At 39.1% G+C, this 144,179-nt stretch overlaps 4 protein-coding genes across 5 annotated transcripts; 3 read left to right on the plus strand and 1 right to left on the minus strand.

Annotated features, from left to right (window-relative positions):
• Window positions 1-1,190: 1,190 nt before the first annotated feature.
• Window positions 1,191-10,675, plus strand: spdl1 (spindle apparatus coiled-coil protein 1). The gene is made up of 14 exons (XM_041797733.1): window positions 1,191-1,264; window positions 3,380-3,541; window positions 3,667-3,843; window positions 4,173-4,367; window positions 4,519-4,668; window positions 5,136-5,234; window positions 5,423-5,533; window positions 5,717-5,857; window positions 6,082-6,188; window positions 6,625-6,745; window positions 7,166-7,232; window positions 7,355-7,558; window positions 7,675-7,750; window positions 10,317-10,675. Exons 2-14 carry the CDS (start codon window positions 3,380-3,382, stop codon window positions 10,459-10,461), a joined length of 1,755 nt encoding a protein of 584 aa, XP_041653667.1. The 5' UTR covers window positions 1,191-1,264; the 3' UTR covers window positions 10,462-10,675.
• Window positions 10,676-10,930: 255 nt separating this feature from the next.
• On the plus strand, window positions 10,931-19,525 carry sil1 (SIL1 nucleotide exchange factor). Of its 2 annotated transcripts, none has more exons than XM_041797683.1 (12): window positions 10,931-11,050; window positions 11,253-11,353; window positions 14,230-14,371; window positions 14,480-14,585; window positions 15,312-15,414; window positions 16,405-16,491; window positions 16,727-16,822; window positions 16,938-17,059; window positions 17,162-17,258; window positions 17,354-17,518; window positions 18,019-18,183; window positions 18,277-19,525. In XM_041797683.1, exons 2-12 carry the CDS (start codon window positions 11,258-11,260, stop codon window positions 18,472-18,474), a joined length of 1,377 nt encoding a protein of 458 aa, XP_041653617.1. In that variant the 5' UTR covers window positions 10,931-11,050; window positions 11,253-11,257; the 3' UTR covers window positions 18,475-19,525. The 2 variants fall into 2 exon arrangements, with proteins under 2 accessions (XP_041653617.1, XP_041653618.1); XM_041797684.1 differs by having other exon boundaries at window positions 14,233-14,371; window positions 18,277-19,523.
• Window positions 19,526-20,437: 912 nt separating this feature from the next.
• Window positions 20,438-65,481, plus strand: uvssa (UV-stimulated scaffold protein A). Its single transcript, XM_041797682.1, has 15 exons — window positions 20,438-20,639; window positions 20,962-21,073; window positions 21,554-21,707; window positions 21,865-22,041; window positions 23,004-23,124; window positions 23,210-23,677; window positions 25,255-25,364; window positions 26,872-27,000; window positions 49,197-49,314; window positions 55,825-56,032; window positions 56,477-56,605; window positions 57,087-57,270; window positions 57,347-57,458; window positions 64,357-64,531; window positions 64,948-65,481. Exons 2-15 carry the CDS (start codon window positions 20,964-20,966, stop codon window positions 65,039-65,041), a joined length of 2,289 nt encoding a protein of 762 aa, XP_041653616.1. The 5' UTR covers window positions 20,438-20,639; window positions 20,962-20,963; the 3' UTR covers window positions 65,042-65,481.
• A 2,779-nt stretch (window positions 65,482-68,260) lies between these two features.
• On the minus strand, window positions 68,261-77,274 carry nkx1.2lb (NK1 transcription factor related 2-like,b). Its single transcript, XM_041798203.1, has 3 exons — window positions 77,023-77,274; window positions 74,020-74,221; window positions 68,261-69,000 (listed from the first exon to the last, which is right to left on the minus strand). Exons 1-3 carry the CDS (start codon window positions 77,272-77,274, stop codon window positions 68,261-68,263), a joined length of 1,194 nt encoding a protein of 397 aa, XP_041654137.1.
• Window positions 77,275-144,179: the final 66,905 nt, after the last annotated feature.

Here is a 144,179-nt window from a genome sequence, read left to right on the forward strand (position 1 = left end):
TTTTAATCATGGTGAAACCAGTATAGGTATCTTGAGATAGATAATTCAAGAACTTGAGACAACATCCAGAAATAACTCATTATGGGAAAGTGAAAAATAAAATGTGTGAATCTGTCTTCTAAGGGGCCTCTGTAGTGTAGAGTATTTTTAGGGCTTTAAATATGTTTGAAACAAGTTTTGTAATTAAGAACTGTTAATGTTTCTCACAACCCAAGTAGAAATTTAAAGTAAATACTTTAACAATAAACATAATTGAGTAAAAGAACATGAATGAGAAATGTAGAACTTTGCACTTTTTTTACATAATGGGCGGTCTTGACATTTGAAAAAAATAAAAAATAAAAACGGAGAGAGGGAAGTCTGGGCTTCCCTGCTTAGGCTGCTGCCCCCACGACCCGATCTCGGATAAGCGGAAGAAGAATGGATGGATGGATGGAAAAAACAAAAAAACTTAAATTCCATAAGAAGCATTTGTGAACCAAAAACAGTTTTGAAATTTACACATATTGTAATTTACCCTTTTTTTGGGGGGGGGGGACAACAGAGATATTAAATGTTGAGTGATATACAATAAGTATGCGAAAATATCCATTCAAGTATATGGAAATAAAAGAATCAGTTATGTGTTTTGAGGAATTACTGAGCTCTGCATTTCTTATGGATACACATTAAAATTGCAAAGGCTTTGTGATAGCGAGACATTTCTGGTCATTTGAATGGAAAAGCAGTCTTTAGGACTAAATATGAATTACATTGATGTTGTTCTCACTATGTGTCTAATGGGAATAAAAAGAGTTTTAGTAAACACCCAAAAGAAATGCGCGAGTATTGTGGGGCACGCAAGACGGTGGAACATGTCATGACATTCAACATGACATTCATTGTCAAAAATATCAATAACAAAGACTGGTTTTGAACGGTTTTGAATAATAAATTAGGTTAAGATCACATCAGGCTGGAGCTGAAAAGGTGCTACAGTTAAATACAGGGAACATAGAATACAGAGCTTTATTTCAATTTCAAAGGGAAAAACACCTCAAACCAAGAATAAAGTATCACTCCAGGACCAATCCGATCCACAATCCAGTTCAGAAGGTGGCGGTACAGCACCTGGAAGTTGTTTATCAACCGCCATTAAACACCAAAACAAGAAGAAGAGCCGACCAATCAGAGTCAACTCTCGTTTGTCTCTGAGGTCTCGCGGTAGTTCTTGAGACCTGAATTCAAACAGTGGCGGTTTGACAAACTACTGATCAGTGCGAAGGTAATTTAAAGTGTTTATGTGATATATATTCATTGTCAAAAGTGTTAATTTTAGGCCTGTTTGATACGAACTGAGAAATAATACTCATTATAACCAATTTCAACTATTTTATCGACGTTTCTTCTGATTAGAGAGCAGTTAGAAAGGTAACTGTTGATATCGCCAGCGAAGCGCCATCACTGGGGACACAAGGGTTAGATGGGAGAAAACAGAAGTCAAAGTAGGCTGAAGTAGCGTGTATTTAATGTATCTAAAAACTAAACATACGCCTTAGCAAGTAATAAATTATCTGTTTATTCTGCTGTTGTGATTGTATGCTCGTTTGTGGTTAATCAGCTGATTGAATGTGCGTGCTTTTCTAATATCAGAGTCTGGCAAAGTTAGAAACATATTTACAGAGTCTGCCTTAAGCAGTCTTTTCTGAGCCAATAACTCATCAGCAGAGCATTACATTGACAAATTCCAGACATCTTGTCAATATCCGTACGGTAGGCTGTGAGCTACAACCCGATTTTCCTCAAAACGAACCGTATTCTTGGCTTGACAGCTTACTTTGTCAGTTGGGTAAAGTTGGAACGATTTTCAAAGATTCGGGCTACTAGAATTGAGTTTGGGAGATTGGTTAGGAGCATTAGACGTAACGGTTACACTGACACGCATTTGTTTTCAGTGTGTTTAGGTAAACAAGAACTAGCTTAGTACTATCAGTCAGGTTTAAAAACAATGTCTTATTCAAACGATAATACCGCTGTAGAATAAGCAAGACATTTTATAGTCTGATAATGTACATCTAAGTTGTTCAGGAATATCAAAGATGGTTCAATGAGAGGAAGAGTTAATAATATTAAATAGGGCTGAACGATTTGCTGAAATAATATAATTGCGATTTTTCCCCAATATTGCAAGTGCGATTTAATATGCGATTATTTTTAGGTTCCTCATCTTATGTATTTTTCAACAAATTCAAGCAACAAATCATTCCATATTATAGATTATATTCAGCTAGGACACTCATCATACATTTAACCGTTTTATTGCAAAATGGATTTACTAGAGTTTTACTTGGCAGAGAAGAGCTCTGCTCAAAAGATGCTCCCTTGGTTAGTCAAGCGGCTTGTTTGACTTTGCAGGGAACATGGCTAGATATCCCCATATAGACTAGATACACACATTTATGACAATGTGTATTAAAAATTATGAAATTATTCGGAACCAAGTCATCCATAGTAGCATGAATCTGAATATGAGGGAGCAACAAGCTTTATGCTATAAAGGAGGTGGCTGGGGTGGAGGAGGTGAAACTTGCTGTCAGCTGATCGCAACTTGGGAGGTGACCTTTGTGAACTAACACTAAGCTTCATCAATTTTAGATATAATGAACTAATTATTTTTGCTCATTTGCAAATTTGTTGTAATTTGCTTTATTTGAAGGGCATTATCATTTTTTGTCCCTCATTCTGATTAAGGAAAACAAACATTAAACATGAAAAGGAAGATTTTTGTACATTATTATACAAAATTTGACACTTGAGTGTTTGCATTGTCTGCATAAAATCTCTGCCGCTGCAAAAAATAGTCTATTTAACTGGTATTTTGACACATTTCAAGTTAAAGAAATATTGCAAGTTATGCAATTTGTAAATTGCAGTAGGCCATATTGTGATTTAATCTAATTTGCGATTAAATGCCCAGCCCCAGTATTAAATACAGAGAGAATCACACATTACAGAAAAAAACAGTCCGGTGTTCATTAGTGTAACACAAAAAAAGGTTGTCAAGTTTTCTTGACCAGGGTACTTTTTGACCCCATATGTTTGAGAATAACAATCTCTTTTTTTAAATGATTGATTGTATCAGAGAGTATCAATGCTTTCAGGAAAGACGTGTTTCATTGGATGGGTGTATGGCAGAGAATCATATACATTTAAAATGACAAGCAAATAGTGCCACCATCTGTTGTACCTCAGATGGTATCAATGTGGTTTGATTTTTACTAAATTAATATCAAGGTTTAAAAGTCTGGTACTGGGACAATCCTTGGCTGGAGTGATTGGAAGGGACTGGACATGTAAAGCAGGTTTTGGCATCCTCTCTTTTTTCCCCTCCTCTTTCTAGATGGGAGCAGAAGAGGAGATTGAGCGGCTAAGGAGCCAGCTGAGGGAGAAAGAGGAGCAGGTGCATCAGGCTGCCCAGGCTGGCCTGAATCTCCTCAATCAGCAGATGGAGCTTCAGAACAGACTGGATGAACAGAGAGTTGAGATGACCAATGCACTTGAGGTATAACACTGCGTTTGAAAGAGTCAGCTAGCCAAAAACACAAAGAACACACCATAACCAAAGATGTTATTGGAGTTATTTCTTTAGACATCTTCACCTGTCTTTTTGTGATTTGTGTGTCAAAGGCTCTCGAGCAAGACAAATACTCCTTGCAGAAGGACGTGGAGCTAAAGAGTCGGATGCTGGAGTCCCTGCAGTCAGACTATGACTGTATGAAGAACCAGCAGAGACAGCAGCTTCAGGAGCAACAAGAACATTTGGAGAGGAGCCACAACACAGCTCTCAATGAGCTCAACAACAAGGTTGAAAAAAATCCATGCCCTACTTTTTTCTTGTCAGCGTGACATTTCTTTTTAATGCAGATGTTTTCACTATTAATCAAAGGCATATAAGACTCAGACAAGTTTCAGACAACATAAACTTTGACTCCAGTCTGCTTTAAAGTAAAGCATATTTGCAGTGAAACAGGATCGTCATTATAGCTTTTGTCACTCCTTTAATTCTGTTATTTCATAGCACTGGTTAGATGGTTCAGTGTGAAAACTGCATATTTTTCCCCCAAGAATCCAGTGAAATGAACATCTTAGAGTCATACTGAGGTAGCTGATGTGTGATCCTGTTTGTCTCTTAGATGCTGAGACTGCAGTCGGCTCTGGAGGAATCTCAGCTGAGTGAGAAGCAGCTAAAGCACAAACTGGAGGTGCAGACTGAGACTCTGAATAATAAGATGGAGGAGCTACGAGCTCTGAACGAGCACACACAGAGCTCCATGACGTCTGAGATGATGGAAGTGCAGATGAAGATCATGGAGCTGGAGAATATTAAAGTGAGGCGGAACACCAGAAACTTGAACAAAAACATGTTGCTTCTTTCCTTGTCCAAGCTTATTCCACACAACATCTGCTTTCTTCATCAGATGGAGTTGTTTTGGTTAGTTAAATGTTTTTTTGTTTTGTTTTGTTTTGTTTTGTTTTCAGGTGGAGTTGGAGCAGATTCTGCAGGAGTCTCAATACAGAGAGCAGCAGCTGGAGCTCAGTAACAGCAGCCTGCAGAGACAGCTGGAGCGAATCACAGAGGAGAAAGAAGAGAGGGAGAAAGAGTCTGTTTCTTTGTTCAATGCTTTAGAGGTAAACATAGCAACACTTCATTTACAATTGAAAATTGAATAGCTGAAATAAGTTCTAAAAATGCTGGTGCATAAGACCCACTTTAATACCTGTAATTTTATCTTAAAAGTTAACTGTGCCCTATATAAGATCTCCTTCTCACCTTTGTATATTACAAAAAAACTCAGTGAAGTGAAATGAAATGATTTCTGCTGTGCTGCTTGAAATTTCTTTTGTTCAGTGTTTTTTTCAGTATATGTTAACCATACAGTCAAGCCATTTATGTTCTTTGGGAGAAATCTACTGGTTTCTTCAAACCTGCAAAACTGGCTGTGAAATGGTTGGCTTTGGTCACAGACAGTTGCATTATTGGCTAAAATGATAAAGCTGATAGTAATTAACTTCAAGTGGAATAAAACCCACTGTCATTGAGAATCTATGCATCTCTGTGTCCACATGCTCATGTTGTTCATTTTTGTATCCATTAGAAATCTCGTGAGATTAACAGGGACCTCCAGATCCAGCTGGACCAGGTTCTGCAGCAGGCCCAGGATCCCAACAGCAAAGGGAACTCCTTGTTTGCTGAGGTAGAAACCAAACTGAGTGACAAAATGTACAGAAAACAAACACCAAAAAGTAACCTTGATTAAAATCATGTTAAATCGTTCCTAATTGCAATGTAATTTTGCATTTAAACAAGTATACAAGTATTGAGTAAACTTTTTAAAACTGAATGCATAAGTCATTTAGCTAATGTTTCCTGTTTGTTTTTCAGCTGGAGGATAAACGAGCCGACATGGAGAGACAGCTGATCAGTATGAAGGTTCAGTATCAGTCTCTGCAGAAACAGTACACCTTCAGCAAGCAGCAGCTGCAGCGTATGAAGGTAAAGACTTCTGTAAAGGCTGAGTCATGGATTCTAAATAAATTTCCTGCTACCAGCAATGACAAAACTTAGGTATGGTTTAGTCTGGACATTACACCATAACTTAAGCTACAACTCATATATAGCTGGTGCAACAGGCTGCTGGTGTTTTATGTGTTGAATGACATCAAGCTTGTCTTTCAGGTCCAGATTGCCACTCTGATGCAGCTGCAAGGCTCCAGGGCTGACCCAGCACAGTTGGAGAGACTCCAGTCGATGCTGTCAGAGAAAAACGGAGAGATCCAAAATCTGATGACTAAACTGCAGAGACTGGAGAAGGTGGAGGTGAGCCATAGACACATATAAGTCTTATATAAGCCCATCTCTTCTATCTGTGCCAGGGCTAAAGAAGTGTACTATCACCCTTAATAGCTCTGTCACTTTTGTTTATGTTCTTGATTTTGATGTTCTAAAAGGATCATCTCGGGATGGACATTGCAAATTAGGTTGACTTTAAACCTGTCCCCATACAAATTAACATTAAACTGTATGTATTTGTGTGTTCATAGATGATGTTAAAGTCTCAACCAGCTAATCCAGCTCAAGCAGAGAGCAGTGAAGGCCAAGATGAAACATACTACACTGACCTGCTCAAAATGAAGCTCAGCAACACAGTGTGAGTTTAATCTTTCTGAGTCCTTGTCTTCTTTGATTAACATACAGTGGCTCAAGAAAGCAGAAAAAGCTACAATCAGGTGATATGATACGGCCTCAGTGACCATGTTTGAGTAACACTTGATTAAACTCGAGTCCAAGAGACATGTTTTCCCTTACTGCATGTTCCTCAGAAGACACATGAAAACCAAAAAACAGTCAGAAGGCTCAGTATCCTCATATAAGCTGATGCTTCATTGACTAGTTTTTGTTATAGCCTTTCCAACAGTGTTGATAAAGTTATGGGTAAGAAAAATTTCATATTTACCCCAGAAATCCTGCAGTGTTATTTACCAGAGAACCAAATTATTCAGTAGTATGATTTCCCTTAATCTTTAATCCATATTTAAATATTTATGGATGCCTTTGACTGAATTTCTGTCTGTGCATGTGTTCAGTAAGGATGCAGAGCGTCTTGGAGATGAACTCTCCCTGCAGAGGATGAAATCTTTGTCAGAGAGCCAGAGAGCTTTGGAGCTGGAGAGGAAACTTTTCTCATCTGAGCGGCTGCTCAAACAGGTAACTGGAACACCTGACTGAAGGTGTTTTCCTCTATAAACACAAAATAGGTTACTTACTGAGGTTACTTTTCTTTTCCAATATGATGGAAACATTTAACATGTTGTGAGGTAACTATGCTCACCTACCCTTCCTGTCAAGAAAACCTAGATTCTTTAGTTTGCTGTTGTACATGTAATTTCAAAGACACAAGGTTCCTAGTATTATGTTTGCTCCAGTAAATGATGTAGTTACTGACTTTACTAACATCCTAGCTTCTCTGAATGTATCAATTACAATATCTATTAAGCATGAGTCCATGATGCTGCCATTTACCATCATTAAAAGGTAACTAAGATTATATTGTTCAAGACATGAGGTATCACAAAGCATTTGTATATCAAAAATTCCAACATTGTTTGTATATATTTTTTCCTTCAGGCTCAGAGCGACAAGATCAAACTGCAGCTGCGAGTAGAGGAGCTGCAACACAAATATGAACCCAAAGGTAACAGCAGTGATACAAAACTCATATTTACACATTTTTCATTTTTCGCTGTTGATGCAGGTGGAAACCTGAAGACTGACTATTTTTTTATGATGGTATGGGGCTGTAACATGTTTCCTCAGACTCAAAGAAGAATGTGATTCAGAAGAGAAAGAAAGAGAAGCTACCTGTTGATGTAACTCCCTCTTCCGAAGAAACCACAGTTGATAAGGCAGAGCAGGTTGTTTCTGTGGAGATAGACCTCACAAACACAAAGACTGCGGACTCTAAAGTGGACACTTCTACAGCAGAGGCTCTGAACTCCAAGCGAGATGTGAACGCTGAAGGTCAGAAACTTTTGAAGTTGATGCAGAGTCTAAACTTATGTTATTTATTTACTCTGTATTTAGTGCTTGTTTTGCAATCCAGATGAACTTTAAATCATCAATACTTTGTGTTGCAGTCTCAGACATTGAGCCGCGGCCTGCAAAGTGTGTGAAAATCAGCGGAGAAGAGCCTATTGTGATTCCCAACCCCAGGTCAGTCTGTGTGTGCGTGTAAGAACTCAGAGACTACAAAGCAAGTTTAGAAAACTCAGAGCCTCTTCTGGTTAACTAACTTCCCTAACCATGAAAAATGCAATCAAGCTAAGCAGTCAAACAAGCTGGTTATCAGCTTATAAGTAAATGCAGTGTGTCGTTATGCATGGTCAAATATGGAGGTGATTTTAGCTGCACATGACCAAATACTGAAATCATGAAAAGTTTTCCAGCAGAGGATTGTCAGATTGTTACCTTGCAAGCCAATGGATTAGACTCCATGTCTGTCATCAGGCAAATTTATGGATAAGAGCTGCCCATATGGGTACTTTGCTCAAACAATGCCAGCCCCTCCCCTTTCTGGGGAAAAACAATCCATGAAAATGAACAGCAGTCGGTGGGAAAGACTGGGTCATAAGGGATTTTAAAGCTTAGAATATGAAACCTCTACAGTTAAATGGTTATTGAGAGCCAAAATCCAATGAGCAGTGAGATAAACATATAATGTAGGCCATATATGAAAAATACTTGCATCGTAAAAATATGAAGTAATCAAAATATAGATGTACAAGAGTGTGTGTTCAGACTCCCTCCGTCTACTGGACAACCAGTCCCATCTTGTGATTGGAGATGTCATAAACTGACATCACATACCTTATGTGTGTTGGATCTTGGAGCTTGTTTTCCCCCAGATAGGGGTCACATCAGAAAGTGGGAAGTGATGTTGTGTTGCTCTTATCCATCTTGCGTAGCTCCAACCTTAAATGTTTGTGCCCGGTCTGAGAACAGACCTGACCAATCAGCGTTGGAGAGCTAGGCAGTAGCTACAGGCAGGGGGTCTGTTCGAAAAGTCCAAAAAATGACCTTCTAAGCCCTTTCCTATTCACTTTTCCTTAACCCCGACAAAAAAACATCACAGGGTTAAGGAAAGGTGGGAGTAAGAGAATAGGAAAGAAGAACTGTGGTGATTAAGGAATCCGACTGCACTTTCCTTAGGCGGGTGTTACGGACGTGACGTGCATTATTTGTGTAAAAACTTCGATTTAATGATAATGGACTACAAAATTCGCATCTACCACTTGGTGCGTTCTCTGTGTTGTTATGTGCTGTGGATGAAACACTAAAACATCAGAGATATAAGCTCATTAAGATTTATATGCCAAAGTCTCTTCAGGAAGAGGTACTATGACTATAAACATCCAGAACAGCAGAAACTTTTCTCTTAATCTGAATTTTCTGCTAAGTCAATACAACAAGATGAATAATGTTCAAGTCCTTTTATTTCACAATGGATTGTTTTGCTTTATTCCTTACCTATCCATTTTTTCTTTAATTTTCTCATCTCTGTTAATTTTATTAGTCTACTCTGGTTCTGTCTTTCTTTCAGCTCGTCATGTGAAAAGCTCTATAAACCGCGACTTTCCTGTGTAGCCTAATTATGATGATAGATATAGCCCAATATTCACAATATAGCAACATGCCGACTGTATCGCTTTAATTGGTGGTGATTTACAAACGTTTATCACATTTACTTTAATATTTCAAAATAGCAAAACAAATACAGTTTAAAATACTGACTGATCAGTTTACTGTTTGGATAAAATGAAAATGAGAAGAAATGAAATCGTTATGAGTTGAATGATAAAGTTGTCATGTCTGTAATATTCCTCTGTTCATCCCTACTGCCTTCCGTTTATCACATGGATTATAAGTTTGACAATAAATTTTACGGTTTAAATTGGGGTTAGTAAAGTTACAGTCAAGTTATTCACTTGTTCTGATGAGCGGTCAACAGGTGCGTCACTTTAAATGAAGTTTATGCAAAGCATTGTGGGCCGTCTTTTCATCTCTCCTTTGGTGTAAAGGATGGTCCAGTGTTTCCAAGGCTAAAGGAGATAATAAAGGAAGTTATAAAGCTCCTTTCCTTTATAGTTGGAGAATTCAAACAGCCTTTATCATGGCCGACACTAAAATGCTTACGGGTCGTTTCACTCAGTTAGGAACCAACAATTCGAACGAACCCAGGGTTTAGTTGTACTGGCAGCAATGGCCGCTGCTGGTGTAGCGATTAACTCTGATGTAGCTATAGTATAGTGCCAGTTTTGTCAGAACTGGACAATATATATGAAGTAAAGAGCAAAGAACAGCCCTGAAAGCTTCTCATGATGGAAAAGATGCTTTTACTCTTTTCCTGACCTGTAACTGTCTGACCAATGAGTTTTTGGTCAAATGAGAGCTTAACTAAGTAATCCAACAACCAACCAGTGGGTGTCAGCCCCAGATCCCAATAAGCACAAATCAGAAGAGTTTGACCATTAGCATACTAATGATCCACCAAGGCACATATTTTAAGCACCCTTCAGTTTAGATCCAAAGAACCCTTTCAGAGGAAAATAAAATATCTTCCAAAACGTTCACCCAGCTCAATTGCTTTTTGGTTCAAACTTTAATTTTTTGCTGACTTGGATCAGTGACAACCTTACAGATATCTTATGAAATGTTGCCAATAATCTAGTTAAAATTAGTTTTAAGTGATTAAAGTGTGTGTTTTTGATTCTGCCCTCAGCTCTCCTGTGACTGTGGGTAAAGAGAGAGAAATGGAGGAGAACCAGCAGCAGAACAAGAGAGAGGAGAGAAGGAAGAAAAAAACGGTGGAGATGATCCATGTTAACTCTAACAGTAGCATGGAGAACCAGTGTGCTCAGCAGTAGGACTCATCTGAAAATGGCCTGGTTCGAATTCTACATGGATGCACAATGTACATAAATATATATGTTTGTGAGTGATTGTATGTTGCTATAAACTCTGATATTCTTATAAATAGCCTGTTTCTCTTTGATGAGAAAATGTCTTTGTACCAGCTACTTTACTTTTTCCCTACTACTGTTTTACTCCCACGATTAAATGTCATCATATTAAAAAAGTTTAAACTTGCATAATATCTGTTGTTTAACATCATTTAAACACAAACATTTAAGGGAATAATGATTTCAAACAGTTGGAATTCCCTTTTTCATTTTTTCAAATCTCTTTGGGCGACTGTTATGCGTTGTATGCTTTCTGTGGTTCCGATTTCACACCAGCAGGTGGCAGTAAGGCGCAATATGACTGTTGGCCAGTAAACGTGTATGAAGTAGAAGAAGGTGTTTGACGTGGACCAATCAGGGCTGAGAGAGAAGTGACAGCAGTTTTCAGTTGAAAACCATCCGTGTGACTGTGTGCTTTCGAGGACTGAGGAGACAAGTGATAAACTCTACTTTTTTAAGCATCCTTTTATTTATTTATTTTTACCGTAAAAAGGTGAGTCAGTGACAGTCTTACCTAAAACTTATATTTGCCAACATTTGCAGGTCAGCCGTTGATATTCCGGCTAGCCTTAGCGTCACGTTGATAACTGTTGGTGTCGTTACTCTGCTAAACACCACAACACAGCTGTGAGGCTTTTGTTTGTTTGGACAGTGTTGTTGTTTTGTTGTATATCACTTTGTTTCCCTTGTTTCAGTCACCATGAAGCTGATCTCCTGCAGTAACTCAAGACTTTCATTCACCGTCGTCCTTCTGCTGCTGCATTTATCCTCCATATTTGGAACAAATGCCCTAAAGGTTTGTTCAGTTTGATTTTTTTTTCCACATTGACTTTTTAATGCCGGCAAAGCTTTTCATAAAGACAGATACTAGCAGTGAGGAGTATTGGGTCTTACTGTAGCCACATGTTTGATGTATGTAATGTTGCGTCATTTTGTTATTGAGGAAAGAGGCGCAGCTTTACCTGCCAAATCGTGTTATATATGTAGCCCCATAACATTTTAGTTGAATTATTAAATGGTTAATCACAGAAGATCACCTGATAACTGAAGTAAAATTCACGCAGAAGAAGACGACCCCTTCCGCTTTGACTGCCCACCAGTTATGGAAAAGACCTAAACAGAGCTTAGTAAAGTACCTATAAAAGCATTCACCTCCTTGGATGTTTTACCCTTTCATGGACAAAATAAGTGATCGCATAAGCATTCAACCCCTTTAAAGTGACTGACCTAATTCAACATAGCTCCAGCCAATTGGTGCTAGTAGTCTCACAGTTAGTAAAACAGGGATCACCTGAGTGCAATGACTGTCTCAAGTGATTGTAGTAAAAGGACACCTTTGTCTGGAAGGTGCAAACACTGGTTAATCAGTATTCCTGGCTACCATTATACCATGAAGGCAAGAGAACACCCCAATCAACTCAGAGAAAAGGTTATTATAAGGTTTAAGTCAGGGGATGATACAATACATTTCCAAAGCACTGAACATCCCCCAGAGTTCAGTTAAAGCCATCATCAAGAAATGGATGGAATATGGCACATGCTTATATCTTGCATGGTTGGGCCATCCTTGCAAACTGACTGACTGTGCAGGAAGAAGACTAGTAAGAGAGGCCACCAAGATGTCTGTGACTACTCTGAGGGAGTTACAAGCTTCAGCAGTTGAGATGGAAGAGACTCTGCATACAACAACTGTTGCCTGGGAGCTTCACCAGTCAAACCTTTATTGGGAGAGTGGCATGTAAAAGAAAACTTGTATTAAATCTTAATTAATATTCTCTAGAAGGCACGTGGGAGACTTCATGGTCAAGTGGGAGAAAGTTTTTTGGTCTGATGAGACTAAAGTGATGCTTTTTGGCCATCAGATAAGACGTAATGTTTGTTGAACACCAAACACTGCACATCACTACAAACACAGCAACATCATGCTGTAGAGATGCTTCTTGGCAGCTGGCCCTGAAAGATTCATTGGTAGAGGGTAAAACAAATCTGGCAAAATATTGGAAAATTTTGGAGGACAGTCTTATTTAGTCTACAAGATAACTATGTTATGGGAGAAAATGTATTTCCCAGCAAGACAGTCACCTGAAGCATAAGGCGAAAGCTACACAGAAACGGTTTAAAGACATCAAGGTGAATTTTCTGAAGAGGCAGAGTCAACGCCCAGACCTCAATCCAATAGAAGATTTGTTGCGGCTGGACTTGAAAAGGACTGTTCACAACTGATCCCTGTGTAGCCTGACAGATCTTGAGCAGTTTTGCAATGAAGAGTATGGTAAAATTGCAGCGCCCAGATGTACAAGCCTGATTGACTCACGCAGACTCAGTGCTGTGATTGCAGCCAAAAGTGCATCAACTAATAGATACTGACTTAAATTGAATATTTCTGCAGTCACTTATTTTACATTGTATATTTTTATTTAATTGACAATACTTTGTTAGGATCTATTTTCAAATTTACATGAAATACTTTTGTTTGCAGTTTTTTATTTTGTCAAAAGAGCCAAATTATATTGACCATGACTAATGAATAAAAATCAATATAAGGGTAATTCATCCAGGGGGGTGGATACTTTTTATAGGCACTGTAGGCAGAGATTTTAGAGCAATCACCAGTAATTTTTTGAGTCTAGGACTCTGGGTCTGCAAAAGAGAACTATACTAAACCCCAGTTCAGAAGATGCATCCTTCAAATCGCTGTCCTCCTCTCTGAAACGTAGCGGCTGTTTTACCGTTCTTGATGGTCTCCCCGACATTATAAATGTGTGTAATAAAACACAGACATGCACAAATGCCACTATCTAACACTGTTTTTAGAAATCAAAACACCACTCTCGCTCGCTCGCTCTCTTTTTACTCTCTTTCTTCACTCTCCTTTCTCACTGGTCTTCTGCAAAGCTGACCTTTTCGCGGTGCTGTTTGACATTACTGGAATATATATACCACACATCATATATTGCCGGAAAGCACGGATTCTCAGCTCTCTGTCAGCGTTGGAATTTTTTAAATTGAGCAAACTTGCAAGGAGTTATGGTGCTGAGAATCTGTGTAGTTGTCTCTCCAAACTTCTGGTGTATTGTTATTAATGCCCATGTTAAATGGTTGCGAGTACCGTAATGAACCATATATGTGCACATGCACACAATTCTCAGCTTTCCAACACCATTGGAATTTTTCAAATCGGACAAACTTTGACAGTTATGGTAATAAAACTCTAGACATATCGAACAGATCACCGGTGCTCCCTCAGTAGGTAAAGGGTTAAAGACAGATAGAGCAAGTTAAAAGATAAGATACATACATTAACATGAATAAATAAGATTTAGGGAGGGGGCTTTTGTCCATTATTGGAACACCTGGGTTTCTTATTAGTGTGTTCTAAAAGGCAATATCAAATCTATAGTGCTTCTTTGTTGTACTTAGAAACATTAAAATACACAGATGTTAATGTGATAATTAAAGATGTCCTTATGTTTAGTTTTTTAAACAGACGTGCAAAATGCAAGTAAGCTTAAGACAGAAATGGATCCTGAATTGCCTCATTTTTTGAACATTATATTTTATATCAGAAAGATAGATTGAGATAAGACAGTGTGCAGTCCACAGTCAGGGAGAGCATTACTGTGAAAGAACTGAATTACAAAGTTACAATTGTATTTATTTTCTGTGTCCAAGCAGTCTGATTCAGCCTTAACTGTAGTGGAGAGTACAGACAATAATGAAGAGGAGGAGGTGACCATGGATGATGAAGAAGAAGAGGAAGAAGGAGATTTAGAGGTGATTCAGCCTACTGAAGAGTGGCAAACACTCAAACCAGGTGAAGTAGTGCAGTCTAGTGGTTCTTCCTTACTGTGAAAACACATCTAATTTTGATTTAGACTTACAGTGTCTGTGTGCTGTGGTATGCTGACATGTGCATGAGCAGGTGTAGCAGTACCAGCTGGTTCCCATGTGAGGCTGAATCTGCAGACAGGTCAGAGGGAGGTCAAACTGGGAGAAGAGCAGCTCAAATACTGGACACAGGAACACAGGTAAATGCCCAAAACTCACCTTACCTTTCAAACTAAACTTTATTTGGATTCACAAAGGAACACAGAAGATGTTACTGTCATCATTAGTAAGACATTTTTGTTAATCCCCCAGACTTCTCAACTTGGTTTCTGAATAAGCATTTAGTTTTGATATTCATAGGTAAGTGCAAGATTATTGATTATTATTTTAGACTTGGCCACATTTAAAGTAACATTTATCCCGAATGATTTTTTTTTGGATTTGTGGGGAGTCAAAGGATTTCTCGGAGATGCCTACCTCAATGCAAATAACTGCATTAACCAAAAATGAGCACCAAGATCTGCAGATTCCAGGAACACATTCCAGAAAATACATTTTAGCAATATCATTATATCCACCTTTTGTTGGACTTAGTCACACTTTTACCCTATTAAAGTCTCACTTGCTCTTATGATGTGGTCATGTCAGACATGTCACTCCTGCAAATGGCCAAATTATCCCTGCTCCTCTATTCCAGCAACTGTATTGAAATTTCAACAAGTCACATACACCTATTTCCTCAAATGAACTCACAAGCCTTCATATGGTACTAGTAACTAGTACCCATGTATGTTTTATGTAGAGGGAATCACCTAACTCCTAACATACACTGACAACTTAATACTTTTCCCAGCCATCAAAACATACAAGTCAGTAGAAGCAAAAAACCTCATATAATCAATAAAAGTGTGCTTTTTTGTTTTTAGGGATCAGGAGGAGAATCCCTCCTTCAGTCCAGAGGAGCTCAAACAGGCTATGAAGAAGTTAAAAGAGGACCTGAAGGCTGGGAGCAAAGACTCAGAGCAACAGGTAACAGTACATAATCCAAGTATAGGCTAAACTATAGATTAAAATACAGTACTTTAATATACACAGACTTCCTTTTAGTCCCATAACATCAAAGTATCAATGTTAAACGTATTATCACAAAGGATTACCTGAATTAACAAGTCTTAATTTCCAAAAAATCAACTCAGTACCAAAACCAACAATTAAGAGACTTTTGGGAGCCTTTTGAATTTTTGCCAAGGGCAGAAATTCACAGGGGGTCTCTGAGTTGGGAAGTGCAAACTTCTTTTTTTTGGTAACTTTAATTTTTATTGATTATTTCAACATTTCACTCACATACAGCCCACGAACATGTTGGCTTTATGTTAAAAAATAGTTAACACAGAATCAACTTAAACAACATTGAAGACATTGTTGGGAGTTCACCCTCCAGTAGTAGTATATCTGTTTCATCAGAATCAACATCTAAATTATTTGTCTTTTTATTTTCCTGTTGTAATGTCGCTGTATTTCGTCCTGAATAATGTCCACTTGTCCCACTGGTCATCCATCTGTGCTTCCTGTAATCTGGGAAGTATAAACATTTTTTTTAATTTCAAAAGTGTATTACTTTCAAAATAGAAAGAACAAGATTCTTCATTTCCTCTAATTGACTTTGATTGACCTACTCAGGTTTTTGCACAATTAAAGAGAAGAAACGAGACATGAGAAAGAAAAAACTTTAAAGCCTTGATCATGATGGGCTTTTCATTTGAAAAGCCAGCACATTTGGACATAGTTTTTGTTGGAATAAGGCATAACAACTCTTAGAAGTGCAAACAGAGTGAATGCTTTACAACCATCATTGCAAACTTGACACACGGAACCATTTCTCTGGTTTAGAGCATATCAACATTCAGGCCCAAAGCAGATGCCCACCTTATCTGTTCATAATCAGAACCACTGCACAGATTCATGAGTCAAGCAGCATATCGCTACACTGTGTGCCCTCTTTCTGATATCTGTCTCTAGGAATCTGTTGCATCGAAGTTTCGTCCCCTTGAGGAGTTAAAGGAAGACATGGCTAAGCTGGAGCTGCTGGTGGAGACAGATGTTCAGGTACATCTGCATTTTTTATTTAAGAGAATTTAAAGGATTGTTCTGATTAGCAAATAACTTCTTGGTCACCTTTCAGCTCTTATTAGACAGATGCATGTTCAGGATAGAGGTACCATGTGCTTTTTCCACAGCTTCTTTACAATATAAAAGGCCTTAAACCCCCAGGGATGTTAAAGTTATCAGTTGTAGAAAATCTTATTTGAGTGTTGTAATGAATGTTTTGTGTTGTGTATAGATAATGAAGCGTCTGCTGGAACAGTTTAATAGTAGCAACTCAACCACGGAGCAGCGGCTTAGCATCCTGCATGAGCTGGAGTATCTGGTGCATCAGGTAGCACAACAAACAGCAGTTAAAGCACATAACTAAAGCACTAAACATCTACACTGAAGATCATAGGCTACCCATGTCACATGTTTTTGATTCTGTCTGAATGTTTGTGTGTTAGGTGGATAACGCCCAGACTCTGTGCTCCATGGGGGGTCTCCAGTTAGTGCTGCACGGTCTGAACAGCTCTGACTTCAGGCTTCAGGAGAGCTCTGCCTTTGTCCTTGGATCTGCTCTGTCCAGGTACAAACAGAAATGTGTGTGATTTATATACAACACAAGACATTAACTCTTAAAATTAAACCAGTTAACCAGTTTTCTAACAGCTGTGCTCTTTTCCTGCAGTAACCCAGCAGTTCAAGTAAAGGCAGTGGAGAGCGGTGCCCTGCAGACGCTGTTAACTACACTGGTCACAGCTGAACCACTACATGTCAAGAAAAAGGTTCTTTCATATCCTCTTATTAAAGTACTCATTATAGAAGAGGTTATAGCAAACAAATCAGTGCAGCTATAATGAGTATTTTGTTTTTATTTCAGGTTTTGTTTGCAGTTGCCTCCCTCTTACGTCACTTCCCCTATGCACAGCGTCACTTCCTGTCACATGGAGGTCTGCAGGTCCTATCAGAACTTTTCAGGGCAGACAGAGGTGGAGTTCTGCGCACACGTATTGTCACCATGTTGTACGACATGATCAGTGAGAAGGTACAACAAACAATTAGTTCAAAATTTATTTTGAGTTATTAGGGAGGTTTAATTAAAACACAGTTCAGAAAATGGACTTTATGGGGATCTGTATGATGCAAAATTGTAATGCATGCATTATAAACTATGTATGCACTGCTCTGTTAAATAAAGGATGTTAAAGCATGTTATTTACACAGCAAGGGTAACAGGAGGCCCCTGTATGCTGCTAGGCTAGCTAGCTTGGTGAGCAGACCAAGTGCTAAACCAGCTGCTATAAAAATTTGTGATAAGTATATTATCAGTATCCACATCAGAAGCACCTTAATCAGAGCATCCCTACTTCCCTGTTGTGAATGAACCAAAGTGTAGCATCAAAGCAGTTGCCTCCATTGACTGTGTACAGTCTGTGTCCTACAGTAAGTAATATTAACCAGTGTTCAGATTCGGATCTACCCCATGTTTGGATTGCAGGTTATCACCACTGGCATGAAGCTGATTCTGCTTTGTTGTTTGTGCAGGAACTGATCTCTCAGGCAGGTCTGGACTCGGTGCTGGACGCCTCTCATGAGGAGCGGGTGCGTCAGTACTCTCAGGTCTCCCTGCAGGGGGAGCTGTTGGAGAAAGGCTGGTGTGGTCTGGTCCCACAGCTGCTTGAGTCTACTGAGCACGACTACAGAGAGAAGGTGGACTGACTTTCACGAGTAGTAGATTCAAAACACAGTGACTACCTGTGAAGATAGTGTAGTAGATTACCTATTTTCTTATGTTTCTTGCAGGCTCTGCGGGCTTTGCTGGCGATGTCTCCGGTGTGTTTGGATCAATACCGCTTAGACAGCTTTCTGCTGGGCTCACTGCTGTCCCTCAGAGACCAGTACCAGGAAATGATCAAGTCTGAGATGATTCTGGGAGAAGAGAACGGCTACTTTGTTGAGATTGTTGAACTTATAGATGCTCTTCAAGTCAAAATTAAATGATAAGAGGAGTTCCCAAAAGGGATATTTCAAGTGAACATTAATTTCACAGTGGAGTACATAGGACTCCTATTGTCCATCTGTTTTACACCCTTTGGTCTCCTCCATCCACCTGAGCCAAAAATTTATCCCAGTGATATCTTATAAGATGTTAAGTTCTAAAGGGGATCTAGAAGACAAACAAGGCTTGAAGTTGGAGATGTGAGTGTGGATAAACAGCTGCTTTCAGAAGTCTTTTTAACACCTGTGACATGTTAAAAGAGGCTTGAGTGGACCTAAAGGTCCAAAGATTTAAACAGCAGGAGGAAAATGCACAAAAACACTTTTTTAAATGTTACTATTCTCCAAATGCACACACCAGATTTGGCAAGAGGAGATCTCACATAATCTTGTGTAATCAGTGTGACTTCAGAGGACAAACAAATATGGTGGACAGTCAACATTGTCAGCTGGCTGTTGTAACATGTCTTGCATGGTACATTGTAACTATTGGCACTTGTGTTGTTGCCACAATTTGTCGAGCTGATCTTTTTATCACTCCCCTTGGCTTGGGGTGCAGTTGTGTTAAGGTTCACTGCCATGAGCTAGAAAAGTGCAAAACATCCAAATGGTGACACTTCATGGTCTGCTCACTTTAATGTACTACCGTGGATAGTCTGTCAGAGTCAGGGGAGAAAGCAGTGTAAATAATACAGGTGTGACAATCCCCAATTTGGAACATGCCCCCCTCCCCTGACCATTGGGGGTGAGGAAGGGATGAGAAAGGATTGCACCTAGAAATGTCTAGTGTGTGGCCAGCGTTACAGACAAAGAGGTAAAGCTGAGATGGATTTTTCATTATCTTGGCAAATAACAAAAACACAGCCACCTGTGAGTCAATTTAACTGCTCCTCTAAAATGAACAGGATGCTAATGCTGGACAGGACACATCTCTGGGGACAACATTGTTTGGCAGACCCTGAGAGTGATTTGTCGGGCTTTTAAAGTACGAACCTTAAAACAGATTTCACTATTGTCTTAGTTTTTTTCTGAGGGGTTGGAAATTTATTTTTGCTTTATGCTGATAATTTAAGAATAAATAAATTATTTAGAAATAATGGTGTTGTATCTCTTTATGCAGTTTAGTTTTGGTGCCCCCTGTTGCTGTAACCTAATACACCTGCTTACCCATTCATGACATATGCTTTATTGAGTATACAAAGGGAAAGTCCAACAGATTTTTTTTGTTGTTGATAGAGAGATATAAATTTGCTGTGAAGATGTGACAGCACATAGATCGAAGAACATAACTCAAATATCTTATTCAATGATACTTTAATAGAGAGAAAAACATGATTTTTTTTAACGAATTATCAATTTTTTTGTAATGATTTCTGTGCTAATTGGACTTTTTGCATTAAGTTATAGCACATATGAAAACTTAAACTGATGTGATACCAGGCATTTGAAATATTCAGTACAGTTTTCGAGGTAAAAAATTTTCTGTAACTATTTCAAATTGAAAGACACAAGGCCACGCGTTTATTTATTTATTTATTTATTTTTCAAAATAAAGTGCGTGAATAGCTTAACCTTCACTTGCTCAAATCTTCTGAAATTAAAGGGCAGATTAACTCAAGTATGAATTAGTTTGTTAAAATTATTCTACAACCAGTTGTAATGAAGAAATTATTAGAAATATTGCTCAGAAATTTCTGCTTAATCAGAGTGTTGAATCCAGACATCATTCTCTTTCTGATGTACAGCATATTGTACAAGGTTGTTGTGTTAGGAGAATTATAAAGATCTATTCCAAACGTAAAGATTTGTGCTTTTTGATTAAAAAGCATGACATAATAGCTATTTCAGAAAAAATGGCGCTGGATGCATATTGTAACCAATGAAAATTGGGACGTGAAACACCTGGAATTCCACTCCGGACATATCGGTGCTTTTATTCTGAAATTTCAGACCGGTAGTAAAGACTGTGAACGGAAATAGGTTTGAAACCAGGAAGCTAAGGAGCAGCACACCAACAGAGGGGTGTTAAAATGTAAACTGGAATAAACAGTGGCTGTACATTTCTAAGTTTTTGACATGAATGAGCTTTAAGATAGTTTTGTCATTTGGAGCTGACGGCTGGAGGATTTATTTGCATTCAATTATTTTATAAAGCCAACTGACAGCTGGTAAGAGGCTAGCTCAAACACTGTTTACATTTATTAGCATTTGATGGCTAGAACAATGCTAAGTCAGCCTTCAACGTTATCTAACCTCAGGTGTCTTGTTTTTCTTGTTAATATTTGTCTGGTATAAGAAAAAGAAAAAACACTTTCCAAAATAATCGCGTCATATGTTTCGACCTTGTTTTGGGGCTAAGCTGATTGCACTTTTCATCTTTGTATATGTTAAGATATTTTGTCCCATGTCGTTTAATGTGTTGAAATGAACTCAGGGTAAACACCTTTCACTCAGCAGTATTTCTCTGTTCACGGCTGTGTTTTTGAACAGTGATGGAGCTTTCTCAGAGAGACAGGCTGTCAGCGCTGGTGGAGGACCTGACCACATCTGGAGAGCCTCAGCTCAACCAGGAAAAAATGAAGGAAATCAAGAAGATCTGCAAGTATGCCATCTACCTCATTAAGACAGGGTTGTTATAGCTTCTAAAATGTTTTTAAGAGTTAAAATGGGTAACGTGAGGCCATCAGAACTACCGAAAATACAGATGTATTAAGTTAGCATATAGGACTTGAACTACTTGCCTATGGCCATTATTTCAACCCTTATAACTGTTTGAAAGCTTTAATTTCTATGTATTGATTCACAATGGACCATACTGTAGTTAATGGTATGATAAACCCCATACTATCACCTTATTTATACTGAAGTCACTGCATGGTATCATTACTTGACTAATTCATCATACACACGTTAATATGATTGAACTGCTAATGAAATATTGCAAAAAACGTTTCTGATATTTATTTTATTATCTGTACGATTCATAGGATAGTATGAACATTAATAATAATAAGTACAAATGGGTAGGTAGGAATGAATAACCCATCTATAAGTCTTTTTCTGTATCTGTGACTTCTTTCAGGGTGTCTAATGACTGCATCGACCACGTGTATCACTCTTTGATGTCTCAGCTTAATCAGGAGCATGCTGAAATCAGACTATCCGCTTTCCAGATCGCCAGTGAGCTTTTCTCCAGATCACACCACTTCAGAACGCTGCTGGTCGACAAATTCCAGGTACTCCCTTCATGCACATTTTCCTGAAACATGCAAAATCTGAATATAATGTTGTTTTGTTAGAAATAAGAAACTATATTATATTGCAGTTGTATCAATTTTATCCTTTTTCGTATAGTTTCCTCCATGTATCTCTTCTCTAATGCTCCTCTTGCAGGAGTTCTTGGAGTTGACCATAGAGACGGACTCTGAGCAGCCCCTCCCCCCTCCTAAAGAGGTAGCCAAGAAGCTGAGGGCACTTGCCATCCAGACTGTTCAATCCTGGCAGGCATCATACGGGACTGCATACAAAAAGTTAGCTCTGGGATACCACTTCCTCAAACAGGTCAAAAAGGTGAGATAGGTTAAAAAACTAATTATAAAAGCAACATCGCAAACTTGTCAATAACTTAATGTTTATTTCCGATAGATACCCCAACTCTTTAATCTGTACTTCCATTCCTGTTGTTATAATACTTAAAAAGACCATAATGCAAAAAGCTGCTTGCTGTGAAGCAGCTTCAACAAAGTGTGACATGTATTTTTCCTGATGTATATGGGAAAGTGAGCAGTTGAATCAGCTGTAAAGAGTGGGGGAGTTTGATTGCATCCATGTATACAAACTATGTAGACTCTCAAAAATACAGGTAGCACAACAGCAAGTAAAACCAAACAACTTAAAATTTACATCAGTTGACTAAGACACTCATACAATTTAACAGTACAAAACTGTGACACCCCGTGTAGGCACATTTTGGTTAATGCACTTTAAACTACAGTGCAGTGCACTTTAACTACAATGGTCACTTGATTCCTGGCCAGTCTTCAGCAAAGTCATACAGCCACCTTTTGTATTGTTATATTTGGGTCTTAACATTATATTGCACTGTTGATTTTGTTTGGTCTCTTGGTGTTGTCTGATTTTATGTAGATTTTTACTTTCATTATGTACATGTTTAATGTACACTTTTATATGTATACCTTCAACCTGCTGGGGACTAGCAGGTTTATTTGAATAAACAAATAAGAAATAAATGAGGTGGGCAGTAAATTGCTAAAGTGCTAAAGTACTGGTGCATACCATAATACAGTGCTGGTGAAAATTGTACATTTGCCCCACCTGCCTATCAATGAAAGTGCTGGTGTGATTGCATGTAGCCCTGCTTTAAAAATGTGCAGTTTATACATAGACTGCACCATGGTGACAGCACGACTTTATGTAAACATGCTTTAGTGTTATGCATCTGTTTTCTGTGATAAGTATTTTCCCATATTGTGACCGAGATGCATTTAGTCTGACGTTTTTTATGTTGTCAGGTGGACTTTCAGGACGCTGAGGCTCGAACTGTTGCAGAGAGGAGGAGGGAGGAAGAGAGGCAGAGAAAAATGGCAAGGATCTACAAGGAGAAGGTGGAGGCAGCATCCAAAGACATGGAGGGTAAATAAACATCCTTAAACAACATTACTGTGATGATAAAGTTACGTGTTCATTAGTGTTTATTACTGTTTTATTTGTTCTTTAGAGTCACAGCAGGAAATTGAGGCAACTTTGACAGAGATGGAGTCATGCATGAGGTTGCTTTTCCCTGAGTTTGAACTCACAGACATTCAGATGGCCAACAGCAGCCCTTCAAACTCCCAACCAGCCAATGAGTGTCCATCAGGAGATGAACAGCCATGCTGCAGCAAAGACGTGAAAGATGACAGGAAAGAAAGAGTGATGAAGAAGACAGAGGAAGAGGAAATCGGCCAGGAGAAAAATAGAGAAGTAGGAGAGATAAGCAGGAAGAAAGGAAAGAAGGATGAGGAGCGGGAGGATGAAAAGAGGAAGGACAGGAAAGAGCAGGAGGAGAAGAAGGAAGAGGAAGAGGAGAGTAGTGAAGGAGAAGAAGAAGAGGAGGAGGATGAGGAGACTCCTGATGATGACAGTTTTATTCGTAACTCAGGGCTCATTTCACATTCCTACAGTCTGGACCTGAACCTCAGCCCTGGTGGGTAAAGATACACATGCTTTAATAGAGTTTATAATAATAATATTCATAGCTGTTTTTTAATATCATCTTTACCAAATAATCTGTTAAACAAATCAAATGCAGAAACTCGGGAAGTAATAAGATAAACATTAACATCATGCAAAACAGCCTAGATGTCTAGAGAACTCAAACAAACTGCAGAATCAAAGTTTAAAAGGTCTACAACATGAATAAATGTAATTAAAAGGAATTATAGTGATAAAACCAACGGCTCTCAAAGAGTCGTTAAAGCAATAAACCAATACTAATAGTTAAATAGAGTATTTGAAGCATTAAAAACAGTTCAAAGATAACGAGTAGAAAACGTCAGATTGGGAAAAAAGTAAACAAATTTTAAACAATAAACAAAAGCATAAAGGAACATAAGAGCATAACATCTTCATGCAGTAAGGCAAGTCATGTTTATTTATAGAGCAAGGGTCATACATACGTGCAGCAATTCATAGTTATTTTTACGGAAGACCTTGCATCACACTGATTTTTTAAAAATTTGATACTTCAGTACCTTTTCAGTACAACATGCTTTAAATGATATATCTGTTATTTTTGCATCCAATTGTACTAAAAATACCAGATTTATGAAACAAATAAAAGATAACTCTAAATATCCACCCATAACTGCTGAGCTAAAAAAGAGCTGCTAGAGACAAACAAACCAGTTAAAAAGAGAATGAAAACATTGTTTTCTAATTGTTTCACAGTGCATATGCTTATAAAGAACTTTTAACAACTCCACAAAAATGTTCATGGAGGTGCAGAATTATGTTTCATTGATGCTTAAGTCACACTCTGCCCTGCCTGCTTTGTGTCTCTCTGTGCTCTTCATCACAGCCATTACCCCTGTAACTGATTTGTTCACCAGTTGGAAAATAAAGTGCCTTTATCATCTCATTACAGTGTACATGTTGAACTTAGTGTTCGTTGTAGACAGAGAGTAGAGGACAGAGACACTGAGCTAAAACACATAGAAAATGATATTAAGCAAAATAAGAACTTAAAAATGTATTTATAATCCCAGTAATCAACAAAATATACAAAAATCTTAAAATGTAGTATCTGCTCTGTGCACCATACAGTGCTGTAGTGCTCTGAAGTCCCTGGCCATTGAATCTTACCTCACCTCATGGATACCCCCCATGCATGTCTTGCCGAATTCTGTCATCAGATCCACTCCTATATGTCTTCCTGAGGATTTAGGTTCACAGTTTGCTCTGTCATTGTTGGGCATAGCTCTATGCTGCCCTGGAGACCCCCCCAGGAGTGCTGTGAGGTGAAATCCACCCACAGTCTTTACACCTCAACACTTCATCACTCAACACTTCAATGAACCTGAAATTTGTTTAAACAGTTCATTACAATTAGTTTTTAATTAATTCTGATCTTGAAGCAGGAGACTGTATGAAAGTTTAGCTAATGAAGATGCTCCAGGTGAAATGTATTCTAAATATTTCCTTTGAATTAAAAACGTAGTCGCTACTGAAGCCTGTTGTCCTATTTATTTATTTTTCTTCTGGTTTTTCTTCTTTATCTTTCAGGGCTTCATATAAAGGAGACAGAGGATAATGAGGCAGTGGTTTCCACAGTTATAGACCTCCATAAACTGATTAAAACCAAATACCTACCAGCTGTGCAGGGCTGGGTCCAGGTTGGTAAAAAAAAAACCAAACAGCTGTCAAAAACCACATACTACAACTAGTGCAAACACAAAGGTACAGAGAATAGTTTGGGAATTTTAGCGACATTGAACAGTCAGAATATAGATTAACTTGCAAATGAAATCCTGGCATTTGTACCCATGTAAAAGTCTAACAGCACCACCCACAGGCAATACAAAACCCAACAATAAATTAGTAATAAAAGAAAGCAGTATTTTGGCTCTTTACACTTCATTACCGTAAGCTGATGGTTAGTAAGCTAATATACCATGCATAAAAGCTTGTTATCTCCGCTTTACTAGATTTTACCATTTACATTTTTGTGGTTAGCACTTTGTTTGCCAAAATAGCAGCAAGCTAGCGTTTACATCAGCAGCAATGCTTATTATGAATACAGCTGTTTAGTAATTTAACATTTATAATGCGTTGTGGTGGGGATGATTTAGTACAACAGTGTGCTCCCGTTCTATGCATCTTATGCCATGGGAGGACTCTGTGGAGGAAGCATATGAAAGGAAAAAGCTTAGGTATGCAGATTAGAGCAGAAGCTGAACAGTGAGGATGGAAAAGTTAGGACTTGTCCAGTAGAAGTGGGATGTAGAGGGTTTGTAGCAAGGTCAGCTGTTTCATTACTCGGAAAATGTGAGGTGACCTACCACATATGTTCACATGGGCATGAAAATAATTATTAAAAATTGTCAATAGGTTATTTGTGTAGTTCTACTTCTTACTGTATCAACATCAAAGCATTGAAATCAATATCGAATCGATATCGAATTGAATCGCAACCTCAAGGATTGAAATCGAATTAAATCGTGAGGTTCTTAGCAATACCCAGCACTAATAATGAGGGAGTAGGGGGACGTAGAGCTTCAAGCCACACCAGGCAAGGGTGTATGTTAGCTCATGTCAGGGCACCTCACCCTGAGCTCTGCCTCCAACACTCTATTGTGAAGCTCTCTCTTCCTCTCTCCCAATCTTTCTCCTCTTTTTCTCCTGTGCACTTTTGACAGGTTCATGTGTTATTTGTTGTTGTAGTTGCAATTATGACTGATAGGGAAGGTAGTATCAGCACTGTCAGTACCTGGTGCCTGCATGTACAGAACCTGGGTCTGTTGAAGGTGGCATTGCTGTCTATGCTGCGTGGGCCATGTGCTAAGGTGTGTTGTCATGGTGGGTGGTGAGAGCTGACATGGAGACGGGAGGCTCGGGGGTGCTGGAGATCACTGTTCAGCCCTCTGGAGATGTTGTGGGACTAACTGAACAAAACACTGGCCACAAGAAATCTTGTATTTAATCAGAAACGAAAATATAAGATGTCATGATGTTACATAATGGCATGAGATGCTTACCAGAGCTGCTCCCAATCTGTTATAATCAGCACAGAAACATCTTGAATGTTCAAGTTATTTGAGTTTGTCTGTTTTGGTTGTATAAGAAATGAATTCACTCTCTTTTACCTGTCTGTCTGGTGTGTTTGTGTTTTTATGTGTATAGGTGTTTACCAAAGCAGGGGCTGAGCAGCAGCTGTTAAGGCGAGCTCTGGATCTGAAGAATTCGTTAGAAGTTGTGCTGCAGAAACACAACGAGCTTCAAATTGACTATAAGACCAGAAACCGCAAAGTGGTGAGTAACAAACTTCACTTCATCAGGGCCTGTGTCCACAGATGGCTCTTTTAGCACTGGCAGTGCTCACAACCTCAGTTTCAGAGTTCTTCTCATCAGTGCTAGTTGTCCCCAGGTTGTATCGATTATCTTTGTTTTGAAAAACTCCTTATTTTAAACTTGTTCATCTATACAAGGAAACATCATTGAGAAAACTGGTCAAGTCCTGATCCACCACTGCTTTAGACACAACTGATGTTCCAACCCCTCTTGATTTTGATTGGTCAGTGAGGGAGAGGTGACAATGAGTGCAGTGCTGTTCCAAAAGTTCAGATGAGAGCACTGTGAGCACAGCAACAACAAACAGTTGACACTGAGGGTTTTGCGCAGGACACTTAGAGTTGTCACCACTGAACTACAGGACATAGGTTTTGCATTGAAAGTGAGTGCTGAAAGCTCAAGAGCTCCATCTGTGGACAGAGGCCCTTGTAACTCCAGCTGATTGAGGGTACCCTCAGAAAATTGTGCTTTCCTTACTCACACATGGAAGTGTCAAGAATATGGTTCCAAAACATACAGAAGAGAGAAAATGTCCTATTGTTGGAACACAAAAAGGTAAACTTGATTTAGATTGACACCAGTTAATAAGGCTAAAAACATTTTGAAAACTTCTGTTCACATTCTGACACAGTACATCTTGTATTTTGTGCGTGCTCCTGGATTTTCTAGAGGGAATTCACTCATGATTGATAAATCTACAGACATTTGATTCAAAATTCCATTTACAAGACAAGAGTGCAGGCTGAGGATTCTGCCATTGGTACGGCGAATGGCCAGAAGATGGCAGCATCCCCCTTTGAGTCACATGTAGCGCAGCACAAAACTATGCTGAAGGCACAGATCTTACATTTAAGAAAGACGGATCTGATATAAAGAGAACAGCCATAGAAGAGTGATGTTTTTGTAACAGTCACATCAGCTGAGTAGTCTTTTTCATCTTATACCACAAATTGACTCTTACATGTTAGTATTGCTGTACATTGTATTTAAAGAGATATTTTTTTTCAATGAAGTCCTGCAAAAGCATTCTTTTTTCCAGCAATAATGTAATGTCAGTTCTTCAAGGATGTTTTTCTTCACTCAATCTTAAATATTTTTGGACCCCGCATTCAAAAAGTTGGGACTTAGCTACATTGTAAATAAAAACAGATTTTGATGATATTCAGTACCATGAAACCCAGTATTTGTCTGGATGTAGCATGAAGAAAAGCTATCAAATGCTGAAACTGAGACTATTTTATAATTTGTTTCAAATAGTTTAAAATATTCTCCTTAGCAAACACCATATACAACCATATAAAAAATAACTGAAATGATTTTCTCTCTTTCAAAGCCCCCAGCCCACGCCCTGTAATCTTATGACCCCACTTGACAAATTCAGGCTGAGTGGAGACCAGACACGCTGCTCAGCTCTGCCCAGTTTCATGGCTTACTTCTTGTTTTGAATTCACACTATTCAATAAAACCACACTTGGTAAACCTCTTTTTGTTTTGTGGATGAATATCACATAATCAGGGAAAAGCTGTTAAAAGTGGCCTTTCTGGTTATTTCTCTGAGCAACAGTACTCTTACAAATAGAATTGAATTTTAATACACTTTGATGCAAATAAATATGTAACGACAGAGTTGATGAAAATGAGGAATGCTACAAAAATGCACCAGTGAGAGCAGAAAATGGAAATATAAAAACACCATGAACAAACACATTTTCAATCAAATAAGGTACAATACCCGAATGTGTCCAAAGTAATGCCTTTTGCAGAAAGTGTCTTGATCCACTTTCAGATATATACAGACTGAAGGAAACTTCTGTGCCTGACACTTATCTGGAAAAATCACCAATCATAGAAAATTTCCAATGACTCTAGAATTGAAAACCTTATGCTGCCCATAACATAATAAAAAAATTCCTGAACAACATACCCATATAAGTCTGCAATGTCAAGCACAGTGTATGCAATTAAAAGTTCTGAAAGCATTTTTAAACAAAATTTAGATGGTTGGTCCCCAACCCAACCCGGGACCCAGCTTCACTTTAAGTGTAGGGTTATACAAATCTCTGGGTAAAACTGTGGAAAATACCTGTTCTCATAAAACATCAGGCTGCTTGCACTGCCGTTAATTAAAATTATGTCAATTTTGACAGCAATCTATTGATTTATTTTACGACAGTCCTGGTAGTGATGCTTTTTAGATACAATTAGGTTCCTCCAAGTAAAAAGCTGTGATCGACTGAGCTAAATATGACAAAATCTAAAACACTGCTGTTCACCAAATCCTCCTTTACAAAGTCTTTGACTGAGGATTCTGCAGTATACACATGGGACCCTTGTTTTCACTGCCATCTAGAGGCCATTTAAAGAACTGCAGCATCTAATTTCAATCACTTCTTGTGTGTGCAGCTGTGAGATAAAAACTATTTTCCAGACTAATAACAGTTGCTTAATCCTGAAATGTACTGTAATGTGCTTAGGCTCATATTTATTTTAGACTCCCTTCTTTATGTTAAGTATACACATGGCAGAATGTTGATTTTGGTTGATGGCATATTTAGTTTATGAGGTGAAATAGCCCCCTGACTTATCAAAAACTCTGATGTGTTTCTTCTATAATGATTAAAGTGATTCAAAGGGTTTTTTTTCTTTTTCCCCTTAAGTGTCTCTATTTAGTCCTTCTCACTGTGTTTCTTCTGAGGGGAAAATCATAGCAGAGTGCAAGAGAGGATGGAAATATTGATAGTAAAGACATTTGTGAGAGGTGAGATAACAAAGCAAAGCCATAATGCATAATGCATCAGAGACAGAGAGGAGAAATTGTAGAGCGGGGGGGGGGGCAGATGTACCCATTTATTCCCTTCACTAGCACTAATGTGCCCCATGGCTTTGACAGCTGATATGTCTATCTACCTGCCTCCAAATCTAGCTGAGGATCATAAATCGGCTGTTGTCTTGCTGATTTAGAAAGAGGGAAAAACTAGCATTTTCAGTGGTGCGATGAAGGTTTTTGTTGAGAACTAATTGCTTATTTGAGAGGGTTTAATTGGTGCTGAAATGTTTTGTAGATGAGCTGTTTACTTCATGCTGAGAAATCCAAAAGAAAAAAAAAGACAGTCCCTGTTTCAGTTTAAAAAGAACCAATGAATTCAAAGTGCTCTATGAAAAAAGGCATAAAAGTTGTAGCGTGTGAATCCATCTTTAGACGAACAGAGCGTCAGAGTGACAGTGACAGAGCGCTGGGCGTCTCGCTCTGCCTGGTTATCACTGTCAGGGACCAGTCTGCTGCACCAGCAGGCCCAGCGCGGTGATAACCACACAACTTACAGCCCCTTTATCATAATTAGCTTTTCCTTTTTAGCCTTAAAAGGCCTTCCATTACTGGGTCCTTCTCTATCGGGCCGCTGACACACCACACGATTGGTTTCTCTCTCAGCCGGCCGCTCAGTATCGCCTCACATAACGGGGAGCTGCAGAGAGGGGGAGTGTTATAAAGGCAGATAGAGAGGAGTGTTTACTGAATGAGGGAATCAGAAGGGGGAGGGGGATAAAGAGGTATCTACATAAAGTTCAAAGACTTGAAAATAGAAATGCAGAAGACTGTTTTATTTGTTGTTTTTCACTGTTGTTTTCACACATGCTCTGCTTAAAATTTCTTAGAAAATGTTGGGACAGCCAGAGTACAAAATACTGAAATTATTATTTTCTGTAAGACTAAAGCACAGGTTGACCTGCAAGGCATTCTTGCTTGCCATACTTCTTCCAGTGCCTTTAAACCAGTTGCAGGGTCATCAGCTGGGAGCCACCCTTTACAGATTTTTGGCCCCTTTAGTCCCAGAACATCTCAAGGCAGTGGTAGAGATGTCTCCCTATCAATCACTATGGCTGACCCTCAGGTCCTTTCATGTCCCATCCCATGCTGCATCCTTCCTCTTAAGCCAAAGCCAGAAACTTCCATGCCCTACTCCCGTGGAAACTTCCTTTAATGCCATCTTCTGTTTGAATTCAGTGATCCAAACAATGCTGTGTGGACTCTGCAGCCAACTTCCACAGGCTTGGAAGATGTCTTCCTCCCTGATTCTGTGTAAGCCTCAGCCAGTTTGGTGTAGGTTTCCTTCTACCTTCCTAAAGGAGGAAGTTAAGATCCAGACCTTCATTTACTTTTCACTTGCATGCTGATGTCAGGATTGACCACAGTTTTTGGCCAATGTACCATGTCTTGTCCCCTAGCTATGAGACTGTATCTACAGTTGGCGAACTGGTCTTGTTCACCTCTGTTCTGTGTGGCTCTAAATCCTCTGCTAGTATGCAGAGGACCTGGTCTTGGCACCATCTGTACTGGCCCAGCCTGTTGAGATGTGCTGCAGGCTTGGGTTCTGGCTGTGAAAGGTGTAGCATCTCACTTCAGAGGTTTTAGTTGCTGGGACCTTGGAGGATCTCGCATGTTGACCTTAAAATGAAGCTCAACCTTGCCTGTGGGATTCTGCATGTTTACCCACATCATAAAAATGAAGCCCAAAAAACGTGTAGCTCCACCAAATGTCCCCATAGATGAGTTTTGGGGAGAGGTTTTAACCATTATGATCCATTTGTTTCTGAGATGATGTTGTTTTGAATGGTTGTATTTTGCATACTGTACTTAATCTAGTTTTCAAGGAAATCTTTGCTGTTAGAACCCTCTCCAGCAGCTGTTATTGAATGGTATTCATCCCTTTCTTGAATTTTAATGAAATGAACATGTATGAAGAGAGTTTTCAAAGAGACAGTGACAATCCCACATGCATTTGTTGAGTGCAGCTAACTAAAAACACGCTCTTGTGTTTAGGAAAGGCTACGACATGCAGACTTATTTCAACATATCTGTTTTTAAGAGTGTATTCAGTCACTCCGGGCTCCATTCATACAGACCCAGGCCTTGTTTACTGCTGATAACCCATCTTATCACAGCACAATGGATGTGGCCGCCTGTTTGCCTCTGCAGATAAACAAAGAAAGACTATCCCTCTACTTCTCTCCTCCTGCACTCCCTTCTTTTCATTCGTACATTCATTCTCTGAATGTGTCTCCAGCTCTCAGTTGGACTGCAGAAATATGTTTTTCCCCTGCTCTGTCCACCTCTGTGTCTTTGTTTCCCTCTCTATATGCTTTATAAAGAGTGATTGGTATTTATTGCACTGCAGGGAATTAGTTGATCAGTTATTCTTTCATTAATTCAGAAGAGGGGAAGTTAGCAGGATGATAAGGCAATTAGATTTTAAAAGAGGGATATTTTCTGGTCTTGCCTTTTAGTGCTTGTTTCTCCTCACAGTGAAACATCCTGATGACTGCGGATCTTTGCAATGATTTTGAATGTGTCTGGCACCTAGTTTTTGTCAATTACAATGAACTTGATCCATTTTTCAGACTTGAAGAATAGTGTTAAGGTCAGATATGCTGACATGTGTGACACTTTGCAGTTTCTCTGCAGATAGACAATGCCAAATTTGTATGACTTGCATTGTTAGCATCATTAGCCTTCAGCCATCATTGCACATTAACATCCTCATGCCTGTGCTTTAAATAGTTACATTGTGCTCCAGTACCAGTTTATGTGTGCTGTAAGATAATCTGCACATATACAACTAATCTAAACCCTAGTAGAAAAAAAAATGAGGTAACAGAACTTGAGATCTTGTTAACGTTATTTCAAACCACATTATAGATAATGAGAGAAATTCAACATATAATGTCCTGTACATTACTTTAGTTAAACCTGAAGTGATTTGTCTCAGTTGAATCTTTAAATGAGTAAAACTAGACTCATGTATTTGACCATTGTGTATGAACTTTCTATTTAGTCCACTGATAACCATCCCTGTACATAATAGTAGCGATTATTATATTCACACTGGGCCCACTGGCATGCATACAGTACATTGAGCTGTGAGCTGGACTGTTGTGGATCTGGAAAGGAATCTGATTGTCTCTGGGAGATTAGGAAGTCCTCCACTCCTCTGTCTCTGCTGGGATGTTCTGGGTTTTACCTTTATGCACACAGATGAAGAAATGTCCCTGTCTCCCATATTTTTTCTGGACTATCTGTAAGGAGAGGGCTGTGTTGGAGCCCCTTAAGGCCCTGAAGTATGTAGGAGTGGACACTTATGTACAAAACACACAGAAATTAGGGATGAAAAGTAACTAATTACATTTACTCAAGTTATTGTAATTGAGTAGCCTTTTTGTGTACTTGTACTTTTTTGAGTACTTTTCAAAACCAGTACTTTTACTTTTACTTAAGTATATTTTTAGGGAAATATTGTACTTCACTACATTTTAAAAAGCATAAAGTACTGAGTAAAAAACTACTAAAAGCCAAATTGAGAAGATTCTAGCCTTCTGCCAACAAAAAAATGGCCAGAAGTTTGACAGCACATGACGGTCAGCAGAGAGAATGATTCCACATTTCATCCTAAAACAGCTGTTGCATTTGACTTTAGGTTAAGTGTCACCTTATAAAGACCAACCTGGTTATAGATTCATATTCTCTTGTAGTTGTTTCATATTAAGAAAAGATCATATTTTACTGTATAACCACCTTAAGTTTAAAAAATAGCTGCTCATTACTTTAAGTAAACTTTAAATGACTTTTTACTTTTACTTGAGTAGATTTACAGATTAACAGATTACTACTTTAACTTACACTTAGGAAAATTTTATCCAAAGTAAGTTTACTTTTACTTCAGTACAACAATAGAGTACTCCACCTCTGTCAGAAATGAACCTGCTGATGTCCTACACTCTCCTTTTAAAACACATCCTCCTCTTTCTGAAACATCATATTTTAGAAGGATTTAGAGCCATAAAAGACAATACAGAAGCATAGTAGTTCATTTATTTTACATGCTTTTAACCTCAACCATAAACCCTATTACAGTAACAGTCAGCTAGTTTTAATATAATAAACATTTTACAGCTCTTTTAATGATCAATATTAACATGAAATCCCCTCCTATTGTCAGATATTACACATAGACTGCTGACTTGATGCAAGCTTCGTTTTCTTCATTAAACACAAATATAATAGGCTACAGAGCTATAAAGTCACATCATTACTCTATAATTATGTTAATGATTATCTGGATAAATTCATTTAACCATGTCTTACCTGTGATTGTTCTTATCTATCCCTGTGGTCTGCAGATGCTGTCTGTGTGCATGGGAGCATGACGACGAGCCTGCAAACTTTAATCCTTTTGATGTCCCTTCTCTCCATCCGTACAAAAACAATTAGCCGTGTACAGCTCAGCATCCCGCTAAGAAGAGGCAAAACTGTGTGTAGAAATTTGGTAACAGAAACTTAAGAAAACCACGAGTTTAACGGGACTCAAGTGTTTAGCATGCCTGTAATGCTTCGGTGCAGAGACACTGTTTGACTGTTGTGTGGTGGGTTCAAGAACATTACGTGACATTCATACCCACAGACTTGAGAAACAGCCTAAAACAGTGTTAGACAAATCCCCCGATGTAAAACATCAACTTAAACTGTTGAATCTGAGGTGAGGCACTGTTTTTTCTTGACTTTTACTCCTGGCACCTTGTTCCCCTTCACAGCTTGGCTAATCTCACTACAGTTTGTTTCTGAACTGCTTGTGAATATTCACTTCCTCGCTCTTTGGGGCCCCCTGGTTGCGACAGGGCCCTAAGCAGCCGCTTATGTCGCTTATGCCTCGTGCCGGCTCTAAGTGTTGATCATAGTTTAGAGCTGGATATTTGTATCTGGAATACTTCATATCTTAAATGGGAACAGCAGCTCATTTTTAAGGTTGGACTTAGCTGGCCTTGGGCAAGTTGATTTGAAGTATCATCACCAGGTTAACATGAGCGAATGAATCAAAATTCAGTGGGTTTCTGCTGTTGGAGTAATATTCAGTTGGTCACTGCGGCTCCATCTGCTTTCATCATGCTCAGTGATAATGTGAAAGGAGATGGTTCCTAAATTGGAGCTGATGGATCCTCTGGGACTGACAGGGTATGGGTGGGGGCTGATGTGTTAGTTATGCCGGAGATCTCTGAACCAGCTTCATTTCACTCAGTAAAGCCAGCCACAAACCCCCAACCTTGGTGTTTGAAGGGCCCCGGCTCCTCTTCAGGACATTCCAGGTGTCCTCTCACAGCGCTCCCTGGTAGAATGAAGAATAGCAGTGTGTAATTCGAGTGTGGCAGGAGGCGAGGCTGCATCATAATGACTGTTTTGATCACAGATTGAGACAGGCCAGGAGGGGGAACTGAAGTCGACAGCTGAGAATAAGCTGCTTGACAAGGGAAGGTTTGGGAAACTCTGGGCTGGCTAATAGACCTGCCAGCCAAGGTTAGTGAAATAAAGATGTCACCCTACACATCATATAAGCTGACTGCTCCCCGGAGACAAAGGGTGCGTCTGTGCGTGCGTGTTTGGGGGTGGAGGAGGATAATGGGGTAAAGCTGGCGAGAAGAAGCCGCAGAGAGAGAGGGCAAGAGCGGAGTGGAAAGCTTTTTTCTCATTAATGTGGGATCCCATGGGATCCTCTCTAGGTAGTAATGAATAGGAGAGCAAGGTGGTAATCGAGATGTGGGATGTTGTGGCAAATCAGGCCCTGAACAGGTCAGACTCCACTGGAAGCTTTAGGCCTAATTAGTCTGTAAATATGTTCAAATCAATCAGTGACAGAGGGTTCCTGTCCTTTTAGCAGAATAGAAAGAGTTAAAAAGATGAAGGTAAAGGATAGTTCTGACATTTTAAAATCTGGACCCTACCACCTTTATTTATTATGAGCTTGTAAAGACAAATGGCTAAAGTGAAAAATGCTCCAACAGATTTACTCACTCATAAAACATGCTTTGATTACTGCAGTGTTATGCTATGATACAAGCACTTTTGGTGAAAAGTTCCGGGAAATCTCGAAAAATAAGAATATCATGAAAAAGTAAATGTTTTTCGTCACTCATTTCAGAAAGTGAAACCCATATATTATTTAGACTCCTTACACATAGAGTGAAATATTTCAAGCCTTTATTTCTTGAAATGTTGATGATTATTGCTTACAGATAATGAAAACCCAAAATTCAGTGGCTCAGAAAATTTGAATATTACATATACATATACTTCATGATATTCTAATTTTCTAAGATGTACCTGTATGTCCTCTAAGAGGGTTACTGTTTGTTTCTATAGCTCATTTTTTAATTGTTACACACTACTGCTGGGTTATAAGGACCAAAAATCATCTCTCTGAATTGTTTTGTCGGACATTGATAGATAAACTTGGTAGTTTTACTCATCACATGTATGACAAGCAACATTTACTTGAAATGTCCAAATAAACATCTTATTTTAAGATAGCACAAAAAAACGAACAAGCCCAAAATCTGCCAGTAGAGGTGAATGAAAGGTAAATGTGGCATGTAGGTGAGATTTTTTGACTGGAAATTAGACAAATACAATAACTTGGAAATTAGATTTGCAGTGTAATGCCCTTCCAAGGAATTGAACGCCATGACTTTAGTACTGTCTGATGGGGGGTTGCACCAAAATTAAAAGTTTTAGACTTGACTGTGAATCAAGTAGAAGTCTCAAAAAAAAGAGTTGTAAGCACCTAATATTTTTGTTTTCAGTACTTCTAATTGCACAGTACCTCTGTGACTGTTGAGTGGTCATCAGTGTAACTCTGTGACTGTTGAGTGGTCATCAGAGTAACTCTGTGAATGTTGAGTGGTCGTCAGAGTAACCCTATGACAGTTACATCGTCATCAGTGTAATTCTGAGACTGTCACATCATCAACAGAGTAACTTTTGCCCAGGTGGTAGCTAAGCAATAGTTGTTTTGTGAGTGGTTGGTCAGCAGACCATTGTGAGAGCCGACTAAAGACCATTTAGGAGCTGTATAATTTAGAAGAATTATTTGTATTTTTTAAACTTATTTTTGCTCAGAAACAGTGCTACTGAAACATTTTAGCCTGTTCTGATTAATCTACACCCAACATGACCTTTAATATTTATATAGAAAGAAGAATAAGATGTCAGTTTTTGTCAGAGCTCAGAGATTATCACAGTAACTGTGCAGTGTAAGTAATTTTCAGTTAACTTTTCATTTCTCTATGAGTGTGTGTGTTTATGTACGTGAAATGTATGTGTAATATTGCCAAGAAGATGACTGTGTGTTTATAAATGCATTTGTGTGTAATGTGTTCATTAAGCTAACTGTTTGCTCTCTCTTAAGGGAAATGTCTGTGATAATGGCGACATTAGAGACAATCACTTTACCCACAAGACATTTCCCATTTCAGCCTTAAATGTTTAACAAAATAATCTACCCAGTGTGTGTGAGTGTGTGTGTGTGTGTAGCCAGGTGGAGAGCTATATTAACTTGTCAGAGGAGACAATAGAGACATCTCTTAAAGCTTTTTCACCTCCTTGTGTTCTCCTCTTCTGCTCCTTCCTCGCTCTGTTCTCTCCTCCTCCTGTGTGTCTGTGTGTGTGTGGGATGCTGAACCCGCCTCCTCCCCTCTGCCATACCTCTGACTTATGGCGGTGCAGTAATAATTTGCCAGACCTTGGCAGGCTGAGTGTACATTAGCATATAAATAGCAGATGCACTGAGTGCCCATCACAGTCGACTACATTTAATTTTTGGTTTATAAGATTGAATGGGTTTTTAAACGCAGCGCCATCAAACTTGCCAAGAGACAAATGAAGTCAGGGGAGCAGTTGTCCGAGGCGGCGCCCTCACATCATTTTTATAAAGGATAAGAGTCTTATTTAAGGGGGAGGAGGGGGAGGAGAGAGGGGGAGGTGGGAGGCTAAATAAGCAAGACACCTGTGGAAAAAAGTTTGTAATTTTTACTCCATTTTAATCTCACTTCTTTCTTTTTGACCAAAGGCTTGTGAACACCTGAAAAGTAAACTTACTGTAAATCAGAACTACAGGTCATACCAGTCTGTTTTTGGGGTCTCCCAGAGGTTAAAACTGTCTTCCTGTACAACAATTTCCATTGCGTTCAGCGTGCAGTTGCTGTGCAGCTTTGTAGATCTTTTAGTACCATCTGTTTTCATCATAAGGAGTTTGTAATCCTGCTAGCTAACTGTACAGTTGATGAGCTCTCATCCTATGGTTATTGTTCTGAAGTACAGACTAACTGCTTACAAGTTGTACTTCCCACCTTGTCTGGTCATTATTTGGCTTTAACTGAGGAGTCTTTCCAATCAAACCAGCACTCAGCACGAATTATTTACATAATGGTATACTGCCATTTTCTTTAAATGAACAATAATGACCTTCTGGTGGAGCAAAATACATTAAAACAACAATATTTAATGTACTTTGGTGTCCGCTGAAGCATCTAAGTGCAACTGTGCTATGGTAAGCACACATGGTGCTATTACATCTGACTCATAGACAACATGCAACAGAGGGTGGTGAATCTGGCAAAGACATGAGAAGCCAAAGAACTACAATGACTGTTAGCACATTTATTTCCCATCCATCCAAGAGCAAGATAGCCAACTGGGTGTTAGGATTTCAGCCTTCCGTTTCTCAGAGCTCTCACCAATTTGTAAAAACCTGTTCAATATTTACACTAGTTCAGTTTTTTTTAGCCTTTCGTTTTCTCTTGACTTCATTTGCTACTGTCTGCTTCTGTCACTAAGCCATTGTCTTGAACTGTACTGATACAAGCTAACATGCTTCTTTTTAACTGAAGGATGGTGTGTGAACTAGGGCCATAAAGCTGAATGCATGAGAACTGCAGCCTGTTGCCAAAGCTACACAGTGCTGCAAGCAAACGACCAGAGCACTCTGTGGAAATGGGATAGACCCTGCTCTCCATTCCCCCTTCAAAGTGATTGTGCTGTTTATACTGCTTACTATTTTATGGTGGAAATGTTACATGTTGTTGCCATAAGAAGTGACATGAACCCTGCCAGCCCACTCTGTGTCCCTGTATATCCCAGCACATTGCGAACAGTATAGCAGCTGCTGTCAATGAGTGAGGGTGACAGCTACACATGCAGTCATGTCAGCGTGTGTCTTAACATTTTATTCTGGTGTATTGGACACAGCACCATATAAATTCTTTGCAGATGATGTCATGCAGCAGCAGAGAACAGCACAAGAAGGGATTTCTACATGTATTTCTGTGTAATTCCACTCAAAGTTTTGAAATATTCAGGCAAAAATAAAATTTAAAGGCTTCAAAAAAACTAAGGGAGAAATGGCAACACAGGGATTAAAATAAAATAAACCTCTGGCTAAAGCCTGGGGGGGCGGTGTCACTAGGGCTGAACGATTTGCAAAAATAATGTAATTGCGATTTTTTTCCCCAAATATTGCAATTACAATTTAATGTGCGATTACTCCTGGGTTAATCTTATGTATTTTTTTGACAAATTTAAGCATATAATTCAATAAATAGGACCATCTGCATTGAAAACAACAGAATTATTTCCGAAGCAATTAATCCATAGTAGCATGAATCTGATTATGGGGTTTCAACAAGCTTTTAGCTATAAAGGAGGTGGCTGGGGTGGAGGAGGTGAGGCTGGCTACCAGCTGATCGCAGCTGTGATATGACTTTCGTGGAGTAATGCTAGGTTTCAACAGTTTTAGACAGAATGAGCTAATTTTTTTGCTCGATTGCAATTGTGATGTCATTTGCTTTGTTTAAGGGCATTATCATTTTTATGCCCCTCATTTTGATTAAGAAAAACATACTTAAAACACAAAAAGTAGGATTTTTGTAAACCATTTTTGAAAAATGGACACTTGAATGTTTGCATAATGTGCATAAAATCTCTGCTGGATTTATTAAACTGGTATTTTGACACATTTCAAGTTAAAGAAATATTGCTACTTCTGCTATTTGAAAATTGCAGCAGGCCATATTGCGATTTAATCTAATTTGCGATTAATTGCCCAGCCCTAGGTGTCACACAATACTCATGTGTAGTGTGTTTCCACAAAGTGTTCCATTTTAGCTCAGGACAGTTTGTCATAGTTTAGCACATTAAACTCTGATCTTAGCCATGTTTCCTCAGCTGATGTACAGCCTCCAGCCTTGATCATTGTGATGGAAATCTGTCTCTTTAAATATCCAGATCGGCTCAGCTCAGTAGAGCTGGTTGTTTGACTCCCAAACAGCTTTTCATTTGGTCAAAGTTTAGCTTTTTAAATGTAGATTAAACAACGACAAAGGATGGAGGAAAGGAAACTGGCACTCAAAAAGGAGCTAGCTGCTGCAGTCAACATAAAAGAGACGTTCTGTAAAACAGACTTGTTCTTAAACAGCTCATCATCACTTGGTTGCCCACCCTACAGTGTTTAGTTGGTTAATAGTATATCATTGTTTAAATTAAAAGCATGTTTGTGACTAATAAAATGATTTTTTATATGTTAAAGGTGCTGAGCTAGCCTCTTAGCTCAAGACTCTTCAAGACTCTTGTCTGCCTTCATCTGGCTAGATGATGCTAGGAGGTCTGTAGGACTGAGTAATTTTTAATATTGAACGCCTCCATGCCAGGTAAATCGGTTAGACCTGTGACAAAAACAGTTTTTTTTGTTTGTTTGTTTGTTTGTTTTTTTGAAGTGTAGGGATTGTTTTCAATGTATACAGAAATTTTCTGATGATGATTGCAGCATTAAGGTCCATTTAGAGCTGTGAATTACTAATGGTCTGTCCAAATAGTCTTTTTTGCTTAGGAAGGTTCCTAACTCAGTGAAATGACCTAGAAGTATTTTATTGTCAGCTGTGATAAAGGCCGTTTGAATTCTCCAACTGAAAAGGAAAGGAGCTTCATTATTTCCTTTAGCCTAGGAAACACTGGACCATCCTTTACCAAAGGAGAGATGAAAAGACCACAATTCTTTGCGTAAACTTCATTTAAAGTGACGCACCTGTTGACCGCTCATCAAAACAAATGATCAACTTGACTGTAAGTTTACTCGCCCCGATTTAAACAGTAGAATTCAGTCAAACTTATAATGCATGTGATAAATGGATGGAAACAGGGATGAACAGAGGAATATTACAGACATGAAAACTGTAACATTCCACTTATGATAATGATTTTATTTCTTCTCATTTCCATTTTTATCCAAACAGTTAACCGTTCAGTCAGTATTTCAAACTGCATTTGTTTCACTATTATGAAATATTAAAATAATTGAGATAAAAGTTTGTAAATCAAAACCAATTCAAGCGATAAAGTGGGCATGTTGTTATATTGTGATGATTATATATATCATCATAATTACACAAGTAAAACACAGATTACAGAGCTTTTCACATAACGAGCTGAAAGGAAGACAGAACCAGAGTAGACTAATAAAATTAACAGAGACGAGAGAATTAAAGAAAAAATGGATAGGTAGGGAATAAAACAAAACAATTAAATATCGTTGTGAAATAAACGGTCTTGAATATTATTCATAGATGAATAATATGACTATATATAGTCATACTGAATTTGCAGACAGTTCAGAGAAAAGTTTCTGATGTTCTAGATGTTCACAGTCACAGTTCCTCGTCCTGAAGAGACTTTAGTATATAAAAATATTAATGAGCTCATATTTATCACCTTGATTTTTTCACGTTTCATTCGCTGCTCATAACAACACGGAGAACGCACCGAGTGGCAGGTGCAACTTTTGTTGTAATTGTAGTTTTTACACAAATAGCACACGTCATGTTTGTAACATCCACCTAGGGAAAGTGCGGTCAGATTCCCTAATCACTGCTGTTCTGCTTTCCTATCCTCTTACTCCCACCTTTCCTTGACCCTGTGACTTTTTTCCACCAGGGTTAAGGAAAAGTGGATAAGAAAGGACTTGGGAGGTAATTTTTTAGACTTTTTGAACTGACCCTAACTTTCCTCTGTTCCCATTCACCCCTAATGGCTTTCCTCCGGTTCTTGACTCACAACGGGCATTTGGGATCACGTGATTGCAAACAACCTATAGGACTGAGGCGACATTTTAGATGACTAATTAGAAATTAAAGTCCATCTTATTCACCGGATTTTATGATATATGTTCACATGAACATGCTGCTTTAAAAGTTCCTTATAATGCTGTTTTGTCTATTTCCAGTCTTTTTATTTCAATCTTTCCACTGATGTTCAATTTCAAAATCCAGCAGCTATCTCTGGTAAAAATATGGCTTTAGGAGAAACAGACAACTTTTGTTGTGTGTGGGCCAGTGTGTGTCGATTTATTTATGCTGTCTGAGTTCACTAAACATATCCAATTTAAAAAAAAACAAAACAAAACTAATACTAAAGTATACTACTGATGTTTACATCATGCATCCTATGTTTTTTGAGTGACAACATATTCTGTAAGTATATGTATAGTATGTATACTCTTAGTTCATTTCAGTCACTTTAAAAGATGTCAAAATTCACAATTTCAAGCTTTGCCATGCAAAGAGTAACATGCAATGCAGCCTGAAAAGCTGATAAAAGTACTAGTCACTCCTCAGACAATGCACATAACTGATCCTTGATTTAGAGCTTTGAGATGGCCAATCTCCCGGTTGTGATAAATAGTGCAAGACTTTCTGTGAAGCCTTTGTTTTGTGAGTGATGCTCATTTGTGGTCATGTGACGTCACACACTCACAGAACCTCCCACCTTGCTGGCAAGAAAGGCTTCTTTCTGATGCACGCAACAGGGAAGTAACTGCTGTAAGGGAATTTCAGATGTATCTAAATGCCTGCTGCTGATACGAATACCAATCATCTGTGTTTGAGATTTTTTCTTGTTCTGATTCTGATGTTTTGAAATGGTAGCGTTAGGTTTGTTTAGTTATTGCTGTATTAGATAAGTCATTAAACACAAAACTCTTACCTAACAACTTATCTACAGTAATTGAAAAGTATCAATAGCTGTATCAATTAGGACAAGCGCCATGAAGGTGTATCAATAAAGGTATCGGTATCAATACAAATTGACGACCTCCATCCCTAATCTCACAGTCAGAAATTCTGATTGATTTAACTTTAATTTTTTTGCTCTGCAGACACAAAGAACTGCAAAATGTGACTTCCTATTTTTGTGTGTGTTTCTGATTAACCACCAAGCTCACTGCAAAACTTATACTTTACATTCAATCAGGCTGAAATTTAGAATTTTACAACAGACAGCCTTCACCTCATAAGTGATTTAAAATCCACATAAATACCTGGATAAAAACTTCCCCTGAGACTTTTTCTAAGTCTCTTAATCGGGAAAATAATCAACATTTAAAAACTGAAATACTTGTGATTCTTAGCAGTTTTATCTCTGTTGTTTTCTTGACTCACAACTTGAATCTTTAGTGTGTTTGTGATTGTATGGCTCTTGCTTTCCCACAGATCTCTTTATTCAGTCGTTAAAGAACTTCTTATTTCTCCCTTTAGGTGCTGGCTTTATTTTATCTTTGAGTAAACATCACCATTACAGTAACACATAGCCCTGCTTTTATTTTTTTCTTATTAATTCTGCCTGCTTTAGGAACTATTTTTACTCCTATCCTCTCTATCTATCTGTTTTTAAAGTTAAAGTTCCCAATATTTGTTTTGCCTTTTTCCTATTACAGTGACACATGGCCCTGCTTTCCTTTAAGCATCACTTCTAATTTGTCTGCTAAATCTCCAGTTAGAAGCAGTTTTTATCTCTGAGGCTGTGTGATTTTCTCCTGGTGTGTGTCCCGCAGAATAAACCAAAGCTCTGTTAAAATGCAAAGCAGCCCCCCGTGCAGCCATGTGGGGGAATAGAGGCCATATTTTAGCCGTGCTCGCCGTCAGCAAAATGTTTCTGGAGGAAAGCTAATTCTGCTGCGAGACTTACAGCTCTGCCAGGCCGGCCGACAGCGCTCGATGCTATCAGGATTAAATTAAGGTGAATTAGAGACAAAGAGGCAGAAAGAGGGGGAAAAGGGATGATGTTAGGGCAGGATTTTCCTCCGGCTGGGTGATCACTTCTTAGTCCAAGGCCATTGATCAGCACAGAATAAACCAGCCGGGATTAAAGTAGACAAGCAGAAAACCTATAGAGACTATATCTAAGCGTGTGTGTGTGAATCCATTGTACTGTGAGGATGAATAAGAGTAGCAGCACAGCGGAGTAATGGAGAAAGTTTGCTTTGGTGTTTAAAATGTTTCCGCTTCTGTTTCAAGTAGAGTTCCCTCAGTTTTTCCTGAAAAAATAATTAACATCAAGATTTTGCTTTGTGCAGCATCTGCTCTTTGCTTAAAACATTATTAGTAGTAAAAACAGCTCTGTTTTTATCAGACTTCGGTCGTTTTTACACATGAACTCCTGAAAACTGCTTGAAAATATCAGGAAAGGTTGCCCTTAAAATTTTTCTGACTTGCCTGTTCCCACTTAAATCTCAGGGAGACTTTTTTCGTCAGACAGAGGAAGTGGGGTGCAAGAAGGCAAGATATAACATGATATGGGCAGTTTCAGTCTTTAAATCAGTGCTGTGCTGTACATAATGTATTCCCATTAACAACTAATGAGTGGAAAATACATTCTTGCAAGCAGAACTGTGCTGTGCAAGCTTTCTTGTCTGCTTGCTCACAATGAACTGTCCTGAATATTTCCTGCTTCTTTCTCACATGGCTCACATGACTCCACGCAAGCCATTTTTACATATGCTGTTCTTAAAATGTACGTAAAATTTCAGAGGGAGTGCCCCTTAAGTCCTCCTGATCCGGTTGTTCACATATGCACATCACTCCAGGAGACTACCGCTGTTGGACAAGAGGGGCGGTGGTCTCCTGGTGCAAGACAAGACATAAAAATTTTGGCCCAGAAGTGGCAGACAAAGCAACAGAATCCCCTGAGAATAACTGCCTTTGTATTATTGCCATGTCTAGCTTAAAATAATGACAAAATCAACAGAAGTGCATAGAAGTACTGGTGGGGCACTGGTAGCCTGGTGGTGTCTGCAAACCCCATATATAGAGGCTGTTGTCCTCAATGAGAGCGGGGTTCATGTCCAGCCAATGGCTTCTTTTTGACTCTATCCACAAGCTTATCTACAAGAAAGGCATTAAAAAAAACCCCATCTAGGACGTAAAACAAAATTACACACTGGCGAACAGTACTCTTTACCCTGATTGTAGTGCATAAACATCCCCACATTTTCTCCTTCATATGTTGTGAATTCTCCTGACTCAGACATGAAAATTCTACAAGAGTCTGAGTAAAAAAAAAAAGTTGTCTTTGCATTTACACATGAAGCTCTTCCAAAATAATGCAGGAGATTTTCAGGAGGTTTAGGGATGTGTGAAAATAGCTATAGAAACAGGACATGGCAGAAATGTTCTGGGTGCAAAAATAGCCTTTTTTTTTTTGCATTCACACATGCAGGAATTTACATCAGTGCCCTCATTTTCAGCAGTTTGAAAAATCACACAGAGTAACGTGCCTTTATTTCATAAGATGAAAAGCTAAACTTAATGGATATTCACTATAAAACGGGACTGATCCAGATTTGGATATAATACTTCATAACCTGCTGGACCACAGATACCAGGTCTTTTGTATCATCAAGATAACATGCTTGGTCAACTTTATCCCATAAGGATATACAAAAAACGTATGGCCAAAATAAAACAGTATGTTTTTTTTGTTTAATGTAAGACAGCAGACTTTTAGAATATTTTTTCTGAAAAACTTTTATTAATTTCACCAAACCAACCAGGTGTGCAGTCTTAAGAGTGTTCTCCTTTTACTTTTTTTTATACAGTTGTATATATTCAGGCCTTGATAATGTGTCTGTTAACTTCCCTTTAAAGGGGACATATTATGCAAAAATCACTTTTTCAGGTTTTTCTAATAGAAATATGTGCCCCTGGCCTGTCCATAATCCTCTCAAATACCAGAAAAATCCATTCCCTCCCCCCTCTCTTTCTCCACCTTTCAGAAAATGTGTGCTGAAACAAGATGTTCTCAGATTTTCCCCTCATGATGTCATGTGGAGAGTTAGCACCGCCCCCAGGTTTGGTTGGCCCTCCCCGCTTGAAAGAAAGTTCCGCCCTCCTCTCCTGATACTCCTCTCAACTGCCAGCTGAGATGCTGGATAGCTCAGTGGGTTACTTTGCTGACTTTGGTCTGGGAGATTGATGGTTTGAATCCCAGTCAGGTCCTTAACTTTGGATAAAAGTGTCTGTAACATTGTAACATCAAGAGTGCCACATCCATTGCCTGAAAGGGGTGTGGTCAGGGGCTGTGTCAGACAGCTCATTATCATTTAAAGCCACAGACACAGAAACAGCTCATTCTGAGCAGGGCTGAAACAGAGGGCTGTTTAGACATGCAAAAATCCTATACTGGAATGTTTTTTTTCAGCAACAAACTTCACAGACATGTTTTGGGGACCTCTGTGATAAACTTGTGTTAAAAGGGTAAAATATGTCCCATTTAAAGTTGCAGGGAAATTTAGTTGCTTTTCACACAAATGAAGGAGGTCTGCAAAGTACAAAACTTGTTTAAAGACTCTTGGGGTACTCTCACACAGGGGCTCAATACTGTGCTAAAGCACAGTTGCCCCCATCCTCATTCTTCATGAAAGCGCTGACAAACTTCAAGGAAACCCTCAAATGATCAAACTAAATGGGCTTTAACAATAACTAAAGCTACACGTCTTGATTTTTTAAAATCAAAATTTCCTTTTGTTTACTCTTTCTGTAATTATGGGCTGTATGCCAATTCATAATTGTAATGTCAAACTTTGTTCATAAGTAGAGGTTTCAGAAACAAAAGCACAAAGAGTCTTGGCCTTCAAATGTGCACTTCTGGCTCTAAAAATGAGGCTTCACTCATGTTATTCTTTTAGTCCTAAACAGTGCTGTGACAAAACTCAGCTGTCATTATACCTTTGTTCTTACACATTAAATCTACAACAGCATAAAATTGTTGTCTCATTGAGTAGTTTGACATTGTTTTAATGTGCCGCAGAAGCACAATAGGTGTGACCTGAAACAGTGATGGCTCCAACACACTTACATATATGCACACACACAATGCTGTTCCACCCTGCTAGCCTTGATGCTTTACAGCCACCATGCCGTCCTTTAATGCCTCTGTTACTGCCTCTGATGGAGGATCGGCTGTGGGTCGACTAGGTCCCACCATCGCACCTCTATGCCATTTATATTAAAGGCAAAATGTTGCAGGGGTGTAAATCTCCCGCCTTAAACTGGCTATATAAAAGGAGCTAAAGACAGTTGCATCCTTCTGCAATTTTAGCAATGGTAATTTTGATTAAGAAACTCCAATTAATGCATAAAAAGACCTAGATCAACCTGTGTCCAGCTTTATTTAGTTACATTTTATTTTATTTATTTATCTATTTATTTATCAGTAAGTACGCAGCAATGATTGGCATAAAATACATCCGTTATCACCAAACAGGGTTCGCTTGGCTCAGCCTTTCTTTGAGCAAAAGACACATGATGTTTAAAAATGTCGGCATATCGGATTACGGCAAAAATCCAATATCCTGCATCCCTTGCTGATTTCTGTCCGTTGTCCTTGGTACAGGTTGCTTCAAAACTATTTAAAATGTGCAAGCAATCAAATTACATATTTCACAATTATAATTGTGCAATAGCAGAAATACTTATTGTAACTTTTTATCTACTTGTACCAGTTCATACATTCCCAATATTTCTAATTACTTTTTAGAAAATTGCACAATTACTGTCCAAAAATTTTAACTGAAATTTCAACAAAAGGTAAAACTATGGAATTACTCCCCAGATATTAACTGGAACAGACAGAAAATTAAAAAAAATCCCTAAAAAAAACAAAATTAAAATGGCTTTTTTTTGAGGATCTAAAAGTGAAGTACTTTATAGATAAAAACTCATAGTCTTTTTGCTTTGAGACAAGACAAATTTAGATAAAATAATTCAAATCAGAGTAACATTTTTTTCTGTTATCTAAAAGAATAACATCTTTTAAATAGACCCCAGTTTCTCCATTATTGCATGTTTTGTTATCAAATCTTGTTTGATATTTCATGAACAGGCTGACATTTTCTCCCTCTCAGACCACCCACTGTGTCTACATCTCACCCGCCGTGTTAATGAGAACTAATTAGGCTTTAATTGTTTAGTTGCTGGTTAATGGGATAGCGAGTATTGTAATATGAAGTGTTTTAATTGGTGTCTATGTGCTAGCTCGAGAGGTGCATTCATGGTCAACTGACTCCGTCTGACATCTCAGTTCTCTGTGTGTGGGTGTGTTTTAGTGATCGTAGAGGGGCTCGTCATTTGTAAACTAATTCTGATGATATAATGGGCTTTATCAGCAGCAACACAGCAGCCTCTCTGTCGCATACAAGCATACGCATAGGTATCACACACTAATGAAAAAGAGGCCTTTGGGAATGAGAGGTTAGCTTAACGCCAGGTTTTACTGCTCCTCATAACGCTAATCACAGTGATTATTATGCTGCTAGACTGGAAGGGGTCTGCGTGTGTCCTCAGCTGTTAAGGCAGCAGCCCCACACGCAGACGCACATTTGGGTTATGGAAATGACCCCAGTGCGTATATGAGTGTTGTGTTCTGCATTGTAGCTCAGCGAATGGCTAACAACCCCACCAGGAAATTAAAAACCATAAATTCTGCTTAGCGGCTGATAGAAGCTCATCACACACACATACAGTTGTCACCATCCCCCCCCTAAGAGATCACACAACCCTGAGGAAGAGAGTGAAGGAATGAAGGAGAAACAGCACCTTTACAGCATCACTGACAACTAATTTGTTGGATTTAACACATCCAAGATTTTTGTTTGTTTGTTTTTTACATGTGGGACTTGTTTAAGAAATATGTGTGTGCTGATTTTATATAATCAGGTTAATATTAAAAGAAAAAAAGGCAAGTTAATCTTCAGTCAGGACCCACATACTCTCTTTTTTATTAGAACTTAATGTAGAAGTCTGTTTTTGCAGCTGGAGTTAGGTTTGTCACCTGAAGATCTTTAAAGTTGGTTAAAACCTTCAGCAAAAGCTTATGTTAGTCTTAAAAAGACAAAACAGAGTTGGACAACTGATCATCTTTACAAAAATTACAATTTTTGATAATTAATTTTGTGTTTCTGACAGATTTCAAATTTCCAAATGGCCAGCAGTTAATGTTTTGCTCTCTTCCTCAGATGAGGGCTTCTGCAGACGGAGAGGAGGAGGATGATGATGATGATGATGATTTTGATGAGGTTCCAGAGAAAGAGGGATATGAGCCGCACATTCCTGAGCATCTACGAGCTGAATACGGTGAGTCCAGGTCCACACAGACTCACACGAACACTCGCAGCACCTTAAACCTCCTAACACGTGCATAAATAATGAGGTTAAGCTACAAAAGAAGACGTGCTGCTGCCCTAATCTTTTAAGATTCACACACACGCTCCACAAACAAACACACTCACTTCAAAGAAACAGCTGCCAAAGAGCAGGAAACAGGGCTTTTTCTGGGTCACTAAAAATGTGATTTTAAGAAGTCCAGGTAAAATTTATGGCAGTAATGTTGTAAAAATTTGTATTTCTCTGATTTTTTTTATATCATGTTTTAATATGTTATGATTTCTATTGTTTCAATAGTCACAGCAATGAAAAGGCAATGAAACTTTAAAAAATGACATCTTTTGACATACTTTTAAGAAAACCTGCTGACAGCAAGAGAGAACTATCTTCATTTAACAGTTGCTAGCAACATGTCAGTACCATAACATTGCTGTCGTATTCCTGCAAGTGTTTGTCCGCAACTAGGCAATCAAAACCAAGGAATGTATTGAAATGAGGCTCAGGACTTCTCTTTGTTACTATACTAATATGGTTTTACTAATATCATACATGTCACTTTAAAATTCTGGTATCAGAGCTCTATAGGGCAGCGGCTCCTCCTTTGATCTAAATGAAGTTTCTGCTTTAAAATGAACTATCTGATTTAGACCTTATGTCCCAAATTATGATGCATATACTATTTTGTTCATTTTTTCCTAAATTGTCTATACAATTGGCAGTCAATAGGATTTTTCATTCCTCAACAATTATGTAGTAATCTGGATTTTATTTATAGCGTTGAGGTCAGGGGATGATGGTGGCCACGCCATGATTTTTTTCTCCTTTTATAGCCATAGAAGCCAAGGGCTCAGTGGTATTTTTTTGCAGCGTGGAATGGTACGTTGTCTTGCATGAAAATGCTTTTACTCCAGAAGGCACAGTTCTTCTTTATGTACCATGACAGGAAATGGGCAGTTAGGAACTCCACTTATTTTTCGGAGGTCATTTTGACATCTTCAGAGACCTTAAAGGGGCCTGCCAACTCACTTCCTATGATTCCAGCCTAAAACATCACTCCAGCACCTCCTTGCTGATGTTGCAGCCTTGTTGGGACATGGTGGACGTCCACCAACCATCCAGAACTCCATCCATCTGGACCATCCAGTGTAGCACGGCATTCATCAGTGAATAAAACTGTTTGAAATTTAGTCTTCATGTATTTCTGAGCCCACTGCAATTGTTTTTCTTTGTAGCCTCTGGAGGATCCTGCATCCAGAGGTTCTTGGAACTCCAGAGACACCAGCAGCTTCAAATACCTGTTTGCTTCTCATCAATGGATTTTTCCCAGCTGCTCTCTTAATACGATAAATTTGCTTTACGGAAACTTAATACGTCTTTATCTGAACAAACGTGTCTGCGCTCTGAATCACTGCAATTTTTGGTAATTAAAACATTGAATGCATTGGACTTCTATCTTTGTTATAGCGGAAAGCTATCAACACTGTTTGAATTTAACTAGAATCATATTTAGGTATACAGTATTGGCATTGTGAAGTTTGTATAAGGTAAAAACAGCTTTTGGTCAACCTTAGCAAACTGTGGGTTTATAATTAACATACATTTTTAGGACATGATTATCCCTTAATAGTAGCCATGTTTCTATTTGGATAATTGTTTGTTTATAGCCACCTGAAAAGTAATTTTGGTGCATTCCAAGGAATAACACTGCCATAAATGCCTTATTGAACCCTATCAGCTCACACTCACTGAGTTAGTGGCCCATCACGTCCTCACACACCTTCTTCTGACTGTTAAATGTGTGTTTTTGTCTGATTTTGAATGCAGCACAGCCTTGTAATGGAGACAGATAGTTTCTTTTTCCACAAGCATTTCCCCCCGTGTATCTTTGATGGATATTGACCTGTCATCACATCCATTTACCTTCACACACACAGTCATCATAGCTCCATATAGACGGCTGTTTCCTCCTGCTCTGAGGTCGTATGGATCATGTCTCGCCTGCAGGCAGCACACAAGGTTAGAGATCAAATGTTCAGGTCATTAGCCGACAGCCTGTTCACCTTATTGCTAAGTCAGCTACACTACAGCATGTTTTTTAAAATAAATATTAGATTTGAAATAATGTGAAAATGATCAGCAGATATGTTTAAGCTCAAGGCAGCAGTAAAGCTCTCACAGTGCTGCTCTGTCAGCCAGCTTCTCACCATCACTCATACTTGAACATGCGCTGCATGGTGCTGTTATTGCACCATCAGCCATGTTTTTCTGTGTCTGTTGGGTGACGTTTAACCCCTCGTGAGTCCTTCCCACCAACGTCCTAAGTCAATACACCCATACTGAGCCGTTTCCTCACCTGCGAGCCCGACGTCCCTCCACACTTCCACCTCCCTCCATTACTAATCAATTAGACACTAAAGTAATTAGATTGTATCTGATGTTCCCAAAACAGCTGTGAGGGTGTGTGTGTGTCTGGGTGATTAGTGGGCTAGGTAATGATCTACAGGGGCCATACCAAATTAACAATGCAACCTCTTTAATGAGCCCCTATTAGCCCTGCACCCAGATTTTACCACACTCACACTTACACAGACGCACACACACCTTACTTTACAGGGTAGGATAAAATATCTTAAATCAGGGGTTTATTTTTACATGATTTGGCACCTAAATAACTCATACAAAGTTGTTGTTTAGAGCTCCTGTAGATATCCTCTGTCTCCAACAGTGAAACAGGCTGTGGTGATTGCTACGTTGTCCAAAAGGGATTGCCCCGATCTGAATATGTCTGCTAAAAGTCACCAACAGGCTCACGTTTTTATCCTGCAAACTTCACAGCATTACAGACAAGATTCTTACTCAGATAGACCGTTATGTAAAAGAAGACGATGACTTTTGTATCCTCAAAAAGGTGATGTCACTCTTTAAAAACCACCTGACTTCATGGACAAAACAGGAATTTTACCCCTCGCCACTGGATTGGTAAGTTAGCCTTGTGATATTATGGTATTCAGTTGTTTTAAGAAGTCACCTCATAGCCCACTGGAAGAGGGGCATTGTTGTTCTAATCTAGAAGGGAAAGGGTGATGTGCAAGAGTGGAACAACTATAGGGGTATCACACTTCTCTCAGTGCCAGGCAAGGTCCTTGCACTGATACTGCAGAACAGTATCCGTGATCCACTGCTCCAACACCAGTGTCCTGAACATTTGAGCTTTATACCTAGGAAGTCTATGGTGGACCACATCATGGCACTTCGGGTCCTCACTGAGCGCCTCCAGCAATTCAATAGAAGGTTGTTTGCAGCCTTGTTGACTTCTAGAAGGCGCTTGACTTGGTGCGTAGAGATGGAGGATTCGCTTGTCCAGCTGACGTTTGCCCTATATTCTGGTACTGAGAGTACTGTGAAGTGTGGTGGTTCCACATCTCACTTCTTTCAGGTTGATTCTGGGGTGAGTAAGGGGTACGTCTTAGCCCCTATGCTCATCAGTGCCTGTATGGACTGGATAGTGGGCGGGTAACACGGACAGTGAACTGTGGAGTGTCATTTGGCGATGTCCAGATCACTGATCTGGACTTTGCTGATGATGTGGTGTCTACGTGCTTTGTGGAGGGAACAGCTGGGAGGATACCTGAAGAGCTGGGGCATGGGCCTGGCACAAGCCTGGAGAATGGCCATCAGGAGACCAGAGAAGTACGCAGTGGAGTGCCAAAACAGAATGCGCTCCCTAACCCTAACCCTGAATATAGAATTGGCGTGAAATTGTTGAAAATGTTAGAATTGAAAAAAAAAAACACATCTAAATGTTGAGTGCTGTCATCACAGGTCTGTTTAATTTCAAGGTTTGAACATGTAGTTTTTGAGGTCTGATATTGTTTTGACCCTCATCTGCTCCATTTGTTCTTTTTCTGATAACAAACCTTTATTTCTCTTCCTCCACCAAATTCATCAGAGCTACAGTCGCAATTTCCCTAAATTTCCTTCGTTGTTCATTCATTTAGATAAATCCTGGCCTTGCCTCCTATTCCCCCTTTTTCTTTCTCTCTCTTTTTGTATCTCTTCTCTCTTTCTTTCTTTTTGCCCTCCGTCCTGTTCTGTCATTCTGATTATCAGTCCACTTATCCCGCTCTCTGCTGTCAGGACACTATCTCTCTCTTTCTCAAATTAACATTTTAATTACAGGCCCTGCTTAACCCCACAAAATCAATACCTCTTTCTGCCTTTTCCTCTCTCGCTGTCTCTCTCCCTCTCTTCCTCTGAAACCCCCTTAACACACGATTTTTCCTCTTTCTCTCCTTCTAACCCCTCCCAACACACACACACACACACACACAACTATACACATTTCCCCCCATTGATCTGAGCGACTTAACATCCACAACATCCAGACAAACCTCTGTTATTTGGTGCTTTAAAATAGACGATTGAGTCTGTATTGTACCATGGTGTGTGAGAGAGAGTGAAAGAGAGAAAGAGAGTGTTTTTAGGGGGTTGGGGTCATGAGGGTGAGGCTGGATGTGATAAGAGAAAATCACTTTAATGTTGACAGACTGGATTATAATAGATATTTAGATAGTAAAATGTATGTAAATGGTTATGGCTGCGTCATGTTTTATATAACATACAGTACATGATTTCTTCACCCTGCGCCACAGAGAATATTTAAGGTAGCTAAGCTGAGGATTAAAGTGATATTTAAGTTTATGCTGTGCATTCAGAAAGTATTTAGACCCCTTTTTTCAATGTAAGGTTGCAGCCTTGTGTCACAGTCGAAAAAAAAAAAATCCTCGTTGTTTCACAATCAGTACCCCATCATGATGAGGGGAAAACAGACTTTAACACTTGGAATTTAGCTCAGGATCCTCTCATATTTCTGGGTCATTGCTACACCTTAATTGAAGTCTACCTGGGGTAAATTAAATTGATTGGACATGGTTTGGAAAGGCACACACCTCTCTATCGAAGCCCTCAGAGCTGACAATGCATATCAGAGCAAAAACCAAGCCATGAGGTCAAAGGAACTGCCTGCAGAGCTCAGAGACAGGATTGTTGCAAGGCACAGATCTGGGGAAGGTTACAGAAAACCCCTGCTGCACTCCAGTTCTCAAATGGAAAAATTTTGGACCAACCAGGACTCTTCCAACAGCTAGTCGCCTGGCCAAACTGTGCAATCAGGAGTGAAAGGCCTCAGTAAGAGAGGTGACCAAACGCCCAGAAGGACAACCATCACTGCAGCCCTCCACTGATCTGGGCTCACTTCAGTGTAAACTACATGAATTGGAATTTGCAAAAGACAAGCCAAGTATAAAAATGTTTTTCCAACTGTAGTATCAAGCTGCAACATAGAACTTCTTTTTTTTTTTTTTTTCTCTCAAGTGAAAGGGGTCTGAACAGTTTCTGAATGCATTGTATCACTTATCCACAGGACTAGAACACCTTTATAAAAACACTAAGGCCATGCCTTCATCTGATAACAATTTACTATTGGTAAATAGTCAATACCCTTTAAGTCCAAAAAACATCAGAAATATGATTAAACTATGTTTGGAAAATCTAACTGACTGAGAGAAAGAGCAAGTTTCCCCTATTTGTTTCATTTCTAATCAACCTTTTTATTTCATGATGACAAGTGGTTCCGGGAATCAAAAGTTCCCTCTCTTTTGAGAGGAAACTCCTCTAAAGATTCCTTTCTTTCTGCCTTTTATTGTGTTTCTCTGCTGTCCTGTGGGTGGCGTTTGGAAAATTACAGGCTGCTTTGAATCATCAGTTTTTCGAAGTTTCAAAGTTTTGTAATGAAAGGTATGCAGATAGTCCCTGACTTCAAACAGAGCAGCTGAGTTCAGCTGAGAAGAGAATCAGAGACAATCATTTGTGCGATGCAGCGTGGACGTGGGAGTCTGCAGCCTTCAGGTCAGCTCTAATAACGTGAGGGATCAGCATGTCGGCTTACTGCTCCCCTCTGATCTCACCTGCAGTGTGTGTGTGTAAGCAACAGCGTGTGTTAAGTCCCACTCAGTCTCCGGAGACCATGGTTAGCCCTGTTTGACCACAAACAGAACGCTCACATACATGGTTCTTAAGAGTGGGTGTCTGCAGATTTTTCTTCTGTTTTGTTGGTGTTTTAACCGTATCCCCTTTTTTGCTTGTTTAACATTACACTTTTCTATCCTGAGCTGACAGATGGAATATTTTTTCCTAAATCATTGTAGAAAATGTGTTGTATAAATGTAAGGATTTGATCGATGAAAAGTTAGAGCCTGCTCTCGTACCACATGACACAACAAAATTTTGATCATTAAAGTGTTTTTAAACTGTGTAGGTCTCTACAAGGTGAATAATTTTTCATCTTTGGTTTAGATATGCAGTTATTTTGGTAGCTGCACATGACTAGTGCTGCAGTGGAGCTTCAGACTTTAAAAAATGGAAGTCACATTAGTTCAACAAGCAATAATGGTGATCTTATCCTCTCGTGTCTGTTTGCAGGTTTGGATCCTTCTCCTTCCACATCCACAGCACCCATCTCTAAAAAACCTCCACCTAAAAGACCCGCAGCTCCTCCTCCTCCACCCTTCTCCACTTCCTCCTCCAGGCGGCTGAAGCGTCTAATAGAGGAGGAGCAGGATCCAACGTGTGCAGCAGCCACACTGCGCCTACTCAGACAGAACCTCCCTCCTCCAACTGCAGAACCCAGGTACTCACCTCGTACTTCCACCAGTATTAACCTCCTCTCACCTTAAGTCACATGCTTTCTTTAGGGCCTGTGTCCATTAGCAGGTGTTTTTGCAGTGGCAGTTTCCATAGCCTCAGTTTCAGCCTCAGCTTCTCAGAGACACTCCCTGCTGCCCGGTTACAGGTGTACAAAAGTCAGCTTACAGCTGTTCTTCATTTCTCTGTTATGGCCATTAAGTCTGACTTGAATTTAAAAACCAAAGTCAGATGAACATTTCAGACATTTTCCTTAAAGACATTTTTTAGACTTAAATCGCAGTTAAATTTCGGGATCATACATAGAAGCTTTATTTGCATTTTCTTTTAGGCTTTGATAAAAAGAGTGTCTTTTATCTTTGATACTTGACTACAGAATATTGTTTTTAATATAAAACTTGCTGAACTCTTCCTCCACATGTTCCTCCAGCGGCTCTTCGGTTCCCAGTTCCTCCAAGTCAGGCTCAAACCAGAAGGCTGTCGATGCTCCTGTGGTTCCCTTTGGTTTGGATCTGTATTACTGGGGCGAAGAGCAGCCAAACGCCGGCAAGATTATCAAGTAAACTCAACACACTGAAAAACGCAACATTTCTCACTGTTAGACCCTGAGCCAGCTGTACATACGGCGACACAGGCCATTAAATTGTGCTTTTAGTCTGAAGAAAACTGAGTGCTAAAACAAATAAAACAGAAAAATTACAATCTAATGTCTGAGTGAATGTCACTGCGTATGTTTCAGTATTTCATCTGTGTGACAGAAATTTAATATCTACACTAAAAGCTCTCATAGAATATAACAATAAACTCAGCATCTGGAAATCACATTTCATGCTCTCCTTCTTATGCACGGTCAGAAGTTTTAAACATTTGCTTTCCAGTGGCTGTTCAGTAAGATAAATCCTGTTTTTACTACAGTTTGTTTTATTTCATGTATGACTTTCTACATTTATTTTCAGATAAGATAAATAAACACTGCTACAGTCTCAGATGTGGGTTTCTGCTTGCTGTGTTTAACTCTCTGCAGTGTTTCCTTTATGCAGGTCGGCCTCTCAGCATCAGTTCTGGGTTCATGCAGAGGTGAACGAGGAGACACAGAACGAGGAGCTGCTGGCAGAGAGCAAGAGCAGGTACATCTCCTTTCCCGGGAGGTTTACTCCCGTCAGCCATTACTGCAGAGCTCCGTTGGGCGACGGAAAGCTATGTCAGCGGCAGGACAGACACAAGGTAACTCACAAAAAACTCATTTTTACCTTGCATACTGTCAGTGTTTGAGTTTGAGCTGTGAACCTGGGTCCTTTAGTGTCCCTTCCACGGCCCCATCATCCCTCGAGACCAGGAGGGGAGACCCTGCAGGGAGGAGGACCGGTTGAGGGAGGAGCAGGAGCAGAGGAAGAAGAGGGAAGAGCAGCAAGGTGAGGAGCTATACACACCTACACTAACTCAAACACATGCAGAGTGTTCCATAAACAATTCATGATAAGGCAAAATCAGTCTTTAAAAACACAGGATTCTGCATTTCTATGGTTCTGTCTTCTGTAAAAATACAAAAGCAAACATACATACATATTCTGTTTTTAAGCTTTCTCCACTGGTCAGATTTCAGACATTTAGAGACACAGGTTACAGCATTTGTCTAGATTAAAAGTAGCAGCTCTGACTGCAGAGTTGGTCACAGAGCTGTGTGCTAAAGGATCACTATCAACTGGAAATACTGAAAAAGTGAGTAGACTGGCAAGTTTACACACGGGATGTGCTCATTTAGTTTACTAAACTATCAGATATCATCAGTCAGCACTTTGCTAGTTGCTGGTCAGGACCATTAGTGGATTAAACTAATTATTGATATATTTTTATTAATGAAGGCCAACAGTGCCAATCAAATGAACCCATGCTGTAGTGTAACCATCCATCACTTTTCAGGTCTGTAACTCCTGTTAGTTTACCTGCTCTCCCTGCTCTACTACCCCGATGTAAACCAGCACAGTGAAGACATAGCATCTCATAGAGAAATGCAGTCTTGCATATTGACAGCAGTAATGAGTTACCACATTCCATACGTGTGGATGTTATCCTGCAAGGAGGACTGAGGGCTCGTGAAGTCAGCACTGCTGATTTTTGTCACAACTGGCAAACCAAATTGTCCCCTAGTGGAAATTTGCATGTGGTGGTGGTCAAGTATCAAATGTGCAACTGCTTTTCAAAATGGCTTTACAGTGGTCCCAAATCTCAGTGAAGGGTCTGGGTAAGAGCTACATGCATGAAAATGGGTACACATACTTTATGTTACTTGACTAGACCAAAAAACCCTTCCTAGATCCATCCTCTAAAATGTACAGGAAGTGTACTACAAACAACTGTTGGTCAAATTTTCACATTTTTGCAGATTTTAAAGGTTTCATGTGTTAATAAACTTGTCCAATGGGTTTTATCTGATTGACTCCACAATTTTTGTGCTCATTATAGACAAGATGGAGATCTAAAGTTGAGCAAAACACAGAGTTTTCCCCACAGGGTGGGGCTGTACTCTCGGCCAAAATTTTGTCTACCTTCTTGTACTTTTTGCAGTGTACCAGCACCAATAATTCAACATCATTCTTCAGTGTTCATGTCAATCTTCACAGACTTTACAGGGATGATCACAAACTGAGCCTGAATACATTTATGCATCAACATCATCACTTAGACAACATTCCCCTTTTTTTCCCTTCAGATGTACTTTAAACATTCTGCCCCTGCAGACCATTCAACCATAGGCTTATGATCTTTGCTCTGCATATTTAGGTAGTCTTCCAAATTAATTTGACTTTCAAAATAATGCCTCTTTTTGTTGATACATTTGTTTAACCTCTTTTAATTGTGTTTTTCAGGGGTGTGAGGGCCTTTATTGATTTTTATGGCTTTAATTGTAATGTATGCCCCAGTTTAGAGCAATTAGATTATAACAAAGAGTTTGTTTTATTGTATGGTTGTGTTTTGATTGAAAAAAATCTCTTGTCCAAATATGGACACCTCCAGTTCACAAAACATGGCGAAAACCAAAATGCTAAAGGCCTGATAATAAAGTCCACATGAAAATGAGACAGAGATTTAGGAATTTTCACCTCCTATCAGCAGTCTGTGCTTCAGATCTTGTGTTGATCTTTCTTTTTTTGTGTGAAAATTTTACTTCATAACTCCTGGCCGTTGTTTCAGAGTAAGAGAGTTTTTGGTCCACTGGTTCCGTTGCATTTTGCAGGAGGGAAAAATACCTTCAAACGGTCCAAAAGTATCTGATGGACAGATCTGTTGTCATGATATATTTTCCTTTTAGTGAACAGGTCATAATAAAGTCCATGACAGCTCAGTGTTCAGAGAGCAGTTAGTTAAAAAAAAACACAGCCTGAGCTTCACATTATCCTCGTCTGATAGTCTCTGTGTGAGAGTCTGCAGGATGTCCAGCAGCTGCCTGCAGAGACTTGTTAACCTCCAGGTCTGTGTGTGAGTGCGTTTATGTGTGTGTGTGGCCATGGCATGCAGTCCAGTGAGTTGTGAAATAGCATCTTTTGTTACCAACTACACTATCGATCCACGAGTCAATCTCACACCTTTACACACACACACACACACACACAAACACTCACACACATCAATCTCACAGTCGGTGGGGGGGGCAGTGGACTGAATGAGCTGATGGACCGTTGACCTCAGCTCAGTCAGAGACACACAAACACACACACACGTGTTGAGGTTAAACAGGCAGTGAGTAAAGAGCCTGCAAAGCTGAGATTTTTTTCAGCATCGTGAAGTAAACATGAATTTAACCTGAAGTTTTGGGGAGCAAATAGTCACTGGTGTCTCCTGCTGGAATCACTCAGTATGTTTACATCCAGTTAGAAAAAGTTGATTGTGTTAGTTTGACTAAAACCTGGACTTATTACATACATGTGCACTTAAATTACACATGTTTAAGTGAGATTAATTCACCATGATAATGATTAGTGGTCAATTTACTCTAGCATGTATGTGCCTCAATCAGAGCCAAACTGGCGTAAGTGTACCGGCCATGCTCCACAGTTCCCACTCTGGGCTTCAACCCTGTGTGGAAAGGTCTCAGTCAGGCTTGCACATCCAGACACTGCAATTTTCTCAATTCATCGTTGCAACAGCCCTTTTCAAGTCCAGACACAAATACTCTTTAGATTGAAGTCTGGGCTTTGACTCGGCCACTCGAGAACATTCACTTTGTTGTCTTTAAACAATTTCTGTGTAGCTTTTGTTGAATGCTTTGGGTCATTGTCTTGCTGGAAAAGTAAATGTTCTCCTAAGCTGTAGTTTTCTTGCAGACTAAATAATATTGTCCCCAAGGATTTTCCTATACTTTGCCAAATTCATTTTATCTTCCACCTTTACAAGCCTTACAGGGCTGGCTACCGAGAATCGTCCCCGTAGCATGGTGCTGCCACCACTGTGATTCACAGTGGGGATTGTGTGTTTGTGATTTGCAGTGCTTGGTGTCTGCCAAAGTGTCTTGTCTGATGGCCAAAAACCCCCATTTTGGTCACAGACCAAAGACCTCCAGTCTTCCACATGCATTTTGGTGAACTCTAGTTGGAATTTAGTGTGAGTTTTCGTCAACAGAAGCTTTCTCTTTGCCACTCTCCCATAAAGCTTTGACTGGTGAAGAATCCAGGCAACAGTTGTTGTATGCAGAGTCTCCCATCTCAGCTGCTGAAGCTTGTATCTCTTCCAGAGTAGTCACAGGAGTAGTCACTAGTCTCCTTGCACGCTTACTCAGTTTTAAAGGATGGCCTGATCTAGGCAGATTTACACATGTGACGTATTCCTTCAAATTCTCGATGATGAATTTGAATTATAACTACCAGGCCATAGTTCTAGTTTCTGTGAAGTTTAGACTTGTCTGTGATATTTATGATTTCAATGTTTGATGATCTTTTGTGCATCAGTATACTTAAAGGATCATATGTGGCCGAAATATTGTTGCTAGATGTCTTAGCTCGTTATTAAACCCTTAACCATATAATCTATATGTTTCTCTTTAGTTATATTTGAATGGTGTTCTGTTTTTTTTATCACCCTCTGTCAATATTCAATTCTCCCTCAGTGCATTTATTCTGGGAGATGGACAGTAGTCCAATTGCTGGCCTAACTATGCTCTAACTTAACTTTGAATGTAAACACTGGTGTAGCAAGACAGCATGAAGCTCTTGATGAATCTGCCTGTTGACAGATGAAGAAAAACAGGTGGAGACATCTTTTAGATGAGACTCATGGATGTCTGCAGCCTCATATTGACACCAGTGAGCACTGACTGCAGCAGAGACTTAAAAGCAGAGAAAAGTGACCGTTATACAGTTAAAAAAAAAACAAAAAAAAAACACTGGCACGCTAGGAGGTGGGGCCAGCCAAACGGCAGTGTTTTTGTGAAATAGCGGGTGAATTTTATTTACCTACCAGCTACAGTGGCAGGTAAATAAATGTAATGCAACAGAGTGACAGGTGACAGAAAACAAGATAACTTGGATCAGTCTTGTACATTTTTTGTCTTGATTTTTAGAGCATAGCCACAATTCCCATCATATAAGCTCGTGAACTTCCAAAATAAATTAATCATCTTATGTTGTGGTTGAGGGTTAGTTATAGTTAAATAAACCTTTGAGGAAATAGCTGCAATGGAGACTCTAAAGAACTTCAAAGCAATAAACTAAAACAAGAAAAATCATGTTTTTTCTTTTTATTAGCGAGTCCAAGCATTACTGTCTTTTTAGTTTCAACATTTATAAGATGGTCTTTTGTTTTTATACTGTAAGCCTTGATTATAATGTCATATATCACTTTATTATACCTCTGGTTTAAAAAAACAGGCTGGTAAAACGTAATTATCTTATAGATTTTTTTAATCCACCAGCCACAGTGGCAGGTAGGTGAGAAGATTAATTTCTGACGCCGATGCACCCCTTTTTATTGTAAAAAACACCAAGCATCTCTGAGAGAAGAGTGGGGATGAAGACAGTCTGGTAGTTGTTTGGAGCTTCATTCAAAATGTTCAGGGCTCACGTTGGGCCCCCTTGATTGTGTGGCACCCCAGACAACCAGCTACATCTGATGGTAAAGTTGAACATCTTGCCAATATGCATAATGTAAGATTTTACACTGCTGTACAGCCAATATATCGGCTGAAAATATCAGTAGAAATGTTCATATCTGTCGATTCTGATGTCATGCCAATAGAATTGTGCAGACCTAATTTTTAAAATAGTAAATTATGTATGAGTGCTTGGTTTCATATGCAGCAGGTATATGAGATCTAAACACAAGTAGTCACTGGAGAGTGGAGACACATTGTTCATGCAAAGTGAGAATGCTTTTACTGATGGGTATGATCAAAAGGGTTGAACAATATTAAAAGTGAACTACTGGTATAAGCGGATTTGAAGATTTCTGCTGATATTTACAGCTAATATGTTGGCTGTAAATATCAGTCTATAATTGGCTGTAATTATCAGCAGTACATACAAATAAGATTGTGGAGTTTTAGGCAGAACCAACTGACCTATGGTATCTGAAGTCTTTTTTGTTGTTAAGCCTGTAGTCTTAAGACTGAAGTTTAAAGTCTGAACCAGATGCAACTATCATTTTCAGACAAATGTCATCCTGGATTAAAGAAGATTTAAAATTAGGGATTGAAACCATAAACTAATGGGTAAAATATTTACTGAGATAATAAATCAGCTGAGAAGTAAGCTCATTTTCTGCAGACTTCTATACAATCAAACATCTTCTGGCAACCAGTGGAGTTGCTCCCTACTGGCCATAAGAGCGCTTGCTTAATGCTGTCTTTACTTCCAATATACAGTTGATCTTTTGATACTAAAACTGGCAAAGAGGATCTTTGGGAAAGGAAATACTCAACACATCATAATCAAAAGATATTCCCTTTGACTTTTCTTTTTTGTTTTCATTGTCCTAAATTTTCACTTCTGTCTAATCCTTAGCAGCTTTTAAAGTCTCCAGAGCTCTGAGTGACTGAAAATCAAATGTTGATAGATAAAACATCAAACATGAGAGAGTCAGCAGCTGAGTGACACACACTGAGTCCCTGTGCTTAGCGGAGCGAGTCTGACAGACGTCTGAACAAACCAAAGACCCATGATACTTCAGTGGATGTGTGTGGCATGGCTCCTGCCCTCACACACACACACAGACCCCAGCTGGACCGGCTAAGAGGTGCTGACAGAGAAAAGAGCCCTGCTGCAACACTGATTAAATTCACTTTCTCCCCCTTTTCTTCTCTTCTTTCTTTCCTTTCCTCATCGTTTATACTTTTATTTTCTTTTCTTTCATCTTCTATTTTTCTTATTCTTAACTTTTCATTTGCTCAGACTCCACTAAAACCACAACAACAAAGCAATGGAGGTCAGAACAAACACAACGTAAATGCAGCTGCTCCTCTTTTAGCAGTAATGATTCTCCTAAACACCCCAGCTGCTTTTCAATTACTGGTTCTCTGCCATGTGTGTCTGTGTGTGTGTTTGTGTGTAATGAGGGATAGTTGAAGGTCCAGTCAGACCCGGGGTCAGACCGGCTGATTAATAACCCTCACACACCCACAGAGACGGAGCTGGGGTCAGTGTTTTGACAGAGTGGAGCACCCGGCTTCAGTCCCATCACCTCACAGTGTAATTACTTTGCATTACTGCAGGTTTATCTCTAATTCCTCGGCGGTACATCATTAACTAGAAGTGTCTCTTCGTTTAGACCGTCATTACTCTGCATTACAGCCGCCTTTTACTTTATCGCCCAGAATTATGACATTACACTTTTCATTAACACCAGAATTGGATCCAAATGAGGCCGTACCACTCTGTGTTTACTGCCAGTGTGAAACTGTGAGCTCCCTTATGTTATCAGCTCTAATTGCTTCATTACACTTTGCATTAGACTTAGTTTTAAGTAAAGTTTTAGTTTGTGACTGTGGCAGCTAGGCTTTTATAAGATATGGACTAAATTTACCATAAAAAGAAGGAAAGAAGGTTTTAACTTTCTGAGAAGTTAGCACAGTACAGGATAATGTTTGATTAACTTTTACAGGAGACACATTGATGGCTGCAGCCTCCACTGGACAAAAACTCTGACAGCAACAAAGACTATAGAGCCATAGAAAGTGACCATTATACTGAAAGGACACTGACAATTTGGGGACCATACATCAATTTATTAGTTAAAATATCTGCCCAGACCGTCACTGTTGGGCATTGATACAGGAACATATGATATTTCCCAACTACATGAATATTTCCCTCTGTGTTACAGACTGGCGTGATCCAGAGCTGATGAGAGATATCGAGGCAGCGACGGGAGAAGACCTGGGCTCTAACAGAGTTGGTAAAAAAAGAAAAGGGAAGAAGAAGAAATACCCGAACCTCAGTGATCTGAAGCAGAACGCAAACACAGCTCGCTCAAGGCTGGAGAGGAAAGTCTTCAACAAGTAAGTCTCTTCCTGTTCTTAAACTAAGTTAAACAAGCTGGAGCATATGCTGACTTTTAGATTGTAGTGTGAGAACACTGGATACTACATTTCCCATAATGCAACTGTGTGGCTTCTTGTTTGTAAGATGAAAAGAAAGATGCTCAATGCTTGATGACATGAAATTTTACAGCCCTATTGGCAGTTTTACAAGTATTGCAAGTGATATTTTTATGTTTTATCTTGAGGTAAGAGTTTGTTCTGGACTTGTCAGATGATTAAAGCATAAAGTGCAGTGATTTTTTAAATTACTTAAATACACTTGCAATTCCTTTACATTAAATTCAAGTAAAAAAATATGTTTAAAAATATGCCTTTCTTCATACTTGTCGTTATTAAACTCCCTCCTCTCTTCTTATTCTGTTGTTTTTTTGCAGGAGCACCATGCGCCGTGTGGCTCAGGTAATGAGTAAAGCTGACTCAAGAAAACATGACAAGTTCTCCAACCAGTTTAACTATGCATTAAACTGACTCCAACCAGCTAAATAAGCCTTCAAATGAACTGAAACTACTTCATTTACACCGTCTTGCACTGAAAAAATGAACGATTTTAATTTATTGATGAGCAAATGTAAGAATCTGATGAAGAGATGAACACTAGCAAAAGTTTTAAAACAATGTTTGAATATTATGATGCAGCCTTTTAAGAGGAAGTATTTTGAGGATGTAAGTCAGTATACAAGTATGATCTGTTGACCAAATGTGCCCTGTTTTGGTCACATACATTGGCCAAAACATTCAGCTTAATATCGTCTATGTATCAGCCAAACTCAATATAACTGGATTTTTACTCCTTTTTCATTTTTTTCTATATTAAAAATAGAATTCTTTTTTAATGTTTGTATTTTTTTTGTTTTTGAGACATAATATCCATGTGCTGTGAATGATCATTGTGTTCTTTAAAATAATTAAACAGGATTAAACTTTGAGAGTCTCCTCGGCCTGCTTTGTGTCTTTGTCCTCTTTTAGGAGTTAAATTCAGGGTGAGTTCAGCACTCTGACAGGCAGCATTAGAGTGGCAGAAAGTTTGGACAAAATTATTCTTTTTATAAACCACGGATCTAAATCAAAATCACCTACTTTGAAGAAGCTTACTATACCGTAAGGAGCACCAACTACTACTGCTGAGTAGAAAACTAAAAGTCAAAAGAAGGAGGCCCAAGCTTTTCGTCAGTGAAGTGAAATCTGTGGGTAGTTTGGCTTTGATTACACATGACAGTCAGCAGCACACCAACCAAAATAAATGTATTTTTGCTTGCGTACAACAGTCCTATACTCTTTCTACCTCTGACAAAGATGATCGTACCACGATTAGGTAATAAAAGGAGTACTCTGAGTGTTTTCCACTTTGTGAATGACTATGTGATCAATTACTCCAGGATTTTATGGACAAAGTTCCTCAATGTGCAGTTACAAGGAATTTAGAGAGTTCACCATCTACAGTCCATATCATCATAAGAATTGAATCTGTAGAAATGTGTGCATGTTAGTTTTTTTACTCAGCAGTAGTAGTTGGTGCTCCTTACAATAAAGTCACTTCTACCAAAATATACTTAAGTGAAGTTTAAAAATACTGATTTTAAAAATTATTCATAAAAGTACATGTACAAAAAAGCTACTAAATTACAGTAATATGAGTAGATGTTCTAAGTTACTTCCCCCTTGCCTGTTACCCAATAACCCACTTACCTGTGGAATGTTCCTGGGGATTTTGATCATTCCACAACATTCAGTCTTGTGTTGCCCCTGTCCCAACTCTTTTGGAACATGTTTCTAGCATTGAATTCAGAATATTCTATATTTACATTAAAAAACAACATCATGTGGATCTGTTTGAGCTTTAAAAAATTTATTTTCTCATCTAATATTTTGTTCACACACTATGCGACAATATTTCCACAGAAAACTCAGTTAAGTCTGCCTTTTCTCAAATGATTCTTCTTTGTTGTGTTTTGCTACTCTGGGTTGAACTGTTGGCTACATTGCTCAACACTGCCCCCATGGTTGGCAATGGTATTGCTACATTTGGTCCATAGCCATAATCTTTGAGAGAATAGACAAAAAATGGGTCAAATGAGAAATGAAAGTACAGAAATGTATGTCTGTACCCATATGTATTTCAAACATAGAGCATAAAGAAGCATTTTGGTGCACTGTAGTTAAGCTATCATAGAAGGGCAGCAGCTGCATACTACTCTCCTAAGTGTCTTTCTGCCCCCACAGATGTGAAAAGCAAGGAAGCCACTGTTCTGTTTAATGTCATATATCACTTAAGAAACAAAAAAACATTGCAGACTTCGTGGACAAGACCATAAATAATCTGCACCACTGAAATCAACATTACACATTTCACTTTTTACAATTCTCATTAGCTATTTTCACTTTCTATCAGTCGCAAGTTCTTTTTTTCCTTTGTTAATGTATGTCTGGATCTATCAGAAGTTTGTACTGAAAGGTGTAACATACCCTAATCTTAAGGCAGTACAAATTACAGTTTGTTGAGATTTTCTGTCTTCTTAATTGTTAACCTTATCTGGGTTATGTAGGCCTAGAAAGCACACAAACAATGCTGTCACATTACCCAGGGATCATTAGATGTCAGTGAGTCATTTTGTACTTGCACTCCTGCATATTTCTTCATGCATTACAGTGCTAAACTATGTATTTGACAGAATAAGCATTTTAAAGCTGTCTCCTACCTCTAAGTCATAGTTTCAGACCACAATGAGTAGCAGTGAACACTTGTTTAAATGCTTAAACTGCACACCATAAAACCATGACAGCCCTAAGTTTTACCAACTCAGAGCTGGATGCATTTATGTATGTGCATCAATAAGTATGATAAGCATATAAATTGGCCATGTTATGTGTGTATTTTAGCCTTTTTAGTTGTATACATTTTAGTTCAAAGTTACAGTGGTGTCTGGTAGAAGCTTTGACAGCAGTAATTAATCAGAGATCACAAACAGACATCTGTATGAATTATAGACAGATTGAGCTGTAGGTAACTGTACTTTTACTTGAGTACAACAGTTGAGTACTTTTTCCACCCAGAAATAGTTGTGTTCATGTTACAATTGGATGGAAAGACTCCATGTTTTTTAATGCTAAATTTTAACGTGGTGTCCGGTTAGTTGGTGTTTTCTGTGTTGTTTGGCTGTTCTCTGGTAGTGGCAAATGTGCTAACATAAAGTAAAACAGACATGACTGCTTCCTTTCCAAACCCTGTCCTCTGGACCTATTGAAGAAGTAAACAGGGTTCATTTTCAGTGTTTATCATTGTTTTAATATCAAAGGACGATTTCATGTTGAGCCGCTTCAGTACATCCAAGGATTTTATGGAAATAAATTCAATAAATAACAGAAAAAAACAATCACAGCTGGAGTTACACGGTACTGACGATAGATAAAGCCATTCCTTAAGTCATAAATAAACATCCAGTATTCATACAGTCTTTTTAAAGCAAAGAAAATCAACTATTTGTCTATAACGTTGTTTAAAACAGCATTCAGAGCTAGAATGTAGATTTATGTACAGTTTTATGGTAAATATTCACATTCTATCAAAATAATGCGTTCAAATTAAAGCCTTCAAATGTTTGTAGTAAAAAGAGACGAGTGCTGACAGTCTGTCTGCTGAGATGCAGTCCGTTCAAACACTGAAACATGTCAGTCTTTGTGTGAATGTGTCTACAGGTGTGTGCTGTAGAAGGTGGGGGCGGCGTAGCTCTGTGTCCCCAGCATGAAAGGCGACAGGACATGGCTGGCGGTGAGGAATGGCAGCTGGACCAGGCTGCCAGTGGGGGGGTGATGATGCCCAGCATAGCCTGCATGCATCGCCAGGTGCCCACTGATAGGAGGGGAGGGACTGAGGGGACTGAGACCCCCCAGGCCCCCCCCTCCTCCTGTCCCTCCCGCTCCTCCTGCTCCTCCGGTGCCAGTGGGGGCAGAAGTGTCAGCTCCAGGGTTTTGTTTCTTCCACTTGGTGCGGCGGTTCTGGAACCAGATCTTCACCTGTGTCTCTGTGAGGGAGAGTGACAACGCCAGGTTGAGGCGCTCGCACACCGACAGATACCGCGTTGACTTGAACTTGTTCTCCAGCGCCACCAGCTGCTCGTAGGTGAAGGCAGTCCGGGCTCTGCGGGGTTTCCCCGACTTGGAGTCTGAGCCAGAGCGCTTCCTCTTGGGCTTGCCCTGCGGGTTCTGGCTCCCGTTGGTTTGACCGTTGGTGATCTGGCCGGTGGGTCCTCCTCCAGGACTTGCTGTGTCTCTGCTGGGGTCCTGGTGCTGGTTCAGATCTCTGTCTCCGTTTGAGGGCAGAGCTGAGCTGCTCTCCTCGCTGCTGTATGGCCCATCTGGAGCCTCTGAGTCCGGAGTCCCAGATCTGTGGTAGTCATCATCGTCTGGACTTCTGTACACAAAACTTTCCTCTGGAAACACACAAAACAGAGATCATGTCAGTACATAACAAACTCAGATATAAATGGCAGTGATGTTTAATGTAAAGACTCTGTCGTGATAAGGTCTGTGTTTACTTGCAACATTTCAAAAGCCATGTGAAAAACTGCATGCAAAATAAATCATGTTAAAGCTAGATCAATAGCTGTTGTTAAAGAGTGGTATTGATTTTAAAAGAAAATTCTCTCAAAATACAACTGAGACTTTAAATTTTGGAGGTGGAATGATAGTGGGTCTTCAAACACATGAATTAAACTAAAAAAAAATCCTGAAAATATTCTGAGTGAGCTGCATGTGTGAACGCAAACAGCCAAACAGGCTCAGCCTTTGTGCAACTAATAAATGCTCAAGACTCCTCTCTGTTTACCAGTATGTTTTTTTCTACACTTTTTTATGAAAACATTCTTTTAGTAAAGATTAGATAAAGCCTCTCTAAGAGAAGATGTGACAAATTTCTTTACAATAAAAGGATTTAAAAAAGCAAAAACAGAAATGACAAACAATAGAAGACAATTAAAGAGGATCCAGAACAGAACCTGGAGGAACACCATAAAACAGGGTTTCTACTAGGGCTGTAAAGAATAATCACATTAATCATGATTAATTCATCTAATATAGCATCTCCCTGCAGCTACAGTGGTGTTACCAAAGCTATTTGAAAGGGTCAATCAATGTGATTAATCACGACTAAAAAAATAATAGTGCGGTAGTTGTTGACCTTAATTAACTGTGATTAATATGAATAATATTGCCAGCCCTATTCTGAAAAAATTTAGCCTGAAAGTTAAACTTATTTGATGTGTTTGCCTTACGTTGTAATTCCGCTGTGCAGCCTCATATTGAAGCTTCACTGTTATGTTCACATTACTGTATCACTGATGCTGCTTAATTGCTATCATTTCCATCCACATGTACCCTGATGAAATTGCCTCTATCCCTAAAAGTATTAAAGTAAAACATAAACTGAGTCAAAGCTTACATTCACAATGATCCACAAATAAGACCCCTGCCCTGTGCTCCTCACTGTCCACATCATATTTTTGGCTCGCCAATGTGAAGCTAAAACAGTTACATCAAAAAGTGCTTTTTAGATGGCCGTCTTCTAAAATTATTAGCATGCTTTTGCAAATATTTAAGTGTTTATTTAACTATTGGCAGCATTGATGACAAGGACAGTGTTGCTTGCAGACAATCCTATATGGTCTGAGTTTAATCTAAGGCTTAAAAAAAGTTTAAAAATGAAAAAACACATTTAGTTGATACAAGATGAGATATTGAGATTTAAGGATTTCGGTGTTCTGTGCTGGATTGTACTTGTTTTGTCTTGATGGTAAATGTACAGTGGCACAACGTTCCTTTATTCAATCAGCGCATTCTCTGCCCCTCCCAAAAACTCAGCTCTCTCTTTAATTTAAGTGAGGAGCAGAGGGAGCCACAGCACACACTTAGTCCTATGGTACTGCTCTGGTTTTTAAAAGTCAGACCTGGAATAATCCACAATAATGTACAGTTTCTGTTTTTTTACACAGTTGTGACTGCTCCTCAAGGCACCAGGACATTTTTTTAATCATTTGAAATGTACTGTACGGTACTTATACCACCTTGACAGTACATTTCAAATGATTTCAGTCACAATTATTGTGGGTTATTTTTTTTTGTCATAATCAAGCAGCCCTAGTATAAATACAGTATGCATTTGATATAGTTTAGTTGTGTTGTCTCTCTCCTTTCAGATGTATTTTTGTCCTTGTACTCATTTATTCAGATTCAAATTTCATCATAGATTAACTGATGTTAATTTGCTCACAGTACTACATCAACCACCAGTTTCTACTATGCACAGGGAGATTTCTTTTCTGAAATATTTTCATGATTATTAGCTTTTTAATTGTGCAGATAACACTATTTATTTATTCTATGAAACATGTACTAAACCTTTAGTGTTGACTTAGGTCATTTGGAGTTCATTTGCAGGCCTGTCAGCAAGGCTCTCGTGTACAACCAATGGTACACAGACCACAGTCTGGAAATCACTGCCACATCCGACACCATCCACCCAACCATCTTTGTCTTCCTCGCATTGTGTCCACAAAATTTGCATTTTAGTGCCATCTGATTATCTGGTGAAGAATTCCTTTTTTTGTCCTTTATAATACTGTTCTGTTGTATCCAGACCAAGAATCAGCATACTTAATTTTGGCTAATATTGTGGTTTAGGATATAGCCAAACCAATATTGCAAAACAAATAATTGCAGGTTAAAAGGAGCACTGAATGAATGAAAATTCACTTGAGGGCCAGAGAAGGTGTGTGCCTGTTTCTGTGCTCACAACTCAGAACAAAATTAACAAAAAAAAGAAAGGACAGTATATTAAAACTGATTACAAAAATAAATTAAACTGCAGTAAAAGTGCAACTGGTTTGATACTTTCAAGGTTTTTTTCTGTCTCTATCGTACAACAAACAGGCTAGTGTGCACATGTCGTACAAGTTTTAAGACTATCTCATAAGAAATACTAAAAAATAGTTTGAAATTTATAACTTTTGTTGGAATATGTACAAAATTTAAAATTTTGCAATGGAAAAGGCCTTAGATTCAAAACATCTGAGTTTGGACAAGACAGAAAAAATGAAATGAATAAATATAAAGATACACACCAAAGACTAATGACTAAGAAATAAAACAATAGGGAGAAAAATGAGAGAATTCTGATAATGTTTAAATTCCTCTGAAGGGCTTTTATTTGGCTCGAATAAAAAAAAAATGTTTTGTCCCATTTGCAAGTTATCAATAAATTAATCAATAGTTAAGATTAACCGGGACATATTTAAATACAGGTGACAACATTTAAAACCTGATAAGAAAATACAGAAATGATCAAAATCATTTAACCTACAATATATTTTATTATATTCTTTTTTGTTTAAAATTAATATTTTAATATTCAGTTTTAAATGGCTAGCCTGAACTGAAGGCCCAAAATGAACCAACAAAAATTCTACATTACAAAACTTATAAAGTATGAATAAATTAAAGTGCTCCTTCATCAACATGTTGAATGTAAATGCTGCCAACATACTCGTTTCATGCATACATATTTTGGTTTGCTCATTGATTTACTCAAAAATTGTATAGAGCTTTAATAAAATCGAAAACAATTAAAGAGCATGTAGGCTAAAGAGAACTGAAACTGGACAGGGTCAAAAAAAGAAAAGAGTAACAGTCTAATATGAAACAAAGGAAATAAGCTGATTGGAGTTAATGGGTCTGAATGGACGCTCACTCACACAGACTGCTGCTTCAAACTGATATTCACCAATCAATACTACCGATCACACACACAGTTTTTTTTTTCTAATGAGCATCAATTAGGGCGACATGTTTTCCTTCTATTTTCAACCTAACAGCAGACAGACTTTCTGTCAGAAACACACAGCAGCTTATCAACTGTATTCCTGATATCTAACAGATAAAAAATACTTCAGAAAGTCTGATTAAATTCATGAACACTGCTGCTCACAGTAAGAAGAAGAAATCTTCTCTAGAGGGTTAATCAGAATTGAGGCCTGATTCTCCATCATAAAATTCTTCCATTATTTTTTTGTAAATATTCTCTTGGTCTTACAAATGAGTAATTTTGGATTTAACTTAGAACAAGAAAGGGATATAAAACAATTATAAATAATTGGTACAAAATGGAGTTACTGTGGGTGACCAGTAAATTGCAATTTGGCACCCAACAGTTGTGAAAATAAAAAAATCTAAATTATATGATAGCTAAAAAAAACATAGGTAATTTACTTTTAGGTATTTCATAATTTCATTTAATATCAGATCAATAGGCTATATTTCTGACTTATTTATCTTCACTGTCCAAGAGTCAAGAGTGCCTAACTTCAATGAATGCATATTGTACAATGAATGAGTGATTGTGTTAAATGCTGAAATCAATCATGATTATGATTTAGATTCACTCAAAAAGGCAACATGCCTCTTTTCATTTTAATTCAGGATTGTCAAGAATGAACAGCCTCTAAATAAGTAAATAAAGCCACAATACACCGAACGAGATTTGGGGAAATTTAAAAAGGCTGATGGGAAAAAGCAGATGTAAGCTGGCGTTTGACAAATAGAAAATATGCAAAGTGGCGAGAAAAAAACAACAACAAAGAAGGCTAGCTATAATGTGGGATTTCCTGTAGCCTAAGCTAACTTGACATTGTAGCTGTAACAGGGAAAGAGTCATCCAGTTATTTAGCAAAGTTAGCCTATTTCTGGGCCTGTTTTTAAGTAGCTAAAAAACAGTTTTTTTATCATTAAAGATTTTAAACTGTTTTTCCTCTCCTCAATTCATGTAATATTTTACTAACTGGCTAAACATGCTACAAAGAGGATAAGGCTATCTGCTTTAGCCTACATTGTTTATAGATCTAACATACAAGCTAACCTACACAACCTTAAGCTGCGTTTTTTACTCAATTTGTATGCTTCTATAAATCGTCAGGGATTAATATTGCATTATTTTTTTATGTAATTGCTTTTATCTTTTCTGTTGCATTCACATAAAAAGAATATTCTAGGCTACAAGAAACATCACACCTCGTACCTTTTGTCTGTTCATTCCTGTGATTTTAAACGATTCTCTCAGTCACTACTTTGACAATTATGACATAAAATACCTAAAGGTTAAATGAACGAATGAAAGAATGAAAAGGGCCAGAGGCAGCTTGTTATTTTAACTTTAACTTTCAGCTCAGAAATCTGAACAATATAAACCCTCTAAATAATGCAGCAAAACAAAAAAAAAAATCAGGCCGAGATTTTGTGAAATGAAAAGGATATAAAGGCTGGATAGAGGCAGTTAAAATCCTATGATTATTATATGAAAACGTGCGCAGTTAAAGGCAGAAAGGCGGGAAATATAAACAAAACAAATAAACAAACATGGCCGAGCTTTAAAACTCAACTCGGTTGTAAACTCGGTCACTTACTGCTGGGGTATTCCTCCGCCGTGTAGCACGCTTTGCTGGGCTCCAGGCTGGGCTCTCGCTCTCTTCGGTTCTCCGCCCCGCACGCGCTGAGCTCGCGCTCTGCTCTATGGCTCGCGTGCTGCGGTCTCCGGCTGCTCGTGAACTTATTGGGGTCGAGGATGTCCAGAACGGAGAACGAGGTGGTACGGTGTCCGGTGGGGCCCTGTGGAAACATAATAAACCCAACTATTACAAGTGTCGTGAAAATGTAAGATGAAGACAGGACCAAAGCCCGCCTAAAGGCTAAAATATAAACAATAAACAACGGCCTCAAGCCTATGCAGCCTAACCGGATTCTTAGATCACCGGTTACAATTTAGCATCAAAGCTTAATGCTTTACAATTTTCCTCTGCTTATGGACATATAAAGCCGGCCGAATTAAATGCTTTTGGTAGGAGTCCCGTGTTATGATCAATAAATAAAGTTAATTAATGAAATAAAAACGCCCCCTTGCCGAAGTTATGCTTCAGTCTGTGGGTGTTTGCCTACCCAAGAGACTGTAAAAAGTGTTAATTATGTCTCTTAGAAGCTAGAAAAAAGCAGTTACTAATGGATGGACAAAAATGAGATTGGAAATTGAGAAAAAAAAAGGGAGTTGGGAGAGGTGTAGTTTCTTTAAGAAATTGTTGATGGCCGATTCAGCAAAGGAATGTCTGTGGTGGGGCACAAAATGAAGCGTGTACAATTAAAACAGATGTCCAGATAGTTGTGAAAGTGTAACATTTACTGTTTTAGCCTGTCTTGTGTGCACGTGCCCATATGTATGTAGGCTTTACTGTGTGTATACAATTAATTAATAATTTAATGTAACGTAACGTAGCCTAATGTTTGTAATTATAATTGAAGAAACATAAGGAGAAAAATATCACGCGCAATTATTACGTTATTTACATCATCGCGCAATATTAGTTTTAGGATTGCAGAAAAAGACATCTTATGAATACAATTTTTTGTTCTTAATTTTTTATTTTAAACAGTGAAAAATAAAGTTTTACTTGCCTTATATTAACAGACAACCTAAAGACGAGAATGTTAAAATTATAACCTAATATTGACACTTTATTCACGTCCTGATCTGTGATTAAAGTAGAGAAGTTAACGATGACCTGAACAGCTCACATCACAGCCTGTAAAACAGGCAGTAAAGTGTTTTTATAAAGCAAATAGACACAACATGAACACAAATCACCGATGTTTCCTGTATCCAATATGTGGTGGTCAATAGGCTATCAGCGGGTAAACCAATCAATCCCCTTTATATTGATTCAGCGGATGAAAAAATAAAAGAAGTTAACATTTATCTTTTGTCACATAAAAATAGATTTAAAAAAAAATCCGCATTTTATATTGAATTACAGCATTAAATTATACTTACTCTAAAATGTCGTCTTCAAGTTGAGCGTGTTTATGATTCAGATATGAGCTCTGATTTAATATCCTTATAAGATTTATGTGGAGGGAATCTGCTTCACGTGCTGTGTGCAGCAGATAAAGGTGTGTCAGAGGTTTCACGCGCACTCCATCCTGATTAGGATCGTTCATTTATTAATGAGGCCAGTCTGCAGCATGTCCACATGAATGATTCCACATTAATAATATTATAATTCTGCTTTTAAATAATCCGGGGGCAGCACCCAGGGGCCTATTAACACGTGAAGATAAGAATATAATCACACAATACCAGGATGAGGGCTGAGATTAAGAGGAATAATCCTTTAGTTGACATACTTAAGACTTAATAATATACTCGGATTCTACAATGTTATTTAATCAGAGTTTGGCTTTTGATTTAGACAGTCACCTTTATCTAATTTTCGTTTGTTCCACGAGACATTGATGACTTTTTCGTTTAAATTAGAATAATTCAAATTCGGAAGACATTAAATATTGTTTTATTTTTCATCATATTTCTAAAATTGTATATTTTTTCAGGCTGTTGTAGATTCAAGCGCATGAGGGAAAAATCTCCGTTCGTCTTAAGTTTATTTCCTCTGAGCTTTTATGGAAACGCATTTGATGATATCTTAATAGTTTATTTTTATTGTTTCCCATCACATTACTGCAGCAAATTGGCTGTTAATTTTACTGCTACATCTTAATTAAGGCCCCGTCTGGGAGCACGAATCACACCGGAACAACGTGTGAACACGTGCATGCTACACAAAATCAAAGTAACATCAAAAACAAGTAAACATATGAAAAATAACATTTTTAATAGGCCGATTGCCTTTTCTTTATTTTTCCCCTTCGTCGTTGTTAAAGGGGTCTTTGCGTATTTTTGGTGTTACTTTTTTTTTTTTTTTTTTTTTTTTTTTAAATTTCACGAGTCTGCCCCCCCCAAATGTGAGAACACATGCATGTCCCACAAAATCTAATCAGCAGAAAAATTCTAACACAAACAAAAACAAAGAAAAACATCCGTAAAAATGCCACTTCTGCCAATTTATTCACGTTTTTCCTCATTCCAGTTGAATCGTTAATAATTGGCGCTCTTTGAGTACGATTTTTTGGGAAGATTTTATGACTTTACCTAACAACATGTGGACACATGCATGTCCCACAAATTGGAAAAAAAAAAACAGACTGACAGAAAATAAACAAGCAAAATCACCCGTAACATCACAGCTTCTTCAAAATTGTATTTTCTTCATCGCAGTAAATTAGTTTGCTAATTTTTGTAAGGTTTCATGCCAGTTCACTCCACCAAACAACACATGTACGTCGACAAAACAGCAGAATATTAGGCGCTGACATTCAACAAATAAAAACAAGCCTATCCCAAATATCGCCGCTTCACACCATCGCAGGCAGGCCTGCTGGTTCGTTGATTTTTGGCGTACTTTCTGTGCTAATTCTGACTTGTAAAATCAGCGTTTTAGTGAACTCATTTCTACTGTTAAACTCCATGCTGCAGCACCTGCACACACCTGAAAACAACACGAACTTTGCTCTCGTGGATCTACCTGCTGTGGCGGAGGTATCACTGGATTCGTCGGCGGAGGTTCCGAGTGGCTCTCCCCGGCCTGCCCGTCTCTTCCCCCGGCTACAGCGCTGGAGAAAAGACGCTTCTCTCCGGCTACTCCTCCGTCCAGGATGTCCTGACTGTCGGGGCAAACTACGGTCTGGATGCCGTCTCCGGTCTCCGCTCTGTCCCGGCTCATCACGGGCTGGACCGAGTCTGATCCATGCCCCGGTACCGATCTGTCCCGGTTCATCACGTCACTCTCCCTTTGCCATAGGCTGAAGTAAGAACCCGAGTGAACGTGAAAGTTAAATTCGAATCTTTAAACAAGTTTCTTGATGTTCATGTCAAACTGAGAACTTAAACACAAACATCCAGTCTGAGGGGATGGTAATGATGTCTTCAACCCGTTAAAGTTCCCATAGGCTACGTGTTAAACTTCTTTTCCCGTCATCCTCCGCATCCACAGCGTCCCCGGTGATCTGTGTGTTCCCTGTTGGCACGCACACCTCCAGTCTCGTGCGCTCTGCCTGCTCCCCGGTCGGCGCGCGCTCTGCAGCCTGACAGAAGTTGTAGGTGGGATGGACGCTGATCTACCTCTCCAATAGTTCAAACCATCTCTCTCTCTCTCTCTCCTCATTAAGTGAAGCCCCCCTCTCTATCCCTGCGTCTCCCTATTTCTCTCTCTTTCTCTCTCTCTCTCTCTTCTTCAGCTCTTGCAGCTCTCAGCGCCTTTTTCTGTTTTTATCCGCCCCCCGAGGACCAAATATTCACATTGGTCCACGCGCGTGTTTGAGCGCGTGAGCCGCTTCCCTCCTTATTTATGCATTCCTATTCAACTCTCTCGGCTGTAATTGGCTACAAATTATTCCCATTTTCTCTAATAGTCAGTTATCTCCGGCAGCACGCGCTCTTCGGTGTGGTGCTGGGCAGCTCTGGACTAGGACGAAAATTTGGCCATGGCATTTTTGACTCCAAACGACCCCTTAAAAACGTCTGAAAACGACACAACTGTGAAATATCTTTGTGCCCCCTTTAACAGAGCTGCTGTAGGTCATTTAAACAGTTGCCCAGCTGAGAAATAAAATGCTGTAGTAATAATAAATATAACAGTGTGCTTCCATCTGTTTTCACTGACTCCTTTGTGGTCAAAGGTAATGGTAGGCAGAATATCCTCACACAGAAAGGATATAAAGTAGATTAAAATGGACTGAAAAGGAAATAAGTGAACATATTCTTAAAGTAAAATCAAAGTAAAATAAAATATGGCCTGCATTTGAGTGGGAATATTCAACTCTGTTGTACTTCTCTCAGCAGTCCTGTTGTGTTTAATTCTGTAAACACACACTTTGACAAGAAGGTGAGCCTTTTCATAACTCAGTTAAGACAAAAATGTCAAGGTAAACATTTTTATAACCGCATTACAACAATATCCTGATTCATACCCTTATCCAGAAAGACTCAGTGATTGTCAGCATATAGCAGTGTGAATCACACTCTTTTCCTCAGCTTTATGCCCCTTCTTAATGTTTAAGTTACAAAGCAAATCGCTCTAATCATCACTGAGCACCAACACTCCTATAAAGTTTGGCAGCTTCCTGCAGTTTGGTCTTGTTTTTATCTAGATGTGAAGATGAGCCGTCTGTGTCTCTCCTCTCTGCTGCATGGAGCGTAGCTCTCATCCTGACCAGGAGAGAATTCAGTGGTAGCAAGGGCCCTGAAACCTGATTGGACACTTCAAAATCTTCAACAGTGATTGGCTGTGAGCTATGCCAAAGTTGCCTAGTGGCCTTTTGACTGCCCCACAGAAGCTGCTTTCAGTTTTTATGCCCAGAGTAAAAGTTTTTAATTTGCAATGCAATGATGACGTTTGGATCAGTCCGCCTGTGATTGTGAAGCACATTGTGTTACCTTGTGTATGAAATGTGCTGTATAAATAAAGTTTGATTTGACTTGACTGTTAGATTGTTCAGAATGTGGCCTTCAGAGAAAAACGTTTGGATACTCCTGGTCTTAAATATAATTCTTCAATGTAAGTAAAATACTCACAGGAAACATTTTTACTGTGCCTTTAACTGTTTTAGTCCTCAAAACCTTCAAAAGCCTGCTCCAGAAGTCAACTCCACTGAGATTACGTTCATATTTATATACAGTCTGTTACATCGATCAACCAATTACTTCCCAAACTGTTATTGCAAGATACCTTACAAAGAGAGCAAGTCTAGACCATACTCTCTGTTACATCATTTACAGAGAACAAACATTAATCCACCATGAGCACAGCGCTAAGCAATATTTAGCAAAGTTACATGGAAAGAAAACACTTCTTTTAATAACATGGAAGAAAAAGTGAGCAGAACAAAAATAGCAACAACAAAGAATAAGGTAAATACATTCATTGTTGGTGCCAGCTATAATAATAAAACTAGTGTTAGCAAGCATTATCATGTATAATAGTAGAATGATCATTCTAATATTAACATTAGCAACTATAATGATAATGAAATGGGGAGGTTATTATACCAGCTGCAGTTGAGCAGCTCTTGATTTACTGTCAAATTTGTTATAATGATAAGAGATGTGGGGAAAAATTAATAGTTGTAGCAGTTGGAGTCAGGCGGGTCCACAGCAGCAGGTCATGTATGCCAAAGATCCAAGGGGGCTCCCAGGAAGGTACATGCAAAATACTTTCAATGATAAATGAAGATTTACAGTTAGTGACATGCAGTAATACGAGATGTTTTATGAGTAGAGAGTTACCCAGGCTAGGGAAGTTGTGTTTCAACTGGACACACTCTCCAAATAGTGCAGTAGCACATGACAAGTTGTCTTACAGTGATGAGGAATGGGCAGAGGCTCTCTGAGCTGTACTCAACTAACTTCAGGTGTACAAATCTCTTGTCACATATAAATTTGTACTTTGCAGTCATGACCAAGACTCTGACTACTGAGATTTGTCAAATATTTTTTGTGTATTCAGAGTCGATATACTGCTTAACCAACAGCAAGAACATGAACTCATCTATGCAAGATATGGATTACAATAAACAAGTCAAACAACTGCATACTGACAGTGAACTGCACTTGTATGGCCTTGGTAAGCAATCATCATTTAATCGTTAAATATATTTTAAATCACTACAAGTAGATTACACAGCATCACTGTGCTTTTCTCCACTTTCTACTATTGTTTCCACCACTATGCCCACAAAGATGCTGTAATATAATCATGTCTACTTCTACAGGTCTTTGGGAGGAAGCTTTCAGTGCCTCATGTTTGTGTAGCATACAGTGAAGAAACTCTCTTATATTGGATGCTACTTTTATCACACAGAAATAAAATGTTTGCATTATTGTAAGCAAGCTGGTTGACAACTTTCATATCACAGCAAGGCCTAAACACAGAGCAGAGTAGAAAGTCTGTGCTGGGCTCACATTAGAAGGATTTCTTATATGTCAACAACATTGAAATGTTTCTAGCTTCATATGTTAGCGCAGTGAACTTGCCTTATAGCAGAGCTATGTTAACAAGTTCTACAGAGACAGGAGGAGCATGTTGATCCTCAGTTTATTGTTAACAAACTCACTGGCATGCTAGTTTATATCTACACTAATAACAGAAATTATATAAGAAGACAACTTGTTCATTAATGGGTATGAAGTAAAGGAGGAGATAAAGCCCTCTTGCTTCTTTGTCACGAGTCCCATGCATCTGTTTGGACTACACTGTCCTGGGATCAGCGATGGACTGGGTTTTAAAAAAGGCCTTTGTAAAAGCCCTGTTTCTCAAAACTAACACTGACCCAGCTGTTAATATGAAAAGTTTGCCCACTAGGGAGAATAATTTAGCACAGTTGACAATAGTTTGTATTCCCTCTTCCAAAAGTCAGAGTCTTTCGGTTCGTGGTCCTCCCGGTCTTTCTATACTCTTGTGAGGCCTGGATGCCAACTGGTGACCAGAAACTCCAGCTTGACCCCTTTGTGAAAACTTTTCTACTGCGCTCTTTTGGGTATTGTTGGCAAGACCATGTGTATAATGCTGATGTGCTTAGGAGCGCAGGGATGGAAGGGCCAACTGCTTGGAACAGGAACAAGAGCTACGCTTTTACAGGCATCTGGTGGTCTTTCCTAATCCAGCTCACTGCTTACTAGGTGCCCAGAACCTGGTGGGCTGGTCCAGATGCTGGGGGTGGCCAGTTGCATTATGGAGGGATCAGCTGGGAGGATACCTGGAGAGATGGGGCATGGGCCTGTTGCAGGCCCGGACATTGGCCATCAGGAGGCCAGAGCAGTACAGGACCAAGCTTGATGCGGTAAAGTGACAGCCGACATGCTCCCATACCTGTTTTAAGACCATGGTAATAATACACCAGTTCCATCAAAACACTAGTTGAAACAGCTCTGCATAACTGCAGTCCATGTTTTCACCCATGCTAACGTTAGCACTACTGGCTAAGGAAACACTGTTGTAAGATTCACTGGTGGCCACAGTGGGCAAAAATGTCTCAAAACTATATGCTATATTTGCACAATTCTCACCACCAGACAAAACACTCTTTTTTTTTGTCTTTTTTGCTCTTCCTGTTTGCTGTTTAATACTCTGATTTGTCTTTGTTTGGCCTTGTGATGGCCTGTAAACATTAAATTTTAGTTTCCAGGTGACCAGGGATTGCCTTCACTTTTCTAGCTCAGAAAAGCTTTTAGCTTATTTTACCAAATGGATATAGTACTACACTAACCTTGCAAAGCAGATGGATACACCCATTTCTGTGTTTCTCACTGGCGCATCCTTCTTGCAAAGCTCCCGTCTGAACCATTTGGGCCCGGTTAGAAAGTGACAGGACCAATCAGCGATGAGGGGCAGTGCTTTTGGGCGCAGCAGAGTCGTGATGTAAGCAAGCAGCAACAAGAGGCTGGTGCAATTATGGCAGAAGACATTAGCGTGGATGCTGCTAAAGCGTAAGTTTGTCAGAACTTTACATTTCTCCGTTAAAAGAAGAACAAAGAACAGCAGTTTTCTTTACGGGCCCAAACTGTTCAGACGGGAGCTTTACAAGATGGATTTGCCAGTGAAAAACACGGAAACATGCATATCCATCTGCTTGGCAAGGTTAGCAGATTGAGGGATGGCTGTCATTTTTTGCCATTTTTTCAGCTAATCCCTTTCAAAGGCTTGTCAATTAAAAGCAAACTTACATTTACTTCCCCAACAAATTAAAAGCCCTGGATGTCAAAGGGGAAAGCTGCCTTTAATTAATAACAGCCTGTTGTTAGCCACAGAGCTTGTGCTGGCTCTATCAGTTTGTAATGAAAAGACTTCCTGATTCTGGATGCATCTTTCTCTACAAAGAATAAAATTTGAACAAATCTGTAAATAAGAAGGTAAAATCTAAGCCTTTAGCAGGTGAAGGTGGTTAACAGCAGTCAGCCATAAATTATGATAGCTAGAATTAGTGTTAACTAGAGTGTAGCAGAGTTACAGTGTGTAGCAAGGTTAACTGGTGCGCGCTGTAATTGATGTGTAGCTGATGTGTCGCCTGGCTCCAGCTTTACTTGTGCATCCACATGAAAGGAGCCCTTATCTTTAATGCAGATTCCAGGGCAGGGCCTCTCCTCAAAACTCAATTACGGCCTGAATAAAGCCGGTAATGTCCCTGCTGCAGTGAAATATTGATTCCTAATCCTTGGCAGTCATTACTATGCCAGAAAATAATAGACCACAGAATTGGATTTTGATTTAACACACGACGTGTTTATTCAAATGCTCGGGACTTAATATTCCGTTGACTCTCATTTTCAGCCACGGAGGAGAGGGGAATAGTGATGGAGGCTCTGACGCCACACTTTTTATATTGTTGTGGAAGAAATTAAAAAAAAAGAGAGAGAGAGAGGTGATGGGACATCTTTCCTGTCCTCCTCCCCGGCCCCTAATACACAAGGTCAGCTCCATGTAATTGCCTTGCTCAATGATCCTTGGGAGGAAGAAATTAAAAGTTGAGCAAAATAATGGCTGAAACAATGAGACATGATTAGCCAATCAGAGAGCTGAACCCATTACTGGAGCCTTTTGATCTACTTCCTGCTTCCGCCAGGAGGCTTTATGGCTTTATTTTAAAACAGTCAATATATTAACTATATTAAATATCATAGCAGCTTAGTCACCTTGGGAAATATTAGCATTTTAACTATGGCAGGAGAAAACTATAAAACACTGACACTGCTACAAGAACAATGAACAGAGAGGAAGAGGAAAGGAAAATCAGCCATGTGAATATGAAAAGTGTTAACTATTACTAGAATATACTTTTCTGTGTTTCTGCAGATGGAGTTCAAGAAGTCAGGCGGCCTCCTTTGAATTTAATAGAGTAAATAACTTCTAAGTTTATAACATCAAATTATAAAAGCATAATAAGCTATTTCTTAAAATGATGGACTGTAAGCATTAACACACAAACACTTCAGCACTAAAGGCACAGTATAATACTCACTGCTGAGGCCTTTTTCTCTGAGTTTTGTGTGCTTAACTCCAGCAACTTCAGTCATTTGAAATCCCCAAATTTTACTAAATTAATTACATTTTTAAAAGTTTGACAAATTGTTTTGTTATTTCCATAAAAGTAGTAGCTACAGCACCAAAAACAATCACGATACAACTTCAAGAATGGCCAGAAGGTTATTATACTTAGGACTGTCTAAGTTAATGCGTTAGCACAATATGTTGAAGGTTCAAAACTGAGACATTCAACTACAAATCTTGTGCATGATATTTTGTCCTTGTAGGTGTACAGTAATCCCAATTCATTGCTGCTGTCTGAACAGCTGCTGGAGCAGAGCAGCATCTGGATACTATTCACCCTATCCTCCTCTTCTTGTTCTCACAGTGATGTAAAATAAAGACATCTCTGCACTGTTGAATGTCTCTTTCCAGTTTGAAATCCTCACAGACTGCTCAGTGGAAAAGTCAAAAGCAATCTCCACCACTTCACTTCTTTCTCATCTCTTTAACCATTTGACTTCATTTGCTTTTCCAAGGAAAGTTCCCTTTTCATGGTTAAGCTAATGCTGTAACTTTTTTAGGGCCTGTGCCCTTTTTTTCCTAGCAGTGTTCAGGACCTTCACACCAACACTTATTGTTACATGTTGTAAAATGAATCTGGCTTTTCTCTGTAGAATCTCTCAAGTTGTTTTCAAACAGCTCTATGTGCTTCATATTTTATTCCTGTGTTTCAAGGAAATACCAAATAAAAAAGACATACAGACAATATAGAGGAAACCTGTCTTTTTTAGAGCTTGAAATACTATTTGGCATTATCTAATTTAATTAAATATAATTATTTATTATAAAAATTGACACTTCTTGTAGTTTCACCACCTAAACATTAGTTGCGCCACCTGACATTTGCAACTATTTCAAATAATCAGGCAAATACTCAGACACATTTGTTACTTTTGCTCTTGTTAGAGAGTGGACAAACACTTTTAAAACAGAATCAAGAGTTTGATGGTAAAATAAAATTTTAGCAGTTTTACATTGGTCGTACGAGCTGACATGGAAAGTTTACCCGCCCACCTGTGACTGAAAATAAATGTTTTTTCTTTACTTGGAAGATCTACAAATCATTTACCTTGCCACAAAGGTCAGCTTGAGTTAAACAGGTGATAAATTATGCTACGATCTGTTTTTATAACTTCATTTCTAAATAAAATACCCATAATTATGGTTGCACTACCCTGACATAAGAATTTGAAAATCCCAGGACAAATGTGTTTTTATGATCTAATTAACTGTAAAACAATACATTTCTCTCTTTTTTATTTTACTGATTTCAATCATTAAATCATGCCAAAGTGTTCTAATTAGAGGTTCTCACAACAAAAATGCAAGTCTAAATAGTTTAGTGTAAGTAATCTGTTCATTTTCTTGGACAGTCACACCACCTGATATTTTTAGTGTTTAAGATGCCACAATATGAAATTAATTATATTATTCAAATATACTAAAAACATGTTCCAACGAGGTAGATTTGGTAGAATAAATTGATATTTGCCATGAACTAGTTAATTTTTTCAAAAGGAAATAATAGATTTGGGCACAAAAATGTGCACATCATGTCATTGACCCTTTAATAATCTGTGCTAAGCCATTCAGGATGTGGGAAAATGACTTGACCTTCTACAAAGAAAATTTGGAAAAAAAAAACACTTAAGGGAAATGATTGAATATGAAAAGTGGTTGTGAAAATTAATCCGGGAAACCGGATGATTTAAGACTGAGGTAAAGGAAGACAAAAAGCATGCAGCAACCAAAGTTGGTCAAAAAATGTTTGTATAATTGCTAGTAAGTGTAATTTAAGTTGGTCAAAGTTTATCAAATATATCACTTTATATATGTAATATAATATAATGAAGCAGAATCTGAATATGGAAAAAGAGGCAAGGCTTTAGAAAGCTACATTTTGCTGGTGTTGGTGTATTTTTTCAACTAAATGTAACACTGAATTTATAGTCACCAAACTTTTGACATTTAGAATTTTTAAAGCCCACTGAGAGATGTCAGTGGTGCTGAATTAAATGAAAACCATGAAAAATGGAGATACAAGGTTTTGCCGGACGTCAGTGATTTTTTTTTTCATAAAACAGGTGCTGAGGAGAGTAATGATTCAATCTAAAATTTTCTAGAGAACTCCGGCACCAGTGTCTATTGTAGAAATAAGATGGTAACATTTCAGCACCAGAACAACGTAAAAGGATGATTTAGACATTAAACCGGAGTTTTCTTAAATTTTTGATAACTGGAAATAAAACAGCTCAAAGGTTGACAAGGACTTGGTATCAGCACTGTCAGGCAACCCTGCTCTAAGCACTAAACCTGCATTCTACAAAACATTCTCACTGAGCAGCCCTTTGTGCTTCTAATGTTCTAATATCTGTTTTTTATTTTTATGGTAATGAAGACACTTGCTCTTTAAAATGGTATTGGCACTGGACCATTCGCACCCACACACACACAGTTCCCACAGTGTGTGCCAGCCGACACTGTGGGAACTCTCCCAAGTCTCTCCCTCTCACCCGTCAGCATGTGGGGGTGTGAGTCTGCGTGTGTGTGTGTGTGTGTCTGGCGTCTATAATTATTCTAATGAAGGTTAACGAGCTCTGCTCAGCCTCCTCTTTATTAAATTAATCTCAGGCAGTAATGAATCATAATTACTATAATTAGCAGCTGGAGCCGATCTCACTGTGCTGGTCAGAGAGGTGACGATACCCACGCTTTCATCACACCCAGATCAACCTCTGCTGCTCTGCTCTGACTGCATTTACACACGTCTATATAACAAAATATTATTTCATATGAGTCCAATGCACTTTACTTAACCACCATTATTACTGACCATGGATGGATTCTGGACACTTCATGTGCAGTGCATTCAGAAAGTATCCAGATCCCCTTCACTTTTTTCAGTTTTGTTATTTTGCAGCCTGATTCTACTGGAAAAAAGAAAAACCACACATTTTTATTCTCATCAATCTAAACTCAATACCTCATCTTGACAAAATTGAAACAGAATTTTTGATATTTTTTCAAATTTATGAACTTAAAAACTGAAATATCACATTGACAAAAGTACTCAGACCCTTTGACTTGGTTTTTACTCTGATGTGCACTGTCAACTATAAGACCTACAATAGAGAGGTGTGTGCCTTTCCAAGTCATGCCCAATCAATTTGATTTACCACAGGTGGACTCCAGTCAAGTGTTCAAACATCTCAGCCAAGATCCAGAGGAATGGGAGGAACCTCAGCAAAATTTTAAAGGTCACATATTATGCAAAATACACTTTTTCAGGGTTTTCTAGCAAAAACATGTGCCCCTGGTCTGTCCACAATCCCCCTAAGAATCAGAAATCCATTCCCTCCCTCCTCTCTTTCTCCACCTTTCAGAAAATGTGTGATGAAACCAGCTGTTATCAGATTTTCCCCTCATGATGTCATGTGGGGAGTTAGCAACGCCCCAAGGTTTCGGTTGGCCCTCCCCGCTGCCGGCTGTGAGGAGGATCAGGAGAGCCACATCCATTTCCTGAGAGGGGCGGAGTCAGACAGCTCATTAACATTTAAAGCCACAGACAGAAACAGCTCTCTCTGAGCAGGGCTGAGACAGAGGGGCTTTTAGACATGCAAAAATTCAATACTGGAGTGTTTTTTCAGCAACAGACTTCACAGGCATGTTTTAGGGACCTCTGAGACCAATACAAACTGGTCTTAAAGGGCTAAAATATGTGACCTTTAAGTGGTTTTGCAAAGGGTCTGAATACTTATGTCGATGTAATACTTCAATTTTTCATTTTTAAAAAACTGGCAAAATTTTCTACAATTCAATTTTCACTGTGTCATAATGGGGTGCTGAGTGTGGAATAATTAGAAAAAAATATTCATTTTCTCAACTGTAACATCAGGCTACAACAAAAAACTGAAAAAGGTGAAAGGGGGCAGGCTTTTGCCTTGAAAAGGAAAAAAAACGGAAGTGTACTCGTACTGTGTTTGTCTTGCCTGTGACATATTCTACTGTTGAGGAAACAGAAAGCTTCACTAGTAGGAGAAGTTTAGAGAACAACTTTACTAGACCGATGCATTTCAGCTTGTAGCCTTCATCTGGGTAATCAAGAAACAGATTGCAGAAATGCTCTACCAATGTGGACAAACATACTGTATCTGCTGCAACGTGGTAAATATGGCTCTTTTGGTCATTCTTCTGGTTATTTTCGGCCAAGAGCAGTGCTGGTGGAAAAAATAGGCGAGCCCTCTGTTCTCCAGATTCTCCGCGTGAGACGAGGTACTTACCAGGCAGTGTGAAGGTTCTGACTTGTTAACATGCAACCAAAATGAAAATTAAGCCTTGTCGCAGCCACGACTTGCATCTCATGTGCCCGGCCTGAATCAGGCTTTACCCTTCATGTCATCTCTTGCAATTGTTTGGACTTTGAGCCCCTGGCAGCAGAATTGCATGTTATGCATTTAATTGGCACATGATTTTTTTTCTAAGGTCCAGACCTCCACGGACTTGTTCTGACACTCAGAATACTTTAATATAGAATTTAAAAACAGGAAAAATTTGAACACTGACATAAAGCTGACATTGGTACAAAAACGTTGCACTTTAATTATCACCATTATCCTTCTGATCATTACTAAGTCAGTCCCCTCCACCCGTCTCCAGCTGTCTCCCTGTCCTCCGTCCCTCCTGTTCTATTTAGTGTCTCCTCCAGCTCTTATATTTTAGATTAGCCCTCCTCTTCCCCATTACAGCAGTAATAGCCCCCATCCTCCACTCACACACACTGACCCCCACACACACATAGGCAGCTCCCCCCACCACACACACATCCCCACAGTTAGACAGTGTGATAGCATCTGACCTGAAGAATTAATTAAATATGATAGCTGATTAAAAATAGCATAACTAATAGTGTAATATCTCAAGCTGTCGTCTTTAATAGTCAACATTGTGTGTGTGTGTCTTATCTGCTGCAGACAGACGCTCTCACTATTGATTCCTGTTCATTTCAGTTGTCAGGCGGACCACTCAGCTCATCTGGAATCATTAAACTCTACTGTCTGCACGCCTCTCTCTCTCTCTGTCTGTCTCTTTCACACCATCTCTTCCTCTTACCTCATTTTTACTCTTTCATCATCCATAATTTTACTCTAATTCAACATTTTTTAAACTTAACAGACTGAAAAAGTGCAAAAGCTCTGCAACCAACTTATAATCCAATCAGTGAAAGATCAGGATCAGTGGTTAAAGGAGAAGGATATCTTCTTCTGTGCTAAGGCGCTCCTCTGTTTCTATTTTAAACACACACTGTATGTTAGTAGCAGAGAGTGTATATAAATGGCTGATGCTCCTCAACCTTCTCCTGTTGAACAGGATGAAGCCAAAATATCCACTATCATCTGAAATCAGATACTTAACACAGTCCCACCCAGAAGAGTTTAGTCCCTGCCCACTTTTTCCTCAAAATCCCTTTATCAGTCAAGCCAACCAGCTACCTGCTCTCCCCCTCTTGCATTGCCTCTGGGATCTCTGTGATCAGTCAGAGCCCGTCTGGGCAGCCCTCTTGGTGTTTTCTTTATTTTTTCTCCTCTGACTTAGAGGTCTCAGTAGATGGAAAATTACACAATTAAGATTCTAAACCTGTGTAAATGTGACACGTGATTTTTTTGGGAAACATTTCAAAGTAATAAAATCTAAAATTTTCTATTACTCCTCTTCAATTGTTCCCTTTCTTCTTCAGCTCAAATTTCCCAGATGCGAGGAGAACAGGAGCTCGATGGACTGACTGTTAGATGGATATATTTTCAATGACAGACAGGTGACTTAACCCTCACCTCACCTCCCCCTAACTGGAGGTCACTTTGGTGAACCCAGAGGTTAAGCTGAGGCGGTCAGGCCAAATGAATTTTATTGGTGGAAGTCACAGCTCAGTGATCTCAGAGAGCATGTGTGGTGTTGGTCTTAAGCACTTTACCTACAGCCACAACCAGCACACTGCTGTCTTTAATTGCTGGCATGATGCCTCCATTAATAAGAATAGAATAAGAAAGTTTGTAGGATAATAAACATGGAGAGAATCATGTCAAGAGGCAATATCCTGTGTTGAAAAGTGAAGTAAATGTAATAAAGCAGCAGTTCATCAGCTGTCCACTGAAGCTGATTCTAAAAGCAAAGGTTTCCCAATTAGGGCCCATATAAAATTTTTAGAGCAGAAATAAGCATGTTTACCACTTGAAGAAGGTTTCTTTAATTTTCTTTCATTCATGAAAATGAACAGTTGTTACAACTTACAGCTCATTAAAATGAAAAATCCACTATTTCGAAATATTACAATATCACAGAACACCAGTTCAGAAAAAAGGATGTATGATACAGAAATGTCAACCTTCTGGAAAATTATGCTAATTTATGCACTCAGTAACTGGTTGGAGCTCCTTTTGTAAAAATTACTACATCAATGTGGTGTGGGGCAATCAGTCTATGACACTGCTGGGGTGTTATGAAGCCCAGGTTGCTCTAGCAGCAGCCTTCAGCTGGTCTCTTTTATTGAGTCTGGTGCATCTGATCTTCTCTTGACATTTACCCATTGATTCACTATGGGTTTCAGATCAGGCCAGTTGACTGGCCAATCAAACACAGTAATATCATGTCCAGTAACCCATTTTTGGCAGTTTTGGCTTCACTATGGGCAGTTGCCAAGTCCTGCTGGAAAAGGAAATCAGTATCTCCATAAAGCTTCTCAGCAGTGTTAATTTTGTCAACTAAAACTAAGACTAATAAAAATGTTTGTCGACAGCCTTTTTGCAATGAAAAAAACCAGACTAAAACAAAAAAAATAGATCTGTGATGACTAAAACGGACTAAACTAAGTTTAACTAAGTTAAGTTTTTGTCAAGATGGCTAAAACTAGACTAAAATGTAATGTAGTTTTCATCAGACATTCAAAATCCGTGATATTTCTCCACTATGGGTAAATCTGTCAAAAAACAATGTATCTGTAGCTATTCTGCCTCTCAGCTGTAGAAAGCAGGGACCCCAGGTTTAGCAGAGTGCATGGAACACACTAGCATGATTTGGTTGGTACCAGATTTAGGCAAAAAAAAAAAAATGCTTGGACTAAAAGTAAAAACTAAAATTTGAGGACTTTTTATGGACTAAAACAAGACCAAAATGTTTTGAATTTTCGTCAATTTAAACTAGACTAAAACTAAAAGGACAGATAAGACTTAAATGTAACTAAAACTGAAATGCATTTCATTTAAAGACTAAAACTAAGAATAAAATTGAAAAATAGCTGCCAAAATTAACACTGCTCCTGGTAAATGGCAGAGTTTTGACTCTGGACTTGATAAAACACAGTGGACCAACAGCAGCAGATGACATGGCACTTCAAACCATCACTGACTGTGGAAACTGAAAACAATGAACCTTGGGTTTGGTGTCTCTCTGATCTTCCTCCTCTACTCTTGGACCTTGATTTACAAATGAAATCAAAATTTAGTCTAATGTGAAAACAGGGCTTTGGACCACTGAGCAGCAGTCCAGATCCTTTTCTCTTTAGTCCAAGTGGGAAGCTTATAATGTCTGTGGATTGTGAGTGGCTTGACTCTAAGAACATGACACTTGTAGCCAATTTTCTGGACCCATCTGTGTGTGGTGTTTCTTGATCCACTGACTCCAGTCTCAGTCCACGCCCTGTGTTCCCCTAAGTTCTTGTATCTGCTTTGTGACAATCTGCTGAAGGCTGGGTTCATCCCTGTTGCTTGTGCACCTTTTCTTACCACACTTTCCATTTATGTCAACTTTCCATTAGGGATGCACAATATTATCAGCAGTATATAGGTATCGGGCGATAATAGCTTAGAAAGTTAATTATTGGTATCAGCCGATAATAAAATTTACGCCAATCTGTATGGCCAATAATGTGACGTCATAATTGAGCATACGTGATGACGCCGGACGTGCGCCAACAACAACAAACTCAGCATGCTGGCTGTGTGGAAGACATCTGAGGCGTGGGAACAAGACAGCAAAGTAGCTGTTCGCATCGCTTGTGAAGTACACGTGATGCTAGGAGGAGCTCGACAACACGCCTTTAACACCAGCAGTTTAATTTTGTATCTCAAAAACCATCACCCTGATGACTACACAGACTTTCTTAAGATAAAGAATGACAAAACTTCATGCCAGGGAAAACAGCCTCTACTTAAGTCATTCGACAAAGCTAAGACATACAGCAGCAACCACCCAAAGGTAAGGGGCTGAACAGAAAAATCATTGAATTTATAGCTCTTGATAATCAGCCTTTCAGCGTGGTAGAATACACGGGCTTCTGCGGGCTAATGATGCATATATAAAGCCCTGCTAGGTTGTACCTAGCAGGTGCTTATAGCCTTACCGGAACTGCAAAAATTCATGTCCAGTCACGTAGAAAAGCTCCTCGTTAAAGCTAAACATATTAGCTTCACCACAGATATAGTATGGACATCAAGTGTTCGTCCTGTTAGCATGTTGAGCCTCACTGCCTCGCCGGATATGAGGATTTCACTCTTAGAAAGTCTGTCCTGCACTCACAAGAGTGCTCCGGTTCTCACTTTTGATAACATGTTTCGGATATGGAAAATAGAGAAAAAGAACGTGCATGTTGTGCTATGTGACCGTGCGTGAAACATGGCAAAAGCAATGACGGACTTCTGTGTGCATGGCGCACACACTGCAGCTGGAGATGTGGGTGTCACTGGGTTGTAACAGAGCTGTTTACAGTGAAATGCCCATTAAACTTGGTTGCTTAGTTTGTGCTGTTTAAAGCAGATTCAGGAGAACTACTTTAGTTGAAGTTTTATTTGTTTTGTTCATCTTGAGTCTCAAAAATTTAAAAGCATATTTAAGCTCTGAACTATAGCTAGACTTTTTGCATTAAAGAATCTGTCTTTTTGTTGTTGTTGTTATTCAAAGCACTTTTTCAGGAGTATCAGGGAGCCATCCTGCAAACTGGCTGAGTAATAAGGAGAATCCATCCTAATTTTAAGGCAATTTCTTTATTGCATTGTGGAGCCCAGTGTCAGCAGGTTATTTTGCTGCTTTTTATTGCCCTCAAAGATGCAGATGACTTCAGCTGAACTGTTAAAAATACATGTAGCATGTAATGCACATTTAACTCAAAGACATTACTGTAAGTTTAATGGCTCATGTACAGCTGTATTTGAAAAAAAAAACAAAAAACAAACATCCTTCATTTCTAAAAAAAAAAAAAAAAAAATGTTTGGTCAGTTTATAAAAAATAGACTACCAATATAAAAAAAATTGTAGTACAGGATGGAATTGGTGTTTTTTACAGTGGAAAAAATGTAATTAAATATTGGTATCGGCCAAAATGAGTTTTAAAATATAGGCATATTGGATATCAACAAAAACCCAATATCAGGCATCCCTACTTTCCATGAATAGTCAAGTAATATGCATCATAATCATATTTATAAAATTTTTTTAAAGATAGATGGGTTTACACTTTCAATTCTAACATTGTTCTGTTTTTGCATAATTAGTAGGATTAAGTGTCTGCCTGTTAGTTTAGCTACTTTACTTCAAAATTGTAACTTCCCTTTGTCAAACTTGTAGTCAGATGTCTTAAAGCGGTCATCAAAATAAATGTTTGTAATATTTCAGTTCAAGGCCTTAGCATGGTTATGGTTGATCTAACCAACAATGGCATTCAAACTGCTGACCAGGCACTGTGCTTTATACCCATAAACACAAGCACATACACACACACACTAACAGATGACCACGGATCAATATTTATGAGCTATCATGCTCCTGACAAAGCAGGAAATTATGGCAGCCAATGAGTGCAGTGTAAAGCTCAGAAATGCCATTTTATTGTCTGCTAATTGATTAATCAATTAATCATTCATCAGCTTCTCCTCTGGTGTTTTATTGCTTCCAGAAAATAATTCAGCCTTTCTGCAGGAAATAAAAGCAGAATATGGTGGTAAAGCTGCTGTTTTCCTGTTTTTTTTGTTTGTTTTTTTTTCCATCGTAAAACCCCAAACGTTGGAGTGCATTTCAGGCTGTGTTTTTGGAAGCTTGGGTAGAACCATGTGTCTGTTATTCACTATGCCTGTTCGATCACTGAGAACCTAAAGACATATTCCGACATTGTATTCTGAGGGTATTTAAAGGCTATATGTGTGTTTTTAGCTAGTGTACGTAAAGGTACATGTGAGCGTGTATCTCTGAGTATTGGGAGCAGCAAACAGGAAATAGCTTGAAGCTAAAAGGGAGGAGAAAATGTAAAAGGTAAAATTCAAGAAGAGACTGGGGCAAATGGAAAAAGAAAGAAAAATAATCAAAGTGCAAAATGTGCAGTTCATCCATGTACCACCAGCTGTTTTACCGACATATCCAGGTGTTGATGAAATCTTCTTCTTCTGCTGACATCAGCAAAAAGATACAAATAGCCCGCCCAAGAGAGAGCATCAGACAGCATATTAAAAAAGTCCAGCATGCTGTCATTTTCATTTTACACAGTGGCCTGAAAAAGAGACATTTTTGAAAATGCGGTTTCAGAGTTATGGTGTCTGTAGCAATGTCAGCAGGCAATATGCAATATGCATAAGCAGAGACATTACTCACAAAGTTCCATGTTCTCCATGTCTGCAGTGTTTCAAGTGCACCAGAGTTTTTGCACAGTTGCACAGCAGCACAGTTCTAAACAGCTGGAGATGAGAGATCACAAGATCAAGAGAGTAATACTAGTTCAAACAGGATTGCATAAGTCCAATGTGATAGGTATGTAAACGACAGATTACTTTGACCTTTGGAGGTTGATTTTCTCTTCTACCATCAGTGAGTATATTAGGAAATTAAAAGGTTTTCTGTAAATGATGTATGGTGTCATAAAAAAAATCCTGAGATCTTGGTGTGAAGATGGCCTAACGGTTAGATGGCTCCCTATGCAGATAGATTTCTAGGTTCAAGTTCGGCCTGTGGTTTCTTTCCCACATGCCACTTCCAACACTCATCCCTGTTCCTGACTCTTTTCTCTATACACAAAGGCATGAAAATGCTCCCAAAAACTCTTTAAAATCAATGAATGAATCCTGTTGACTTGCAAGATCTAAAATCAGCTTTCATCCATGGCATTGTATTACCTCTGATCGTCTGATTAACAGCTGATGTGTGGCTTGTACAGCAGGATGTGTCCCTTCCCAGAGTATGTGAAGTTTACTGTTTCAGTCAACAGGCATGCTTGAGAACGTTAACTATGGATTCTACAGTAGACTCATGAGTTTGGTTTGTGCTGCTTTTTTGTTTGTACCTCACTGCTCTTTATAAATAAGTGTATGTGTATTTTAGCGAGTTGTTTCACTACAAACTCATACTACCAACTACTGAAATGGCATATGTACTACAGTGCCTTTAGTCGTTTTTGTAGATATGTGTGCATTATAGTTGTTTTCAAAGTGATTTTTTTATGAATGCTTTACTTTTTGGAAAACAAGAAATAATTCTGTTTTAAGTGGACTGTTTTCACGCAAATGTAAGGTTTAGGGGTGCAGATGGCCTAGTGGTTAGGTCACACCCAACGTACCCTACCCAACGCTGGCAGCTCCGGTTAAAGTTCAACCTCTTGCTCTTTTCCCACACGTCCCTCTCCCACTCTCTTATACAATACACTCAAACTTAAAAACATAGATGACGGAGCTACATAGCTAATGTAGCCAAAGCTAAACTCCTTTTGCACAAAGCTCGGCTCACAAAACAGCTTTGTAAGCTACATACCTATGTTATCTGCATAGCTAAGTTAGCTTATATTGTGCTGTTTGCTGCATAAGCTTTGCAGATGATGGAGCTACATAGCTGATGTAGCTAAAGCTGAGCTAACAAAGCAGCTATGTAAGTTACGTACCTATTTAATCGGCATAGTTAAGTTAGTTTTAGTTATGTTTGCTAAAGCTCATGCTGCCAAAGCTCATGTTGCTCAAGCTAACTTATCTAAAAATAACATAGCTACATAGCTAATGCATCTGAAGCTAGGCTCACAAAGCAGTTATGTAGGCTACATGGATACGCTATCTACATAGCTAGGTTAGCTTTAGCTATGTTTGCTAAAGCTCATGCTGGCTTATTTATTAATGGCAATTAACCCAACTATGTTAGCTTTAGCATTAGCTAACAAAGCTAAAGCGAGCCACGATTCCTGTAAATACATCCACACATAATTGAATGCTAGATTAGATCACTGACCTTTTTCTCTATTTCATATATCAAATACTGCTTAGTCTGTAATGTTTGCAATGTGGTTATTTCATGAATATAACTGCCAGACTTTGTTTGTGAATAAAGCTGTATTTAAAAAAACAAACAAAAACAAACAAACAAACAAACAAACAAACTGGAAATATGTTGTATATGTATGCATGCGGTGTCTCAGATGAATGGTCTGTTAGATTGGCATTTGAAATTTAAAGTCTGCAGCCAGAGCCCTCTCACTCTATCCACTGTCCTCTTCTATCAATACAAACACCAAAAAGAACAAATAAATGAAAAAATAAATGTGAGTTTAAGTTTCTCTCTATGGAAGCTGTCAAAGGTCCTCCTGCTGGAGAAAACGTGCAACAACAAGTATAGCGAAAATGCCCCTTAAAATTAAGATGTTCTAATAATTGTATTTTATTCATAGTAAAGCTAGCTCTTTGCAGTGCAGTGTTTAGTGGTGCATAAGGACAGAAAGTTTTCATTATGTCTTTGCATAAAGCATCACAATAAACAGAAGTACAATGGAGCCGAAAGTAAAATGAACATGAAAATTTCTATTAATTTTTGTAGATTTTGGTTCAAGAATAAAAACTCTGCTCCTGTGTAAGAGGAAAAGATGAGACAGTCTGAGGTGATGAGAGGTGGTGTAAAAGCCTGAAATCAATTTGTGGTCTTTGTGTGTCTTCAGGGGCTAAAATGGTTAAACATAACATCTTATACCCTGAGCGTCTCTTCCACACAGACGCAATGATATCTCCGCTGTGCAGTCCTTCTGTGTGTATGGGTGTGTGTGTGTGTCAGTGATTGGTTTCTGTTTTATGGACTGGCTAGCAGAGTGCTAGTAATCCGTAGAAATAAATCTGCTTTATTTGACCTTAGTGTTAACTCCAATAAAACACACTTTACTGCTGGGAGGAGACATGCACCTATACACTGACGCACACACACACAGCCACACACACTGTGGCTGGATATCAGGTCATAGCTGGCCACTTGACAGCATTTATAAGGACACAGAGAGGGAAACCTTCTCCAGCAAAGTCCACTCACCATCTCTCAGCTAATGAAACTATGAGCCATCGTCCTGCAGAAACGCTCAGCAGACAGCAATGCATGCAACACCTTTAGGGGGGACATTTTTATGTTTTTGTTTTGTTTACTCTCCAAATACTTTTATGCAGTCTTATTTTTTGTCTGTAGCCTTATTGTCTTATGCTAGCCTTTTAAGAGTGCATTCATAAAGTATCCAGACCCCATTCACTGTTTTTAATTTTGTTATGTTGCAGCCTGATGCTACAGTAAAAAAATGCATTTTTATTCTCATAATCTACACCCAGTGCCCCATCATGACAGAGTCAAAACAGAATTTTGGACATTTTCACACATTTTGATCATAAATGGAAAAAGTATAAAACATGAAAGAGAGAAAATTAGGGTTTGTACAGAGAATCTGACATTATATTCAATATTATTTAAAAGCTTTTTCAAGACCCTCTCAGTGTATTTTAGGACCCAGTTGCACCGTCACTTTCTAACCAGTTACGATGGTTCATTAACCTGACATGCCAGGTGGATTCGTTTCACAGATCCATCAGGAAAACCTTCCATATACAGCATTTAGGAAAGGGCAGAGTCTTTAAAAAAGAACTTTGAGGATGATTGGATGAACGGTCTGTCTGTCACATCTTTATGGGCCAATCAGAACAACAAAACATGTGACGTCGTCGTTGCTACAGAGCTTCGCGTGCACCACTACAGAGGAATAAACTCCATATAGAACTGCGTAATGCAAAACGATGGCGACCGTAGACATGTCAGTACATGACTTTTGTCGTTTTTGAAAAGAAAACAACTCACTGCTGTTTATTGTTCTTTTAATGAAGAAATGTCATCAAGTTCTGGTAAAACTGGTGCTTTAGCAGCATCCATGCTAATAGGCCTGGGCGATATGGCCTAAAAATCTTATCACAGTATTTTTCTTGCCTTTGACGATAACGGTATTATATCACGGTATTACAAAATTAAAAAGAGATAATGCTTTTTAATCCAAATTCAAGTGTTATTAACCCCCTTCTCCCCTTAAAACAAGCCTTTGATGGCATACTCAGTTTAGGTTTACTTCTGTCTAACTGCACTCCAAGTTTCACATTTCATCTCTAAACTGATGAGGTGTGTTAAGCTGCTAATGACTTGAACACATTTCCTAGTGAAGGCGTTCACAATCAAAGCGTTTCAGAAAAATAACAGCGGTGGACTTTAATTTTGAAGAGCTTGATGGAAGTATTGTGTTTAGCATTGAGTTAGCTTAGCTTTTGCTGCCGTACCGAAAAATACGGCTAGTTTACAGCAGCTTCTGATCTCATTTAACATCGCAGCCCAGACCTTTGACTCACTGTGGACTTAGAAAAGAAAGTCATAAGTTGAAATAGACTTTTAAACGGTTGTTTATGCCGTTATAAGAGGAAGAGCTGCAGCGCTAGGCTCTGAGACCAGCCAAAGCAGCACTTAGCTTGTGTTAAAGCCCCAGGCAGGCTGACAGAGACAGCACACTGACTTTGTTGTGGTACAGCCATCAGACTTTGTTTTTGCCTGCTAACTGTGCCTAGTTACAGCAGCAAGAGTCCTTGAAATTTGGTTAGTTACCTGGCTACATGTAATGCTGGAGCTAAACGTGCTATTGACTAGACTCAGCCTGAGCTGTGTGTCACAACTCACTTTCTCTGCTAGCTGTGGGACAGTATTAATACCGGTTTACCGCCCACCTCTACGTAGTCTCTGGTCTCTGTGCTTGAAGCCATTGTCACACTGAGGCAGACACGATGACGTCATCAACAAGTGTTATCGCGATTGGACGGTAGAGTCCAAATCTCTACAGTAGGCCACATTTATATCATTTATACTGTCTACCTCATATACCGCGCACACCAGCATGCTAATGTCGCCATAACGGCACTGGTCTCTTGTTGCTGCTTGCTTACGTCACGACTCCGCCATGCCCGAAGTACTGCCCCTCGATGCTGATTGGCCCTGTCACTTTCTAACCAGGCCTAAACAGTTCAGACGGGAGCTTTGAAAGATGGATTCGCCAGTGAGAAACAAGGAAACGGGCGAATCCATCTGCTTTGCAAGGTTAATGGTTCATCAACTTTTTATACTTTCAGATAGGGCTGGACGATTATGGCAAAAAATCTAAACCACAGTTAATTGGGCTTTTCACCTCGATTACGATTAATGAACGATTATTCCACCCCCAACCTCCGAGTCTGTTTGTTCTGTAAATATTTGTATAATTTTAAAACAAAAAACTGAGAGGAACATGCAGAGATTAAAAATTCATGGTTATTTATTGAGACAACTGAAATAAAAATACACAGCTGAGATGAAACTACCAGGCTGCCTATCATGTGACTACACAGCTAGTAGTTTGTTTTTAAGGGGGTGGTGCACGAGTAGAGAGAGATATTACAAAGGAAAAAAATTGAAATAATTAACATGGCAGGTTGTCGTCGGTTATAGGCTCTAAATGTTGGTTTCAATTATTTTTCGATGAATTGCCCAGCTCTACTTTCAGACCCAACTGGGGAAAATTATGTAAGACAGAAATGTGTGACACTTTGTGTGATTGTGCTTTAAAAGCAAGTGAAACCAGATTGGGCCTATTTGCCCACAAGGTCAATGAACGGGTAATCCAAATGAAGAAAACAGAGGGGTTAAATACAAGTGAGCTGCTTTGTAGCAAAGTAAAGCCTTGCTTTTATGCCTGAATTCTTGACAGTTCTCCCTCTTTCTACTCACACCCAACACAGCTTTGGCAACTGGATGCTCATCATGAGTCTGGGTTTGTTTGAGGTTCCTGCCTGTTTAAGTGAATTTTTTTTTTGTACTTGCGTTTGTGATTTTGTTAAATATTTGTAATTGTTGTGCTGATGGCTGCTTAATGTTGGATCTTTGGAAATAATCCGACAAGTACAGACAAGACATTTATGGGGACTCTGTGAGGACTGACCCAATTCTTGGATTCAGTTTCTGGTGTTCATTTAAGGAGCTGCATCAGCTTTTGCCAAATTTGTGTTTTATTTGTTCAGTTCAAGATGCAAATCCTTGATTTTGAAAGGGCAGTGTCTTTGACGACCACTCTCACAGACTGCTGACCTGAGACACCATATATATATATATATATATATATATATATATATATATATATATATATAAGCTCATCCTTAATTAAAACATTGTAATGCAACAGGTGTAGCTTACATAACTTCGTTTGCTTCGTAAGCTATATATCTAATGTAGCTACGTAGCTAAAGCTAAGCTCACAAAGCAGCTACATAAACTTACTTATCTACAATGGCTTGCGCAGTAACGTTAATTATGTAGCCAGTGAAGCTATGTTAGCTTTAGCTAAAGCTCTCATCCTTCGTGTAAACACTTCTAAAACGGATTTTTCATAATCTAACCCTGCATTACACTTCTGACCTTTTACTCAATTTTATTTATGAAATGTTGCTAAGTCTGTAATGTTCGCAGTGTGGTTATTTCATCAATGTAACTGCCAGACTTTATAAATAAAGTTTAATTTTTAAGAAAAAATCTAAAACTGGAAAACGTTGTACCTGTTAACTACGGCGTTTCTGTTCTGAGATATACGTTGTCTCGGATGGACGGTCTGTGAGAGTGGCCGTCTGAGATGTACAGTCTACAGCTAGACTGTCTTGCTGATTTAGGCATTCTCAACAATTTCCCAGAGCATCCAAATAATTCTGATTTGAGTTTTATTTGTCATATTTATTGTTTTTGTCCATTTGGTCTAGAAATGATAGTGTTGTAAAGGTTTGAGAACATTCAGCAGAAAAGCAACAAGTATGCAAAACACTGAATGAAAAGATAAAAGAAAGTTTGACATTCAATCCTGGGGCTTTAAATAGATCAACAAATTAAAAAAAAAATAATGTTCTGATCGTTAAAAAGGAATATTTCACAAATTCTACATAATCTGAATGAGAGAAAATCACACAGGAGTGTACGGCATCCTTTTATATATTATTGAAATAATTTGTTAACAAGTATTTTGAATTGTTTGGTCATGGTAGAAAACACCACTAACTTTCTTTCCTTGTCTGCTCACTTCATGTCCTCGTTGTCATCAGCTCACTTGTTCTTGTCACATCCAATCACAGCAGAAGAAAGATTTCCTCTCCTCATAATGAGGACAAGATGTTTCAATCTGAAGAGCCCCGGCTCCGATAATTAAGCCAGAGTCAGTGACAATTATAACTCCAAACTACAGCAGCTCCATACACAGCTGGAGAAGTGATATCATGGCCCCAACCTACAGAGTAATGACTTTATTAAAAGGAAACAAGTCATTAGAATGAGTTTATAATAAAATACTGATTACATAATTATACTGGGCTGGATTGGTGTAATGAACTGATTAGACAAACCACAAAGGCTCTTTTCTGTAAGCTTCAGCACCTTTTAACAATACATTTGTTTAATTCTTTACTTGTTCCTTAAATTGAAACTAAACTTCAAGCTTTTATGCCTAAAAATTAACCCCAGAGTTAATGTTACCAATAAAAATGGGAATGAAAAATCTGTTGTATTAAATTTGTCCTTTTATCTGTAGCCACATAAAATGGTCATGACTATGGTTTCAGTAGTAATATAGAAAAAGTTATGATTAAGAACAACACAATTAAAAGTAAACAATGCATACCAGTAAATTTGGAGGATATTTCCCACCATATCATTTTGTCATTCATCAATATATCATCTTGGTTCAACTGTTACAGAAGGCAACAGGATAAAGAAACTGGACTGGACTGTTTAAAACAGGTAAGTGGAATTCCTTTTGATCAAATCTAAAGTAAGAGAAAGAGGTGACTGCTTGATCGCAGCTCCTTTTCTGTCATTCCCCACTCCTGTTCTCTCTCCAGTTTCCGATCATATCTTTCTGACTTTGAGCATAAAGGCCCGAAATAAATCTTAAGAAATAAATAAACAGCAAAACATGCGAGTCAAACTGGGTATTTTACAGTTACTGAGTAAACATAGGAAGCTTCTTTTGTGGAGAGGACTCAGCTTGCCCTCAGACAGGGGAGGGTGCTGTCCATGGTGCTGAACTTCATTTATGTTGTGACTGAGGGCATTATCATGCTAGGTCCAGTTGTCTAGTACTGTGCTGAAGCCTACCCCCCCCCCCCCCAGTGCCCTGCTGACCTGCACTTACATTGATACCAGCCTCAACCAGGGTGTACTATTACCCCATCATAACATGACACACTCAGTTTAGAAGATCCTCTGTCTTAAAGAGTCAGCACAACAGAGAAATACAGACATCATGACAGTTACTTTACTCACTTTGTTGCTTATTTTGAGTAGTTTCAGTCAGATATACTCTTGAACAAACCACCACTGTATAAAAGAATTGTAGAGAGGAACAGTTGATTCAACAGTTAATTCAGCCTCAAATGACACTAGTTTGGTGATTAAAATAGACTGGTCTATTGGAATTTTAATAAAATTGTATGCAGAAAGGGTAAAAATCAATGTTAAGTCAATTTTAGGGGTTTTATTTTGAAAAGGACTTCATTCAATCTTTTACTAATAAATCAAAAATACATAAATCATGAAATACTTGGTATTTTACAGTGTATGGAAAGTCCTGAAATGTTTTCTGTGTTATGTTTACTATTGCTGATAATAAAAGGAATAATTTCCTCATTAAGGGTGAAGCAAACCTATGCAATCTCACCAATCCTGCATGAAGGCCAAAACCCTGCAGTCTAGTCCACCATTCAGGCTCACAGGAGTGATTACATTTGTCCGTTATTTGTACTGATGAACGCTGGAGCGGTTTCTGGCAAGTTCATAACATGAGAGCGTCTTGAGACCTTTTTCAAGAAACTCCTGTGTTGGGGGAAAAATAGCTTGTCTGGAGGCAGGAACATTTTAACTCTGCATTGTCACACAGGACATGTATGAGTCCTACAGTACGACTCTGGCAGGGAGTTTTCAGCAAAATGTTTGCACCCAGGCAAATCTTGTATTCTGGGTTAAGTATCTTTATGAGATCTTTAAATCCTGGCTTTTCAACAACACTGGGTTCAGGTCTTTAGCGACGTGTTGTGTTACTGCCACCATTATCTCAGAGTCATCTTGCGGTGTATTTTAACGAATACCACGTGAGTTTGGACTCTTCCTTTTCAAAGTTGAACGACTGCTCAACGCTGCAGATCCTGCGCTGTTTCTCGTTATCCGTCTCTGAATGCAGCTAACTCTCCACTAACTCGCCACGCTGCTCTGTTTACCTTCTTCTCCCTTGCTTCTCTCGCCACTGATACAAAAACGCGCACATGCGGAGGAGTTTTCTGGATGGGCGGGGGAGAGAGAGAGCTCTCTGCTGTGAGAGATGCGTTCAGGGACAATGGGAGAAGCAAAACTCCAGTGAGAAATTCACGCTGACGGCTCAAAGCGACCACATAATTTACACTCAATGCTGGCAATATAGTCGTTTCATACATCCGCTATATCCATCTTTTTCCCTAAACGTCTCGAGGGCCATAAGTGGCTCGCAGGCTGTAAGTTTGACACCCCTGCAATAGAGGGTCTGTGGCTGTGTCTACACGACAGTGATCTACACTCACTGCTGTGACCACTACATACTTATGCATTGGTGTGTCTGTATCACTTTGCAAACACTCCACCTAAACACAAGTCTGCAGTTTGATTTGTGGTCCCATCACATTTCCTGCCTGTTTAGGGACATCATGGCAACTAAAATGAAGTATATTACGCTGGAGCAGGTCTTGATCAGCAGTTGCTTATTGTGCAATTATTTCAAAGATGAAAAGAGAGGAGACATCAGGCGAGATAGAAAGTATGGCTTTAGTATAGTTGTGAAAGAAGATGGAGGATTCTTTTTGCCCATCTTTGGCCACTGAGAGACATGGATGAAGAATTTGATGAATTTGTTTCGTCCTCTACAACCATTTATCTCACACCAGAGAACACATAATTGCCCTGTAGACAGAAGTCACCTAATACTACCCAGTGTACCTATCTCAGGACATGCAGGCTGCATCATTTTGACATGTAGTTATATTTCAGACAAGGTATATGCCAGGTTAAATGTGTGGGCTTCTGTGAAGTCAGGGCTACACCAGCCTGTAGCCTATAGCCTATAGCCTATAGCCACAGCAGAGCAGGCATCAGTGACAACAGAATGACACTGATTAAGCAAGAAGCAGGATGAAGGAGGAGCTGGGGTGGAGGCGGGTTGCAAAAGCAGCTTGCAGAAAGAGCAGCAGAGTGTAGCCAGGCAAGAGCAGTTTAAATAAGGCTGCCTGGGACCAATTAGCCAATAGCATGCTTAGAGCATATCAGCTGGCCATCAACTGATGAGGGCTTGTATGAGGTCAGCTGATGGTGTTCTGTTCATTGGTAATAAGTTTGGTCTAATATGTTACCATTGATTTACTACCATAACAGTCCTCTCCTAAAGTGTCTCCATGTTTGTAGTTTACATTGTGCACATCAGGTAGCTGTATATATCTCTGATGTGCTCTCTAAAATGATCCTCAAGTAAAACATGTCACCTGTAGTTGAACATGTTTAAATGTTCAGGATTTAGCTGGTTGTGTATGTGAAGCCAGTGTTTAACAGTGAGAGTACCTCTGGCCTAATAATATGATCCCCATAATGACTGCATCATGAGCAGAGGGTTGATGTGAAATGAAGCTCTCTTTCCAGTTTAAAAGTTAACTTAAAGAGAAGTGTGGGGGTTTGAAAAGAGTAAAAGTGTTAGTTCTAATAAAGCAGTGATCGCTTGGTCTGCAGCCGACAGTCGAGGTGAATGAGAGAGTAAACCTGTAAACCTGAAACCAAATAAAACACAAAGAATTCTGTTCAAGGTCCAACCAAAAGTAGACAGATCACTTTCTCTTAAGCCATTGAATTAAACTGATAGCCATCGCAATTGTTACTGACTGAACACAGAGCTAAATAACTCCCCTGATCTACACACACATGCACACACACACAATTTGATTGTCTTTCTTCCAGTCCAAACCTGCACTTCGTATCTCTACTGCAAAATAAATAATACATCTATCACGATTCAGAGACAGTGGAGATTTACCTGACTTTATGTCTTATTTAGTAGGGCTGGGACATTATGCCTTTGCCATGATGTGATTTTATCACGATGTGCTACTTGTTTTTATTGTGATTCTTAACTATTGCCATACAGTAAGTATCATATGGCCATAGCATTAATTATTAAGTTTTTTCCTGTTTCAACCAGGAGTAAATCATGAGTAATATTTCCTGAAACAATGCAACTCACAAGTTAGTCAGTTTTTGCTTTTCTATTGTCTATTTGTTCTATTTACTCCCTATCAGCCAATAAGCTGCATCATTCATTGATCTTTTCCTGCTCATTCACTTCCTCTGTAATTATGTGCTGAGTATTATTATTTTCCTGTTTTTTGGGGGCAACAGCTCCCACCAAATCCAAATGCCTGGAATAGTGATATCAGCACCTTGCTGTAGTGTACAGACTAAGGTTGTGTTTGCAATCACACCCCATTTTGTAAATACATCATTTTGTAGTGGCACCTAAATTCTGAGTGAGCACTGTTATACCCAGTATAGAGCACTCATTGAAACCCACAATGCATTGTGAAAATTAGTAAAAATCTGATGGTGACCAGTGTTGGGGGTAACTCGTTATAAAGAAATCGGTTACAGTACTCAGATTACTTTTTTGTTGTAACTAGTAACATAACGCATTCGTTTTACAATTCAAGTAATCCTGTTATTAGTTACATTTTCATACAAGTAGTCTGTTACTGAAAGAAAAAGCCCAAATTTACACTCTCTTTCGAGGCTTCAAAAGAGAGAGAGAACACAAAAAAGGAAGCCCTTGAGCCATCTGCTTTTTTTGTCCTTCTCTCTTCCTGTAGTCACGTTGGCACGTAGCGCTGTGCCAGCAGAAGAAAACATTCTGTGCCATTGTGTGCACATTGTTAGCTTGTTGAGCCAGCGAGATTACAGAGAGGACAGCAGGCTACTTTGGAATTATCCCCATTATGATGGGTTTTTGGATAAAAGGGACAAGAACAGCATCCTGGTGAAATGTAAGTTTAAAAGCTCCGTTTGCTTTCATTGAATCAGCTGTTCAGCTTTTCAAATTACGCGCTGTTATTACGCACAGCGTTTGAGTGATTCTGCCTGCCGCTGCTCAGCTTGTTGTATGATTGTGAGCAAGTTACAGTTTTTTTTCGATTGCTTAAACAGGGCTCATTTTGTCAAAACACTACACACAATTTACGCAACCACACACACAAGTAGCAGAACACCTCAGATCCTTTGCAAAATGAAACACTCTTGTAAAAACGATACACTAATTTATAAAAACCACATTTTGTTACCATATGTAACACACACATTTCATATGACTTAATGCTGTTTGAACCAGTTACACACTGCTGTTGCTAACATAAAACACTTTCAGCAATTCGACCTCTCAGTGATTAGAGTACTGTAAGTGAAGTACTCAGGGAAAGAGCAAATATACAATAAATTCACCAAAAATGACACAAGACCAATGCTGCAGACTGATGAAAATATCATTTATTTCTCTCCATATACCCAAATCAGTCAGCATGTCAGCATGGAGAATCACAACAAAACATGTCACATGTTCATGCTACTACAGTAGTGTGCACAACACTGTAAGCTCAGTAAATATCAGACAAACATAAAATACTGTATCCAGCACAGGTTACTATTACAGTAAAAAGAAAAAAACTGAAAAAAACTGAAAATACAGAACAGAAAATACTAGACATTATCTTGTCACCTAGCTGGATCTGGCCAGAGAGTTTCATAAGTATCACAGGCTAAATCCTCATTGGCAAGACAACATGGGAAGAACCGTCTTGAATGGTGAATCCATCCTTGCACAGCTGCAGCGTCAATTTTTGTCACAGGCCTCCTCCGTGGCCTGATTGAGGGGTACCTGAGCCTGGGGCCAGAGAGCGTAAACCCTCCACTGCCATGCCAAGAAAAACTCTTTGATTGGGTTTAGATGTTTTTGATGAATTTGGTCCTCTTCTTCTTTGAGCATGTTCTCTTTTTGCTTCAGGTCTTCCTCTTCCTCCTTCTCCTCCATGGATTTACCCTCTCACCCTCACTCTTCTTCTTCTGACTCCTTCCATTTTGGTTGAAGACAGAAGAACTCACCTGCTGCATTTTTATAGTGCTTAAACCTGATTGGTGTGTCTACAATTAAGCAATCGTGTGTTTGTGCACCTGATGGCTGTGTTTAACCAATGGTGTGGTAATTTGACAGTCAGTGCTTTGGAATTGCAAGGAGTGACATCGTGATATACTTCTGTGTCTAATGTATACAAGTGTGTTTAGTGTTTTGCAAATCACTGTGTGTATTATTTTGCAAAAAGTGTGAGGCTGATATTGTGCCTATAGTGGTGCAAATCTGAGCCGATAATTCCTTATCTGTCGTTTTTACAACTGCCGAGTGGAACAAGTGGCTAAAGAGTTTTAATATTTAGTAATGCAGAAGTACTCTAATGCATTAGTTTTAGAAGTAGGTAACACAGTAAAGTGACAAATTACTTTTCTCAGTATGTAACGCAGTAATCTAACAAGTTAGTTTCAGAAGTGTCACCACCCAACACTGATGGTGACTATCCAGACAGAATTAACCATCATGCGTTACAGTAAAGCTTTAAAGAGTAGAAAGTTAAAATGACTAATTTCATACATGGCAAATGGACAAGAGTAGTATGACAAGGATGAATGGAAAACACAGGACCACAGAAAAGTTCATATTTGAGGATTAGAAATTTTTTTTAATCTGTATTATTTTTTTTCTTATGATTACAGCTGCCTGATTAAAATGGTGTGGATGTTCATGTAAATGAGATACTTCATGAAAATATGTAGCCTATCATTATTTTGCAAAAACCTCACAGAAGTTTTTATTCATCTATAATTTCTAAATGTTTTTTAATACCCTCTTTGTCAATTAATAAATCTGAAAGTGTACTGTGCATTTCTATGTAATGTGTCATGTCTTGAGATGGCACTGCGAATACACCTAGAGTCCTAGACATGGGCTAATCCTCGAAACCTTCCATCCTTTGACTCTAGATGCTGTAAATACTCAAGTCAAAGTTGAGTTCTCAAGTCCTCAACTCAGGACTTGAGTTTAAGACCTGGACTTCAGAACTAAAACTATGTTGTTGTTTTACTCAACATTGTTAAGTAAAGTTAAATGTAATGTGAATCAAAATTAACATCATCACAAAAAGCTAAATTTGTTTGTCCATTAACAGAGGTTTCCATTATCTGTTAGCATCAAGCTAACAGACTGACATGCACATCCTGGTCCATCAGCGATGCTGATGGCTACAATACCCAAGATACTCAAAGTAGTCAAGTAGTTCAGTTATCCAAGGTGGCTGAAAGGCTAAGAACACTAATCATAGAATAAATGGAGACACTCAAATTGTGTGTACGAGACTAAAGGACTATATCTTATAAAGCTTTATTGTAAGACCAAGGCCAGCAACAGTGTCCATCTGCCAGCAACAGTCTACGTCACGGCAGAAGAGCCAATTAGATCAATTAACATGTCCAGTTTTACCTATTCCAGAAAAGCAACATACTGTATCTATGTTGAAAGCTTGCCAGGATGAATTACCTAAGACCTGCAGTCTTTCTACAAACTTTTTTTTGACATGTCTCTAACTGACCACGCTGGCACGTGTCTGCACTAGAGCATCCTTTTATCCAGTTGAGTACCAGTGAACCAATTTAATGGTTTCATTGATCAATGAAAATCCTACTATCCAATGGGAAAATAAGTCATTGGCATTGACTTTGACACAATAATTTTACTTGGAATGTACATCCCTAGAATTAACATAATTGTAAATTTGATAAAATACAGCTTGAGCTCACACTCTGGACACTTCAGGACCCAGAAAATATTCAAACTTTGCGGCTCGTCTTATTTTATTAGCATTCAAAGGACATTAAAAGAACATACACACACAGCTGTCAAGTAAAACATCAGAGCTGGAGGCAGAGAAATGTGGCATGTGTGCAGGAGCAGAAAAAAAGCAAATAAAGCAAATAGTGTTATCAGTAATTTAACAGCAGGCTGATATGGCCTATTGATCTGTCCACTGGAATCTTTTATCTCCACAACACAATGTATCCACTCTGCTGTTTATGACCCCCACAACCCCCCCAACAACAGCACACACAGTAAAACACAAGTGTCTTGAAACACACAACACACACGCTCAATGACTGCAGTATAAACACACACACACGAACATACGGGAAAACACAATGTACGATTCCAAGGTTGTTTCAGGCCCTGAGCTCTGAAGGATTCCAGCCTACATAAACAGGAACATTTAGTCCGTGCTTTGTGCTGTACATTAGTTATGTTGTCAAGTACATTTTAATTTTATCAGACTTTCCAACATTTAAACGATTATTTCTTACATGAATCTCCAAAGACACCAGCAAGTAGCAGCCCATTCATGTTGTCTGAGCCTCTAATGTGTCATTTCTGCCCCCTCTGCTTTGATAAAAGATCACAACATCTTCAATGAGTCATCTGTAGCTACCCACATACCTCAGCTAGGTGAGGCGGACTTTAAAAAAACTTGATCCACTAGAGGTCCCTGTCCCTCACAGACCTACTACTCCATCTGGTCTCTGCCCTGCTACCCTGTTGTTGATGTCCATCTGTGTGCCCAGGACAGCTAACATCATATATGTATGTAGTTTCTAGAAATGTAGACAATATTCTGCATCATTTCCTCAGAAAGTTCCTCCATCTTCCCAAGTATTCTTTTTGTTGTGTTTTGCTTGTTTGCTCGTGTTTTGATTTGTTTTGGGCCATAAACTGTTTAACTGAGAGCGCAGTGTGATTTGGTGTGTTGTCTTGATGAAGAATGGAACCATTTTCCACAACTGTGGTCCCTTCCTTCAGACTTTTTCTCACAGAACCTGTTTGTAACTGTGCTGATTCACCACTGACCCTCCTAGAACCCACTCCTCCAAAACTATACCCTTAATGTCAAAGAAAACAACATGGCCTTGAAATTGGACTTGCTTTGTCGTGCTTTCCTCATCCTTGGTGACCACTGTGTTTTCCAATGCACTGATGGCCATTTAATCTCAGGATGGTGTTGGAAGAGTCAAGTTTCATTGCATGTAATCAGTCCTTCAAAAAACGTTGGTTTTCTTCTATGTGTTCCAGAATATCTCCTTGAATTTGCTTGTGTTTTTCCTTTTGATCAGGAGGCAGAAGTTTTGGAAAAACTTTGGCACACATTTCTGTCATGTTCAAATTTGCTGAACTGTCTCTTTATTAATGGACATCATTCTTATTCTGTGTTGCTGATCATCGTTGAATGTTTTCAGAAGTTTTTGATGTGCATGGGCTCCCAGAATGTTCACTGTCTTGGACATCCTCTCTGCCTTCACAAAACCTTTTGTGTGGTTCAAACACACGTGCATAGGACATGCGATGTTCCCCATACACCTCAGTTAATGTACAAAAGATTTGGCTGCTTATTTGTTCTATTTTTCCAAAAATTTTAGGGTATTGGGTTGCTTAACTTCTAAGCTGATCATTTCCAATACCTTAGCAAAAACATATGCATGTCAATCAGTAGCTAGCAGTGAACTAAAGACAACACTCAGTGGAAACTTACAGCAGTTGTGTGTGAATACCTAACCTTTAATATATACAGTAACACTCAGTTTGTCTGTAAGCCATGTGGTTTTATCCTAGTAAGCACTTATATACCTCATACCTCTCTACCTGGACTGCCAGCCTTTCTGATCTAAGTAGCTGTTACATACAAGCCAAGACTTTATTTTATGTGCTTTATCATCACAGTCCTGTTATTGACTTGAGAAACTGTTCTACATTTAGATCTAAAGGTAGGCAGAATTCTCCTCTCCCACTATGTTTGTAAAATCCCACCATTTCTTGGTTCATAGGGGGAGCATCTGTTCATCAGTTTCTGGAAAGTCTACAGAAACTGTGTGAATCGTAAGTTACATAGAAGCTGTACTCTGGATTAGTTCAGCGGTATAAACCTGAAAAAGAAACTGATTTCATGTAGTTTACTCGCGTTAATGATCTTTAGTTTGCTGAAATAACATCATCATGATGCAGATTTGTAAAAAGTAAAAAGTTAAGCTTTTTAAGTTTTGTCCTCAAGATGAGAAGAAAATAACTTCTAAAATGTTTGTTGAATGACGGTTGGTTTGATTGATTGATTGATTTGCTCAAATGAGTGTGGAAGTCTTAATGCTGACTAACTTTAACAACACAGGATCAAGCAGACTTTTAGCCTAAGCAGAAATATTTGATCCATATTGGATTGTTAGTGGCACCTTTATGCAGATATAGTTTGCTCACAGAGATAAATAAACTGCAACTAATAAGAGCCAGAATATCATTTTGGTGGATTGTTTCATGTCTAATTTTTTTCTACAAACTATTATTTCTGCATTCACTAAAGTCTGCTTATTCTGTACATGACTGGTCGATTCAGTTTGGACTACAAATGAAGCTAAAGACTTCTTATACCAAAGTCAGATCCTACATCCATAGATTATACTGTTATAATTTATAACTTGTAAACAATGATTATCCTTTTAGATAATACAACAACCATATATACCACCAAGTAATTAACTGTTTATGAGGAGAGGCCTTCACTTTCCAAGACAAACACTAACACACTCCTCTGTTCAGTTTTCTTTCTGTCTGCTCCACTCGTCTGTTCTATCCATCATAGAATTAAACGACAAGCGCTGCAGTTAAAATGCCCAATAAATCCATGTTCATCAAGCACTCTGCAGCAATTACATCTCCTTTATGGCAGCCCCGGTTGCCAGAGGCAGCCACAAACCTTTTGTTAATTAAGATCATCCCATTAAGACACTAATTAACAATTAGCATAAACATAATTAGTGAGTGCTGACATTTGGCGTGCTCCTTTGTTGAAATAATTTCTAGAAATTGCCCTCAGAGAGGTTTTTGTCAGAGTGGGATAATGGCAGCAGTTTGTCACACACACAAACAGACACACACTGAGAGCTGCTGGCTAATTGTCATAGTGAGAGTGTGTGTGTGAGGACTGGAAAGACAGAGAAAGTTTAAGTTAGGCTTTTTTCTTTCTTAACATCACCTCCTTCTGTTATACTTTAGCTTTTCCTTTGTCTCTCACTTTCATTCAGCTTGTTAGTACTGCAGCGACTGGAAACCTTTGGCTGGTCAAGACCAAAACTGATCAAATTCAACCCAGAAATTTCAGACCATGGTTAATGTGTGACCAAGTTACTATTTACAGAGTAACTAAACCCTCAGACCACTTCCCTCAGATGAAATCTGATGTATATGCAAATTTAGTAGTACTGCTGAGGGCCAGAATTTTGACATTTTAGCACGAAGTATTTAAATTCTAAATTTTGTGTTAAAATGTGCAAAGTAACTGCCCAGTTTCTCCTGGCAGATCTGATGCTAAGTGATGTATGTGGTGCTTTCTGTCACACAGTAATCAGTGACAGTGACATTAGTTGTCGTGACACTCTAGGATTGTGGGTAATGTAGTGCTTTTGCCTAAGATTGCAAAAAAACCCCCATGTTTCATAAAACAAGGTTAATATTGTACTTGCTTGTGTCTTCTACATGAACGTATATCTATTTACCCATTTAAAACAGTCTAGGTAGAAATTGACGAGTATCAGCGGAACAGGGCAGAATGTGGAAGTTTTGCAGGTAAATGTGGGATCAGCCAATCCAAGATGCTGCTTTGACACTCTAGTTTTGTGGGTAATGCAGTTCTGTTACCTGAGATCGAGAGTAAACCATGTTATTCTCAAAAATAAGTGGACAATATAGCCCTTTTGCATGTAACGTCACACAGTTCTTTCTGTCCAGCTCTGCCCCTGTCTGGATGGCAAAATGGCATTCTAATGCAGCAAACTCATCTTATGTAGCTACAGCTAAGTTCACAAAGTAGCTACTAAAGCTCCATATCTACGCTAGCTGAGTTAGCTTTAGCTTCATTTACTAAAGTGCATACTACTAAAGCTACTTAAGCTATATGATATATATATCTACTCAATGTTTCTGCTAATCATCAGAATCTAATCAGAGAAGTACTAAACTAAGCGAAAGTAAAGTTTACCAGCCGTCTGTGTGACTTGAACAGCTCTCCACACCAAGTGAGGCCATAATCTTGTGACACAACAAATCAATAAATAAATTAGTTGCCAACACTTTTAATTATCAATTTGTATCGATTTTATCAATTCGTTGTTGCAGCCCTTCCTCTCTCGCACTGAAAAATCCCTTTAAACAGCATGATTTGCCCGTTTATCATGTTGATATCAACCATGGAAATACACCAGATAAAGGTATACGTTTTTTTCTGTCAGCCACCTAACAGAGACAGAATCAAGCTCAAACCTGCCCAGGCTTGTCAGGTGATTGAGGGTGTGGTTGTGGTGTAGCTTTAGTCTAGTCTGGAAGGCTCGGCAGAGGGAGACTCGGGATGGGGCTGCCCGAGCTGATCTCGACCCCCAAAAGAGTTATGATTGGATGGCGCCGAGTTGAGTGTGAGCTTGACACGTATTGTTGAGCTGTTACGATTTGTGAGGGGTAAGCTAGAGATGACCAGCGTCCAAAGATTTGGATGGTTTTGTCTGAATTGTCGAGTCTGGGTACTGAGGATGCTGCGTGGATTTGGAATAAATGGGCTGAGTAGTGCTCTGAGGTAAGGCCTGAAATGCAGAGAACGTGGTAAAGATGTTTATGGAACTAGAAACGAGTAGCCATTTTTCTGGTTTCTGTGAGGAAGAGAGGGTCTTGAGGTGAAGCTCTGGTGACATACCTGGAGCTGATGTATCTTGTCATTAATTCATATGGGCTGAGGTGGAAGATGTAGATGGAGAAAAAAAACTCTGAGCTGGTCAGTTTTAATGCATCCAACCATGGATATGAGGGAATCTGAGGTATGTATGGAGATATACAGGTTCGGCTGTGTGACGTTTTTACAGATTCGGTTATGCTTCTGCATAGGTGGCCTTATGATTGATTGATGAGGGAGGAGCAGGCTCTGCTCTTACCAGAGAAAGTTGACATGTGAGTGTTGTTGAAAAAGAACTGCACAAGGAGAGAAGATGTGCAGTACATGTAGTTGTAGAAGTAGTTTGTTTACTTTCATTTGTAGTTTGTTATACTTTAATTTGTAAAATATTCTACCATTGTTTATTTACTTTGACTCCATCCACTCTTATTCATTTGTTTTAAACTTCTTCACCCTCCATGGACCCCAACACTATTTGATAGTGTTTTGATTGATAAATTAACATCTAAAAGTCATAAATTTTGAGATTTTCTAAAAACAATATAATATTCATTATTGTATATACACACAAAAGTAGTAAAAATGGGTACCATTGCTTACCGGTACTGATTTGCAGGTACCAGTCATTGGTACTGCACTGGTTCAAAGCTGAAAGGTACCCATCCCTATCTCTGAATGTTGACCAAACCACTAATACGTGCATTTTTTCAGGGTGACAACATGACTTCAGAGCTGCCAAAATGCCTGTAAAATATTTCACTTTTGTTCATCTGTTGACCTAAATGGCCAGAATGAGTGTAAACAGCTGCTGCTGCCGGGTAGAGACTTCAGATAGAAAACCAGCTGAGTGATTCTGACATCTCATCACAGCCACACACACACTGACCAAGCCCCTATCATCTCCTCTCCTCTCCAATGGGCAGCAGTCTTTAGAAAATTAACTTTGAGAAGTCTGGAAGAGACATACAATTCATCACATACAACTCTGTCAACCACAACACTATTAGAAGGAGAGGGGGCCAGTGTGTGTGTGTGTGTGAGAGAGGTTCAGACTCTTACTGTAAGTGTAGCTGTAGTGTGTGTGTTTCCATCTACAGAGGCTTTGATAGATGTGTCTATTTGCTGGTGTGTTACGGGCTGACTCGCGGTATGTGATGGATGGAAAGAAAGCAGCTGCTAATATGTGGGATGGGACTAAACACTGCTACACTGCTATCACCTACACCCATCCCACTATTAGCACATCAGCTACACACACATGGTGCAAGAGGCCAACACACACTACTTTGTATGCTCTAAAAGAAATAGTATTATCCCTGAATGTCCTTAATGGTAACTTACAATGTATACAATGATATTTGTCTTTGTAGAAGTAGGAATCACTATTATCCTGTACACATCATCTTGATTTTGGAGTATTTCTAGATTTTTCTCTCCAAAATTTAAGTCCTCCTATCAGCATGATCACATCAGCTGATAGTTCTTATAGCAGGAGTGTTTCCTTGGGGACTGTCCAAGGGGTTTCATTAGCTGTACTATTAGACAGGGCCTTTTTTGTTTGTTTGTTTGTTTTTGTTTTTTTTTGGGGGGGGGTTGTCTCTGAAATAAAGGTGTACACTGATTTACTGCATGACATTTTCCACTGCATTGATTTAAGTCTGCAACACACAGTTCCCGTGCAGCTGTGTAGTTCTTTTAATAGCACCTGTTTTTACCATGTGGAGTTTGCAATCCTGCTAAAAGCTAACTGTATCGGCCATGGAAAGTGTCAGAAGGGGCTAATATCTGTAGCTTAGCCAAAACTAGCAGGGTCCAAGGGCATGCTCCTGGATATATTTTGAGAGGGTCTGGCTGCAGACCGTACATCTTAGACAGCCACTCACACAGACTGTTTGTCTGAGATGCCGTATAGCTCAGAAAAGAACTACTGTAATTTGCTTGTTCAACATATTTCCAGTTTAAGATGTTTTTTTAAATTAACTTAATTCAAAAACAAAGTCTGACAGTTATATTTATGAAATAACCACATTGCGAACAGCCTAAGAAACATTTTATTCCTTAAATAAAGACGAAGGTCAGAGGTCCACTTTGGGATTTAATTAGGTATCAACCTGTTTAAGACTTAGTTACATGAATGGTAGCTCGCTTTAGCTTCGTGAGCTTTAGCTTAAGCCAAGCTAGCTATCCTAATTAAATAATTAACCTTGTAACATAGGCCAGTGTAGCTGAGTTAGCTTTAGCAATGTGAGCTTAGCACACATAGCTAAAGCTAATGTAGCTATGAAACATATCTACACAGCTTGCAAAGCTGCTTTGGGATCTTAGCTTTAGCTACATTAGCTGCATAGCTACATTAGCTATGTATCTGTTATCTATAGCTAAATTAGCTGAGATGCTACGTAAGCTGTGTATCTATATTATCTATAATTTAGCTATGTAGCTATGTTGGCTTTAGCTATATTTGCTATAGCTCATGTTGCTACATGGATAACGTTGATGTGCAGCTTACGTAGCTGCTTTGTGAGATTAGTTAAGATAGGTTAGCTACATAGCTTTGTAATCAATGTAGTTCTGTTATCTATGTAGCTTACACAGCTAAAGGAGCTACAAAAGTTACACTTGCTACATTTTAATGTTTTCATGGAGGACAAACTTTTTTCCTTTAAGCATACTGCTCATGGAACGTTTGAAAAAGATTTTACAGTTCAGGTTTATAACTTAACTTCTGGTTGGGGATGTGAATTGAAAAGGTTTTATTGATATCAATGACATTATCGATTCTGCTTATCAATTCAGTTTTTTTATCCATTCCCTTATCGATTCCTTCCAGTGAAAGTTACACTTTTGACCACTTCAGCTTGTTTTGTGACTGTGCGCCATGATTACTTCCTCACTTTTGTTGTTCTTGTTAACACTGACTGCCTCTCGCAGGACCATGTTTTTTAAGGCACATGGATGTAAGGTAATGATGAGGGAATCGTTATGATCGAATGGAAAGGATGGCGATGGTGGCAGAACCACTTGAAACCGGTTCTCAACTGGAACTGGTTCTCAATTCCCAACCCTGCTTTTGGTATCCTAACCCTTATCTTAACCCTAGCCCTCACCCCAAACAGAGGTTTAATTCAATTTTACTTAGAAGGTTCAAGCTATAATTCTGTTCTGAGATGTACAGCGTCTCAGATGTACGGTATGCAGCCAGACTGTCTTGTAAATATTTTGCCATTGTTAGGCACTAATTTCAATTGAAGATTTGAAACTATGATTCTTTATATGTTACTGGTCTCTTTGTGTTGGAGCCTTGGTTTATTTAAGAGGCTGTTACAATGCAGTTCAAATATTCTGTTATTCATATGTATAACGGCAGTTTTAGATTTTAAAAAATGATTAAAGCCATTTAAATGTTTAGCAAATCCAAATATAGGAAAGTTGTTGAGCTCCACACTTGGTTCGCTTTGTCCACAAATTAACTATAAACACACACATTTCATCCTGGATGTATCCTTGGTAGATCTTTCTTTGTCAATAACACATTTTATGCCTTTAGGGTTCATTTAGTCCTCATCATGTTTTATCTTTTCAGCTGTTCATCTCCTGATGGTGAAATCACAACATCTTCATTAACAGGTACATTCACTCTCTATAGAGTATTTGATGCTTTGTGTTTAGTTCCGTTGCCTTTTATATTTAAACAAAAGCTTTTTGTGTTTATCTTAAAGCACATCTCCAGGTCAACAAGGTCTCTGTGACCTTCTACTCCCTTCTTCTGTCCTCCCCCCTCGGACCGATGAGCTAACAGAGACTTCACGGTCATCGCCACAGTTTATTAATCTTACCACCTACTGGTCTGAGTTAAAGGTCAAAATAAGTGGTTTGACTGCTTTGTACGGGGTGTGTTTGATTTTGTGTTTTAATTTCTAAACATTAATGATGTGAAATTTAAAGAAAGTGATTTTGTCTGAGCATCATTTCACTTCATCGTTGCTGAGCCTTCAGTGTCAGTCTGAGGAGACTATTGATTTTAATTAGCGTCTGCCCACAGGGAGCTGCCTCATGATTGGAGAAGAGTAGGATGTCCTCAAAACTATGATAAAAATCACACACACACACAGACAGGGAGCTAATTATGAGGTTTAATCAGAGGTGGAATGGCTGTAGGTCTTGTCCAAGGTGCTTAGAGGTGGAAGGAAACACAAAGAGACTGAGAGCCAAAGAAGAGACAAGCTAATTGTTAAATAAAGTGTCATTTGAAGAAATACTAGGACCCTATGATTTCCGCGTTAATGGAATCTACTGTTTAACACGGAAATTGCTGAAATTGAATGAATTTGACTGAAACGTGTTTTTTCTAGAAAGAGAACCGTATATCTGGGGAATATGTTCCGGGGATCACTAAAGCGTGGCACAACTTGTGCCTCACTTCAGAAACCCTCACCCCGCCCCTCTTAAACAATACAAAGCATGTTACAGCAGCTGCACGAAACACCGGCAAACATCACGTAGCTCAACACGGGGCAGTACCGTGCCCCATAATGTTGCACCTACAAGAAAAGTCATCCATGCTATGAGTTATTGTACCTCACCACAACGGAGAGTCATGGAGAGCGAGAGAGTTGTGTCTGTGCGCAAGACGCACAGCTGAAGTCATAACTTGAAGACCTGCAAACCCCTCAAGGGCTTCAAACTCGAGTTGGATGGATTATTTTATATCAGGGATATCCAAACAACGGCTCCTGGGCCATCTGTGGCCCTTTTTCAATAAATTTAAGGTTATTTCTATTTAACTAGTGAACATTTTATTCATTTCACATAAACAGGACACTCTTTTTTATGGTAAAATTAGTGGAAAAGTTAAAAAAAAACGTAATTCCAAAAAATGAAAATGGAAAAAAAAATTGGAAAAATAAAACGGAATTTAGCAAAACAAAACAAAACAAAACAAAAAACAGATTTTATAAGGTCCTAAAATACGTGTGGTTGATTTTTACTTAGTTTGGGCTCAACTTGTTTACAATCCACAATTTCCTGCAGACACGGTGGATCTTGGATTTCTCAGGGATTTTATTCTGAAACAAGCTCTAATGAGAGCTGCACAGATTTGTTCACAACTAACACCAAGGTTCATTTTCTAATACTTTACTCATTAGCATGCAGAATGCAACTGTGCTGTACAAAACCATGACTGTTCCACATAAAGTTTTATAATTTTGGCATGTGATTTATTAGAAGTATGTGCCACGAGCATGCACACAGTACCAATGTACAGTTAATGGCTTAACCTGGACAGGACAGCCTAGCAGACATGATGAGGATTATTATGTGAAACAGAATGATGGCAAATCAGGAAGCAAGATGACTAGGAGAGGAAGCACAACAAATACAGCCACAAGCCACAGGCAACAATAGTAAATGTGAAGCATAAAGTTAGATGGATGTCAGAAATTGAGGACCAACCTTTTGATTTGTGGCAACAAGACACAACAGGTCCTGTAAAATAAATCACAATTCAACTGACAAGGAGAAGAGTTTGACTGAAAATGCTAACCCTGAGCAAAGTAGTTGACAGATAGCCACATTTAGCTCGTTTACTCCAAAGTTATGTTTGGCCATGCATATTTGGGGTTTGGAGAGTAAAGACGCTGTGTGTTTGTCATTGAATCTGTTAGTTTATGGTCTGCTGTGTTGGTCAACTTGTTACACACCACACATGAGAAAAAAAATCTGTCCTTATTTTTCATTAAGTGTGGGGTCTCCCAGGTTGTCAAAATTGGTTAAGAATTGGATTTCGGAAATCATTTGGTGTGGGCTAGATTGAAGTCAGCAATGTGCAGATTCACTGATGGAGGTTTAACAACACACTCTCACTCTACACTCTGGAGATGGCACTCAGTGGGATCGACCCCCCCTTTGAAATCCTGTCCATGAGATTAAAAAAAAAATCAGGAAAAGGGACAGCCCTAGCAGAGGCCAACAAGCACCAGGAAGGAGTCTGAAACACCATTGTTCTTGCTTCAAGCTGCCATATGCCTTTAAATGTGGAGGTCAAGTGCAGTAACTGTACTAAAAACCACAACATGGAGCATTTATGGAAGCAAAAGTTGTATTTATGTTTGAAAAATAAACTCAGAGTGCTAAAGAAGATGACTGATGGTACTTTTGATTTAATTCACTGGAAAAGTACATTACACTTATTCTATCAAAACAATAGAAGCATCAATACAGTGATGCTCCTCCATCGTCCGTCCTTCACTTCTTTACAAACTGTTTTATTGTTCTGAAACTCCATCCATCTCCTCTCTACTCCTCCATCCCTCTGTCCAGGGTAAAACTGTGGGGATTTATTTTAACATTATATGTCTGCCGTTAACTAGCAGGAAGTGTGACCGGTCATAGTGTATGTGTGTAATATCCTCATCCAATCAGAGCTGAGGATGGACCGCATCGCTGTCGCTACACAATTACTGTCAAATGTCAATTTCATGGAGGCAATATTGAGGAGATTAACACTGGCACACACAATCTGACACAGAAACACACGGACAGGCAAAATAACAGAAACACGCACACAGGCACACTGAGGCAGAGATGGAGCGGATGTTAATGTATGGCCTGAGGAAGGGTGAGAGTGAAGGTGACTGAATGCTGTCCAGGCTAATGGAAAGCTAGCCAACCTTAGCCCTATCACTGAAAATCACCTGCAGACCCACAAATAGCCGCTAAACACACCTCATCACACACCTGCACATACACTAATTCACATCTCATATGACCTATCCGGATACACAGCCAACAGCTCGTTCCTGTAGCATCACCGTCCTGTTGATTCACCCTCACTGACTCTAACCCCAGGTTACTGACCTAAAGTAAACTCTGAGGGGAAACCTATTGTCAGGGCTATTTAATAACTGGGTTTGTACCTGCTCTATAGGTAAACAGCTCATTGGTAGTCCATATTAATTTGGTCAAATTTTACTTATTCACCTAGAGGAGTCTGTATGCAGACTGTACATTTCTGCGGCCACTATTGCAGAACTTTCATCTGAGACACTCTGACTGAAAAGGAGGTGCCATAATTTGAGGTGCAACATATTTCCAGATTAAGATTTTTTCTAAATTCAACTTTATTCATAAACAAAATCTGGCAAATACATTGATGAAATAACCAAACTGCAAACATTACAGACTAAGAAACGTTTCATAAATAAAACAGGATAAAGTCAGAGGTCTAATTCAGGATTAAACTATGTAGGCTATACCCCAGTTTAAGAGGTAGAACGGTGGTTCACTTTGGCTTTGTTTACTTTAGCTAAAGCTAACATAGCTTTGCTAACTATGTAATTAACATTTCTACATAAGCCAATTAGCCAAGTTGTTTTAGCAATGTGAGATTTAGCAAACGCAGCTCAAGCTAACTTAGCTACATGGATAACGTACCTGTAGCTTACATAGTTGCATTGTGAGTAACTTCGTAGCTACATCAGCTCCATAGTTCCATTATCTAAAGCTAAATCAGCTTTAGCAATGTGACCTTTAGCAAACATTGCTAAAGCCAACTTAGCTTAGCAGAAAACATAGATACTTAGCTGCTTTGTAAGCTTAGTTTTAGCTATTAATGCTATGTACCTCAGCTATCTACGTAGCTTACACAGCTAATGGAGCTACGTAGAAAGCTGAGTTGGCTGCATTAGAATATTTTAATGGAGGATGAGCTTTACTCTCCTATTAGCAGACTGTTTACTTGGCTTCATTAAATGTTTTGTAATGAGGTTCAGCAGGTCAGGTTTTTAACTTATCTGTAAGTATCCTAGCTTTAACCTTAAGCCTAAACGGAAGTTTAATCCAATTTTTTTGTTAAAGTTCCAGCATGTATTGCTGTTCTGAGATAGTCTGCATTTCAGATGGACAGTCTATGGAGCGGCCATCAGAGAGAAATGGTCTGCAGCCAAACAAATAAAGAATTACACTGTTATTTCCCCGTCGTCTTAAATTTTTGTGAAGTAGCGGAAAAAAAAAATGTTAAAGCTTCATCGGCTGCTTATCTCTGTTCTTCCTTCACTCTCACATTTCTTATTTAGTGAAAGAAAAGGATTTCAGATCACCCTGTTAGGATTTTAAATCCTAAATCCTAACAGGGTGGAAAATTTACTAGCAATGTCAGTCTGGATGCAGAACTGGCCATGTAAATACAAGTACATCACAAAAAAATAGAATATCATGAAAAAGTTCAATCTTTTTGTGTAGCCCACTGACTCAGACTGAGAGACCATTTAAAGGCTCAGGAAACCTTTTCAGGTATTTTAGTTAATTAGCTGATTAGAATGTGACACTATGACTTTCCAATATTGAACTTTTTCACAATATTCTAATTTTCTGAGACACTGAATTTTGGGTTTTCATTATCTGTAAGCCAAAATCATCAACATTTCAAGAATTAAAGGCTTGAAATATTTCACTCCATGTGTAATGAGTCTATATAATACATGGGTTTGACTTTCTGAAATGAGTGACAAAAAATATTGAACTTTTTCATGATATTCTAAGTTTTTGAGGTGTGCCTGTATAACAATGCATCGGAGAGAACATTTTTTTCAACATTTCTAGTGATACGACTAGAGGTCATCACTACAATTCCACCAGCTGAACTCTGGGGTACAGGCTCTATCTCCAGATGACACTAGCAGCACATAATATAAGAAATATCTAAGCGATATTATTCTATAAGTAGAAGAGGCAGAGTAACATCGCTCATTAATATTTCCTGTCAAAGGTTGCAAAATTGCACAAATTATACCTCCAACTGGATTACTGTTTGAAAAGCAAATGAATTCTGAGGGACATATCCATGTCTACAAATCAATTTAGGATTTATTAAATAAATCAATTAATGGACTTTAATTCAAATTAGTCTAAAATAGTTCTTTTCTCGTGGTGGTAACTCCTGAATACACTCATAAAAGAACACAATAGTCATCTCAGTGTTGGCTGGTTGGCTCAGAAAAGGCCCACTGATCTTTCTTCACTCCAACAGCAGTCATCACTCTAACACACACACACAAACACACACACCAATGAACAGACAGCCTCACACACAATCGCTCTTTCACATGGTCTACCAGGCTTGACTCCAGGCTTCAAAGCTTTGTTCTGAGTGATTGACTGGCCACTGACTGCCTCACTCTGTGTGTGTGTTCTGGAGTTGTCAGTCCACCTGACATACACACTTTCAGAGTACCTGGCTGATCCCCCAGTGCATTATGGGAGGTTTTCTTTTTGAATAAAGTGGTCAGACCATTGACTGTGAAGTTAAGTAGGTGTGAGACAGCTGACATGTGGATGCTCAGGTGTGCCACTGTTAGCCTTTCATAACACAACACAGCTGCAGACTGTGAACACTCAAACCTAATATAAGGCGTCTTCTCAGTTGTCCATATGTGCTTTTCTATATACAATCATTTACATTCCACTGGTTATGCAAGAGGAGCAACAGGGGTGGAGTGTCTAGCTAAAGGACAGTTTGACCACATGGCCCCCCAAAAAATCCTTTTTTTAATGTTAAAAAAACTATACTTTTTTTTTTTTTTTTAATAAAAACTGCATAGTCAAAGGTATGACACAAATGCATGGCAGGAGACCTGAAAAACCCATTGTGTAATGCGATGGATGCAAACAACAGCAAACACGCTTGATCCTGTGAGTAACAGCTAATCAGAGTTGAGGAGTGTCTGAAGACATTGGAGCTTAACAACTCAAACATTTTATAAAACATGACAAAACCAAAAAGAGGAAAGGCTGGATAAAAGACATACAAGTTTCCAAGATACTGACCATCCTTTCAGTTCAGTTAAATCCATCATCAAGAAATGGAGGGAATGTGTCACATGAGTAAATCTGTCTAGATCAGGCAGTTCTCACCAACTGAGTGTGTAAGTAGGAGACTATAGTGAGAGAGGCCACCAAGACACCTATGACTACTCTGAAGGACTTACAAGCTTCAGCATCTGAGATGGGAGAGACTCTGAATTCATCAACTACTGCCTGGGTTCTTCACCAGTCAAAGCTTTATGGGAGAGTGGCAAAGAACAAGCCAAAAACTCAAATTAAATCTGGACTGGAGTTCACCAAAAGGCATGTGGGAGACTCCATGGTCAAGTGGAGGAAAGATCTTTGGTCTAATGAGACCAAAATTGTGCTTTTTGGCCAGCAGACAAGAAACTATGTTTGGCAGAAACCAAACACTGCATATCACCACTGTGAAGCACAGTGGTGGCAGCATCATGCTGTGGGGATGCTTCTCAGCAGCTAGCCCTGGAAGGCTTGTAAAGTTAGAGGGTAAAATAAATGCAGCAAATATAGGAAAATCCTGGAGGACAATCTAACACTTTCTGCAAGAGAACTACGGCTTAGTAGAAGATTTATTTTCCAGCAAGACAATGAGCCAAAGCATACAACGAAAGCTTCACAGAAGTGGTTTAAAGACAACAAGGTGGATGTACTGGAGCGGCCGAGTCAAAGCCCAGACCTCAATCCAATAGAGAATTTGTGGTTGGACTTGAAAAGGCCTGTTCACTCCCTATCCCTGTGCAGCCTGACAGAGCTTCAGCAGTTTTAGTATGTAAAATTGCAGTGTCCACATGTGCAAGCCTAAATGGGACCTATCCACACAGACTCAGTGACGTGATTGCAGCCAAAGGTGCATGCATCTACTACATATTGACTTGAGGGAATGAATATTTGTTTCGATTTTTTAAATAAAAAAAGCCATATTGATGGTTGATATAAAAAATCAATAAAAGGGTAAACTATCTTAGGGGGGATACTTTTTATAGGACATTTATACAAAGGGCTCCATCAGGATGGATGGGCCCAGGGTTTTGTTTCTCCTTTCAAGAAGTGAAAGGACCACAAAATCATCATCCTGGCTTCATTAATCTATTTTGTCTCATACTATGATTTTTTTTTTTTTTTTTTTGCAAAGAACAGAAAAAACAAGCGTGTCAGATTCATTGTGCAAGGTCTCTGTGTGAAACTGTTTTTTTCTTTTTTTAGATAATGGATCTGAATAATAGACATACTATGCAAAGACCTCTACTCTTACATCTTTAGATATTTTTTGTATGCTTTTTGATTTGTATTGTGGCAAACATAATGAGCTAAATAAATAAAATACTAACAATATATACAGGGACCAATGCCATATTGCCCACAGTCCGGTGTTTCCATGTTAAGGTTGTTTGTGTGTCAGTGGGCAGCAGAGGCTGTGGTTAAATCTGCTCCACATCTTGTCGTCTGACCACACTCCTAAATCTACAACATTCTGTTGAGCACAGCTTTACTAACCTCAGACAGCCACCTCTGTGGCACCGCTATCACTCACTGTGTGTGTGTGTGTGTGTGTGTGACCAGACCATGCTCCAGATAACCCGATGTTATTGATGCTCAAGACCACAGAGCCACCGCTATCTACATGTGCTGCATAACACAGGCAAACACGCTTATATAAGCAGCCCACTGAGGTCTGAGGGAGTTTGTTGGACAGACTCCTTCCTTCCTGTCTTCCTTCCATCCTTCCTTCCCTCCTTCCTGTCTTCTTTCCTTCCTGTCTTTATCCTTCCCTCCATAATCCTCTCTTCCCTCCTCCTCACCTCTTAATAGTTTCACTCTTTTATTTTTGTTCATTCCTCTTGCCTCCTCCAATCTGAGTTGAACCCACAAATCCCTCTTGTTCCTTCTTTCACTCTAACCTCTCCCCTCTCTTCCTTCCCTTCATCCCTCTCTTCACAGTCTACTTTTCCTCACTCTCTTTCCTCCTCTCCTCACCCACTCAGGCTCTCCTCCCCTCTCTTCTTCCTCCTCTCCTCTGCCTCTCCTGCCCATTTATCTAAATCTGTGCTCTCCTTAACCACTTCTTATCAGAAGTGGCGGTCGCTCTCCATCCTAAACGCACCGCTCCAGATTTTAATTTTCTTTAGATTAATGTCCTCCTCTCCTCTCTTAATGCCTTCAGCCTTCAGCTATCTGGCTCCCTGATGTCTATCAGCGTGCACACACACTAACACACACCTCGAGTGTGCTCCATGTGCACACGCAGACACAGAATTTCAGCTCTTTAAATACACACATTTGTCTCTTCTTTGTGCACACACAAACTGTTACAATCGGCTGGGCAGGAAAATGGAATGGAACAATTTTCTTAAATTTCCTGTAAATTAGAAAGTGTGGGAATGCTCCGCTAAAGCGAGATCTTTTCATTACCACAGAGTGAAGTGAATACAACAAACTGGACCAGAGCAGAGCAGAGGAAACACGACAGACCACATCAAATGGGACCAGAGGAAGGCTCGAGCATTAGGCTGAGGACGGGCTGGAGTCTGAGGCCTGCAGCTACGAAAACAGCTCTGAATAGACAGTTTAGACCAAACCAGACAGAGTTCTGTATTTTTTGTACAGTTTATTACCAGTAGGATTTTTTTCCATGAAAGCAAAAGTGTGATAAGATCCTGTGTTTAATCCTCTTCATCATTCCCCTCCTGTCAAAAAAGATGCTGACTTTGACTATTCAGTTTTAAAATAATTGAAAAATAAGGCATTTTGTTCATTCATGATTTTGGAGACACAAGGTTTGGCCGGACACCAGTGAAATACAAACAATTGAACATTTTTTTCAGGGTTTTAGTTAATGGAAAACAACTCTGTGGTGAAGCTGGTGCAAGTGTAATACTAGCACACTCATTTTTGTGCAACCTTCCAGGGTCGGCTGTCAAGAGGCATCCCTACAGCGTGATGCTTCCAGCGCTGTGTTTCACAGTGGGGATGGGGTGTGTGTGGTGATGTGCAGTGTTTGGTGTCCACCAAACAAAGTGTCTTGTCTGATAGCTAAAAAGCACCATTTTGGTCTTATCAGACCAAAGAACTTTCTTCCTCTTGACAGTGGTCACAGATGTCCTGGTGGCCTCTCTTACTATTCTTCTTCTTGCACGGTCACTCAGTTTATAAAAACAAGATAAACCCACGTGCCATATTTCTTTCATTCCTTGATGATGGACTTAACTGAACTCTGGGGGATTTTCAGTGCCTTGGGAACCTTTTCTGTATCCAGTCTATAACTTCTACTTTTCATCACCTTTCCTCTGCGTATCTTGAAGTGTTATTTTGTCTTCATGGTGTAATGGTAGCCAGGAATACTGACCTTCCAAACACAGGTGTCTTTATGTTATCATCAGTGTACTCAGGTGATCCTCATTTCACTAACTGTGAGACTACTGTGAATACTTCTTGCACTGTATCTGCATCACCGTGATTTAAAGGTGTCTAACACTGGAATTTTATATTTTTAAAGTTTCCATTCACAAATGCACTACAAAGATTACTATGAGGAAATTGTGGACAATAGAAATTCTTTGGCACTGGTAACCTGTGATTAACACATCCTGTTTGCTGTCCAGGCATGGGCCAGACTGGGTGGGATAGACTGTGTAACACAGAGTTTAGATTCTCTGCCTGACCCTGAGACCAGCCTGGTGTGGCCTTCAGCCTGGAACTGAGTCAAGCCAGTATCTCCACCCCTCCCCTTGGCCCAGACCAAGTCAGGCTAAAGGGGAGTCAAAGATTGGCTGTTATACATTGTTGTGTTATTAGATTTTTGAGATTTTGTCTATTTTTCTTATACAAAACTGCAGAACAGCTCCTTGGTGCACACCAACTACACAAAGTAAGAGACAGAGATCATTTGCCCTGGTCTTCAGGTTACGTTTCTTGAATTAGGAAGTCTTTTGATAACTACACTCCAAGTGGTATATTAACTTAACTTTACATCTTTTCTTACACGTAGGTTTTAAACCTAATGAGGAAGAAAAGCTGTTAAAAAGGGTGTTACAAGCCTGCTTCACTCTGCAAGCACCAGGTGAAATATAGTAGTTCAGTGGGGAACAAGTGATAGGGAGCACTGTATGCAATTACGCACAAGTGGAGGAAAAAGAACCAAATATCCTAGCTAATCATTTAGTTACTAATCGGTTATCATTTGTTTGAATGCAACTCAGTTTACCAGTGAGGTCAGTAATCAGCAGCACAGACTGAAGCTGTCTGTAAACAGACTGGTGCGCTCCAAAAAGTGAACAGTGATTTCTGTGCATCTTCTCATCATCTTCACTCCTCCATTACTAAACAATAAAAGGACACATGCTTCTGTGTTGTGCTTATTAAGCTCTCATCTCAGAAGATTTCTGCCGTTAACCCTTTGAGACCGACGTTGTCGTATACGACTATGTGGCCACTTACTTTTTTCCCCTCTGGAAGCAGGCCACAGTGCCGTTCTTATGAAACTCATCTAGCCCTTAAGGAAGCTTTTCTATCAAGCCTGCAACTTGGGAGACTTTCCAGGGTCTTTAATGTTTAAACCCATACTAGTAACTCTGACACTGAACGACATTGAACGAGCTCTGAGTGAACATCCATGGGCTTGGGTAGAGTCAGGCTGGAATATTTTGGCCTGATGTAAACTCTAGTGTAACTTATTCTGAAAAAAGGGCTATACAAAAAGGGACTGACTGGTTGATTGATACAATCTGCCAAATTTTAGCAGAAAATAAGCTTTAATGCCTCTCTTGGATGTTACAGAAATGTATCTTCTCCTGAAGTAGCAAGTATACATATCAAATATCATGTGTTAGACATGTTTATAACTAACTGACGGAAAGCTATCAAAAGATGAACACACACAGACATCCAATCACTATCATTTTACCCTTCTGATCTTTAATATATCACTCTGATACCGCTGATCTAATCTGAGTATTTGCATTATCATGAACAAAATATTTCTGCACTTAAATTAAAGAATCGTTTTATTCAGATTGTTGTAACAGCATTTAAAGCGCTCTTTAGTTGGATTATCATTTTGGTATCGATGTAACGGCATAATTACATGTAGGAATAATTATTTTTTAAGAGGTCTGGTTGGAGCGAATGTAGCTGCAATACATTCTAATTAAGCTGCAGCCCGACGAAAAGCAGCAATAAAATTAGCTGGCAATCACTATTAGCAGAGTCAATTACTACACATTAGGAAGCCAAGGACACACACACAGTGTGGGAGAGAGTGAGCAGGCTCTCTCTCCTCTCACACACACACACTCTGGCTGGTATCTCAGGCCTCTATAATTATTTTAATAGGATTTTCTCTGTGTTCAGCCTGAGCTTGTTGCTTTAATAACACCATTACAACCTGAATATAACCTCAATATATTACTGCCTGATATCGCTGTGCAGCCCGCCGCCGTGCTCTGTGTGTGTGCGTGTGTGTGCATGTTGGGGTTAATAAGCTGCTGTGTGTTTTAGAAGAGGCACTTGGCCCCGCTGCTCCCTCTCTTTGTCTCTGAGCATTGTGCGGCCGCCGAGAGAGAGCGCTGACAGCGGCAGAACAGCCTCTGGAGAATAAAACAGCGGTCATTGTTTTCTATTAGCTAACTCTCGTCCCTGTGTTCTCTCACCTCATCTCCTCATTTTACATTGAAATGAAATTGGCTGGGGAAATGTGAATAAATGTATGTCCGAGCATTGCAGAGGAACACACTCCTCCTTTTATCTCTGCTACATATTAAAGCGGCTCCCTCCAGCTTGCTCTTTTCTCCAGAATAATGTTTAATTCCCTTAAACATGAGAATTAATTAGCACAGATCTACATCTGAATGGGAGCGTGTGCGTGCTGCGGCCTGTCTCTGCGGCCTCTATGCTCCCTGTCACATCATGGGCCTGTAACTCCTGCAAATGTGAGGAAAAAAACAGACTGGTCTGCTGTTGAACTGAATCAGCACATAAGAGAGTTCAGTAGGCTTCACTTCAGAATAGAAAACACTGAAAGAAGAAGAGAAAGGGGCACTGTGAGCAGTGTTAATTTTGGCACCTATTTTAAATTTTAGTTTTAGTCTCTAAATGAAATGCATTTTAGTTTTAGTCACATTTTAGTCATTTTAACCCTTTATAGTTTTAGTCTAGTTTTAGTTGACAAAAACTCTTTACTTTTAGGCCAAGCATTTATTTTCTTGCCTGAATCTGGTACCAAATCATGGTAGTGTGTTCTCTGCACTCTGCCAAACCTTGGGTCCCTGCTTTCTACAGCTGAGAGGCAGAATAACTATAGATGCATTGCATTTTGACAGATTTACCCATGTGGAGAAATGTCACAGATTTTGAAGGTCTGACGAAAACTAAATTACATTTTAGTCTAGTTTTAGTCATCTTGACAAAAACTAAACTTAGTTTTTGTCAGTTTTAGTCATCAAAGATCTATTTTTGTTAGTTTTAGTCAAGTTTTTGTCATGGAAAAAAGGCTGTTGACAAATAGTTTTAGTCATAGTTTTAGTTGACAAAATTAGCACTGACTGTGAGGAGGGTTTTAAATGTCAGCTTTTACAGAAGCAGACTTAAACTCAGTGGAAATCACTTTAGTTTAATCTTCAACACTGTCTGTACCAGCTATGAGGATGCAGCATGCTCTGCTACAGCATTATAGGAGTTTAAGAAGGACATTGGACTGCATTAGTTTATTTGCATTGTTAATAGAGATTTAGATAGGAGGAAATTAATATGATGTAAATATGCACATGCAGGCAGAGGCCACTGTTTGATTGACTTGGCTGTTGCACACACAATTTTTTCAGTTCATCGTGAAAATTTAAAGCAAAAGACAAACAAAAGCGGTGAGAATGATTTTGGGCAGAGCCTTCATGTATTTAAGTTATTTGCACACGCTTGTGCATTGTGCAGTTGTACTTATTTTAAGATAAGAAAAAATAGCATGAAATCTTTTTTTTTTTTGTATAAAATATTGACTTTTGGACAATTTTAAAACCATGTCCATTCATCCTTTTCACTAGCTCCAACAGTATAACAGAAAAAAATGAGATGTACAATCATGACTGCCGCAAGCAACCTGACTAGGGATGGAGATTGTTAATGTTTTTGATACTGATACACAGCAAAATCTGCATACACAAATGAACATTGTCAGAGTTAAAACTGACACTTTTACAGTGTCTGAACTAAGCACAAAAAGTAAGAAAACTTGTGTTTGGTAGCTTTTTATTTTGTTGTAACAATGCTTCTTGGAAATAAATCTTATACCATTGGAAAGCCCATTTTTCCCCTTTTAAATGGTGCCACATTTGTAAGGAGCATGCATTTGTGAGATGAGCAGCAGAGCTGAGTATGTGGGTTGGGCCTTTTGCCAATGCCTATACTTGACAATTATAAATGTCACTGATGATACTGTGGTGTTTACAAGCACACAAACTCCTCATGGTAAAAAGTGATGACACCTAAGGATCCTGGGTACAGTGGCACAGAAACTGCATGTTGTGGACTCTGCTGAATGCAATGAAAATTGTCTCACATGCAGACAAACGGACCCATAGGAGAGACTGCATCTTATATAGCAGTGTGACTAATATTTTAGAATTTCTGGAAGTTTCCTCGTGAGTTTTTTTCTGACTTATTTTTTATGTGTTATGGAAATATCAGTGGTTTAAAAAAATGGGAAGACATCTCTTCCCAGATTATCCACTTTAAAAATCCATCAGATAAAATATGAAGTACCAAATTAGTTTTTTTTTCTGCAATTCACAGCTCAGACATACTGTGCAATAAAAAAGCCCTGCACCACAGTTTCATCCCATCCTCTTGATATAGTCATACAATATAATTGTATCTGCCAGTTCAGCAGCTGTAATTTAAGCCCCTGGCTGTCATTCTGAATCAGACTTTATTCTTAAATGCCTGCCTGCTAAAATAAAGGTTAGATTAAAGGAGACACGTTAGAGGAAAATGTTAAATTAAAGCAGAAGATAATAAAGTTATTCATCGTTGAGTTGTCACTGTTGATCTTCTGCCTTAACTGCACTCTCATTGTCCTCATTCATTATGGCTGTAATCATCTCAGCCCGATCAAAACACATTATCCACCTGGGATGACATTATCACTGTCCACTTCAATGACACCATGAGTGAGAGGCGTGCAGCCAATCCAACGCATGGCTGCGTCCTGAGGAGCCTCAGACAGCCAATCAGCTGCCAGATTCACAGATGTCTCCTCCTCTTAGCCTGATGAGTAGCTGCTCAGTCAGAACCTGAACACACCGGTCAGCCGTCTCATTTCCATCAAATTCTTGTGTTCTTATATCGTACTGTCTGATTTCAGTGGATAGGATGAACAAATTAGAGTTATGTTAAAACTGACATGTTTGGGTTTAAAGGAATTTACTTGTTAAATCAGACATCCTGTTACACTAATATCAAGGATCCTCTCCTCCAGGGAAGAGTAAAAGAATATAATGATTTAGGGTTGTCTCAGAGCTATTAACAGGAGATAAACAGGGAGTGTACAACTAAGTGAGATTAGAGAAGGTTAAAGTCAGAACTTTCAGTGTCCTTAAACATGGCTAGATCATCAAAGTAATTGACTTTAGACACAGAGATGGTTGGGACCAGGTTATATTTACCGTTAAATCTTGAAGTTGGAGGTAAAGTTTAAGATTTTCTATTCAATACAACCTGGGAATGTTGGCATTATAGATCTTCAGTTTAAGGATAAAGAGTTGTAATGTCACAGAACAACTGTGACGCCTGTTATAGAAACACATACTGTTTAATTTTGAGCTATGCAGCCATTAGCATTTTTCCAGTTAGAGGCTTACTGTTGAAATGCGTCTGTGCTGCAAATTTGCCAAGAATTAAAAACACTAAAGCAGGCCACACATCGCACAGTTCCGCCCAAAGTCAGCAACGGCCTGGTCATCAGACGGTTCTTAAGATTATCCTGTCGTGTGCTTTGTGTTGCAATTGATTTTTTTCCGTCTCTGACTTAACATGGCAATTCGACCGTGTTTGTAAATATTGAACATGTTCAGTAATAGCAATCAAAACTCCTGTTGTGTACGGTGAGCTAGTGTTGTACTCAAGACCACACTATCCAAGACCAAGACTTGCCCGAGACCAGAGTACACTGAGATCAAAACAAGGCCAAGACTTTTGGGGGTCAAGACGGAGACCGAGATAAGCCGAGACTGAGATAAGACCAAGACCATAAAAATCAATTTAAAAAAAACAAGACTAGGTTGAACAGTTCTCTCTTTGATTTTAGTTTTCTTTTAAATAAATTTGACCAATAAAAACAAGGTGTCTGCAACTCTTTCAAAGCACAACATGCAAAAATCTCAAATCTTAACAAATTTGTTCAACTAACTTCTTGTAAAAAAAAAAAAAAAAAAAATCCTTGTATGCATTTAAAAGCCACTGACAAGTCCAGAATTATTTGAAATATCTAAGTTATTTATCTAGATCTGACAGGTGAATGAGACCTATAGTAAGTGTTCAGAGGGATTTCTGACTAGAAATAAGATGGACTGCAAGTGCTTCTCCTTATCATCACATTAATGAAGTCAGTAAGTCAATAATAGATCAGTGCTGGTCTTGACCAGTCTTGATAGAAAATCCTGGGTCCGGCCAGTCCGAGAGTGAGACAAGACCTAGTCTAAATGGCCTTGAGTCTGACCAACACTATGGTGGGCTCTGCAAACAGCTGAACAGAAGCAAGCTCAAACTGGGCAGAGGAAGGAGGAAGCAAAACAAAAACACAGCCATGGTAATGTGTACTATAAAACATTTGCAGTGCTTGTGATATTCAACCAATGGGAGATATGGGTACGGCAACATCTATCTAGGTTTGAGGAGCATATTGCCTTAAATGACTAAATAAGAGAGTTTGTACTGAGTTGAAAAGTTGACAGGTTATTGCCTCACAGCCATAACACAACAGGGACAATGCTGCAAATCGAGTATTCACAATCTAAAATAAAATATACAGTACATAAAATAAAGCTCTTTCAAAGTACCAAGATAAAATCTGAAAAAAATTCCAAATTATGTTTATCTTGAGGGCCTTAATCCAAACACTTTAGTTTCTGTTCAGTTTCTATATCCTGCTATCTTGGTAGTGATAGTGTGTGTAATGTGTTCATGTTCTTATCTGGTATCCCATGTTTTGATGTCCCATGTTTTCAGATGTTCTTTGTGGCTGGTCCCATGGCTGGCCACAGCGCGTCCTCAACCGTGTCACTCTCTGGGCTAACCCTAACCCGTCAAGGAATCTTCCAGACTCTATCGTTGGTAGAACGACACAAAAACCAACCTACACTGACTGAAGATAGTAAGTCAATTTGTTCTTTCTCTTTTTTCAGTTTTTTACATCTCATTAACTTCTTTCTTATTTCTCTGAATCTTCTAATGTAAAAACAATTACCGTGGATGAACACGAGTTAAAAATTAACTAATAAACAGTATTATAACACAGTAAGCATTTAAATATTAACATTTGAGTTGTCTGTCTCAACACAGACACAAACTTAAACACGGGTCATACCAGCTGGACTGAGATGTCAGTATGTAAACAAGGGCGGTAGGCTACAGCATTCTCTGATATTCTCACAGGCTTGCGCATGTTATGCACACAGATAAGCTGCTGTTAATAATACTACCATGGCAACCTTTCTTTCTCTCACACACATTAACGTACTCTTGCATACATCAATGAATACATACCCTCAAAAATACAGAATTCTATTTTCTACCCATAGATGAACGTCTTAAGCAGGTGTTGACCCTTACAGAACAATAAGCTACATCTGGAATGAAGACTGTAAACATGCATAATGTCATCGGATTTAGCTTCATGCTAGCTACAGTGAGATTTGATTTCTCGCCAACATTTCTCTTTTTGCATCTGTCGTGGTCATCCCTCTCGATCATAAAGGCGGGGGTGTTCTTGTCAGGGCTCAACAGACTTTTCCTCAGACTCATTGTCACATCTGACTGTACCAACTTCCTCACTCTTCTTTCACTTTGCCATTTGGTTTGTTTTCATTTGTGATGGCTGTAGGTAAAGAGTACTCCATGCTCTGATTGGTCAGCATCACTGTCAAACCGTAGAGGGTGGGACAAAAATACAATGTGCTAGACTTTCTGAGGTCCTGAGGTGTCCAGATTTAGTCTTGATTGTCTTCCACTATGAATCACCACAGATTTTTGGGGCAGACAGATCCCGAATCCCTAAGACTGTCGGATTCCTTCTTCAGTCAGCTTGCATCCTGACGTTCCACCTGACAATCCAAAGTGTGTGCTCAGCCATCCTCATGTTTGATTTTTACATTCAGCTCTGATTGTCTTACGAGCAGATCAAGGAGGTTAAATCACTCTTAATGCATCTCAAACCACAGAAAAGCTGGCAAGATAATCTTTAGAAACATAAGGTTTTGGGGCTTTTTCTAACTTGGTTGAAAGTTGGGAAACAGGTGATACAGGTTTGATTATCTCGCAGTGTTTCCCCTGCCTTAGATCCATCTGACATGAAATGTGCAAACAATGATCTGCCATAAGTTATCACTGCTTGTGACAAAATGAAATTGATTTTTTTTTAAATGAATTGTTTTTATTGTTGTTTCACAGGGTTCAGCAATTTGAGTTAATCAAATCAAAGGGAAACTCTCCAAATGATGTCTTTTTATTCTATATACAGGGTTTCTGTGTGGGCCAAGCAGATGAACTGTGACACAGAGAGATTGACTTCTCCCAAAGCCAGCAGCTGTGATATGACGAGTTTCAGGAAACAGCAGAAAATGATTTACTCTCACACATAAAATCCACTTTGTTTGTTTTTTTTTAGTGTTAAATCCTCAAGATAGAAGCTGACTTTGTATCTTTTTACAGCTGAATCTCCTACAGCATGATATGGATTTCACATCAAAGAGGGTTATAAGGCAGACAGTAGAAGAGACAGTATTAAAAATGTTCTTCACACATGTGTTGTAGAATGAGAAAGAGACAGAGTCCATCACAGATTGATGGATATTTTCTTTCTTTTATGGTTTAATTGTAATAAAAATGGGTAGAATGAGAAGTATTAAAAGGTGAAAGTGTGTCTTGCTTGGTGAAAATGTCCCATTAACTCCTGCTGCCTCTCATCTCAGCACACTGATGTCAAACTAATGTCAAACTCAGCAGGTGCTCAAATCTGGAAAGATTAACAAATTGTTGCGATCATAATTTCATTTTAGCGTATAATATCTTTTCGAAGAGCGTGCTGCTGCTGTGCTGCACATCTCTGAACCATTAAAAGAATTGATTTGTAGATTGTACATGTCTGCACAACATTTTATTTGGGTAAGCGAATGGGCGATGACACAGATTTGGTTTTCTGGAGGTTATATTGGATGAAAATAATAATTGTTTTCATGGCACTTTCTACATTATTTTAGCTGCGACTAATCTGAGTTTAAATGCCATGCAGCCCCTTAAAAAATCAACATAAAGATTATTTTCAGCTATAATGTGTGGCAGACACTTCGTTATTTCTTTATCTATTTGAAGGGGGACAATTTACATTCACCAAAATTCATGAAAATATAAAGTAAAAAGAAATACAACACAGATATGTTCTTCTTTAAAAAAGAATAATAATAATGACAATCATACAGACATTTACAACATAGTTTATTTATGACAACATAGTTCATCTGACATTACCAGAGCAACAATGTCAGCAGTGATGCTCTGGTAATGTCAGCAGTGATGCTCTGACATTACCAGAGCATCACTGCTGACATTGTTGGTTCACAACTGGACAGACAGGATAGAAACGTTTAAATGCTTACTGTGTTAGCGTAATGAAGAGAAAAAGCAAGGTTTTGGCTGTAGGGGACTGATATGAAAATCTTCTCATGGGCCCCAGAATTCCTGGAGACACCCCTGCAGGCAAAGGTGTGTGTTAGAATGAAGCTCAGGGGTGTTATGCTTAACCTGACATGGTGATACTGTAACACTTTAACAAGAAGAGGCTTCAGGTTTGGGCCATAGTGGGTTTGAAGGGACACTGAGTCACTGGGCTGTGCAAATCAATAAAGAGAGGGAGAAAGAGCGAGAGAGAGAGAGAGAGAGAGATAATAATGGAGCAAATGAAAAGGACTTCCCAGAGCGGCTGTACCGGGACGGTGAATATCTGGAGGGGAGCATGATACTGGTGCTTTAGGTAATAGACTTAGCCCTGATATGCTATTCCAGTTAATAGTCTAATCCAGTCCAATGCCTGCTTTCACCAGGTTATAGCCCTATCCCTGCCACAGCCTATTCACAGAGATAATAAACGAGCATGATGATGGGCTGTATATCCCTCCTCGGCCTGATAAGACGCCGGCAGGGAAATGAAATTCTGCTTTTTCTGAAACATTATGATTTATGGATCGGGAGCAGCGGTGGCCTGCACTGTGTCCACCAGCTCTCATATCTGAGTTTGTGTGTGTGAAGAATAATGTGTGCATGTTTACGTGGACTCTCTGAAGGCGTGTGTGCATGCTCTCGGGATGCTTCATTGTGTTCATGGGTGTTAATGTAAAGCAGAGTTAGTTAATTTAATCGTTCTCAGACTATCAGACTGTGAGTGTAATTCTCCTCGTCTCTGAATCACAATAATAAATCCATTTTATAGTTTTTCTCTTTGAATCAATTCAATAAACATGCACATTCACAGGAAGGTCAGGTAAGTAATCTCTCTACAACACGCTGCTATGACCAAGAATAAAAAAATACCTTTATTACTGCTGCCATCAATAATTTTAATTAGGATTTTATTAACTTTGAAATAAAGATTTAATCAAGAAAATCACAACAGTCATAAATATTTGGATACTTTACTCAAAGCCATACTCCTGAAACACAAACACATGTCTAATTCAGAAAATCTGCCTTCAAAAACTCCTGCTTTTAAATTTGTCAGAACTGTAAAACAGATTTTTTTTTTTTTTTACTAAGAAATTATTTTGAAAAGTGAGCCTTACCATTTGGTAGACAGCAGTGTCCAAATGCATACTGAAAATACATTACAATTGAAAAAATTGAAAATTATAATGAAAATGCCGGCTTGGTGTAGTTAAGATGTATGAGCCTGTTGATGTTCATAATCGTAAGTTCAACCAGCTTCAGGGGCTAATAAAAAAACAGTGTAGGAGGTGCCATTGAGCCATTAGGCCACGCCCACTCATTAAGATCATATGGTATGTAAAAGTTACCAACAAGCCTCATGTGTGAATTTGTTGACATGTAAAGGCCTTAAAAAAAAATCTACTTCCTGTTTTATGGTCTTTAAAGCATCGCCATGGCAACAGGGTTGCAGGCAGGCCTTTTAGCCCTGGATTGATGAAAGTGTTAGGATTGTTCCACAGCAATTTTGAGGAAGGTCTGCTTGACCATGTAGGAATGAGAACTCACAATCCAAAAAAAGTGAATTCCTGTTAGGAACAGAGGGCACTGTGACAAAATGAAAATACTGAAAATGTATGTGTTCAGGGTAGAAATTATCTCATGTTGGTGAAATTTCATGATGATTGGCACAAGCAATTCAGAGTTACAATAAAGTGTATTTTTGGCACAGTGCCAAGATTCATGCCCCAACTTTGGCACCTAACTGCTCTGCCATAAGGTGAAAATGCCTGCAGAACATAACTTAAGATCTCCAACTTGTCAAGAACGAGGAAAATGTCTTGTGGTGTCAATCAGATAAAAACCTTTAAAGGAGATCCTTCAGATGGGACACCTACATACCAGCCAAAAAGAGGAGAAAAAATCCACCATCACCAGCTATGTTCTCACTTCCTGTACATATTTTTGAAAGGCAGTAAAAATGATTTTTCTCCGTCTGGACATGGTACGTGTGTGGATTTTTTTTAATTGGAAAATTCATGCACAAAAAAATGACGTAATTATAAACTTAATAAACGATTATGAGGTTAAACCAAAGTCCAAACACAAACAAAGACACACAGAGCAGTTAGAGACGAGCAGACCACAGCAGTATTTTCAACACATTTTCAGCTCTTCATATCCTATTAAGGTAACGTACATGGGTGTGTGTGAGGCCAGCACTACTCAATTGACCTCAGGGTCAAACCACTTGACCTCTGTCCTCCCTGAGGCTTGCCCTTGCTCACATGCACCATGAGAGAGAGAGAGAGAGAGAGACAGAGTGCAAAGTGGGCGTTAATTTCTTTTCTTAATAATCGTATGTTTTCTTGCTATTTGAAGTGAACTGCCTTATATTATGTGGGATTTAGAAATGACAACTTTTTCACTGTGAAGCCAAAAGGGTTAAAAAACAAGAACAAAAAAACAGGAAACCTAGCTGTTCATTAAATATAAGTGAAACGTGTATTCCTGAACTCTCAAATATCTTTGCTACATGTGCAGCCAAATTCAACATAATCAAAAAAATGTAACTGGTATGGGGCTACTAATAGAGGCCACTGTCCTCAATACTCTCCCTGCTGTCCTGTTTAACAAAGCCGCCCCCCCCCCATAAATAAAACAATACATCTGTTAAAAACAGCTTAATAGTTAAAGCCCATTGTCTGAATACATAAATCAGAGGTGTACCTATAGAGAGGGCAGACTGTGCAGTCCTGCTACACTGGGACCAATGACATGAGCAGGGCCTGCTGGATGGAATATGACATCATTTGGAAAGGTACACACCTCTCTATAGAAGGCCTCAATGACAATGCATATCAGAGCAAATCCTGTCTCAGAGCTGCCTGCAGGAGCTCAGAGACAGGATCCTTGCAAGGCACCTATCTGGGTAAGGGTACAAAAAAAATCATACTGCACTGAAGGTTCCCAAGAGCACAGTGGCCTCCATAATTCTCAAATGGAAGAAGTCTGACACAACCAGGACTCTTCCAAGAGCTTGCCAAACTGAGCCATTGGGGGAGGAGGGCCTTAGTAAGAGAGGTGACCAAGAACCCGATGGTCTCTCTGACTGAGCTCCAGAGATCCTGTGTGGAGATGGGACAAAGTTACAGAGAGACAACTGTCACTGCAGCCCTCTACTGATCTGGGCTTATGGCAGAATGGCTAGATGGAAGCCTCTTCTCAGTGCAAAGCACATTAAATGGGGAAATTATGGTATATGGTTCTGTTGAAGACAGCTGCTTTGTAAGAAAAACGGGCTTATTTGAGATTTTAGGAAAAAAGAACTACACTATACACAATACTAAAGTGTCACAGCAGTGCCTCTGATTGGTAATGATATGAATTGGTAAGTGATGCTGCATGGCTCTGTGTAGAAGGCACACATGTGCATGCTTTCAACTACATTTTTAAGAAAAACATGGCAAATAATCACAGATAAATAACGACCAGACTCACAGTTTTCAGGTATGCCAGTGATGTCTGATGGAAATTTCTGCAAATGACAGCTGTCAGCTGTTAACACTGAAGGTAAAACTTGTGGACAAGATGGGTGGCCACTGTTAGGCTCTAATGTGATGAAAGCTGGCACAACATATGTCGACTGTCTAAACAGTTGCAGTGGCCATGTGTCAGCCTGGAGGGAGGTTGCTATGCATATTTCTAACATATAAAGTAGATTTTATAAACTTTACATATGGAGATTTGGAACCTAACTGATCAATCTCATAAAGATCTGTATATATATAAAGCTGAAAAAGTGTTCTGGTGGTTTTGTTACTCTGTAAAAAGAAGTCAACTTCTAGACTTTCTGAAACAATTCAATTTCACATGATTCCTGGATGAGAAGTCATGATGATGGACCTATCATCATCTGATGCTAATCATACTACCCCATCTTAAATCTATGTTAGAACAATAAAGCTGTATGAGGGTGACCAGAAGCAAAATTTGAGGGGAGTCTTGAGCTCCATCTTTCTGATCTTTGGGCCTGAAGCCAGGCTTCTGTATCTGATGACTTTGAGGAGTGAACAGGCTGAATATACTCACTTTTCTCTGCTCATTTTTCAACGTTTACCTCAATAATCCTCTAATTTGTCAGCCGTCTGTTGTTAATAAAGTTGTTTAGGATCACTGTTTGGACTCCTCTCTCTCCCTGTGCTCGCTGACTCTTCGTCTCACCTCCTCATTACTCCTCGTGTTGAACTGCTGAACCTCCAGGTGTGCTGCTGAACTGCTACACCCATCACGCTCCCTCCACCTTTCTCCTCTTCTCTGTTTCACCTCCTCTCTTTCTCTTCTCTCAGCTCCACTTTCTTCTTTTTACATTTGTCTCCCCTCCCTCTCCTCTCTTCTTCCACTTTCTCCTGCCTCCCCTCCTCCTCTCCTCTCCCTCCCTCGCTCCTCATCTCTGTCGCTGTTGGCAGCCTATTTAAATGCTCCATTGGAGAAGGATTAAGGTTTATGCAAGGTCAGTGTGGGATGTGATAATTATAATCACAGCTTTTTGCCTGGCCAATGACGGCCATTTGTTATTCTCAGCTCAGTGGCTTCAGAAGCCCCTGGGGGGGAGCTGGTGGGAGGTGTTGACAAGAGGCTGGCTGATTTACTGGGCCTCCTCCGCCTCCCCCTCCTTCCCCAACACAGAGCAGGGTTTGGGCATGGCTTGTTTCCCCCCTCTGTCTCCTTCTCCTCCCCTCTGTATCCTTTCCTTTTCTGCTGTTTCTCAGCAAAGTCCAGCCATCTATCCATCTCCACCTTCTCCACCTTTCTTTGATGTTTCCTCCACCTTCACTCTTCTTATTCAAGGGTGTTTATACTCTTTAAGAAAGTCTTTTCTTCACAGGAAAGAGACTAAGACAGAATGAAGTATAAATAGCAACACACACACCCACACACACACACCTTCAATTCTTCTCACATGTTGGCAGGGGTCTTTGACTGTGTAAGTCTAAAATTGAGTGAAATGCGACACATATAATGTCCAGTGACAGGAGTGAAAAGATGCAGCCATAGCCTGAACAGCAATGGCAGATGTCCACAACTGACCTTTAATTGGCTCACTGATTGATCTGCTGACCAACCAATCAGAGAGCCCCCTTTCTTTGTAACTGTTGTTGGACTACTTCTGGTTTGAGAAACTTTAAGCCTGATGACAAGAGAGCCAACCTAACAGTAACCAAAGGGGGCGGGGCTTAACAAAGGATCAGTTATCCATGTCAAATAAATGCATGAATATTTTACACTATTTAAATTGAATTCAATAAAGGTCTGGCCAATTGGTGCAAGTTGTCTAACAGTTAGTGAAATTGGGATCATCTGAGTACAGTGAATGTGTCTCAAGTTGATTGTAGTATAAAGACACCTGTGTCTGGAAGGTCCAGTCACTGATTAATCAGTATCCCTGGCTACCATTACACCATGCAGACAAAAGAACACCCTGAGCAATTTAAAGAAAAGGTTAGTGAAAAGTACAAGTCAGGGGATGGCACAAGAAAAAATCCAAGGTACTCAATGTCCCCTAGAGTTCAGTTAAAACTATGATCAAGAAATGTAAGTTATATGTCTTGTGTAAATCTGCCTAGATCAGGCCATCTTCAGAAACGGTTTGACTGTGCAAGAGGGAGGCCAGTGACAGAGGTCACCTATGACTACTCTGAAGGACTTAAAAGCTTCAGCAGCTTAAATGGGAGCGACTCTTCATATAACAGCTGTTGCCCGGGTTCTTTAACAGTCAAAGCTTTATGGTAGAGTGGCAAAGAGAGAGTTAGTGTTGAAGAAAACTCAGATTACATCTTGACAAGAGTTTGCCAAGGGGGAGACTCCATGGTCAAGTGGAAGAAAGTTCTTTGGTCTGATTAGACCAAAACTGTGCCTTTTGGCCAAGAGACAAGACGCTATGGCTGACACCAAATGCTGAACATCACCACAAACACACCATCCCCACTGTAAAGCACAGTGGTGGCAGCATCATTCTGTGGGGATGCTTCTCAGCAGTCAGCCTGGGAAGGCTTGTAAAGGTAGAGGGTAAAATGAATGCAGCAAAATATAGGAAAATCCTGGAGCACAAACGGATTCAATCTGCAAGAGAACTATGGCTTGGGAGAAGATTTATTTTCCAGCAGGACAATGATCCTAAGCTTACAGCGAAAGTACACAGCAATGCTTTAGAGACAACATTTGTGATGACTCTTTCTGTTTTTAACAGCTAATATACTGAAAGCATCTATGGATGCATTTGTCTAAAAGTCACTAGTTAACATAGTCACTTAAAAAACCCAAACACCGGGACTGTTACATCCAAAGAAAAATGTTGGCGAAAGTGCACACGATGCTTCTCTGTGTTCTGTCCACCAACCATCAGCCTGAGCTGATCAGATGTTAATTATTAATGGTTCCTCATCAATGCAATAATGATTTTAGTTTACATCTTTACATCCAATATCAAGTACATTTACAGTTACACTCATGATGCAACCAGTTGTGTATGTGAACACAAGGTTAAACAGCAAGTACACCTCTGGCCTTACTTTTCAGGGATATAATTGTTGTTAACATCCCTGAAGCCTGTCCTGTCAAAAATGCCAGAAAAAAAATCCTTAAAGCTCCAGAACTTGCTCTGGAATTACCACATTTTTAATTTCCTTTTTAAAAAAGTTCTGTTTTTATTTCTATGTGTATACTGAAATCAAAACCTTCTCATACAGTAGATGATTGAGGAGAGTTTAGAGTGGGACTTGTGTTAGCACTTAGACAAAACTTTTACGGGCTCATCCCCACCAAAGGCCTGCAAATACAAAGCAACAAATTTTCCACCCACATTATAAACACACCTGACCTGGTGTTGAAAATGGTAATGAGCATAATAAATAGTGAGACATGGTATCATTGAATGGCACTGAACACAATCCCAGTCAGTCCCCTCGTCTCCTGGGAGCTGCCCCTAACAGCCTGAGTCTATACTGCTGCCTGCTGGGAGCTGCCCAGAACAACCTGCCTTAATCCTCCGCACACTTGGATTCAGCCAGTGCAAGCCCAGTCCATACCAGTGCCCACTGGGAGCAAACCAATACAACTTTCATGCTTTGGGGTCAGTGCTGTGCTTCCGTCTTACCTGTGGGTCTCTTACCTGTGATTGTATGACTGCAGTCCAGACTGCTGCTCTCTGATGTTCAGAACATGATGCAGAGCTAACCAAGCCTCCATCCATCATCCCTCCAGTCAGCCAGCACTGCCGGCCATGTTTGAGTGCTCAAGACTGCTGCAGGGGAATAGATTGGTAGATTTGTCCAGCTCACACACACATGCTCACACACACAGGGGACTAGTCATGGCCAGGGATCAGAGTGTTTTCTAGCTGACTGGTGTTAAAACCTGAACTAAGCACAGAAGAAGAGGGGGCCAAAGGCTCAGGTCAGACAGAGATCTGGGTGAATGACTCTTTTAAAGCTGCGGAGCTGCAGCCAAGCTGTCAGTCCACGCGTCAGTCAAGGACTGAGAAAACAGCTGAGAGGTTTGAGAGGGGCAGAAGAGGAAGAGAGGCTGCAGGTTTGAATCCCTAAAACATCAGCAAATGTATTGTAGAGATGCTGATATGTGGACCCCAGGGAACTTTATTTT

This window comes from Cheilinus undulatus, linkage group 10, assembly GCF_018320785.1.
Source record: "Cheilinus undulatus linkage group 10, ASM1832078v1, whole genome shotgun sequence".
Taxonomy (NCBI): domain Eukaryota; kingdom Metazoa; phylum Chordata; class Actinopteri; order Labriformes; family Labridae; genus Cheilinus; species Cheilinus undulatus.

What these genes read in the sequence shown, in the direction of transcription:
- sil1 (XM_041797683.1), top strand. Translation starts at nt 11,258, where the DNA reads ATGAAGCTGATCTCCTGCAGTAACTCAAGACTTTCATTCACCGTCGTC. An exon ending in ACGACATGATCAGTGAGAAG is followed by an intron (nt 17,519 to 18,018) that starts GTACAACAAACA and finishes TTGTTTGTGCAG; the next exon opens with GAACTGATCTCTCAGGCAGG. An exon ending in AGCACGACTACAGAGAGAAG is followed by an intron (nt 18,184 to 18,276) that starts GTGGACTGACTT and finishes TGTTTCTTGCAG; the next exon opens with GCTCTGCGGGCTTTGCTGGC.
- spdl1 (XM_041797733.1), top strand. Translation starts at nt 3,380, where the DNA reads ATGGGAGCAGAAGAGGAGATTGAGCGGCTAAGGAGCCAGCTGAGGGAG. An exon ending in AGATGACCAATGCACTTGAG is followed by an intron (nt 3,542 to 3,666) that starts GTATAACACTGC and finishes TGTGTGTCAAAG; the next exon opens with GCTCTCGAGCAAGACAAATA. An exon ending in ACACAAATATGAACCCAAAG is followed by an intron (nt 7,233 to 7,354) that starts GTAACAGCAGTG and finishes ATGTTTCCTCAG; the next exon opens with ACTCAAAGAAGAATGTGATT.
- uvssa (XM_041797682.1), top strand. Translation starts at nt 20,964, where the DNA reads ATGGAGCTTTCTCAGAGAGACAGGCTGTCAGCGCTGGTGGAGGACCTG. An exon ending in GAAATCAAGAAGATCTGCAA is followed by an intron (nt 21,074 to 21,553) that starts GTATGCCATCTA and finishes GACTTCTTTCAG; the next exon opens with GGTGTCTAATGACTGCATCG. An exon ending in AGACCAGAAACCGCAAAGTG is followed by an intron (nt 27,001 to 49,196) that starts GTGAGTAACAAA and finishes TCTCTTCCTCAG; the next exon opens with ATGAGGGCTTCTGCAGACGG.
- nkx1.2lb (XM_041798203.1), bottom strand. Translation starts at nt 77,274, where the DNA reads ATGAACCGGGACAGATCGGTACCGGGGCATGGATCAGACTCGGTCCAG. An exon ending in TGATACCTCCGCCACAGCAG is followed by an intron (nt 74,222 to 77,022) that starts GTAGATCCACGA and finishes ATGTTTCCACAG; the next exon opens with GGCCCCACCGGACACCGTAC. An exon ending in GGCGGAGGAATACCCCAGCA is followed by an intron (nt 69,001 to 74,019) that starts GTAAGTGACCGA and finishes GTGTGTTTCCAG; the next exon opens with AGGAAAGTTTTGTGTACAGA.